The 123,843-nt window shown below is 33.9% G+C and overlaps 2 protein-coding genes across 2 annotated transcripts; one reads left to right on the plus strand and one right to left on the minus strand.

The window, feature by feature from the left end:
- The first annotated feature begins 11,088 nt into the window (after positions 1–11,088).
- On the plus strand, positions 11,089–69,385 carry LOC140447409 (trypsin-1-like). Its single transcript, XM_072540046.1, has 7 exons — positions 11,089–11,243; positions 48,373–48,757; positions 52,891–53,053; positions 58,517–58,752; positions 67,429–67,604; positions 67,956–68,010; positions 69,225–69,385. Exons 1-7 carry the CDS (start codon positions 11,172–11,174, stop codon positions 69,344–69,346), a joined length of 1,209 nt encoding a protein of 402 aa, XP_072396147.1. The 5' UTR covers positions 11,089–11,171; the 3' UTR covers positions 69,347–69,385.
- Positions 69,386–73,597: 4,212 nt separating this feature from the next.
- On the minus strand, positions 73,598–102,900 carry LOC140448763 (soluble guanylate cyclase 89Db-like). Its single transcript, XM_072541878.1, has 13 exons — positions 102,772–102,900; positions 97,662–97,861; positions 96,937–97,130; positions 93,880–94,016; positions 91,678–91,917; positions 90,277–90,476; positions 90,115–90,222; positions 86,498–86,666; positions 84,368–84,511; positions 84,148–84,301; positions 74,997–75,106; positions 74,833–74,922; positions 73,598–73,678 (listed from the first exon to the last, which is right to left on the minus strand). Exons 1-13 carry the CDS (start codon positions 102,811–102,813, stop codon positions 73,598–73,600), a joined length of 1,869 nt encoding a protein of 622 aa, XP_072397979.1. The 5' UTR covers positions 102,814–102,900.
- Positions 102,901–123,843: the final 20,943 nt, after the last annotated feature.

The following is a 123,843-nucleotide window of genomic DNA, read 5'->3' on the forward strand; positions in this document are numbered from 1 at the left end:
GGTATTCTTTGATCGAGAGCCACTTTAGGATATTATGCGCGTCAAATAAATAGGAATTTAACCATATAGGTTTTGTTTATACCGAATTGGGCGAATGATGTTTAAAAATTACCCACTCTCGGTAACAGCCGGCCGCTGTTAAAGGCGTTTAGTTTTATTGGAGTCCGAATTTTTCTTCAAATTCGTAATGTTTTTCGTCTTTTTTTATGGGAAAATGTGTAGTATTGTGCCAGTTAATTGTGCAGTATGTGTATGTTAAGGAGGTTGGGAAGAGATTTTGTTGAGAGCAGACGGCGGTGTGTTTAGTCGGAAAAGAAGTCGGCAAATTTGTAGAAAAAAGTAAATTATACTCAATGTAATGTGTCAGTTTTGAAAGAGTAATCACTGTTTTTTATTTTTATATCGTCTATCATCTGAGATATTTGTAAAACGGCGTTTAAAACAACTTTGAAAGATACCCACATGTGTTTCAATTTTTAAAGAAGCCAAGTTTTAAAGTTTGCTTCCAGTGCCCAACTTCCAGCCTCATTTTGTTTATCTTAAGCCATTTCAGACTATCTTTGCAGTTTGGAGATGCCTTTGTTTGTGTGTGCAGTGTAAGTCCAGTAAAATTCATAAATAAAAACAATAACATTTAGTGAAATCCAGGTAACTTTTTTTGTTGAACTTTTAAAGTAAAAATAGACATTTTCTGTTAATAATTGCTTTCATATTTCACCACTGTAATAAAGGAGGGTTGAGGCTAAGGGAGGCTTAGCACTGTCACGACTGAAATATCCCCTGTGTTTAAAGGAGATTTAGCTGTCCGAGCGAATTTGAGGCATGCTGGTCCACTAGTTCGAATAGGTCGTGATTTCGCCCTTGCGGATTTACGGAGGATAGGAAAAAAACAGGATAGGGACTGAAGGGTACTTGTCTCTATCTAACGGTAAAAAAAAAACAAGCCACTTCCAACTTACTATGTATTTAACAAAACGTAAATTTACAACTACTACACAAGATGTACAAGAAAGCTAGTATTGGATATCAAATTTTGCGAAGGGAGACGAGAAGAGATTTTACTAAGGGAGTTAAAAGGCGGACAACCTACTATTAATTATTTTACAAATGGTTAGTAAATATTGTTCGTTACCTTAGCGTACTTAGGCCCTAGCTAACGAATACGCCTTGTAGTCTAAACTGGAACGCAGGAACAGTCTGGATGAACGTTGTAATTCACTGTACGTTATGGCGGTACTGAGCGAGACGAAAAATTCGTATTTTTGAATCTCTACCTTCCGTCGGACACGAATATCACGATAATTGAGCTGAACGCTTGCCGAGAGACACTCTGCCCCGCGCTGACTGCCGACTCCGACTCTGATTGCCTGGCTCGGTCGCCAGAACCTTACCACCTCCTTGACCAACTTCTATTTGTTTTTATCTCCTGCCAACTCGTACCCTAGATTCTTTTGTCACGTCCGAAGTGGAGCTTTGTTTCTACGTTTTCGCTGATTATGCCATCTACTCCATGTGTTAAACTGGATCACCCATGTAAAAAACTTCTTGCTCAGCTTAATTCTTATCACTGTTTAACAATTCGTATCTTGTGTTATTTTTCAACAAGGTCTAAAGTGTCGTAATTTTTTTAAACATTCAGGCTTGTGTCAAAACTAGGTCAGTTGTTATTCTTTGTTTTTAATTTGAAATGTATACGTTAAACTGTGTCGAATTTATTCTTATTAATTTGGATATTTGAATATTATTTAATTAATTATAATTATTTTTTTTAGGCTAACTACCCCCTTATTTTGTTTCTTTTATTTACTTGCTATGATGACTTGTACATACCAGCTAACTGATTAACGATTGCGTTTGGGGGTGGGGTTGTTTCCCTTGGGTATGTGGCTGATACATGACACATAACAGGTTAAGAAATTGTAATAAATATGTAATTGTAAATGTTAGGGTGTGGCCTAGCTGTCATATTAATTTTTCTCGGTTTTAAAATTCAATATTGACATCTGACAGCTAGTTTTATTTTTGACATTTGGTATATACCCAATCATAATAGAGATTTTGTTTTTGTTAAAAAAAAAAGTTAACCTCTATGCATATTTTCATTTAAAGATATTTTTCATTTGTAATAATTTATTTCTGCTACAAAATATTGCCCAGTAACAATTGTAAGTTCTTGTAGTATCTCCAACTTCTAGAGTTTGTAAACGGATAGAATATAGTAAGTGTGTTTTTTTTTTGTTATTTTGTATTTATTTTTGTAACTATTTATATACTATTTTTTGTACTATTTATAGTTGTAACTGTTTCGTGGTGAGATAACAATAAATATTTAATTTTTAAATTTGTTTATTTTTAATTTAAAATATTTAAAAAAAGTTTCTGATCAATTTTTGTATTTTTAAGCGAAGGAAGAGCCTTTCTTTCATCCAGAAGGAAGATTCTTCTAAGCAGCGTCCATTTTAAATAGCTTGAGAACCTTCTTGTGTTTTGTTTGTCCAGGAGACTCATGTAAGTACCCTTTTTGCTTTACTTTTTGTAGTACCCTAATCCAGTCCTCTTGTTATTCACTTATCAATGACCCCAGCTCTCCAAATAAACCCTGAGTAGCCATTCGCTACAGTTTTGTTTTATTTTGCTTGTCCTATCTCCACCCCAATAATTTCTGTCCCAAATTTTCAACCCGCCTATAAAAATACCGTATGTGGTATTAAAAATTATCGTTACAAATGCTTACCTGAAACATTAAGGATTGACGAACGCACTCGAGCCTGATTGCGTCGCTTGATTAAATCAAACTGACTAAAACAAAAGTTAGAAAAAGTCATCCCTCCATTTATATATTGCATAAAAAAATAGCCTAATAAATTTCTCGCTAGGATACACACGCGCTTGTAGTATTAACCAACTTAGCGTATTTACAAAGAATTTCAATTTTTGCATAGGTCGGATTTACATCACGAATTTGTATAGGCCGTTAATAGGTAGTTTTTTACCTGACTCTCTTCTACACGTCATCATAAAAGGAAGAGTAAAGGGAGAAAAAGACTTGGGAAGAAACAAGAAATCTTGGCTGAGAAATATCAGAGATTGAACTAACCTCAGTGTTGAATAGATATTTCACGTTGAACAATTTAGGGAAGCGTTTAAATAAGTAATTTCCAACCTTCGTTAGAAGACGGCGTAATAAGAAGAATATGAACATGTGAAAGCATGAAGTTATAAATAAAATAATACAGAACAAAATGAAAAAACATATATACAACAAGGATTAATTTCTAAACGCAAAGAAAGAAGAACTCTAGAACGCGCCTTGAAAAGATTGAGCAAATTTTGATATCGAGACAGGCATTATTAATTTTCATGGAAAATAAACGCATTTTCATAACAAACAGTTTATTTGTTCTGAAATAAGTCAGTAAATAAATAATAAAACAGTAGAGTACAACACTCTCTCTAAATAAATAAATAAATAAAGTTTTTAAAAAAATTGAAGAAGAATCTCCAATTTCAAAACCCCTGTAGACCCAGTGGAAATAAATAAACAATAATCGCACTAAATTATTCGGTATGTGTCTTGTTTATTGTGCAAGGCGGTAGAAGATTTATGATAAATTACAGGATTAGAAAGTGTTTTTACCGCTACACGTGAGTAGTCTCGTCTTTTTACTGCTTTAAATTCATGGCACATGAATCAGTGAAATTAAATCTCTACCGCGTGCAAGTATTGCGACACGTCCTTTAGGATGTGCATGGTTTAATAATTCGATCATTAATAATACATTAATAGATGAAGGCTATCAGGTACAGGAAATTTTAAAGTTTGTAATATTGAATTAGCCTTTTTACATAAATGGACCATTATAATCAGAAAAAGAGAAAAAAAAGGATAATGTAGAAATGCTATCTACAACCACATAGGAATATCTGGAAATCATTTAGTATCAAATATGCAAAATCTAGACGACGATAATGTAATAATAAAATATACATAAAATAAATAACAATTATATTATCATTCTCTTCATCCCCCGCTAGGGATGACATAATATATACATGTATTGTATATGTATATATGTAACATAACCAGAAATTCATATCAAAGAACACTAAAATCCGCCACTAACCCCGTTATCAAACCCTCCTTCTTATATGCAGCGGGATTACTAACGCTCAAAAAAGAAAAATCATCGGTGCTAAAGCTTTTTACAAGAAAAAGATCCGGGGTCGGAATCATGCAGACTGGAGTGCCGCAGGAGGAGCGGTGCTGTCGCCTTTTCTGTGCACCATCTACACAGTCGACACTCCAACTGATCCCAGATTGTTATTGAGTTTATCAGACGACACTGCAATAGCAGCATGTAGTACAGATCCAGACCTATCTACAAGTCATCTACAAAGAGCTCTAAATCGCATAAAAACTGGTGGTGCAAAGAAAGTATCAATAAACCCGGAAAAAACAGATTCTCATGTGCCAGCACAGAAGAGGCAGACCAAATAGAGATCTAACGTTACTCAACATTTCAATAGAATGGACCAGCAAATATAAATACCTAGGCATAACGCTTGACAAAAAGCTGACGTTTACGGAACATGTAAACCAAACGGTCTAAAAAGCCAAGGCATTAAGGAGTCGACTCTTATCGCTAATAGGTCGGAAAAATAAGCAGAGGTTCAAAACAAAGATCAGAGTTGCAAACAGCATTATCCTACCAACATTAGAGTGTGCCTCTGCAGCATGGGGACAGACGTACAAAACAAACAGGAAGAAGATCCAAAGAGTCCAAAACTCCACAATCAGAGAAGCTCTGGGAGTACCAAAAACGTACCTTTAAGGTGCGTATATAGAGACTCAAACCAAAAGAAGATCCTACGAACAATGGACGTAGCATACGAGATTTTCAACTACCTCAGAAACCATCCCAATAGAATATTAAGAGAGTTAATAGACTATGAAAAATCTAAGTACGGCGCACAGACGGCCCAAATAACAACTAGCAGAATAAAGAGTGAACCAGCAGATGTAAGAATACTGAGATAGCCATGCAACAGTCAACACACGCGGTGAAAGAAGGCCCAAAAAAACCTATAAAACAATATATACGGGGTGTGTGATGACAATATACACTAAAACTAAATGAATAAGTATAAAAGGCCCATCAAACCTTTTACACAGCCGTAGGCCATTAGGCGTAGGCCCTTATGGCAGGTATGGAGACCCTATCGCGGAACCTGAGCATCGAGACCATGTGCGACAATGGGATCGGTGGCCATATCACTCGGATGCCAGCCGACGAGGAGAACAACATTTATTTTTCCAAATCGGCGTCTCTGAGTGACTGAGCACATACAAAGTTCGGACAGAGAGTCATCAACTTAGGGTGGGTGGCCCCCTTGTTCGAAACACACATCTCTTTCAGGGACTTAAGTCCTCGAATTCATGCCAGAGTAACTTCTATATAGAGTCAGTAAAGTAGATAGGGAGAAAAGGCGATATGTGTGCTACCGCTACAGATAGGTGGCCTTAAACACATGAGAAACACAGTTCGTTCCGTTATCCAGGGCACCCGAAGTAACTTCCAAGATTAAAAGCCTTCCCACGTGCCTCCTCGCGTTGGGGAGGAGTGGATAAAAAGCTTGGGGGTCAGATAGGTACCACTTCACAGTGAGGTAAGACCGGTTTGATCTTCGGACATGTGGATGCCACTGTACAATGGTATACACATGTTCCTAGGGTCAGAGTTGATCACTATATTATGTGTGTATGCAAGAAAAAGATACGGAATTGATTACATTTTTCTTTTTACATGCAAAATATTTTACGGATGCCTAAAATAGTTTACGGTTGAGAGAGAGGCTGATGATATGATTCCTTTTTTAGACATGCTAATCCATCGTGGCAATGATGGCATGCTAAGGACGGAGTGGTATCGTAAACCTTGTTTTAGTAACCGTTTTATAAACTTTCATTCTCAACATCCATCTAAGATGAAAACAAATTTGGTTTTGGCCCTGAAAACTAGGGTTATCAACTTGTCACACATCGAGTTCAGAGACAAGGGACTAAAAAAGCTGAGATCTATATTACAAGAGAACTCCTATCCTATAGGGTTGTTAAATAAACTCATTTTCGGTTCTCCTTTTCCTTCGCATTTTTTCCGACAACCAAAATTTTCATAACAATGAGGTCTGACAATTGACATTGACCCACAACACTAGTGATATCCATCTAAAATAACTTATGGTTGCCTACCCTACATTCCAGTTCTGACACCGAAGCTAATGAACATCTTCAAAAATGTGAGTGGTTTAAAAATTACAACCAAAAATGTGAAAACGGTATCGAAGTTATACACAAAAACAAAAGATCCTTTCACAATACAGGAGTCATCGAATGTTGTTTATTCTATATCGTGTACTAATTGTAACAAAATATACATAGGAGAATCATCTCTTAATTTTCACAGTAGGGTGATCTTACATCGTAGCGATATAAAATCCAAAAAAATAAATGCATGTGCATTGACAGAACATGCATTAACGTTGCAACATGAATTTAATTTCGAGGATTCCTATATTTTGGCAAAGGAAAAGAACCATTCAAAACGTGTTTTCTTGGAAATGTGTTCCATAAAATCTAGTACATCTTGCATCAATAAAAAGTCAGACATAGATAAACTGAGCAACATTTATTGTTACTTACTGGAAAAACATCCAAAATAAAATTAATATCTACCTGTACCTACATAAATTACACATGTTGCATACCATTAAGACAGGTTTAAAAATTAAAATCACCTAAGATGGGCCTCTAGTATTTCTTAAAAAGAAATATAATATTAAGTACGTCTAATTACTTTTTAATCATAGGGTTTTTTCTTTTTGTTCTCTATGTGTCAGAGTTAAAACACACCAAAGATGACAAACTAAGTTTTACTATCTGTAACTAAATTTTAAAAATTTTAGAATGTATTTTGTCCATTATTTTATATTTTATATGTGTGTTATTAATGTTGAGTGTTAATGCTTTTACAAATAATCTCAACGACTAGTAAGTTGCACTGAAGAATTGTGATATTTTATAAATATTTACATATTTTTCTTATTACAGTGTTTTGAAAAAAGAATAAAACCATTCCGAAAGCTAGACAAAATGTCAAAAGAGTATTTCATTAACATCCCGGGCAATTTTTTGACTGCAACCCTAATAAACTGTGTTGTTTGTTTATATCGGCAGTCCCTAATATCCAGTAATTCTTATATATATATATATATATATATATATATATATATATATATATATATATATATATATATAAATAACATGGAGATTAAGAGGGGAATGGGAATGAACTCCGACATAATAGACTACATCGAACAGAAGAGGTTAACCTGGTACGAACATGTCAGAAGAGCAGACCAAAATCGGTGGATAAATAGAATAACAGAGTGGAGCCCGATAGGAAGAAGAAAGAGAGGCAGGCCCCGAAGATCTTTCAGAGATGAAGTGGACGAAGCAATGAGTAGAAGAAACCTACAGGAAGGGGACTGGCTAAACAGGAAAAATTGGAGAAAACTGTTGAGTGAAGGAATACAGAGAAAACTGTAGAAATCCTTGTATATAAATATAATATATACATATACATATATATATATATATATATATACATATATATATATATATATATATATATATATATATATATATATATATATATATATATGAGGCGTGTAGATGTAAAACCGGACATGTCACATTTTGTTCGAAAGAAAACTAACACCAGGATTCTGTTCATTATAACCTATCATATCAGTCCACAATGAAAATTCGTTGCAACACAGGCCTTTTACCGTAAAATATTCATCATCATCATATAACGGGGGTCCTACGGCGATTGCCGCTTCCCGCATTTCAGCCTCCATCTTTTCCTATCTCTCCAATCTCCCTCTTCTAAGCCTCTAGATTGCATTGTTTTTGTAATTTCTCTTCTCCAGGAATTTGGTGGTCTTCCCCTTTTCCTTCTTTCTGGCGGAACATACATTAAGGCTTTCTTTGGCCACCGCTCCTCCTCCATTCTCATCACGTGACCATACCATTGTAATTGCCTTCCTTGTATTCTATCTGAAAGAGTATCTCTAATTCCTGTACGTTTTCGTATTTCCTCATTCCTGATTCTTTCCATTCTCGATACTCGACATGACCTTCTAAGATAATCCATTTCCACAACGTCTACTTTATCTCGTTCATTCTTTGTCATCGTCCAACATTCGGCACCATATGTGGTAATTGGTTCTACAATTGCTCTGTATACGCGAAGTTTGGTATGCATCTTTATTTTATTAGACCACAGTAATGAATTCAGTATTCGGATGCAAGCGTAAAATATTACAATCAAATATTGATTGTAGTTTCAAAAGCGGACAAAGCCCAAGCGTCTTGGTTGCAAAATCGGACATTGATCTGTTTTGTTATTCCCGGTAGCATGATCATTACTAGTTTCTAATCATAATACGTTACAGTGCTTTGTTACAATATTTTAGAGATGAATAAATCCTTCTTAAGTGAGGTTAGCATGAGTTCTGGAAGGAAGAAGAAAGTAAAGAAAGCAGAATGGAGAAGATCTAAAGCTAAAGTTAACAGGTAAATATTATAATGATGAAGTGCGTGGTGTGTGAATTAATTTTTCGTATGTATCAATGAGTCAAAACTTAAAAAACGTACACGAAACGTATTTCGGAAAGCTTTACCTAAATGCGATTGGCAAAATACAATGACATGTTTTAATTATCTTTTTTATCGGTACCTAAGCCATTTTTGTTTTGTTGTAGATATTTGCCTAAAGGTTTATCAACATTTCCAAAGTGTAAGCACTCAGCAGCAAAATGGAAATGTTCAACACTCTCGATGCAGGATGTCAAAAAGTTCCATGAAGATTTTTATAAAACTGCTTTTAAACTCACACAAGATCAGTTCATTTCTCGCTTTTAAATAATTTACAAACCAAAACGTCAGCGACCTAGAGGTGCAACAAAACCGAAGGAAAAAACAGTTTATTTTGTTCGAAAACGAAATTTAGAAAAAGTCCAAATGTGCCTAGATGCTTTTCTTGGATTGTTAGGTATAACCAAGCACCACGTCAATGGTGTTTTAACACGTTTCCAAGTCGATGGTAATTTAAAAGAGAAAAGAGGTGGAGACAGAAGAACAGACCTTTATAAGGATAAATTGGAAGCAGTACAAACGTTTATTAAGACATTAAAAGCTGATGAATCTCATTATTGCAGAGGTAAATCAGCTATAAGACAGTACCTTCCTGCAGAACTAAATATTACAAAGTTATACAAAATGTATAAACAACAAGCTGATAATGCTACCCAAGTCAAGTTCAGCTATTTTTACAACGTATTTAGCCAATTCTTTAACGTGATCTTTGGAAGTCCTAAAACAGATGTATGCTCAACATGTATTTAACTAAAGGAACGAATAAAAGTCGAAAATGATCTTGATAAAAAGAAAGTATTGCAGATTAAACAAGAACTTCATTCATGACGCGCCAAAGCTTTTTTTCACCATTTGAAAGAGAAGACTGACGGATTAATGATTTTTCATACGACTGTGAAAAGAATTTGGTGCTGCCCAAAGTACCTGACCAAAGGACTTACTATAGTCGTCAACTTTATCTATATAATTTCACCGTTGTTAAAGGTTCTTCAAAGGGAAACTTAAACAAAAATAATGTATATGCCTACTCTTGGATGGAACATGAACGATACAAAGGATTAAATGAAATTGTGTCAGCAGTATATAATTGTCTGAAAAGGAATGAGCCTACTATGACTGACATTCATACCGTACGTCTAGTATCCGATGGATGTCCTGGACAAAACAAAAACTGTATAATATTAACTATGTGTGCAAAATGGCTCCAGAAAGCTCCCAAGAACGTAACTGAACTTCAGGTCATATTTCCGGTAACAGGTCATTCCTATATACCCCCTGATCGAGTATTTGGTGTCATTGAGAAAAAGTTGGAACAGATAGACACCATAATAACTCCTGATACATATTATGCAGTTTTTGAGGAGCAGGCAACATTGTTTTTATTAAAAAAAGACTGAATTGTCCGAAAAAAGAAGTTGATGCATTCATTAAAGCACCCAGTTCATTACATTTCAAGATTTACCAAATAAATCGCATTATATTAAATCGTACATCCAAAAACAATATCCTTGCAATGGGAGAAATAAATTATTATTTTTCTGCGTCAAATGCATTGCCTATTACTAAAAAAGTTAAAAAAATATCCCAAATTAGTCCAGCAGAATTGCAAATCGGTGTTCCACCGAATTTTAAAAAGAAGAAGGATATCGAGACATTATTATTCTGTCATTTTGGTAATGATTGGTCATCTATGCCTCAATGCGATTCTTACAAAAACATTCTCGATAATGGTCACGACCAACACACCACTGAACATAACGATAATGATGATAACAATTCACTATGCGAATATTTAGAAGAAAAATAATATTCCATGTTTAATATAAAAATTGTTCTTTTTTAACAAAAAAAAAACATCTTGTTCATTTTGTCTTTTTAATATAATAAACTGTCAAAGTAAAAAAATCTCATCATTAATTTTCCCATCGCTTTGTCACATAAGTTTTAAAGCAGGACATATCTAAATTTTTGTTGCAAACTCGGACGCAAGTAACGTTAATAACCGTGTAGATTATTAATCAGTAAAGATAGGCTAATTCTTCTTTTTAGTTATAAAGATTTGTGTGCAATCTTCCTCATAGTAAAAAAAAAACGTTAAAAATACCCATCAAGTTTTATTCTACAGTTTTTTGCGTTTTTCTCTAAACTACTTAACTGTGACATCTACACGCCTCAATATATAATATTCATAAAGATCAAAAATATTCTAATTTGCGAAAAATTAAAATATGCGAAACGATACTTCACATCACCCTGTACAATAATAAAATCCACCTCGAAACCTAGATATAATGAGTGTTCTTCATATGACGCGACTTACCATCACCCATCACACATGACCATCATCCGTTGATGATTAGCATGAGGATCTTCTGTTAGTATTCTTTGTCTTCCGTCACCGCGTTGTGGTCTTTCAGCTGTGTCTCTGGTAATCGTCGAATTCGAAGTGAGAATGAACTTTTACATCGTCGCGGTTTTTTGCGGTTTCAGTTGGGTGGTCTGCGATGGCTCTTTACCCCGAGAAGTAAGTAATTATTGTCTTTTATTTAATATATTATACACATCCAATTTTTTATAGGTATCGAAATGTTAATTCCTTGATCATTATATCGTAATTTTGAACCAACAATTTTTGTTACAATGAACAAACGTTTCGGCAATTATCATCTTCAATACAATATAATACATATAATGTAAATTAAATACAAAAATGTGGAGTCACCAAATTAGGTATTGTGATTATTATAGTAATTTCATTATTAAATTTTGTTATTGAAACTTATTGTCAATACAGTTGTTTGATTATGCTCGGCGTAAAAATAAAGTTCGGACAAATTATTTATTTGCAATTATAAGTATAATAATAACTACAATATATTTTAAAATTAAGATTGAAAAGTCTTTTATTTTTCGTCTACTTGAGAAAAGTCACCTAATATGGTTTTTCTTTAAAAATACTATTAAAAAATAATTTTAAATTTTAGGTTTTCTTGGATACTTTTTAAGCGTTTATCAAAAAGCCACAACTTAAAAAATGAATAAAGGGAAATGGGCAGTATTTAAAAAAGGTTTTCTACCCCATATAAGAGGCATAGAATAGGATATCCTAATATCGGGTACCATTTACAATGTAAAATTTCAAAATAAATTTAATTATTTTGGGTTTTTTTGGATTAGAACTACATATTTATTTATGAAAATTCTTCTTCTTTTTCCTCTTTATAACCAATTCTGCCTGTTCATTGGCGAATTAATGGAAGGTTATCACTCCATCTTTTGCGCGGTCGTCCGATACTTCTTCTGCCCATTGGTGACTTATCTCTTGCTACTTTGACTACACGGGTCTCCTCCATTCTGCTTATGTGGTTATTTCATTCTTTTTTTCTATTTTGTGTCCATTCATTTAAAACACTCTGCGTTACATTTTCTTCTAATGCCTTCACTTCTCTTTCGATCTCTCAGCGTATGTTCTGTAATTCTTCTCAGAACTCTCACCTCTGCCGTTTCCAGTAGCCTTTGCGTTGTGGCTGTGTCGGGTCTTATTTCTGAGGAATATGTCACTCTTAGTCTTTTACTAGCTTTATAAATTCTTGACTCTATCTTAGTGTTAATGTGTCTGTTTCGCCATATAGTGTTATTAAGGCATCCTGGTCTATTTGTTTTTTTGTACTTGATCTCTCTCTTCTTTGTCCAGGTCTCCATAGCTGGACAGTGTAATGCTCAGGTATTTTATTGCCATCAATTTCTATTTTACATCTGGTTGGTTCTTTGCTGACTACTATTGTTTTAATTTTCTGAGAGGTGATTGTCATATTAAATTCTTTTGCTCTTATGTTTAATCTAGGGTCCAGACTTTGCAGACTATCTTCATCTTGGGCTATCAATATTGCGTCTTCTGTGTAACAGAGTATTTTTATTTCTTTGTTTCCCATTCTGTATCCTCTTCCTTTGTTAACGCCTTTGCTGATTTCATTCATGATTAAATTGAAAAGCATGGGGCTCAATGAATACTCTTATCTTATTCCGCTGCCTATTTCTATAGGTTCTGTAACTTGTCCATCTATTATGACTTCCATTTTGTTGTTTTTGTAGATATTTTCGATAGTTTTTATAATGTTTGAGGGAACTTCTCTATTATACAGAAGATGGATTATATCTTTGAGTCTTACTCTGTCAAACGCTTTCTATAGGCCAATAAGACACATAAACTCTGGTCTATTATACTCTAATGATTTCTCAGTAATTTGCTTTATAACGTATATTGTATCTGTACACGATCTTCGACTACGAAAACCCTGTTGTTCATCTGCTGAACCTATCCTCTGATTTGTTAGCACTTATTAGCACGTATTTAACAAGTTTATACTTCTGTAGTTTTTTGGCTGTAGTTTTTTATCTTCTTTTTTGAATAGTAGAATTAGTTCGCTTGTTCTCCATTCTTCCGGTATTTTATTGTGTTTTATAATTTTATTAATTAAAGTTGTTATTGTTCTGTCATTGCTGCTCCACAATATTGCAGTAATTCGTTTAGTTTCCCGTCTTTATCTGCTGCACTTATGTTCTTCAGCTTTTCAAGTACTTTCCGAACTTCCAGTACATTTACATTAATTTCTTCATTTGTGGTAATTTCTGGTGTTTTCGGTTCTATCGTCGTTTGCTCTTCCTCTGCATAGAGCTTTTTTAGGTAGTCAATCCACGTATCCTTTTCTATAAGTTTTGGTTTTATTAGTTTCTTTATCTCCATTATTTGACCTCTTATGAAGCGCCATATTTCCTTTTGCAGACCGTAAATATCATGTTCCATTTCTTTCGAAAAGCGTTCCCAGAGATCATTTTTTATTTTTATTACAAGTACACGTGTTTCGTTTCTAATTGCCTTCTAATTATGTTATGCCTCTTGTGTTTTGGTTTTACATGTATTTCAGGTAAGCCTTTTTCTTTTCTTTACATTTTTCCTTCACTTCTGTACAAAACCATTGAGTTCTTCGCCTTGGTAACAATTTATTTTTGTTTATATTTCTTTCACCAAGAACTTCCTTGACCGAGGCTAAGATATTGGACTTAATTTTTGCCCAGTTTTCTTCAACTCCATCACTTTCTGTGATATATGTGTTTCTGCTTTTTTTCGATTATTCTTTTTTGGAATAGGTATATTGTGAAGTCATCCTGTAAGCTTTCGACTTTTATCTTTGTGGTGTATTCTGGTGTTTTGTTATCACATATTATATGTTTTTTCATTCGGATTTTGCACAATACCAATTTATGATCGCTTCCTATTTCTGCTGATGTTAGTGCTCTTACGTCCAAGATTTGAGAGGAGTGTAACTCTCTATTCGACAAAATATAGTCTATCATAGATCTTTCATCTCCTCTATTGTTTTCAAAAGTGTATTTGTATTGTTCTTTGCGAGTAAAAAATGTATTATTAATACGTATTTCGTTTATGCTGCAGAGGTTCGTCAGAAGGTCTCCGTTTTTATTTTTGATATTTTCATTATTCGCTGTTTTATTCCTGAAACTATATGATTGCCAACATGGGCGTTAAAATCACCCATAATGATTATACATTCATCATTTGGGGACTCGTTTATTACAGTCTGAAGGTGTTCGTAGAAGTTTTCCCTTGTAATGGTATCTCTGTTGTTCTCTGCAGCATAGATTGTTATCACATTTAGAGGTTTGGCATCCAGTTTACCTTGTACACTTACTATTCTTTCAGAGGTATATTTACATTCTTGTACTTTGGTGTAAAAATTTTCTGTGTACTAACAGAGCGACTCCTCCTTTGGCTCTGGTTTCTTTCGCAACACCACTGTAAATCATCAGATAGTCATCTAGCATAATTTGACAGTTTCCTTTTTACTTCGTTTCTTGTAGTGCATATATATCTATATTTTTTTCTACAAGCTCTATTGTAATTTCCTGTTCTCTTGTGTTTAGAGACTTTATATTCCAAGTACCGATGTAGTACGATGTATTCGAAGTACATTTCTCGTTTTCCATAAATTCACTGTCCTCTTTTTCGCGTTAGTCGTCGTAATAAAATATGAAAATGTTTTTTTGCAATGAAATATGAAAATGTAGTTCTCGTTTTGCATAAATTCGTTGTCCTCTTTCTCGCGTTAGTCGTCGTAATGAAATATGAAAATGACATATAAAAATACATCTAACAATAAGGTATTTTTTTTATGAATTAAAAATCTAGTTATTTAAGAATAACACACAGTAAATATATTTATCAGAGCAAAAGTAACAAATATACCGGTCTCTTTCACACCAAGAACATTCAACGTGAACCCATTTAAAATAGGACAGATCACCCATTGATCATCCATTCTTTGAAATCTTCAGAATATGGAGTTTTGCAAAAAAAATACAAACGAGATCTTCTTTAAAGTTTTCTACCAGGTCATCTACATCTGAATCATACTCTACTACAAGGGCTGAATCTAAAGATGAAGAACTGCTGGATCCTCTTTTACGTTTATTTTGTTTTTCTTTGGCCACTGACAATTTACTTTTTTTCTGTTGGGCAGGTTTAGTTTTTTCACAAAATTTTTTTCAATGTCACAGGTTGACGGTAATTTTCTTTTTTAAATACTTCTCTTTAATTCATCTTTCTAAGGAGTGCTTGTTACAATGGCAGCTTTGCCACTTCTTGTACTCTTTTTTTAAGATGTTTTAGAAGCTGTTGGAACAGGCATTAAATATGCAAGTGTTTTTCAGGGGATTTAATTAGAATTTAATTAAGAAAAATCTTTCTTAGATAAATTAGATAAATTAAGTGATGAAACGGTAGCTGGTGTAAGCACATATTCATGAATGATAGGGATAGGGTCTTATATTTACAATACGTTTTAGGTTGTAGATTTTTATTAAACAAAAAATTGATCGACCGGTTTCGCTTTTTCCAACGCATTATCAGGCCCTTAAAAAACTAAAGGATATCAGTACAATTCCTTGTACTTTCTAGTTCTGTCACAGGGGTTTCTCTGAGTTACGACCTGAGAGGCACTGTGATCTAGAAGTGGATCAGCTCCCCTACCGAATCTTGACTTCTGTATTCCATGATTAGTAACTGTTTCCACTTAAATGGTATTAGCCATGATAGCTTTACTAAAGATGTCATTAAGGACCTTTAATGCATTGGTTTCTCGTTGTCTTCTGCATTCTGAAGTCATTGACCACTTTCTTTTTCAATTTCTTAATCTAAAGACAATAGAGTGTCCTTCCACTTACCAGCTCAGTAAATGGTGGATTGCTTATCGCGCCAAACACTCGGACCTCAGAGCCTCGTTGGTTATCCAGCACGATGCACCAGATGACCATGATCTAGATCATCACATCAGCAGGTGAGGTTGACATTTGAATAGGAGAGGCTATATGTTGCGCATCACTATCTCATTACACTCCAATCCATGCTGGTACTCCCCAATTTTTGTCTGTCAAGTGAGTGAGTTTTTGTCCGGTGATGGCTATTACAATTTGGTATGTTGTACTCAGTTGAGATATTCATCTGTAGTTGTCACAGACTATTACTCCTCCTTTTTTAAAATTCTGCATTTCTTCTGCTTCCATCTTCTGTTAGTTTGTAAATGTTTGATAATAATTTTTCGCCTTCGTATTTAATCAGCTCGTTCAAGATTTCATCTGGACTAGGTGTTTTTTTGCTGTTTCCATTTTTTAAATAATGTTCAAATATTCATTATATGTTTTTATTAATATTTCATTATCTCTTATGTCTTTCGTTGCGCATTTTTCCTCTTTAGGGCTTTTTATGCATCTATATAATTCTCTAAAGTGTGTTTCCCTTGATGCATTGTCAATTTTAAGCACTTTTCTGTATTTTATTTGTTGAGCTTTAATAGTTCAGGGCTGTTGTTACTATTCTTTTCTAGGTCTTTTAACAATTCTTTGATTCACAGCATTTTTTTTTGTGTTTTTTGCAACATTGGTCTGCTACTTTCTTTTTTTCTTAGTATTCATTTCGGTGATCATCTTCTTTAGTTGATATCTATTGATTGACTATGTTTTTCTGTTTGATTTTGGTGTCGCATCCTGTACCGAATCATTCTTTCCTTCTTTTTATTTCCCTCTGTCCTAGCACCCCTTCCGCTGAATTCAAAAAAGATTTTGTTATATTTTTCCATATTTCCTCTGTGTTATTTGCTTCTGTTAGATTGTCCGTGAGATTCTCATATTATTCTCTTAGTTCATGTACTTTTAACTTTTCCAGGTTCCATCTTCTTTTGTTTTGCCTTGTTCTCTCTGTTTTAACTACCTCTATTTTTATTTCTTTTCTTACTATAAAATGGTCCGTGTCCGCGTTTGTTCCTCGATATGATCTGATCTAATTTACTATTTCTGTGCTTGAAGTTTGTGCTCATGAACGTATAATGAACGTGAATGTCGTGCTTGCAAGATTTATTTCAAAGTTATTTAGAAATTTAACTTTTTCATGTCTTCATTATTTAAGTTTTTTTACCAATGTCTATACCGGCATCGTAAAATTCATTTCTTCAAGGTCACAGCTGTCTCTGATTTCCTTTAATGTCAACCACATCTTTCATTATCGTTAGTATTATGAAAATGACGACAAAAAGTAGTTTTATAATAGCATTTGCCGACGACTTCTGCGGCATGCCTGACTTCTACTAATGTAAGTCGAACAAATTGTTGAACGAATAAAAAAGCGTTAACACGCGACATTGCGATTGACATACAGGGCGATGACTTGGCGCTTAGCCGTGAAGATACTGTCAAGCAAAAAATGCGGAGTTCCTCGAAATTAATAATTAGAATTGTTGTAAGAGACTTGACTTTAAGCGTAATATCAACAAATTGCTACTGCCTTAGATGTTATTAAAAAATCCATCGTATCGTATTGGATGATTGCTAATTAAAACTGCGTGAAATCATATTTAGAATATTGTTAAAATAAGAGGATTGAACGAACAGTAGACTCATAAACAAATTAAATGCCTTTTGTCGATAAAACTATAGAAATAAATAAATTTATTTTTCATTTCAGTAATAACAAAAACTTAAATGTGCATTATATGCTAAAAATTCCTCTGAATGTGCGTCTTCCCAGTAGACAATCCTATTTTTGTTCTTCTGTAATTCCACTTATATTTGAAATATATTTAAAAAATACCGCACCCAGCACATTGACTAAATTAGGTTCTTTAGGAAAATAAGAATGTGGGGAAGATGTACAAAGAAACCTATATTATATTAAAAACTTTACGTCCAAAATCATCCAAATTATCAATTTAGCTCTAAAACTACTTTAATAAACATTTCCATGATTACTAATCTGTTTGCCTTTGAATCCATTTCGCTTCGTTCCAAGCTTTCCTGTATATTTTTCTCTCTAACTATATGTTTTTATCTCTCATATATATCATTCAATGTTATGGAGATGTTATTCACTACAGATACCGTCTATTTGAATGCAGCAGGAGGTTACTCTGATTAATTATTGATCTGTGGCTTGTGGCAAATGCTAGTTTGAAAAAGTAGGGTTTTGCTTATTAGTTTCATCCGTAGTTAGTTAAGAATTATTTAGTTTAAATCAACAAAATTAATACCGGTGAGTATTTTTTATGTTTATGTAATACTTATGAGTATGTTTTGCGATATTTGTGATTATGATAACTGTTTTTTTTTTGTTAAAAAATTTTAAAACAATATTCAGTGTTTAGTTGGGTAAAATGGAATATCCAGTCGTTGGATAAAACTGGATACTATCCAGTTTTGTCCAACCAAAACGTAGATAATTTTTAACAAGCATATTAAATTTAATTTTTAGGGTTGAATGAGGAAAGTATACGCCAAGCAGTGGAAGAGGTTCTTGGCGGAAGAACGGGTTATCTTAAGGCTTTGGGGTATCTCGAACAACTATTGTAGCGAGAGTAAAAAAAACTAAAAATGGAACTATCGAACGAAATTCAGCCAAGAAAGGACCAGGGCGTCACAGACTGGTTTTCACAGCGGAACAAGAGGAGGAGTTGGTGGAACACACTTTGTTAATGGAATCACGACTATTTGGTTTTACTTTGAATGACTTTCGAAGTTTGGCTTTTCAGTTAGCTCAACGCAATGGATTACATGGCCGGTAAAGCTTTGTTTATACAGCTTTCTAAAAAGACATCCAATCGTTAAAGTTCGTACCCCTGAGCCAACATCTCCAGCTAGAGCCATGGGTTTTAATAGGCCTGCCGTAAAAAATTATTTTTTCTTGCTTACTGGCGTGCTTAAAAATATAAAATTCCACCCGAACGGATTTACAATGTTAACGAAACGGGTATAATGACTGTGCCAAAGAAAAGATCGAAATGTTTATCATTGCGGATGAAAAGGCAAGTTGGGTGTATATCTTCTGCTAAACCTGAACTGAGATGATGGCAGTAAGGCTTTCTATCGTTCGTCAGGATAGATGCAAAAAGAAATTCTTTCTAATTGGTTTAGTTATTTTCTTGAGTTTTCAAAACACTTCAAAGAACATCCTGTTCTTTTAGTTGTGGACAGACATACGACCCACACAAAAAATATTGACGTCATAGAGAAAGCTAGAGATATTGGTGTTGTAATGTTGTGCTTCCCTCCGCATACCACGCATCGATTGCAGCTTCCAGGCGTCAGTTTCATGTCACCACTCAGCACTTATTATACGTCAGAAGTTCAAAAATGGATGCAGCGATATCCAGGTCGACCAATGACAGTCCCCCAAATAGGAAAACTTTTCGGAAGCGCATATATGAAAGCTGCTGGCGTCAAACCGCTGTGAACGGGTTTAGAAAGACTGGCATTCAACCTCTCAATCTGGAAATTTTTGAAGACTGGATGTTTGAACCAGCTGAAACCACAGAAACACCGATGAACGATCCGATGATTGGTCCCGTTTTAGAAAATAATCGGCGCTCTTCACATAGTACACCACCATTATCATAAAACCAAGTTGATGGTGATGCAGAAAATGAGAATTCTCCCAATTACATTGCCTTCAGATACTTTTTCACCAAAAAAATCTCCTAAGGTGCTTGAAAATAAGGATAATTGTCATATTACCCCTCCTCCTCTTTCTTGCAACAAGTTCTATCCTAATGCGATACCCTCTTGTTCGTACTTTGTCAATACATTTCAAGTCACTCCCAGAGAACTAGTTGCCCTTCCTCACGCAGAAAGAAAAATTAACCCTAATAATAAAAGGAGAGAAAAAACAGCTGTGTTAACCTCAACACCTTATAAAGAAGAACTGGAGAGGTCTATATAAAATTAAAGCCTGATTTCATAATGATAACCTAAACTAATGTTCGCTTTAGATTAAAGTATACTTTAGTGTCACACCTCACACCCGATTTCATAATAAGTACAGCTCTTTTCATTATTAAAAGTAAACTTAGGTGTTTAAGTTAGTAGGATGGTAATTGTGTTTGTTTCAATTTTGCTTTAAGTAGAAAAGACCTCACTTGAGCGCACTTTCCCTGCGAATGCCTGAGTTGCAGGCCAGTGTCCTAAACACCATTAGAAGCGCTCTGAACAACATCAGAGACGATCTGAACACCATCAGAAGCGCTCTGAACTACATCAGAGAGGAATTGACATGGCACGTGAGACGGATTATATCAGAGACGACTTGACGTGACAAGGACTGTCCGTGTCACGTGTCATGTCAATTCGTCTCTGATGTAGTTCAGAGCGCCTCTGATTGCGTTCAGATCGTGTCTGACGTTGTTCAGAGCCCTACTGATGGGGTTCAGATCGTCTCTGATGTTGTTCAGAGAGCTTCTTAGGTGTTTAGGACAGTGGCCTACAACTCAGGCATGCGCAGGAAAAGTAGTAATAAACATAATTCACAATAATGTTCCCTTAATTTCAACCTAAAATATAATTTCCCTCCCTAAAAAGAAAGAAGACAATTTCCCTCAATTTTAGGTTGAAATTGAGAGAAATTGTATTCTTTTTTCCTTTTTATGGCCTTAAATAAATAGTCTTCTTGTTAATCTGGATTATGATTTACAGGAAACAACACTCCAGTTTCTATTGTAATATTATGAACTACTTCTGTTGGTAATATTGCATTCAAAGCCTTATTCAAATTTAATCTCATTTGATTTTTAAAAATTGGAAATCATCATTTCCATACCCTGTATTGCCTTTCCACAACATTCCTCGTTCGTATGGGAGATTCATTATAAAGATTATCGGCTTCAATTCCAGCATCTTATCTAGCTGTGTCATTCAACGTGATTTGAAACTGTAACCACACTCACCAACTACAAAAAGTAGTGTATACCAAACAAAGTCTCCAGCTTCAAATCTTTGTATGCCACTATTATTGAATATTGTTTGATCATGTACAGACCTCAGCCATCTTGCAACAATATTTCTAATTTTTAAGCTAGACACTAATTATTTGAACATTAATTGCAAAACTTCTTTTTATAAACGATATATTCCAGCATTTGCACCTTCATATGAACCAATTCGTATTAAAGTACAAATAACTGCAGTTACATAGAATGGCATAAAACTCTTCTTCAACTTGGACCATTTTATCATTTATTTGAAACATTTTCAATTCTTGAAACTGTTGTCCTCGAGATACCCATATAATCAACTACTGATATTTTCATTTTTATAGAAGCAAAAAATATTAATGTTAAAAATAACTGTTGGACTGGTGTAACAGCTTCTCTCCTAACTATATTATGTTTATTAATATTTTTTCTATACACATTTGAACATTAATATCGGTTAATTTGACTTTTTAATGATTTTTATCCATTAATGTTAATGTGATGACAAATTTTATTATATCTTAATAATATTACTTACCTCTTTGGAACGAAGTTTTACTGCGATTCAATCTGTTTAAATACATAACGGTATCTTTTGTCAAAGGAAACCCTTCTAAGAAATATGTCATAATATTATTCTAAACAATTCATTCTTTCGCTGTAAACTTTTGAGTGGCGTGCATTATTAAAATTCTTTTTGGGAAGAATTCGAACTTAAAGAAGTAAATCAGAGTCATTTTAAATGATGAATGAAAAAATAACATTTTAAATAAACTTAAAGTAAGACAAAGATGATTGTCAAAATTTTGAGGTTATAATGTATAGTTATAAGTTAATGGACAGTGGAAGTGTGACGTCACAACTGTCAATTACTTTCCAAACAAAAGTTGAAATGCCCAATCTCAAGACTTTTTAAATTCTATAAACTTAACATTTTGCTTCCTCTGCTGCTTTTTTTAAGTATAGTGTTTTTTACGATAATACCATCATAATTCAGTGTTCTATTTCTATGAAATATAGTTTAAAAATTTAAATTAAAGACATTCTAACCTTACTTTATTAATACATGCATTTTATTCCTATTTTTATAAAACAACATGCTTTATTATTTACACAACCTTGTAAAATTGTTGTAGTAACTATTAGGATACTTAGATATTGCAAAAAGCGGAAAGATTCTGTAAAAAAAAAAATGAAAAAATAACGAAAAATACAAATTATCCACACTAAACAAGGTTTGTTTGGAAAGTGAAACTGACAGATGTCAATCAAATCTACGTCATCACTTCCACGGTCCATTGACTGTAAAATTTCTTATATTTAATTTTTTTGTATTTAAATTAATTATGAAATCGGGTGCTATTAAAGAGACGATTTTATATTGTTATTTATTGGATGACATTTATAATTACTTTTAAATTTTGACGTTCGAGAATTAATACGATTTTTCGTACCGAATTTTGGTATCGATCTTTTACTTTTTTGTTTGTTTTACTAGATTTAATTAATTGATACTTTTAATTTTTTACTTTTCATTTAATGTCTGAATTTTGTAAGTTATTTTTCATGCAATTTTTAATTTAAATCTGCTTAGAGTAAATATGTGATGACTAGAAATGAACTGATCGAGAGTAGTGAATTGATGTGAAGAACCGCTACTTTGTGATGCTACCTGTGACGACGCCATCTTGTGTCGCTAGTTCCGTGACGATCGCCTCAGCATTTTACTGTAGAGAAAAAAGTAATACAACGCCAGTATAGAAGCTTTTCTTCAAATATGTTTCCAAACACGCAAAAAGTGGACGGAAGAGGTTTGGCCAAAAATTAACAGTACAATCAAACAATCCGCTGTTATGTAAAGCGAATCAATCATACATGTGTAAATAAGTCAAAGCTTTGAAAACATTAAGTACTCATTATATCCAGTTATTTATATTATACGAATATATTTACCAACTCTCGAGAATCAATGCGCAAAAATCCATAAATAAATATGAATAACAACACGATTTGAGGTACGTGAGACGAATCTTATTACCACACGGTCCTCCTATTATCTTTCGTTTTTTTTTTTCACCTCAGTCGGATGCTTATTAAGAATAATTACTTTGTCTGTGGGTGCCATAAAAACTTTTACAGCAACTGTTATTTTGGTTGGGGTCTAATTTGGTGCTGCCAAATAATAATTATTTTCGTGAAAACTAGTTTTTGAATTTGGGTACTCAAGCAATTTTAAGTTCGTTACTCCTGTCAGTGGCGTCACGCTTTTGTAATGTTAATAATGCATAATCATATACAATCTTGTTGGATTTAACACGGTAACTGAAGTCAAATTCTTACTATACCTTCAGGAATCACTTTGCTTAATAAAGTACCATAGCCTTCGAAGATTTTAATGCCAAAGTCATCAGAGGACGCTGCTGTTTAAATATTGTGGGGGATATGGTCTGGGGCACACAACTGAACCTGAAGATCAACTAATTATTATTAATTACTACCCCGAAGACTCTACACCTAAAAGATAAATGCAGAATAAGAAAATAAAATAATTAGAAACCAAGTCGTCTTCATTCTAATAAAAAATCGATTAAAAAACTGCATCAAATCAGCTACAATTTCTGATTTACTGATCTGGGTCTGATCATAATAACATAGTAACTAAAACACACAGTTCAAGTCAATAAAGGGTTAAACAAAATATATATATTTATATATATATATATATATATATATATATATATATATATATAATATATATATATATATATATATATATATATATAATATATATATATATATATATATATATATATATATATATTATATATATATACCTATATATATATATATATATATATATATATATATATATATATATATATTGTTGATTGATAGTTTCCAAGTATGTGATGGAATTATACTATTTGCCTCACTACTTGCCTATTTTTCATGGGAAAACCAGATTTATGAACATATAGATGGAGTAGCAATGGGAAGCCAACTAAGCCCGGTCGTAGCCAACCTTTTCATGGAGCATCTAGAGAAGAGGGTAATGGACTCAGCATACAAGCCAAGGGTATGGTTTAAATACGTCGATGACACTTTTGTGATTTGGGGTCACGCAGTAGAAAAACAACGATTTCCTGTCTTATATAAACACACTACACCCAAATATTCAATTTACGATGGAAACAGAGAAACACCAACAACTAGCGTTCCTAGATGTATTAGTAAATCGAAGGGAAGGTTACTTAGGACAAAAAGTGTATCGAAAACCTACACACACGGACAGATACCTAAACAGGAACTCAAATCATCATCCAAGCCAAAAACAAGATATCATCAAAACTCTGGCGCAGAGGACGAAGAGAATTTGTGAACCACAGCGTCTGCAAAGTGAACTTCTTCATATTGAAACAGCGCTCACCTCTAATGGTTATACCAGAAATACATAAAGCGATGAACAACGTCTCTAGAAGAAAGGACGAAGAAACAGAATGTATAGGCAAAGCGTTCTTGCCCTATATATCGGGGGAAACGGACAGAATTGGGCGAATACTTAAAAATGCCAATGTAAAGACCCTTTTCAAGCCTACAAAGAAAATCAAGGACTGTTTAAGATCGGCGAAGGACAAACGCGACCCATTAGCAACGGCCGGAGTATACCGAATACCATGCACATGTGGAATGGTATATGTGGGAACCACGAAAAGACACACAAACACAAGGATAAACAAACATAAAAGCCATTGTCGTTTAGGACATATCGACAAATCTGCCGTTGCCGAACACGCTATGGGAAGCGGAGAACATCGGATACTGTTTGAAGAACCGCAGATGCTGGATAAAACATCACAGTACTACCCGCGGTTGTATCTGGAAGAGGTGGAGATATATAAACACCCAAATAATTTTAATCAAATAGAAGAAGGACTAAAAATCAACAAAACATGGATACCAATATTAAAATCCACAAAAACCCTTCCCGCAAAACACGATTATTATTGATTATTATTGATGGACCGACCTGAAATTTTGAGAGTTAGTTAAGCACTACAAGTCCCTCCTTTGGGAGCATTCACAAAGAGTTAATTTTTACAAAAGGTATAGACAAATAACGATTTTGCCTTGTTTTCTGTTTTTGTAGCAAAAAATTAATTTTAAAAATCTTATAATGCGCCATTTTAAAGGTTTTTCTATCTAAGGACACAGTACCAAAGAGAAGAGTGTGGGAAGCAAAAATATTGAAAAACAAAAAAGGGAAGACAAGACCAAAACAGATATGGGATGAAGTAGTCGGAGATATATTGAAGAGAAGAGGAGTGACATGATAGACGCAAGAGGGTTGACACGAAACGGCAAAGAATGGAAGAAATTTGTTAAAAAGTAAATTAAATCTTATATTCCGACTCTCTCAGTGCATTACATACGATAGAACATTTATATACAAGTTATCCCATACCCATAGGTCTTTTAATAAAAGAACAATTCCATTTGCTAAACAACGCGAGGCAGTAAGTACGCTTTTTGTGGGTTCCATCGCACATTGGACTTTAAATAAACGAACAAGCAGATTTTCATGCCAGGGAAGCAATACACAGTGCCTCTGCAGTGTTAGTGAACTTAGTATCTGTTTTCGACTACAAATCGTTCCTTAAAGACAAAGTGACAAATGAATGAAAAAACGAATGGAATCTTTCACAATCAACTGTACACATCGTAAAGCCTTCAACCAAATCTAGATGCGGGATAAATTTAAATCGCATGCTGTTTTTTAACCTAACCTGTTTACGTATAGGTCATAGCAGACTAACTCACAGCTACCTTATATCCAAATCAAATCGCTGTATATTTGACTTATTTAACTGCGACATTAATGTAATACATATCTTAATAGAGTGTCCTAAATATATTAGTGAAAGAGAAAAACACTCACTACCTAGCAATATAAACGCAGTCTTAGGAGCACATTGTAAATTTACAAATATGTTTAATTACTTGAAAGATATTAATGTTTTAAATAAACTGTAACTATTAAAGTTTTGTAAATCCTATTTACAAATTGTAAAATATGACATTCTTACCTAATTGTTAACCTAATAATTAATCAAAAATCTTGTTTAGATTTCAGTATCTATGTATTAACTATAGTACAGCTAATAACCCAAAGTAGTTGATGCTGTTATCAATAAAATAAAAAAATCTTACACCGTTATATGGTAGAAAGGTTTCTTATATATATATATATATATATATATATATATATATATATATATATATATATATATATATATATATATATATAGATATATATATATATATATATATATATATATATATATTTAACCGAAAACCGGTTCATTTTGATCAATTTTTGTTTCATTTATTAAAAAGGCAATGGCCACATAGTCCACACCTCCCAACATCGTATCAGTGTATCACAGATAGTAAAACGGACCAGTTAGTCAAACCAGTTCCAGCTTAAATGCCAATACGATGCCAACATGCCTGTCACTCTAGGCAGCGCGATTCCTGGTAGCTAATCAACGCTCCTGGGATTATGATACTTTAGAGTTGTTCACCCTGTACCACAGAGGGGTTCGAACGTCTGATTGGATCGTCCAAAATGTAAGGAACATAATATATAGACTACATTCCGATAACTACCAGTAGCTTTAGATGGAAAAGGAACGTAAGCTTAATATTGTTCAGAGTGGCAGGAAGTTGGGGTATTGAGAGGAAAGGTGGACTATGTGACCATTGGGTCCAATCACTAATGGACAGTCGATACAGCGTATCGCGTAGTATTTATACCAAGGATTTACTAGAGATTTTGACGTGCGTAGCAGCGCCATCTCTTTAGATATATATATGAACAATATTTGAAATGTAAATATCTATTTTAATAAAAAAGATAAAAAAACTTTAGGCCTGTCGCTGATCTTTATGTTTCTAATATAGACAAATTATGAACTGAAATAGCGACTAGATGGTAAAAATAATAATAATCAGACAGGAGCAAGTCGGAGAGAGTTTGAATATTTGGGACCAATGGAAAGATCTTGGGTAAAAAAAAATATTTCACCAACAGTTTTATTGTCAACATCCACAATATCAAATATTTTAAACCCTGTTGAAGAATCCCAATTAACGGAGCCTGCAATAGAAGAACCCAAGGTAGTAGTAAAGGAAAATGCTGGTCCTTCTAAGATCCAAAAAAAAAAAGCAGAAACAGGAACAGTGTTGGGACAAATAGCGTCAGAAAAGAAAAACAACAAAGCACCAAGAAAAATTAAATTTTGAAAAAGAGAAATAAAAAAATTTTATCAATTATAAATTAAGCAACAAAAGGCGAAAAAAAGAGAAATATTTTAATAAAGAACAAATAGGAGTGCAAAATGAGGCAAATCAGCTTTTGATTGAAATTTAAAAAATGGACCAGTGTCAAAGAATATTATTTATTGTTATTTATAATTAGTTATCTTTGTACTGTATATAAATGTTTAATAGGTATTAAGTTTTTCTTGGAAAGTAGGAATTTTATTTTTAATATAGAATGATTTTTCACTCTGGTGTACTTGCTTTACTTTAACATGTTTTTTCTATTTTCTTGTTAACAAAATAATAATTAATTATTTCAAATTTTTATTGAGGCAGAGGAAATCAAAATCAAACATTGATTAAAGATGTTTCAGGTGTAATTTGTTTTGAATGAAAACAAATTTGTATGTGGTATACATTTTTATTAAATTAATATAAAAAGCTAAAGTAACATGTATTAGTTAAATGGCAGAATCTTTACAGTTTTATTTCTCCTGTAAAAGCATTCTCTACGTTCAAAACCTTCTGCTAGTCTGACCATCAACAGCTACATCATTTGGAGCATCTTGATTTCTGTCTGGAAAATCATCTTCTAGCCCTAGATTATGTAATACTCAGCACGCTTTAATAAAATTAGCATTATCATTCTTCTTTATATGCCATCTCCTCTAAGAAGGAAGGCAACCATCATGGCAATTCGCACTTTCGATATCGCTGCTCTAAAGAGGTCAGCAGTTAAACCAAGTTCTCAAATTGTTTAACCAGGAGATGCGTCTTCTTCAGCGACTCCTTCTACCCTGTATTCTTCATTGTAATATTAATTGCAGCAAGTTATAACGCTCGCCCTCATGGCATGTCCTAGATATTGCAGTTTTCTGACTTAAATTGTATTTAAAACCTCTTTATCTTTTCCCATTCTTCTCAACACCTCGACATTCGTGACTCTATCCATCCAACTTATTCTTAATATCCTTCTGTAGGCCCATAACTCTAAGGCTTTTAACCTGTCCGAAACATCTTTCTTTAATGTCAAAGCCTCCAACCCATAAAATAATACGGAGAACACGTATCATCTCAGAAGTCTTATCTTCAAAGAAATTGAAATGTATCATCTCAGAAGTCTTATCTTCAAAGAAATTGAAATGTCCCTGCTGCAGAGTACTTTTTTCAGTTTGTTGAAAGAATTTCTTGAATGTCGTATTCTTGCCTTAATCTCTTCTGTGTACTCATTATTTTCGTTAATTATTGTACCCAGATATTTATATTTTTTACCTTTTTTAATTTGTTCTCCATGTATTGTTATGTTTTCTTGGCGCTGTTGGGCTTTTGTACTTTTGTAATTACCATAAATTGTGTCTTTTTTGTGTTTAGGGACAGTCCGTTTTCTTTGCTGACTTCTACCACTCTGTCAACCATTTGTTGTAAATCCTCAAGACATTCCGCTAATAAAATAGTGTCGTCGGCAAACCATATTATATTGATTGGTCGGTCATTTACTTTTATTCCCATAGTCAGTTCTGCTCCACAGTGCTTCCTGGATTATTTCGTCTGAATACAAATTGAACAAAGTAGGAGACAGGACACAGCCCTGCTTGACGCCCCTCTCAATCTGTATTTCATTTGAAAAGACGTTGTTCTCTTTTACCACAGCGATCTGATTATAACAGATAGCGCTAATGATCCTGATGTCTCTCATATCTAAGTCTTTCTTTTCAAGTAATTCGATAAGACGGTTATGTCTGACCTTATCGAAGGCTTTGATGTAATCCAAGAAATACATATACTGGCTGATTAACATCCATGCACCTTTGCACAAGTATATTCACAGCGAACAGGGCTTCCCTCGTTCCCAGTGCAATTCCAAATCCAAATTGTGTGTCACTTATGTCCTGCTCAAGTTTGTTGTGTATTCTCCGTTGTATAATTTTTAAAAATATTTTGAGCGTATGACTCATTATCCGGTGGTCTTGGCATTCTTTTGCATTTGGTTTTTTGGTAATGTTATGAATGTTGACATCAGCCAATCTCTGGGAATGATTCCTATACTGTATATTGTATTGAATTGAATTGAATTAATGTAGCATTATCATTATCATCCCATAATTTTAAATGATATAACTGGCGAAATTTTTGTTTCATTACTCCCAGGCAGTGCTCAACAACACTACGAGTTTTTGATAAACGATAGTTGTAGTTTTGTTGTCTTGCTGTTCTTCTTCTTATTTCAGTACCCTGTCCGATTATCGAACGTTGGAGATCATATTGCCAATAATACCTTTATTTACGGCGGCTCTAAATAAATTAGCGGTGGTCTCTTGATACCATTCTCGGAGATTTCGGAGCCAGGGCCTCTCCTTCTGGCGATCTTAACCTGTATTATGAGGTGTAGAAGGTTATACCACTTTGGATGTCTCATTACATGACCGAAATATTGTAACTTTCGAATTTTTATCATTTTTGTTATTTCTGTGCTCCTTTTCATTCGATATAAAACTATTTCATTTTTTATTTGATCAACCCAACTTATCCGCAATACTCGTCGATAAATTCGGATCTTAAAGACCTCCAATTTTTTCATTAACGTCTCTGTAAGCGTCCAGCCCTCCATACTATACAGCAATGTGGAGAATATGTGCGTAATAGTCTGATTTTAAGGTTTAACGTAATGTCTCTATTAATTAGAATTTTCTTTAATTTATAGAAGGCGGCTCTGGCTTTTTCAATGCGTATTCTTATTTCTTTATTTATATTCCAGTTATAGTTAACGTTTGCGCCCAAATAGGTAATATTGCACACTCTTTCTAAATCTATTCCATACGCTCTGATGTTCGTTGGTTGTAACTCCGTTTTTCTGACAACCATAAGTCTTAGAAGTATTAAGTTTTAGCCCACATTCATCACATACTTCGGTACCCTGTTTATAAGTCGTTGCAGGTCTTCTTCATCGGACGCAATAGTACAGTGTCGTCTGCATATCTGATATTGTTGACAATAATTCCGTTGATTTTATTGTATGTATCTTCAACTAAGACTTCTTTGAAAATAAATTCGGAGTAGATTCCAATCTACGTCGCATTTCCACTGCCTTCGTCGTGTATGTCTAATTTGTATGGTTGCACCATTGATGCCAATACAAATTTTTGATAATACAGAGTTCTCGATCACTAATTCCCACCTGTTGCAAGACACCTATAAGTTTGTCATGGTTTACTCGGTCAAAGGCCTTTTCGAAGTCGATAAAACACATATATACCGATTGTTCGATATCCCTACATCTTTGAACCATAAATTGCAAACTGAAGAGTGCTTCTCTGGTTCCAAGGTTGTTTCTGAAACCAAATTGTGTTTCACTTAGTTGTACTTCTATTTTGTTGTACATTCTCGAGTGCAGTATTTTTAGGAAAATTTTCAGTACATGACTCAGCAGATTGATAGTGAGATGATCGCTACACTATTTGCAATTTTTTTGGGTATCACTAAAAATGACAATCAAGCATATTTCTATTCTATTCTATTCTATACAGCTTTACATTATTCTTGCTATTTACTTCCAACTCTTGTATGAGTTCGTCAATCCATCTCTTTTTTTATTTGAACAGCATTTGTCTGAGTCTTCCCTTTTCTTCAAGAGACCAGTTGACGTTAGACCAGTCCACTTCCTAAGATTGGTTAGCCAGGATATACATCTCCGCCAAGGCCAGTCTCACTCTCAATCTTGTCTTACGTTATCAATCATCCTTTGGAGTTTCGGCGTACTATCTGCCAGCAACACTGTATCGTATGAATATCTAATATTGTTTATAAGTTGGCCACTTACGGCAATCCCATCTTCCGATTCGTCCAAGGCCTCGCTAAAGATGTTTTCAGAGTATATGTTAAATAATGCCGGTGACAATATGCACCCCTGTCTAACTCCTTTTTCGATTATGAAGATCTCGGACAGTTTATTTTCATAATTGTCTTCTTCTTCTTCTTCTTCTCGTGCCACTCCTAGCGGAGATTGGAAATCATCATGGCCACTGCGACTTTGTAATCTTCATAATAACTTCATAATTGTACTGTTGCTTAAAGATATAAGTTTGATATCAGTCTTATATTTTTACCATCGAGTCCTGATGTTTTTATGATATCGATTAGTTTCCCATGTTGAACTTTATTAAATGCCTTCTCGAAATCAATGAAACGCATACACATCGTAGTTGACATCCCTGGCTTTCTGTATTAAAACTTGCAAACTAAAAAGTGCTTCCCCTTGTTCCGAGTCCTGCTCTGAATCCAAATTGAACTTCACTCAGGTGTTCTTCTAATTTGATATATATGCGCGAGTGAATTATAGTAAGGAGTTCTTTAAGTACATGGCTCATCAAACGAATTAATGTATGTTGTTCACATTTTCTAGCGTTTGGTTTTTTAGAAAGTGAAATGAATATTGATAGTAGCCAGTCTTTTGGTAAGTAATCAGTCTCGTAAATGTTGTTGAATAGTTTCGTAAGAGCTGTGATTTGGTGTGCCTTTACTAGCTTTAAAATTTCACCATGCACCTCATCAAGTCCTGGTGATTTCCCATCTTTAATCCGCATAATGGCCATAATTACTTCTTCGTTTGCCATTTCTGGCCCGTAGGGATTGTTTATTTCAGTCAGACTTCGTGCTGCATCTTATGCAATAATTCTTGCATATGTTCTTTCCATCTTCGTAATTTATCTTCAATGGTAGTCAAAATATGGCCTTCAATGTCTACAACTATGCCTGCATTGCGTTGTTTTCTGGTATTCTGTATCTCTTTAATTTTTTTTTGTGCATATGGAAATTGTCATGTTTGCGTTGTAGTGTTTCATCTTCCGTACATTTCTCCGTTAGCCATGCTTCTTTTGCTTCTTTTACTTCTTTTATCTCCTTTAGTGTAGTCTTATGCAACTTTTTGTATTCGTTGTCATTTCTACCTTTTTTCTACCGTTTCTTTTTCTCACGTTTCTTCTATATTGTTGCAGCAAATCTAGTTTTTTTTGCTCAGTTACTATTTCATTTAATATCTTTTGTTTTATTAACATTAATATTATATTAATAACAAATTTAATATTATTTGATTTGTCTTCTTATGTTGTTTTTCTATCTTTTTGTTTCTAACGGCATATTATTTCTGGATGACACCATCAAGGGAATCCTTCTTTATCACAATGTTGACAAGGTTTCTTTTCTTCTGATGTTAAATTATTTTATTGGGTATTTGGTCAAGAATCGGTTTTTTCTGTGATTTATTCTTTATTTTTATACTTTCCAGTTTTTGTAATCCATCTATCAGTTCTTCCATTGTTGTAACTTCAGCTCTATTAATATTATCTTGTATACAAATTGAAAAGTCTGTTATAATTAAATCAATTAGTATATCAATAGGAAAGTCATTTTTCACATTTAATAATAAATTTTCTTTACGAAATGCACAGTCAACAAGACTACATTTTTATACTTAAAAGAATAAGCTTCTTTCTCTATGTTTATGCTAACCCTTTTTACAAAAACTATCTAAAAAATTAAAAACTGTCTAAAAACACTACACTTGGGGTATCCGTTTTGTTTAAATTTTCATTACAATGATCAACCAACTTATCAACTCTAAATCTCTCAGGAAGCACTAACCTAACACGTAAAGAAAAAAAATTTAAAACTTTATTACAGAATACAAGGTGCTGGGTATTCTATAACAAAATTCCAAACCCTTTCTAGGCCAGACTAATGATACTGAAAGAAATATAACACACTCTTCGTAATCTTGGAATGCCGCGCCTGACGTACGCGCACCCCGGGTTGTGAAATAATTCACATACTCTTTGTTGGAATAGTTCCAAGGTCTAGTAAGGCTAAGTTCACAGGGTTAGTCAGTTGCTTCAAAAGCACAAGTGGCTTATGAAGCGTAAATTTAGATTACAAGAGTGTATTACGCTTTAATCGAAAAGTCGTGTGATCAAAGGGTCCAATTACTAATGGACAAATACTGATGCGACTCTGGTATTATTTAAATTTAGCTTTGACTTATAATACGATCAATTTTAGCAGCGCCATCTTGTATTAGATAGGAACACTTTTAAATATTAAAGATTTGTGTTCAGTCTTCCACGCAAACAGTACTGCTCAACTTACTATTAACGAATATCTTCGTTTTGACTAATACCAATTAAAACCTCCGCTGTTGACACAAATATAAAAATTTGGGAACTTTAATATATAGGTACAACAACAAGCAACAACCACTGTTCAATTACACAGAAACAGTAATCATATAAATAGAAAGCGGGGAGTCTTACGACGGAATCTAATATCGTCTAAATGTTTTAATAAGGTTCATGAACATGCTGTTAAGAATTTATTAGTGAATTTAACAGACGAAATTGGAACGATCAGTATCTACGGCAGTTCCTAGGGTATCTACCGCCCGGGTGCGAGAGTAATATGGCCGCCTTTCCCTTCCCCAAACCCAACCTTCGTAGAAAGTTATAATAAGCATTTCAAAAATCAAAAAGTTAAAACGTTGAAAAAAAAAAAGAAATATTAGGAAGCATACAGACTTTATTTAATACAATTTTACAACTTATTTGTAATATATTAAGGGAATAAATACATAAGTATAAATATACTGGACAGGATGTTAATACACACACACACATGAGTTCATCCCAACCCCTAGGAACATGAGTGTACCACTGCTAGTCAGTGGGACCCCCATGTCCGAAGATCAGACCGGTCACGTTCCAAAAGAGCTAATCGTTTTGGCTCGGTACCTATCTGACCCCCAGGTTTTTCCTTCACCCCTCCTCTACGTCTGACATACTCAGAGGAGGCTATGAACTGTTACGGCGGGCGATTTTGGGAAAAGAAAACACCCTCCGTTTTTCTTGACTTGTGGTTAGGCCACCTGACTGTAGGGGTAGCTTAGTGTAGCTTTTCTCCCTATTTACTTTACTGAGTTTAACTTTTGCATGACTTTGGGCTCTGTGTCCCGGAAAAAAATGTGTGTCCGATCAGGGGGTCGGCAGGAGGCTGACGGCCCCCTGTTCGGAAGTTGTGTGCTCGATCAAACAGTCGCCAATTTGGCAAAAACTAGTTTTGGTCTCCTTGCCGGCTGAGTGATCGATGGGTCTGGCCATCAAGCCCGTGCTTGTCGTACACGGCCTCAATGCTCAGGTTTCGCGTTTGCCTAGGGCAGGGTGTTAATAAATCTACTAATTAGTTATATAGTAAAGTCTCCTTTTACTAAATTTGGAAATAGATGAGGTTATTGGTGACTACATTGGTGACTTCTCTTGAGATAGTGGCGCCATCGGGCGGTGAGGCTAAGGGCTCTTGTCAACGAACGTTTTTTTAACGGATAACGAGCCGATGCTAAACAGGTACCCATATCGACGGTTCATAGATTTCAAGGGATGTGCGTTCGTTGTCAGTATGGAATCTCCGAAATATCGTCAGTTCCAAAGTAATAAGTAAGTAACAAGTTCACACAATACATGGTGTATGATGTTGTGAAAGCAAAAAATTTTTCTAGCGTATTATTTGTATAAAAAAATGCAGAAGAAATGGAAAAAGCGTAAAAGAAAAATATGGATACATCCTATTCTGTTAGAATAGTATGGTGTTTTCCATACATTTTACGAAGAATTGAAAAAAGACAAAACAAAATTTTTCAATTACTTCTGAATGGGTCAAGATTCTTTCCGCAAACTGTTAGAAACAGTATATGATAAATTAAAACGTGCTGACACTAATATGAGGCTATCAATTCCACCTGCTGAGCGACTAGCTGTTATCATGGTATGTATGAATTATGTCATTAGTATAATAGAATAAAAAATTTCTTCTTCTTCTTCACGTGCCATCTCCGCGACGGAGGTTGGCAATCATCATGGCTATTCTGATCTTAGATGCTGCTGCTCTGAATAGTTCAATTGATGTGCATCCGTACCATTCCCTCAAGTTACGCAACCATGAGATTCTTCTTCTTCCTACACTTCTCTTGCCCTGGATTTTCCCTTGTATAATCAATTGAAGTAGGTTGTATCTCTCATTACGCATAACATGCCCCACTTCGAACTCTTCTGATGTGTGTTCATTAATGCGTACGTGTGCCTGCTGTTTATAATATAGATTTGTTATAATTCGAAGGTCATTGTGTTGTATTTGTTTTGCTTTGAGGATGTCCATTAGTTCTTTGTGGCGGACTTTGTCGAAAGCTTTGTTGTAGTCTATGAAACAGACGTACATATCTTGGTTCACATCCAAGCATCTCTGGATTAGTACGTTAGTTACAGTACAATGACCGCTACCATCCAGTAAGTTCCACCACGTGGATTCCAACACGAGGCTACCGCTTGAACATTCTGGACTAAATTGCGACGTATTGAACAGCAAGATCAGCAATTAATAAATTATAAAAACACCATGTAAAAATCAATATTTTTCAGTCTGATTTAAATTATTATTGTTGTTACTAAAATCTTTGTCAGTCGAAATAAAAGTTTTAATTGTGAAGTTCAGTTTTTAAAAAAGTATTTTTCCCAAGAACATTCATAATTGGCGCAGAGTCAGTACGGAAGTGGAAGAGTCTTTATAGATCCTCGTCACTTTTAAGTGTTTGTCCACTGTTCCAAGAACCAGCCCCAGGGAAACCGTCTGCAGAGTTCACCCGAGGGAATTAGAGAATTAGAATTTAGAAGAAGCCTTCAGGAGCAAAGGAATGCACATCGGCATCGTCTTTATCCTGTAAGCGATTTTATTATTACTTAGAATTAAGAAGATTAGATTTTGAAAGAATTTTTAATAAATCAGACTCCTCTGAGTCCTTAGATTGAATCAGAGCTAAATTAGAAGATAAATAAAACAAAGATTTGAATAGATTAACAAAGATTAAAGTAATTTAAAAATATCTCCTCTAAGTCCTTAGATTGACTTTAGAGTCAGATTTAGACAAAATTGAATAGCTTAATAAATACTATATATTAATAAACATAGAGATTAATAGATAGAAAATAAGTAGATTAAGATTTATATATTTATATATTGATTATTGAAAATTACTATACCGATTTGACTATTGACTATATATTATATTGAAAATTTTTAAAATATGGCAGTTCCACAATTTGACGTTAAAAATTTATGCATTCTTCCAAATTTTGACGGAAATCCAAATGAATTACATGAATTTATTAAAGTTTCTACAATACTTCTAAACCATTATTATGACAGACTTAATGCAGCTAATATACAAAACAAATTTTTGCTTCATGGTATTATCAGTAAATTAACAGGTAGAGCCAAGGAAGTTATATCTGTATATGGATGCGAAAGTTGGGACGAAATAAAAAACGCATTAATTCAAAATTTTGGAGACCAGAGAGACGAAAATTCGCTTACAAGGGATCTAGTAAATTTAAGACAAGGCTCTACAGAATCTATTATGCATTTTTACGAAAAAATCATGGGACTTTTAAGCTGTATTAATAATTACCTAGAATTACATACCATAAATGCCGATATTAAAAGGAGCAAACAAGAATTTTTCCGTCAACAAGCTCTTACAACATTCTTAGCAGGCCTACGAGAACCAATGGGCTCTGTTATCAGAGCAATGAGACCAGGAAGTTTAGCCACGGCAATACAGTACGTACAGGAAGAAAATAATGTTCGATATCTTCAAAAAAATCAAATAAGTCAACCTTCAACATCAGGAAGAAGTGAAAATTATCAAGAACCCCGACCTCAGAGACAGCAGATGCCTGTACAGATCCAAAAACCATTGTACCAACAGACAAATTTTGCACCTCCACGATGGCAGCAACCAATGAGACAATTCTATCCGCAGAATCAATTTCAGCAACCACATCGGCAACAAAACTTCGATCAATTTAGACAAAATTCAAACCCTCCAGCATTCAGGACCCAGAACCAGTCAAATGTATGGGCACCCAAACCTGGACAGTCAAAACAGTCTAGACCAACACCTATGAGTGGAATATCAGAAACCACAACCAGAGGCCGTCCAAATTTTACACCAAATTACAGAGCACAGCCAAAATTCACCGTAGAAGAACTTTACAATATACAATGCCACGGAGATGAGCAAGAAGAGAATGCCAACTACAATGATTACTACGAACCTGAATACGACAATTTTCTACAAGATACATACGAAAATCAACCAACCGAATACGAAGAAAACGTAAATTTTCGAGAGGACCCACCAGAAACAATCGGAACGTAATTGAACTTCATTCATTTCCCGACAAGAAGGAGCTACCCTACATCGAAATCTCTAAGCCTTCTTTACGACTTTTAATCGATACAGGATCCACAAAGTCATTTCTTAACCCAGAAATAGCTTCTTCATATTTTCCAAGTTACATAAAACATGAACCCTTTGTCGTCACATCAATTTTTCAAAACTATTCCCAAAAATATTGTGCCGAAATTCCATCATTTTCAGAATTTAATTCTGACAGCAAAATGAAATTTTACCTCTTTAAGTTTCACAAAACTTTCGATGGTCTTATTGGCCTCGACAATCTAAAACTCTTCGAAGCCCAATTAAACTTCCCTAAATCGCTTCTAGTTACAAAAGATTCTACAATCCCCATTAAATATTACGAAACAAATAAAACACAATTTTATTCCATTCATTTGGAAGCAAATTCTATTAGCCAAGTGAAAATTCCTGTCAAAGAAGAAAAAGGAACCATCATTATTCCTACCCAAAAAGTACAAGGCGTTGTAGTACGAGAAGCCCTTACTAACGCCGAGAACCACCTTGCCTGGACCGAAATTGCCAACTTCACGTCAGACCCCATTCATCTTTCTCTTATGGAACCACTCGAAAGCAATAAAATAGACATCCAAGATTTCCATATATATTCCATGGAAACAACCCCCGGACCAGACTACAGACAAGATATCGACGACTTAATTAAAACCGAACATCTTAACGAAGAAGAAGAGGAACAAGTTCGCCACCTATGCCGAAAATTCTCCGATATATTTCACCAACCAGACACTCCTCTCAGCTTTACTAACGAAGTTAAACACCACATCAGAACCAAGGATGAAGAGCCTGTATATACGAAATCATACCGGTATCCGTATGTGCACAAGGAAGAAGTAAAGAAACAAATCTCTTCAATGTTAGAGCAAGGGATCATTCGACCAAGTCAATCGCCATGGTCCTCGCCTATTTGGGTCGTGGCAAAGAAACCAGATTCATCCGGTAAAATAAAGTGGAGAATAGTAGTAGATTATAGAAAGGTCAACGAGAAGACAATTGACGACCGATACAGAATTCCTCACATTAGCGATATTTTGGACAAATTGGGAAGATGTCAATATTTTACGACCCTCGACTTAGCAAGCGGATTTCACCAAATCGAGATGGCTGAAGAAGACATTCCCAAAACAGCATTTAATGTGGAAAATGGACACTATGAATATTTAAGAATGCCTTTTGGACTTAAGAACGCTCCGTCCACGTTCCAACGTATGATGGACAACGTATTGAAGGGACTTCAAGGAGAAATATGCCTCGTCTATATGGACGACGTAATAGTATATTCAACATCACTACAGGAACACATAGTAAATCTCACAAAAGTATTTCAACGACTAAGAGAAGCCCGACTAAAAATCCAAGTCGACAAATGCGAATTCTTAAAAAAACAAGTTAATTTTCTAGGACACGTAGTCACACAAGAAGGCATAAAACCGAATCCAGCGAAAATTGAAGCAATAGAAAAATATCCAATACCGAAAACAGCGAAAGAAATAAGAGCATTTCTTGGACTACTGGGATATTACAGAAAGTTTATTCGAGACTTCGCAAAAATCACAAAACCACTAACAAGATGCTTGAAAAAAGATGCAAAGATCGAACATACACCCGAATTCGTAGAATGCTTTGAAAATTGCAGGAAATTATTAATGAATGAGCCATTATTGCAATATCCAGATTTTTCCAAACCGTTTAACCTCACAACAGATGCCAGTAACTTCGCTATCGGTGCAGTACTTTCCCAAGGACCAGTTGGCAGTGATAAACCAATTGCCTTTGCTTCCAGGACACTAAATGAAACCGAAACCAAGTACTCCACAATAGAAAAGGAAATGTTAGCAATGGTGTGGGCAACTAAGTATTTTCGACCTTACCTATTTGGAAGAAAATTTAAAATACTTTCAGACCACCGTCCTTTGCAATATCTATTCTCCCTAAAGGAACCCAACTCCAAACTAGTACGTTGGAGATTAAAATTAGAAGAATTTGACTACGAAGTAATTTACAAAAAAGGCAAAGCTAATACAAATGCGGACGCACTGTCTCGAATCGAAATACACACAAAGGAAACTAAGGACATCGATTCACAAATTAAGGAAGTCTTTGATGATTTAGTAGACATGGAAGACGATGGATGGTCAACGACTAATAATCCAGATGCAGATCGAATAATCGACGAGATTGTAGAAGAAAAAGCAACAGAATTATTTCCAGAAAACATCCCAGAAGATACTGTTGAAAACGAAGATCAAAACATCCCAGAAGGCACTGTCGAAAACGAAGATCAAAACATGGACGAAGACGGAAATGAAACAATACATACAGCAGTAGAAAACCCAATTCTTGGTATACCTATTTCGGAAAAACCACTTAACTTCTACAATAACCAAATTATAGTCAAAATCGTCAACTACAATCCACGACCTCCAGCAATTATACAAACCTTTCCGAATAAAAGACGTTATCATATCCAGCTGTCGAAAGATCAGTTAAAAGCTGATACCATAAAAATTTTTAAGGAACACCTCAACCCGAAAAAGAAATATGCAATTTTATTTGAAGCAGAAGAAGAAATTTTTGCAGAAATTTGCGAAATTATCAGGAAAACTTTTAAAAACAACGCATATGACTTAGTAAAGTGCAATCTTTTATTAGAAGATGTTAACCTAGAAGAACAACAAAAAGAGATTATAAAAAACTATCATGAAGGAAAAACGAACCATAGAGGAATAGCTGAAACAGAAAGTCAAATAAGGAAACGATATTACTGGCCTAATATGAAGAAGGACATAGAAGATATCATAAACTTTTGCGATATATGTCAAGAAAATAAATACGACAGACTTCCTCCCAAACCAAAATTTATGGTTGCACCAACTCCCACTAAACCACTGGAAATAGTTCACATTGATTTATTCCAGGCTGATGGACAGAAGTTTCTAACCATAATAGACGCATTTTCGAAGTATGAGCAAGCCTACCCAATAAATGGAGGAAATGCAATCAATGTACTCAACGCCCTATTGATTTTTATAACACATCATGGACTCCCAACAATGATAGTAGCCGATAATGGTACGGAATTTAAAAATGGAGTAATACAAGAATTTGTAGACTCTCATAAAATCTCAATCCACTATACAACACCAGAGAATCCGCAATCCAATGGGATGATTGAGAGATTTCATTCTACGTTAATCGAACATCTTCGAATCCTAAGGAACACCAAAGCAAAGCTCTCGATTAAAGAACAAATGCTATACGCTATAATTGGGTACAATAATTCCATACATTCAGCAACGAAGTTAAGACCCATCGACATATTAAACGGACATATCGACGCAAAAGATCCCTTTGACGTTGACATACAGAAAGTAATACTGAACAATTATATCCAAAATCATAGAGAGATAACAAAGGAATTATACAAGGAAGTAAACCAGCAAATACAAGAGAATAAAAATAAAGTCATTGAAAATAGAAATAAATCGAGACAAGACCCTATTACGTATAAACCAAGTACAAAAATCTACACACGGAAAACAGTTACCAGAAATAAATTACTTCCGCGATATTCCGCAAAACATATAAAAAGAAATAACGAAGTGACTGTAAAAACATCAAAAACTACAGTTCACAAGAAAAACATAAAACACCAACCTAAATCAAAAACTAATTCTGAACCTTCCCCACAGGATCACCCTGACGACGGGAGAGGAAGTGAAGATCAAGGACCTGAAAGACAACCCAGGAATAATTCCCCTCAACCTGGGACAAGCAAAGATTCATACTAGTACACACGATTTTATACACCTTTTCAAACTACTACCAATAAAGGAAGAATTAGACAGAATTGAAACCCAGTACGTTGCAGTGACCACAGCAATTCAAAATGGACTTAGCCATCCGTATTTTAGCAGTTTACAAAATTTCGACCAAGCTCTTAGATATCAATTAAAATCAGCTCAAGAAAAATTCTCAACAATTTACCCCTATGGCAGAACAGAAAGAGGGTTAATTAATGGAATAGGAAGCATTATCAAAGCAATTTCTGGAAATCTAGATCAAGATGACGCAGAAAAATACAACAATGCTATAGAAACCTTACAGACGAATCAGGAAAATCTTATAAATCATCTTAATCGTCACATTAGCTTGAACAAGAAGATTATAAAAGAGTTCAACGAAACTATCACATTACTAACACATAACCAAGAAATAATAGCAGAAGAAGTAAATAATATCAGCACGAATCTCAATACATTCATTTTTGACTTCAATCATTATTTGCAAGCAAGGAATGTTCTGGACCAATTAAATTTGACCCTTCAAATTATACTTCAGTTACTTAATGACTTAGAAGAAGCCATTACCTTTTCTCGTGTAAACACTCTCCATAACAGTGTGATCAAGAAAGACGAAATAAAATGGATCATCAATAAAATGCTGGAACACCACAAGGCAGACCAACTTGTGTACATCGAAGAAGAGGACATCCTAAAGTACTACGACATCATCAAAGTAGATGCCTATTATTCAAACCGTACTATTATAATTATCCTTCATTTTCCTGTCCTACACCCTGATTCCTTTACTTATTATCATTTATTTCCTATACCTACCGCAAATTCTACTACAATCATTCCTCCGGAACCATATCTCCTCATAAACGAAAAATCCTTTCAATATTTGGAAGAACCATGTGCCCGAATCGACACAAGATATCTTTGCCAAGAGGAAACAATACTAGAAGCAACGAAAACTGATGATTGTATCAAACAAATCCTGCAGTTGAGCACCCAAGAAGCTTCTTGCCAATACACCCCCGTCCAAACTCGAGATGTCATCATTCAAAGATTATCAGACGCCCACTATATAGGAATATTCCCCGAATCAACCAAAATTACAACTCGATGTTCTACAACAAAAATTTTGGGCCTAAAAGGAACTTATCTCATCAATCTTCCGCCAAGATGCGAATTCAAAACCCCAATCCAGAGTTACATAAATTCAAGGACAACCATCCCAGAGCAACCGCTAATGCTTCCCAAAATAAGGACCATAGATATTCAAACAGCGATTAAATTCAAACCATTAAGGATAGATCACATCCCCTTAGACAAACTGCATGAACTCTCTAAGGAAGAGGAACATCTAGAGACAATTAACCCGAAATTATGGAACCATAGCCATAACCATTTTTGGATGACTCCTTTATATATCTTTATTACAATAATCTGCCTCTATATATGTTACAGGTATAAAACAAACAACAAAAAACCCAACTCTAGCGACGAAACTCCAGAAGAGGCCAACTCAACAGTTCTGTTCGTCCCTCACAAAACTTCTTCAGGGGATGGAGTAGTTACAGTACAATGACCGCTACCATCCAGTAAGTTCCACCACGTGGATTCCAACACGAGGCTACCGCTTGAACATTCTGGACTAAATTGCGACGTATTGAACAGCAAGATCAGCAATTAATAAATTATAAAAACACCATGTAAAAATCAATATTTTTCAGTCTGATTTAAATTATTATTGTTGTTACTAAAATCTTTGTCAGTCGAAATAAAAGTTTTAATTGTGAAGTTCAGTTTTTAAAAAAGTATTTTTCCCAAGAACATTCATAATTCGTTGAATGCAAATAGAGCTTCACGGGTACCTACGCCATTACGGAATCCAAATTGAGTTTCTTCAATATCCATATCAAGTGTTTTGTAAATGCGTTTATGAATGATCTTTAAAAACAATTTAAGTGTGTGAGACATCAGGCTTATGGTACGGTGGTCGGTGCATTCTCTAGCATTTTTCTTTTGTGGGAAACAAATGAATGTTGAGGTCAACCATTCGTTGGGTATGTCACCCGATTGATAAATTTTATTAAAAAGCTTTAAGAGGACATCAATGTACTCATTTTCTATTATTTTAAGGATATCAATAGGCAGTTGATCTGGCCCCGGGCTTTTTCCGTTTCTGGTGTTCTTTAGTGCATACATTATTTCTTCCTTTGTAATTTCTGCACTTGTTTCTCTGTCCTCAAAAGACAAGTCTTGTGGGTTTCCTCTTTCGTCGTCGAAGAGCTCTTCCATATACTCTTCCCATCGTTTTAGTTTTTCGTCAGTCGTTATCATAGTATTTCCATTTTTATCTAAAAGAGTTGTATTGTGGTTTCTTTTTTGCAGTGCTGCCATTTCTTTAACCTTTTTATGTATGTTGAATAGGTCGTATTTGTTCTGAAGATCCTCTATCTCTTTACATTTTTCCTCATAGTAAGTTTGTTTTGTCTCTCTTATCTTTTTTCTGATTTCGTTGTTAATGATTTTGTAATTGTGACTGTCTTTGTTCTTGGCTTGTCTTCGTTGTTCCATCATGCCGAGTATCTCGTCGGTCATCCAATTGTCTTTCTTTCGTGTCGGTTCTTTTAATATCTCTTTGCATGGAGCGAGGTGGCAGTTTTTTTTAGTGTTTCCCATTGTTCGTTTATCTCGTAAGGGTTAGTTTTTAATTTATCAATGTTTTCGTATATTTTCTGTTGAAGTTTGATTTTTATATCAACTTCTTTCAGTTTTCTAACATCTAATTTTGGAGTTCTTTGTGGTTTTCTTATACGTTTAAGCTTAAGCGTGACATTAGCGATTAGTGGGTTATGGTCTGATGCGACATCTGCTCCTGGATATGTTTTAACTGATTTGATGGTGTTGCGATATCTCTCTTTAATCATTATATAGTCGATTTGGTTTCTTACAACTTTTTCCGGTTTATCTGCTGGTGAGCGCCATGTATATAACCGTCTCATTGGTAATTTAAAGAACGTGTTTGTGATTATTAGACTTTGTTCTTGGCAGAATTGTATTAGACGATCGCCTCTATCGTTACGTTCCCCTAGTCCTTGGTCTCCTATTACTGTTCCAGCTCTTCCTTTGCCGACTTTTGCATTGAAATCGCCCATAACTACCGTGATTTCCCTGTTCTTTGTCATTTTCAGTGCATCTTCAATTTGTTGGTAGAATATTTCTACTTCATCTTCTGTTGCATCCGTCGTTGGCGCATATACCTGGATCAGATTTAGTTTTGTAAGTGATGTCCTTATTTGTAGTAGCATCACTCTTTCTGAGATTGGGACAAAGCCCTCTATTGACTTGTTGACCTCTGTATCGATAATAATTGCTACTCCACATCTATGTTGGTAATCAGTGTTTCCCGAATAATATAAGGTACCGGTTTTTGTTGAAAGATATCCTGAGTTAGGCCACCATGTTTCGCTTACTACTAATATATTTATATTCAGTCTTCCCATTTCCTGAAGGATGTTATGCATTTTACCAGGTTGATACATGCTTTTGACGTTCCACGTACCTATTTTTGTTTTTGATAATTTTAGTTTGTCTTGTTTCGAAGTTTGACAAGGGTTTCGCCGGTTAACGACCTGGGAGTCCTTGTCTGTTCCTCCCCTGCCGGATCTTGGGCTCCGATTCCCATGATCAGTTTCTTTTTTTCCTTTAGTACTCATTGCCATGATAATTGTACTAGAGATATCCAATTGGATCTTTAATGCAGTGGTTTCTCCTTGCCTTCTGCATCCTTATGCCGTTGACCATTTACTTGATTCATTCGCCTTTGGTGCCAATTTCTTAGCATTAGGACAAAAGAGTGCCCTTCCACTTACCAACTCATCCGCCCGAAGCCGTTGGCCAGTAAGGGTGGGATTGCTTATACCGGCAATCGCTCGGTGGAATTTTCGCCATATCTGGCTACCCTCACTTAGTTTAGCCTGCAGACCAATGCAGTTGCCCGTGGTGTGGCACGTGGAGCCATAAGTGAGAGTTAGCTGTCTTATGAGGACCAGTTATCAAGAACCATCTCCCGTCTATGACGCTCGATGTGGTCGTTCCGATAAAAGGTGCTACCTCTATAACACAACTCTACACCCCATTAGTATAATAGAATAAAAAATTTCTTACAAACTCATTAAATTCTTTATCATTTACAAATATACAGTCTACATACAAAACAAAAATTATTGGTAAAATGAGGTTGATTTTGCATGTCGCTTTGACTAACGGACAGCTGGTCTGATATTAAAGATTGTTCTACAAATTTAGGAGATGATTCTGGTGCTGGTGTTTGTGGTTGACTGAAATTTGTAGTTGAAATTGAGGGTGTACTCCGATATGTCTCAAATGTTGCGAGGTATTCTGTTGAAAGATATATGCTTGTGTTTGATATGACGTACTCTTTTCAAAGTTCTAGAGCTGATAATTCTGGGGCTGCGGCTGGTAGCTTTGGGGCCGCGGAATATGTTGCTACATAAGCATTTTTCTCTGTTGTATGTTTCGTAGGGATGAAATTACTTCGAATTGAAAATTTAAGAACTCCGCCTCATTAAACTTTTCAATAGTAGGTGCAATTCCCCTGAAGAAACACATGACTGGACTGCTGCCTTCACAATTGGAACAATCCAGCATCTCATGTATCATTGTTGCCAAAACTTCATCTGTAGTTTCTGTCTTCTTCCTGTTTTTTGTACAGCAGAATAAACTCTGACAAGTGATTTTGGGAGGGTTCAGTAGGCGGCATATTCGTTCCAGTCGGTCTATGACTTACAATTTTATGGAGAAATTGCACTTGCTTAAAAAACTTATATTTTAAGGTAGTCCTTGCTTCGCTTCTAAACTCGACTTCATCGCTTTTAGTTTCTTCGCACATCTCATCCAGTTAGCCTTGCGTTGCTCCACTTGTTTGTAATTTCTTTGCCTGAAAAAGAAAACATCGATGACCAAAATTCTTATATATATATATATATATATATATATATATATATATATATATATATATATATATATATATATATATATATATATATATATATATATATGTGTGTGTGTGTGTGTTTACAGATACTTGAAGTTTATTCACAGATCACATTTTCAATTGTGTTGATGGCTGTAGCAGATTCAAATTTTAATTTTATTTTTATTAATATTGGTGCATATGTCAAAGAATGCGATTTGGCCGTATTTAAGGAAACGGAATTTTTGAAATATTTGATAAACAAAAGATTAAATACACCTCCATCTACCAACAAATTGGGAATTGAGTGTGATCTGCCCTATGTATTCGTGGCCGACGAGGCATTTGTATTACATGAACATTTACTTCGTCCTTTTGGAGGTATTAACTAGATGATGTAAACAGAACATTCAACTATCGCCTGACAAAAGCAAAAAGGTATGTTGAATGCGCATTTGGAATATTGGCGAATAAATGGCGAATTTTTCGTCGACCACTGAACGTATTGACGGATTTAGTGGTCGATATAGTAAAGACTTACTTGCAAAATTTCATCCACAAAAAAGAAGGTATTATTAATAATATAGCAAGTGATTTAAATACTACTGATGTAATATTTAAGATATTTTAAACATGTTATTTTATCAATAAATGTTTACTTACAAAAATCGTTTTTTCCTTGACCCCTAATGACTCGAAATCTTCGTGCATAATCACGCAGACTTCTCTCCAAGCTGCAAAATTGAGCTGTGGCGGTGACAAGTTAACCAATGGATTGGTTGGAGGAGCGTGAAAAAACATTCATACGAACCTGAAAGGCACTGAACAACGGCCAAGGGTACGGTTTCAAAATCGAACCGTTGACCGTTGTCGTTAACAATGGTGTTTAAATTCAAATATGGTTGTATAAATTAATCATTACATTTTTCCTTCCTTGTATTCATCCGATCCTAATAGTACCGCTCAGGCTCGGAAATACATCTCGCGAACACAAGAGTTTTAGTCGTAAAGAAGGACAGACGCACCAGCTAGTGCATCGATGCATTCATATTGAATTCGTTTTGTTCGTTGTTTCGTAAAGTAGTGCAAATCTTGGTAATTAGCGGTAAGTTCTTCACCTAGATTTACCTCAACCTTTAAATGGTTTTTGATTGTTTATTGCAACCATTTAAATTTTGATAAATATTTGCACCTATGAGTTAAAGTTCATTCATCTCGCCAGAGCTATCGAAGGAATAGTTCGTGTTAATTTAATTACTATTAATTCGTTATAGTATATTTGTTTGTTAATTCGCCACAAATGACTCTAAGTAGGTACTTATCGGATCGCCTATGTCTACGTATAATATTTTTTTAATTTTTGCTGGATCATATAAAATATTTTGCTGTATATGCTGTATTGCTGTTTTAAGGCAATTATATAGATCGTTAAGAAAATTGCTTTATTGGTTCAAACCTTGCTTTCAATGTTGTTGAGGCAGTGTTCAATATGACAAAGTAAAAATTAATTAAAAATTGATGAGATGGATTTTTTTGAGCCTCATCTTTACACTTTACACATAAACATTAATCGGTGGAAATGATCGCAATCGATATTTTCAGCAATTTTTTTTGCCTCTTCCAAAATATCGGTAAAACCTTCATTTAATCAAGTAATAGATAAAAATGTTTTGCTCTGCTCCAAGATTAAAATAATATTAGATAGTGTAGCATCGGATTCCTGCATCACTTTACTTTTAATATTAGTTTTTTTTTTTAATTCTATACCATGTAATAATGGAGCAACTAAATTTAAACGACTTAATCTTTCTAGTAACATTTTCGTTAATATTCTAAATATTTTTGAAAATAATAATTACTAGTATTAATTATACAAATATATTACAGTAAAAAGACTAGTTTTGACACCAAAATTTTTTTAATTTCAGAATTACCCAGAAGAAACACTTTTTAGCCAAAACCCATACAAAAAATTTCGGCCAGTAAGCACGACAGACTCCAGTGCATCACTAACCATCAAGAAACCCTACAAAGCATTCAACACAATCGAAAAACCCTTCCACATCTACAGGAATACCATAATCAGAGGTCCCCCAAAAGACGTCGACGACACCATCAGCAACTTAGTGACTGAAAATGTAATAGAATCCAAACCTTTGGTCATAAGGAAGAATGCTAGTAATCCCCAACATCATTTCATTAAACAACCCGAGAAGGCCAATGTTGTGGACTGGTTTTTGGGGTTGGTAGGAATAAGGCAACCTGATCCGAATGCAGCACCTGTGGAGCCTGCAAAGATATGTCCAAGTTGTAGTAAGTTTTGTATATTATTAAAACGAATATTTGAACGAGAACATACTTCAATAATTATTAATGTGAAACTTACAACTAATCTTAACTCTTAACTCTCAACTAGACTGAATCACTATCGTTATGTGTTCCTCTTTGATCGGTAAATGTCTCGTATCTTAGTTTTCTTTATAAATACAATTCTATTAGGAAATATTTCACGAATACTTTAAAAATTGTATAATATAGGGGAGAGTCGTCTAAGACAGGGTAATATGGGGACATTCAAAATTTCAGTAATAGAGTGAGGAATTGACCTCCGAACGACGCATGGGTGTTCTTAGTTGCCTACTAACCAGTTTGCAGTAAGTAGTCGAGGTGTGAGCTTATGTTTGTTTTGTGTACAGTCGATCCAAGATTTTTTGTGATTTGTTTACGATTTCAACCTGCACTGTTGGTTGGTATTAGCAAGGTACATTGAAATAATCAATTTCGGTAAGTAGGCCTTTGTGTCCGCTGCCTTTAAGCTACATTTTCACATAATACTCATTAAAAAATCTTAGCATTTTAGCTTCGATATGCCATATTTTTTAATTAAGTCATTAACGGGTCAAATGGGAACGGTAAGGGTAGCTCAAAACGGGTTCCCCATTTTAACCTATGGAATATTTTAATGCCGATTAAGTAATTTTACTAGGTACCTAGGTAGAACTGCTTTTGACAAATTATTTAAATATAAAGGTACATATTATTGAAAAAATTTTGAGTCTATACAAAAACTACTAGGGTAAGCATTTACGCATTGAATTATCTAAATAATTATGTTTTTTTTTAAGATTTCAACATGGGTCGTTATACAAGAAAAAGTGACAGACATAGTTGGTCCAAGGAAAGTATGATGGCCGCCGTTCAATAAGTGTTAGAAGGCAACATGGGTTACAGAAAAGCATCGAAGCTGTACGCATTTCCACAAACTACTTTGGAGCGCAAAGTAAAAGAAGCTCGAATGAAAAGAAGGAAAGTATGATGGCCGCCGTTCAATAAGTGTTAGAAGGCAACATGGGTTACAGAAAAGAATCGAAGCTGTACGCATTTCCACAAACTACTTTGGAGCGCAAAGTAAAAGAATTGAGTTAGAAAGAAGCTGCAGAAAAAAGATTGGTTAGATTTAAGACTGTGTTTTCCGAAGCGCGAGAAAATGAACTTGTGAACTTAGCTTAACAGATTTAAGAAATCCAGCTTTCGATTTAGCCGTTAAAAATCACATTCCACACGTGTTTAATGAAGATAAGAAAATGGTTGGTAAACATTGGCTTTATGGCTTTCTAAGGCGGCACTCCCAATTAGCATTACGTAATCCTGAAAAAACTTCAGTGGCAAGAGCAAAAGGTTTTAATCGAGCAGCAGTAAAGAAATTTTTTGATTTGCTTGAATCTTTATATACGCAACACAATTTATCACCCAATGATATCTACAACATAGATGAGACCGGCATTATGACTGTAACTAACAAGCCTTCCAGAATCCTTGCTCTGCGTTGTGTGGGTTGTTTGTCCTCAGCAGAACGAGGTGTACTGGTGACCTTAGAAACCTGTATGAATGCTGCAGGGAATTTTATGCCAGAGATGTTTATATTTCCACGTAAGAAAGCAAATCCGCTCTTAGTGGATGGTGCCCCACCAGAGTCATCTGCAGTGTATTATGAGACTGGTTGGATTACCAAAAAAACTTTATTATATGATTTAAAAAGTTCATTGAGTTTTATAATCTCGGATCTCAAAAACCAGTGCTGCTTATTCTTGATGGTCACAGTTCCCATACCAAAAGTTTAGAACTCCTTCATCTTGCTCGGGAAAATACCTTTATATTATTATGTTTTCCACCACACACCACACATCGATTACAACCGCTCGATATCATATTTATGGCACCACTTAATACATTTTATGCACAAGAGGTTAAAAAAGGGTAGCTTAATCACCCTGGCACGGGTGTTACAATTTATCAAATTGGACAATTAGTCAATGCTGCTTTTTCAAGAGCAGCTAATGTTCAAACCGCAGTGAAGGGATTTAAAAAAACAGGAATATATCCTTTCAATAGCGATATGTTCCCTGATTACCTGTTTGTCCCGTCAGACACCACAGAACAACCAAACCACAATTCTGAGCAGCAGATGTCAGGCGCCACTACTACCAACACCACAAACAATAGAACAGAACATTCTACTTTTATAAGTGGAACTGTGCCTTCTAACGACGCTTCTCCTGAGCCTTACAAAGAAACTTCTCTTGAGCCCTCTACTTCAACAGGTGGGTCTACGTCACTCAAATCAGCTTTTCTGCTTTTACCAAAAATTTTGATGCCCTCACCCCAAGAAAAGGAGCGTGTAAAAAGGAATAGTAACAAGAGCAAAGGTAAAACTATCATATTAACATCGTCATCATACAAGGCTTAACTAGAGGCCGAAGAGCGCCAAGAGAAACAAGAAGCTAAACACAAAAAAGACCTTTTCAACAAAAATAAAAAATCTGCGACTTTCAGTGATAATCTGTTAAAGAAAAGAAAGACTAGGGAACCAGTCCTGCTACTGCCCAAGAAAATGAAACAAAACAATGGTTTGTCTATCCAAAATAAGCGTAAAAATAAAAAGTGTCAGGCTGAAGATTCTGATACGTCTTCTAATGAAGACGAAGAAGCTTGCATTTTTTGCAACGAGATGTACAAAAACTCTTTCGATCAGAAAGGTTGGATTCGATACTGCAAATTTGGCGGCTGGGCACATTAAGCTTGTTCAAGCTGTGAAGAAATTGAGATTTGTCGAGGTGTGCGTCAGGGTTGTGTGCTTTCTCCACTATTATTCAATATATATAGCGAAACAATATGTTAGCAAGCGCTCCTAGAGCAAAACATTGGTATGAACATTAACGGAGAGATAATTAACAGTATACGATACGCGGATGACACGCTAATAGTAACAGATAACCTAGCAAATTTACAGTTTTTGATGGAAACATAAACACCCATACCAAAAAATATGGTCTAAAACTGAACATAAAAAAGATTAAATTCATGATTGTAACAAAGACGCTATACACCAATGTAAATTTAACCATAAATAATCAGCCAGTTGAAAGAGTTACGTCCTACAAATATTTAGCGGTTTGCTTCACTGATACTAATGACCAGACAAGAGAAATCAAGAGGCGAATAGAGATAACGAGACAATCGTTTGTTAAAATGAAAAAGTTCCTATGCAGCCGGGACATAAATATAAACTAAAGAACGAGAATGTTAAGGTGCTATGTTTTCTCCGTTCTGCTGTACGGCATGGAAGCCTGGACACTGAAAAAGATAAACATCAAAAATATTGAGGCATTCGAGATGTGGTGTTATAGGAGAATGTGGAAAATACCATGGACAAAAAGAGTAACAAATCAAGATGTTCTGCTGAAGATGCGGAAGGAATGCGAAGTCATAAAAACCATACAAACGAAAAAACTGGAATATCTAGGCCACATAATGAGAGGAGAAAAGTACTCTCTGCTTAGGCTCATAATCTAAGGAAAAATCTCGGGAAAGAGAAATGTGGGACGTAGGAGGATTTCCTGGTTGCGAAATTTAAGGAAGTGGTATGGGTGCAGTTCAATACAGTTGTTCAGAGCTGCAGCCAACAAAGTGAAGATTGCTGTGATGGTAGCCAACCTCCGATAGGAGACGGTACTGCAAGAAGAAGAAGAAGCTGTGAAGATGTTGATGACACTTTTATATGCGATTTTTGTTTATAGTTTGATTTTTATTCTTTAATACTGTTCATACTGCCATGCTGGACCTACTGTATAATAATGTTCAATACTTCATTACATATTTAATTAAATAATAACCTAATATTTCCATGTACCCCTTTTTACCCACTCTTTCTTGAAAAACGAGGTATTTGCAAATTTTCAAAAATGTCTATTTCTGTCCTTACGTAATTTTTGTTAAATACTCAATATCTGTTTTCTGGTACCTGAAGACACACTTTAACTACATAATTGTGTAAAATATTTTATTTATTACAAATTTTCATGTTATGTCACAAAATGTGATGGGGTTCCTCCCATTTTGGGCAACTCTCCCCTACATTCTATTAATATAATAATTTGTACTTTCAGCTTGTGGCAAAACGTTTAAGAACGTGCGGATAGTGGGTGGAATAGAAACAATGGTGAATGAATATCCGTGGATGACTGCACTTTTGTATAACAACAGATTTTACTGCGGGGCGTCCCTCATAAACAACAAATATTGCCTGACAGCTGCACATTGCGTTAACGGGTAATGACTTTTATCTACTATGATTTGTACTAAAAAGATTATAAGTATATATTTCTGTATTATGGTATTTTTTCGTAAATAGAGTATCGAGATTTTAGACAGTAAGTTTTAGAATTGAACTTATGAATTAACACATTATGAGTAGACCGGATTATATTCAACAGAAAACAGAGAAAATATTCGCATATATATGTACAAAATTGGCGCAAATAAGCAAAAATGTTTAAATATGCGTAATACATGTACTAATGATTTCTTTAATCCTAGTTCAGTTTTATCCCAGTTAAACTGGCAATATATTTTTCTTAATCACTCTGATCCGTCCTCTTTTCTTTATACTGCTATTACAACGATTTCTGATTATACAACCGAACAGCAGCTATACAGAAATCGACGAAAACTTAAGCTACCCGCTTAATTAGACATAAGAGAAAGTTTTGGCGAACATATAAAGTTTCTGGTTCCCTTGATGATTTTCTCGCTCATCGTAATTTTTCTAACCGAGTCAAACAATCGTTGCTAAAGAACAGAATTTGAAGAATCTATCATTGTAAGTGGTAATAGTAAAAAAGTATAAGGGTACATTTTCACATCATTATCTTCTAAAGTCTTCATACCATTACTTTAAAAATCTGATGGGTCTTTATATTTTTCGAATAACGAATCTTTCTTCATAACGAAATGTTTCTTCTAAATGTGACTATCTTCTAGAGATGTTGGCGACTCGAAATGTTTATCGTCATTTTTTTCTCAGGTTTTTACAGATGAACCTAACGATACCATTCCTCAAATATTATGCCCAAGTTTCGCTAAAACTCTTAATAATATCTCTTTCACACTGAATGCAATTAAATATACTACTACTACTAAGGATTTTCACAGTTTTCACTGTCTTCCTTCACTCAACCGTTTTCTCCAATTTTCCCTGTCATTCCAGTCTCCATCTCGCAGGGCTCTTTTCTCCATAGCCTCGTCGATTTCATCTCTGAATGACCTTCGGGGTCTTCCTCTCTTTCTTCTTCCAATCGGGCTCCATTCTGTGATTTTGTTTATCCAGCGTCCTCTGTCCGCTCTTCTGACGTGGCCGTACCAGGATAGTCTCTTCTCCTCTATATAGTCGATTATGTCTGATTGCACTCCCATTCTCCGCTTAATCTCTGCGTGTTCAATTCTGTCTCTTTTTGTAAGTCTACAGCTTCTCCTCAGGAACTCCATTTCTACTGCTCTTATTCTACCTCTATTTCTCTTGTTTATTGTCCAGTTTTCGGACCCATATGTCAGGATACTTCTTGTCAGGGTGTTATATATTCTCTTTTTTGTCTTTATCGTAATGTTTTTATCCCACAACACTGAGTTTAGTTGTCTTATACAGTTTCTTGTTTGTCTCAGTCTGTTGTTTATATCTTCTTCTGTTGTTCCCTGGTTCGATATTATGGTTCCTAAATACTTGAATTTATCTGTTCCATTTATTTGTCTTCCCTCGTCTATCTCTAGGTTTCTCATATCCTTGTTTTCTGTTGTTAGGTATTCGGTTTTCTCTAAGTTTATTTCCATTCCGTTGTTTTTATATTCTTCTTCTAGTTTTCTGAGCATAAAGCTGAGATCTTCTTCATCTTGTGCGATGACTACTTGATCGTCGGCAAAACTTAAGGTGTATAGGTATTCGTCTCTTACTGGTATGCCCATTCCTTCGCACTTTCTCCTCCATGGTTTAAGTGTCTTTTCCAAGAATATTTTAAACAGAGTAGGGGACGTAGCACAGCCTTGTAGAAGTTCTTTTGTCGTCTTAAATGGATTGTAGGCTTTATTTCCACATTTAATAGCTACTTTGTTTTCTTTGTATAGTGCTTTAACTGCTTTTATTAGTGTTTGTCGGATTCCGAGATCATTCATTGCTTCCCATAATTTGACGCTAGGTATTGAGTCATATGCTTTCTTTAGATCAACAAAGGCCAGATGGACCGGTCTACCTTTTGCCATTTTCTTCTCTATCAGTTGTTCTAATGTGTACGTATGATCTAGGCATGATTTTCCTACTGTGAACCCTGCTTGGTCTTCTCCAATTTTTCCTATTATTTCAGTTTCGCAATTAAATATCATTTATGGAAACTACGCAATAATTCTGGATTAGACGGACTAACCCTCTTTTTCCTCAAACAATGTGCAGAATCTGTAGTCATCCCTATATCTCTCATAATGAATACTTCTGTTAATCAAGGTTCTCTCTCCTTCTTCTGGAAATTGGGTTTGGTTACTCCTATATTCAAAAAAGGAAATAAGCTTGATTGCAATAATTATCGTCTAATCAGCCTGGTTCCTATTGTCAGCAAGGTCATGGAATCCATTATTTCGGAAGCTATGTCTGAGTTTGTCCTTCAAGAAAATGACATAACTCACCAACAGCATGGCTTTATCAAAGGTCGTGTAACGATCACAAGCTTACTTCATTGTGTAAATAATTGGTCATCATCTTTAAACAATCGGCATTCTGTTAATGTAAATCTACTAGGACTTCTCCTAAGCTTTCGACCGTGTTCCAAAACGTCGATTACTAGCTAAATTGGATCACTTTGGTATCTGCGGAAAGTTAAACATTTGGATTCAAGATTTTCTATCCGACGGATACTTCAGGTTCGTGTTGGAAAAGACTATTCATTAAAAAAGCCAGTCAAGAGTGGACTTTTTTGGAAAGAAACCGCTTTTTTGTATGTACAGTAGTGATCTTCCGCTCATTGTATCCAATAAGGTTTCCATTTATACGCTGATGATACAAAATTATATGTGAATCTAACTTTTAACCAACATGTTCTTCAACACGATATTGACGCAATATTTGAATGGTCCTCAGAATGGTTACTTTCGCTTAACATTGAAAAATGCGTTGTTCTACATATCGGCGAAAATAACTCATATCTACCTTACTTTATTAATGGACATCCCTTAAAGTCGGTAACCTCACACAGTGATCTCGGAGTGATACTTAATAGTGACTTAAATTGGTCTGATCACATAGTGTCGGTGTGTAAATGTGCAAACTTGAAAGTGTTTTTGATCTGTAAATGTTTTAGATGTATATCTCTAATCTCTGTTAGTAAACTTTACTCAATGTACGTCAGACCTATTCTAGAGTTTTCCCTGCCAGTGTGGAGTCCAGATCTCATTAGCGATAAAATCCTACTTGAAAATATTAAGCGTAAAGCCACAAGAACGGCATACGTTCATGTAAGACCTAATTGTGAGGATAGACTATCCATGGCTCTTCTTACGACATTCGAGCAGCGACGTCTGCGAGGTGACCTAATTATGTTCATCCTTATTTTAAAATATAATTTTGGGAACCTAAACACAATAGTCACTTTAAATCAAGACGAAAGAGTAAGAGGCCATCGTTATAAATTAAAGAGGGAACAGACTACTGTAGGGTCCAGGGATCCAAGAACTACTTGGATTAAGACACCATTTTGGCAACTAGTATTAACATCTTTAAAAATAAACTGAATAGCTCTTTATTACATTTATAGGACAGCGTTATTTTAGGACCGCATGATTTATTTAGTGTTTCACTATTTTTGTATAATGTACTTAATTGTAACTTTATAATTAGTATTCGTTTTCTTGATATGATATTTTTATTTGTTTTTTTTTTGAGTATAATAGAAGCTCGCTCCTCTGCCCTTATTTATTATACAATAATAATAATATTTGTATGTATATATTAATTATATTGTAAAAGCCCATACATTAGAATATTTGCATATGCTGATTTACTGTGCAGCTAATTGCTAAGGTTAAGATCAGAACACGACGGGCTACTAACATTGAAAGGACTGAAAACAGAATTGCTCCCTGGAAAAAACGACAGTTGAGAAAAATTGAATTATTGCAAAGGAATATTGGACAAATTACGGAATACATTCAATGATTAACAAGTTAAAAAGTAATTAAAAGAGCTAAAGTAATACTTCTGAACACTCCAAGACACTCACAACATGATCCAGAGAACAGCAGAGCTCAACACTGCCTGGACACATTAAAACAAAAACTCTCCGTTTATTCAGGTCGCCTAAGGAGATACAAAATTAGTAATAACTGGAAATGCAAAAATATACTTTTTGAGCATGCAGGGAAAGATTTCTATAGGAAACAGAATTCCACTGTAAAATATAAAGATAATAAAATAAAAATAAAATAAAAATCAATCCTACCCAAGCCAAGAAGAAATTCATGAGTTTTGCGGAAACCAACTTTCGACGCCAGCTACTCATAACAACAATGCTGGATGGATTGAAGATACAAGGAACAACTGTCAACATTTCAGCAATATGACTTCAACAAGAAGTTTCGAACGTTATCAACGAGCTTTCATTACTAGAAATCTCCTGGACCATACGTTCAAAACTTTTGGCTATAAAAGTTTTGGAGTGTTCATGAGCTTTTATTGGCATTAATTAATTATGTTATTTCTAATCCGCAGAAAATACCACCAATATTCACTCAGAGAACCGCCCAATTACTTGTCTTCCAACTTTGAACAAATTTTGAACAAAATTGAACAAACACCAACATTGTTCTCTAAACAATATCTAAAATATATCTAAACATAGCCGCATTAATGTCTTATAGATATATTAAAAATATGTAAAGTCGATGATCGTACTCGTATAATGACCTTTTAAAAATATATAATTGCAGAGTGGAAGAATAAAATTCACCTTCAAATACTCGGTGAAAACAACATCGAAACTGAAGATATTCCAATTAACCGGGACCTTTTTCAAGGGGACCCGTTGAGTATACTTTGGTTCCATTTAGCGATGAACCCACTATCTCAGCTAGTAAACTCCACTGACTCAGGTTTTAGCATCAAAAACAACAATACTGTTGTTGCAAAGTTTAATCATCTGCTGTATATGGACGATTTGAAATTAATAGCTTGCAGTTGAAACCACCTGGATCAGATGCTGAAAATTGTGGAAAGTTTTATTCATCATTTTTAAATGATATCAGCATGCACTTTGGCCTAGACAAGCGCCGTATTCTAAATATAGTCAGAACAAAAGTTTAGCCCGGAAGTTTCGTTATGCAAGATGGCCAAAACATCAAGGCAGTGGGTGAATGGGCAATGATATATACAAATATCTCGGAGTAAAGCAGACACCGAAAATTGACCATAAACAAATTAAAACCGAATTAATTTCGAAATTTGTACGAATAGTAAGACAGCTAACTCGGTCATATCTTAATAGTAAAAATAAGGCATTAAATACGTACCTCTGTTCCGCACTTAGCTACTCATTCAATGAGTTGTCATAAAATTTAATATAGTCCAAAGTCTCTTATTATGTATCGCAGACGAAACTTGCACATTTCCTTTACATCAATTACAGCACCTGAAGACTCTTATATTAAAAGTTAAGCCTATGTATTTATAGTTGTTAGTCATACTTCACTATTTTTTTATAGATTTACTAAAGAAAAAATTACCGCAGTATTCCTGGACCACGATCGATCCAGTTCTTTTGAAACCAACACAATATCTCGGAAAGTTAAGAACATTTTCCGACATCGAGGATACAGCACAGGTGGGACGTATAACAATGATATCGCCATAATAGAACTGGATCAAGAAGTACCTCTTACAGGGATGTTGAGACCGGTGTGTTTACCTCCAACGGGAAAAAGTTTTACTGGATTACAAGGTATTAATTTAGATAGATTTTAGATTTAAACTAAAATATTTTGCAGTATTATGCAGTTAATCTGCAAAATGAAAAGCATAGTATTTATTCATTGAATTATGAATTCCCATCCCTCTCCATTTATTGTTTCAAAATTCAAAAGGTATTTTAAAGGATAATAGTGCAGCTTTCGTATGCACTTTTTGTATTTTGCCGCAAATGAAGTCAGTTTTTATAAAGGTGTTTTATAAAATGAATTTTGAGTTTTTTCGATAGGACACTTTTATCTAAAGAAAAGACATTCTTAGCAAAATTCAGCTTGCTCCTATGGTTTTTAGAGGTACAATCTTTGAGCAAAACAAAGATAGTCAATATAAAACCATATATTAAAGAAAAGTAGATCACTGCTAGCTGCATATATTATTATCTAAGTCAAGTTATTCGTCTTCTTCAGATAAACTGGAATTCTGGTTCCTAACACTCTTCTTGTTAACCTTGATTGTTAATTTCTTCTTAGCAATAGCTTTTCCTTTTTTGTTATTTGTTTTTTTAGAGGTACATTGTTCATTTTCAATTTCGAAATTCCCTTTGAGACACTTTTCTTTCTTTTCTGTTCTGACTTGATTTTTATATGATCAAGGCAGCAGATTCTGCTCTGAACTTTTCTTTATTTATCACCAGACTTGTAAGACGAAGTACTCGGTAAAGTACTCAGTACTCACGTATAGATATCGCACTTTTGGATTTCTAAAATTCGAAATTTTGTTACAAAATAAATCTTGGAGGAGGAAGTCACTTGTCTTTATTTCTCAGCATCGGGTGGAATTGAAATTAGAAGTCGGTCACTTCCCGCTTGATGGTGAAGGGCAAAGTCGTGATCTTAAAAAATGTTCTCACCAAACATCGCTTTTTCGAAAGCCATAATGATTTCAGCTGTATGTTTTTTTGAGACGCAGACTTAATAGCTGGTGACCACTCTTCTGGAATGGTTTCAGAGTTAATTTTCAATCTCTTGTAATATGTTTTAAGAGGCCCCATGAATGCAAGATCCAGCGGCAGCATTTTGTAATGCCGAAAAATCCAACCTTTGTTTTGTCAGATGCTGTGAAACTTATTAACTTTACTAAGGCTAGGGCTCTGAGTTCAAGATTAATCTACTTTTTGTGTAAATGTATGGGTGACAAGTTCAAAACTCTTCTCTTGCGTATATAAGAATGATGATTATCTCGTGGGTAAATTTTCATTCGTTTCTGCGAACTGAGGCCAGAAGTTTTATTGCTTCCCAAAAATGGTAGTCAAGATTGACATATCTAGCATATTTTTAATAGACACGCTTAACTTGAGTCTTTAAGGAGAAAATACAACACCCTTCACAGCCTATGTCAAATAAACTCTTTCAAGAAAAAGTCGGTCCTTTTATGTTCACAGGTAAAGAAGAAGAATGTCTCAGCATTTTCTACACTGTCATTATTTTTGGAAGAAAATTGTATAACTCCAAAGCCAGATGTATTTGTTGATATGATTCTGCGCTTGGTAGGTCTTCATGACAGTTTTATCAAAAGATTTCATCACATAACTTAGTCGCAATTTGTTTACTGGTTATTAAAGTATACAAAAAAGCTGTAAATAACATAGCTTTTAAAATTCCTTTCACAGGATGTAGTTTTTTTTTTTTTTTTTTTTTTTTTATTTCTTTATGATTTTTTTTTTTTTTTTTTTTTTTTTTTTAATTTTTTTTTTTTTTTTTTTTTTTTATATTTAATTTTTTTTTTTTTTTTTTTTTTGCTATAATACAATATTTACTTAAATATAAGTTAGTTTTAAGCTACAATTTATATTTACAGTTTTTGATATGTTCGTAAATCATTTTTAATATATTGATATCTCTAGAGAAAATCAAATTGTTCAGGTAGACGGGAAGTGGAATTTTTAATATAATAAGATTATCATAAAATTTGTTTATGTTTACTGATTCGTGGGAACATTCAAGAAAAATATGTAATAAGTTACCTTCTTTTCCACACTTGCAATTAGGTGACTCCGCGAGACCCAACTTGTACATATGAAGGGGGGTAAGAGCATGATTAGATCTTAATCTGTTTATAACCCTTATGAAATGGCGATTTGATAGAGTATGAAACCATCTTTTTATGGGTATTTCAGGCTGCATTTGTTTGTAATTATTTCCAGTTCTCGTGTTTCGATAATATGTTTGCCATTTTTCTTTTTGATGCTGTTTACTAATTATATCAATGTCTGAAAAGGGGAGTAAGTTCAAGGGAGCTTCTTCGCCTATGTCTAGGGCAGATTTGGCTAGGCTATCTGCTATTTCATTGCCCTTAATGCCCGCGTGTCCCTTTATCCATGATATAATAATGCTTTTCCCTAAATTTGTAATTTTATTGTAAATAGTCATAATTTCTAGTTCTATATGATTTAGTTGTTTGGACCTATGTACGTTTGTTAGTCTGTCGACGACACTCTTACTGTCTGTAAATATTATGCAGCTGTAGGGTTCGTTACTATGTATATGCCTTAATGCAAGAAGAATCGCTGTCATTTCAGCAGTGTATATCGATGATTCAGCTGGCAATTTCAATAATTTTTTAAATCCGCTTTGAACATTAATTAATGCACATCCTACTTTGTTTTGTACTTTAGATCCGTCTGTAAAGTAAAACTGATAGTTTGGCCATTTATGCCGTGTAAATGATTGAAAAGCGACTGGATCTAAATTACTGTCCATAAAAAAGGTATTAATATGTTTTGAAAAAAGCTCTTCTAATATATGGGAATACATAGGTGAAACTTGATTTTCATACGTATAGAAAGTATGTCGGTATTGAGATATCCTCAGGTAACTATTTACCAGAAGAGAACATTTTTTCTTTGTCCAATATTTATGAGTTAGATCTAAAATTGATAAAATATGAATATCCTGTAGATAGTTAGTATTTTTCCCTATGGCTCTAGTAATGAATTTATCACTTAAAAACTCCCGTCGAAATTTCAGAGGTGGTTCTATCGCCTCAACTTCCATTATATTAACAGGTGTAGAATTCAAATATCCAAGACAAAGCCGAAGGCATTTATTTTTTTGTATTTCTAATTTATTTAAATGTGTGTTTGCGGCAGTTCCATATAAATGACAACTGTAATCGAAAATGGGACGAATCATAGTACGGTAAAATAAAAGTGCTACATTTGGATCAGCGCCCCAGTTAGTTTTACAAAAGGCTCTTAGAATGTTCATTGCATTTTCAGACTTTTTTATGACATGATGAATTTGATCCTTCCATAGGAGTTTTCTGTCTAAATAAGTACCGAGATATTTTATACAATTTTTAATAGGGAACTGAATTTGACCTACTTCCAGATGCCCTTGTGGAATTTGATGTTTTCTAGAGAAAATACAAATTTCAGTTTTAGATTCTGATATATCTAAACCAATATTTTCATAGTGATTAAGAACAGCTTTAATTGAGAGATCAAAATTATTTTTACATATATCCAATGATTTGTGGGCTGTGTAAACTACTACATCATCAGCATATTGAATAATTTTTGTTGGGCTATTAATACAATTTTCTATATCCATATTATATAAAATAAATAGTATTGGGCTTAATATGCTACCCTGTGGAAGTCCTATATTCGTAAGACGTGGTGGAGAGATGGTATGGTTGATTTTTAAAAAAGTTGATCTATTAGTGTACAATGTCCTCAGAAAACTAGCTATTGTGATGGGGAAGCCGATGTCTAATAGCTTTTTATGCATAATGTCCAAGTTAACGGTATCGAATGCAGAGGAGACATCAAGAAAAGCAGCCATAGTATACATATTATCAGTAAAGTTTATTAGTATGGATGAGACTAAGGCAGTTATGGCATCTTGGGTTGATTTTGATTTTCGAAATCCATACTGAGATTTTGGGAGAATATGTTCTTGCTCTAACCAATGTTCAATTCTATTTTTTATTAACCTTTCTAACGTCTTTAGGAAGCAAGAGGCTAAGGATATTGGTCTATATGATCTACTGCAATTTTCTGGCTTACCAGGTTTTTTAATAGGTATTAGAATATATTCCTTCCAGCTGTCTGGAATTTGTGACGTATCATTCCAAATGTCATTAAAAATATTTAATAATGATATTTTATAGTGGTGAGGAATATGGTATATCATGGAATATGAAATATTGTCTTTACCTGGAGCACTGCTATTTTGTTGACTAAGTACTCGCTCTAACTCCCACATTTTAAATGGTTCTTCTAAGCCAAACCTATCTCTTGACACTGTTTCGCTGTATTCTGGAAAATGTTGTGAAGGTACCCACTGTGGAGATATTTTCTTATGAAATTCATCTAGCCAGCTGGATTCTGGATCTATTGGAATTTTGTTGGACTGTTTGCGGTTTTTAAAAGTGTTTACTTTCTTCCACACTTCACTGATTTGTGTTTTTGAATTTAGGCTTTCGCAGTATTCTACCCAATTCTGTTTTTTCTTTTGTTTGAAAAGTTTTTTTGCGACAGCGTCAAGTCTCTTAAATTCAACTAAATTATTTCTTGTAGGATCTTGTTTATATTTTCCATATGCAATTTTTCGGTTATCAGCGGCGGTTTTGCAACTTTCACACCACCATTGGTTCGAAATTCGTCTCTTATGTGTTCCGTTAGATGAAAACTTTGGTATTGCTAAATTGGCTGCTTTATTAATGTTTGCTATTAGAGTTTGATAGTTTCCAGGAGGAATTACAGCTTCTAGTACAGATGTGTATAATTCCCAATCGGCCTTGTTAAGATTCCAGATCTTGTGATAGTTTTGAGCTGTAAATGAAGTTATATGATCTGTTTCCATGTTAATGATAATCGGAAGATGATTGGATCCATGAGGGTCCTGTAGGACTCTCCAAGTAAAAAATTTTGAAATATCTTGTGTACAAAAGGTTAAGTCAATAGCGGATGGACTCTTACTAGTTGCTAATGTGGGCGATCCATCATTCAAGCATATCAAATTACAATGATCAATACATTCTAAAAGTTTTTTACCATAGCTGTCTTCAATTTCGCAGCCCCATGCGATACTGTGGGAATTAAAATCCCCACCAATAATAAACGGTTTAGGTATGTCTTTAAAGAATTCCAACCATTGACTTTCAGATATCTTGGTCTTTGGTTCAATGTAAACTGACACAATATTGATGGGATTTTTACCTCGGAGAATTTTAACTGAAATACATTTGTGAGTGAAAGGATATCTATTTTTAAGATTTATTTCTTCGCATCTTAAGTTTGATTTTAATAAAATGGCAGTTCCACCATAACCGTCTGCCCGATCTGATCTAAAGCAATTGTAACCTTTAAAATTATAATAGTATTTTGATTTAAACCACGTTTCTGAAAGCAATGCTATGGAAATATTATTTTGATATAGCAGATATTCTAGATTTACTTTATTAGCTACTGCTGAACGACAGTTCCATTGCAGCAAATTTATGTTCGCGTTTGTGTCTGCGAATTTGAAGACAAGGTATGGTTTACATGTTTACTAATTAATTCCACAATTTCAGATTTTGATACATCGAAATTGTTTGTTTGTTTTATATTACTTATAATATTGAGAACTACTTCTAAAACTAAACTTATTGTTGCATTTAATTCCTCTGATTGTAATTTTACTCCGGCTGAGTTTTTTAAATAATGTTGACTATTAAAAATTCCCCCCGAGACAAAAGAGGTTTTTGGTTGTGTAAGTATTTCTTTTCTTGAAATTTCAATGGGATCAGGGCTGGTTGGTCTGTGCCTTTTGTTTGGGTTTGAAGTTGTAGGAGAAGAAAACATATAATTAGTAAAATTGTTATTATAGGATTTGGGTTGTAAATTGTGGGACTGTGAGTACTGAGGTTGAGAGGAATGATACTGTATTGTACTAGAAGGGGTAGGTCCAGATTGAGGCCGTTGGGAATAATTTGTCGAGGATATTTGACCACTTTCCATGGCAGAAGTATTATGAGCGACTATGTTTGCGTACGTATTTTTTGGGACCTGTTTATTTGCATCAAAGAAATTAATATTGCAAGAGCTCATGGTTTCCTTTACAATTTTTTGTCTTTTAAATTCTGGACAAGCAGACAAATTAGTAGTAAGATGATTTCCTTGACAGTTAAAGCACCGTGGTATGTAATCTGAATTTTTACAATCTTGTGTGGTATGGGACTCCTGACATTTGCTGCATCTTGGTTTACTTCGACACTGACCTCCCAGATGACCAAAACGGAGGCAGTTATAACATAATAATACTTTCTGGTTATACGGCTCTACCTCCTTGATAACTTTATTAATAGAAATATATTTTGGTAAGATTTGTGATTTGAAAATAACAATGCAAGACTTTGTGGGTACATATTCTACTATTTTACCTTCATCCGTAATTTTTTCTACTTTACGTTTTATTCTTTTGACATTAGATACTTCAAAAGTGCAATGTTGATCAAATTGTCTTATTTTATCTTTTATGTACGCCTCTGAAAAATCTTTTTCTATATCTCTAATAACACCTTGTCTATGAAGAATAAATTTTGGGATATACAATACAAAGTTATTTTTAACAAAAATATTTTCGTTTTTATTATTTATTAGAAAATTTGCTGATTTATAATCCTTTAACTTGATCCTAACCCTATTCCGACCTATAGAATCGATACTTATAATTTTATTGTCTATCTCCGGAAAGTTAGAAAGAATAATATCTCCGATTTTAAGAGCATTTAATTTACCTTTAAATTCGACCGAATTATTCTCAACATAAATATGATACGGGCCTAAATCAGTACTTACATACAAAAACTCCTGTCTTTCTTTCGATGTGTTATCGTTATCGATGGTCATTGCTGTTGTTGTTTGTATATCATTTGTATTTTTTGGACGTATATCTGGGGGCACTGGGTCGTCTGGGGGTTTCCCCCCGACTAACTGGTCCATTTAATTGTTCTTAAAACTCACAATCTAATTTTATTTTTACACCTAATCTGCAGATTTATAAAAACACAATTTTTAAACGAAAACAGTTTAATTTCGTTCCGCTTTGTCGATAGGCACGTCCGATTCGTAGGTGAACTAGAACACGACTGTCCAGGATGTAGTTAAATTGATATATATATATATATATATATATATATATATATATATATATATATATATATATATATTGAAAACTATTTATTGGAATTATAGAAAATGATAATAAGGTAATTATAATAATATAACAAATGATATACATTATTATGCTGAAAATGATGCCAATTAAATGCTTCATTAAATCAGAATAACGTTTGTTTGTTTTCAAGGAAACAAAAATAATAAAACATAAAAATATGTATACGGTACAAACACAAATTATATCGATAAAAAAAAATTGGAAATTGTGAAAGGTAGACTATTTCAGTTTGAGATAAAGTTAATTTAACAAAAGCTTTTTAAGGGATTAACAGTTCTTTAAATATTGTGCTCTAACATCAATCCGCTTTGTTTATCTATTCGTTATATATATATATATATATATATATATATATATATATATATATATATATATATATATATATATATATATATATATATATATATATATATATATATATATATATATATATATATATATATATATATATATATATTAAACTTAGAGCTAAGATTAATATTATTATAAAAATTAATATTAAACTCACCAGTCTTCCGGGTTGAACCGCGTCGATATCCATTTTGCCGAGCTTTCGACATCCTCTCTGATGTCTTCTTCAGGGCTTCCGAGGTCTCAGTCTCCCGAGCCCCCAGACACTACTACACTCACTAGTCACTTCTAGTTCACTCACTAGTTCACTACTACGACTGGGACCAGGGGACGGTTCATTTATACCGTCGATGGTGACGTGGCCTAGGTGGGGGTTAGGGTGGGGATTGGCGCGAGCCAACGACCTGAGTGTCGTGTACCTATAGACGCAGAAACGGTGGCCAGGCCGGACACATAACCCTGGACAGAGAACCAACGACCAAGGTCGCTGCCCTATTTTTAGGTTATTAAAGATAAAACTAGTGAAGCTGTGCCCAACGTTATATCGTGCGATTAGGGCGGAGTGGTTGGATATCTTGGGCTTCAGAGAGTACCCTGAAATTTACTAAATTGATGTGGGTGAGTGTATTGGGATTGGAAAGCCCCAGGTGGCATACAAACCATCTGACTCATTTAGCTACAGAGTGTACCGAGAAAGTTACAAATACTCTCAAGGAAATAAACACTTTTCAGTAAATAGATCAAAACGAAAGAACTCGATGAACACTTGGAATGCAGAGGAAGATGTACATTTTTATGTGAATAGATTTTTCTATATTTTATTCTCTTTGTTTTTGTGGTGTTAGTTTTTGAACTAGTGTGCAAGATCTATAAAATATGTACTGATATTATTAACTAGGTCAAATTTGGCCTATCCCTTCATATATAATTCAGTCTCTCAACATAAAGACAATTTTTATTTTTTGCCACAAAATCATTCCATTCAAACCATTCATTGAATCGGCGGTTAACTTTAACCCCTTTGCAAAATTTATTATCCACACCCTTTACATTACACTTGGAGTTTGGATGACCCGAACCAATAAACATTCTTCAATGACAATTTTCACAAGTTCGCAAAACTCGTATTTCAGGAATAGCGACGGGATGGGGAGCTACCAAACAGAACGGACAAACTTCCAACAAGCTGCGAGAAGTCAAGGTGCCGATAATGTCGAACATCGATTGCAGAAAAACGGGATACGGAAACAAGATAACGGATAACATGCTTTGCGCCGGTTATCAAGGAGGATTAAAAGATTCCTGTCAGGTATGTCATAAAAAATATTACAAAAGCGACAGTTATTTGGGTAAGTAGATAGTATATAAAAAAAGGGGATTTCCGTATTGTATAGATTTTACCGGGGTTTCAAGCAGGTTGATATATTAAAAGAATTTGAGAATAAAAAGGTCATGAAAACTTTTATTTTTTTTTTACTTATCCACATTAAAAATCAGAACATTTTATATAACTTTTATACAAGATATAAAAAGATTTCTTGATATCGGAGCGATAGTAAATAAAAAAAAATTATCAAGTTCATGGAGCATTGATGCCCCAATTTTTTATATTTTTTAAGAGAATTTAACATTTATCTAAACAAACATGTTTTGATCTTAGGGCGATAGTGGTGGTCCACTACATACCAAGAACGGATCTTTCCACCAAATTGTGGGTAAGTAATAATAAAAATTTTAAACATACTTAATGAAGGGCACAGGGTAAAAATCCCGTTAGTCCATTTTTTCAAGAAATGGGTTGATAACGCTATCCAGTGGCTTCAAAAAAATAGTTTTTAAACATTTAGTAGCTTTTGTACAAAACACCGTCGATCTACTAAAATCCACGTTAGAAAATATGCGGCACTGGGGAAAACCGTCAGTCAATGCGCGTGTATGGAAGAACCCCCTGAGTCAAATAATATTGTAGTAATCCGTTACCGGGATTTGTGTTGTACACTTGTCAGTCTGTTTGTTGTTGTTCAGCAACAAAGCTGTACTCCTAGTAAGTATTAACCACACTTTACATTAACCTTGGTCAAAATTTAAACTTCATGTTCTTTTTAATTAAGTGGTTACATATTTTCTAGGACACTGATGATGGAATATGGATTCCAAAAACGTTTTGTCTAACATAGCCTGTTTGGGTTTTTAAATATATACCTTTTACAAAGGATTTTAATAATTTTTTTAATATATGGTATACAGGCAACTACTTGCGCATCCGCTTATACGTATTTTGGCCCAATAGGCCTCATCAGAAAGGCTTTCGCAATTGCTCTGAACATAAAATAAATCTTTTCTGTCTTAGAAAGCAACTCTAACATGACTTCGTATAGACGCAATGTAGCGACATCTGATAATAAAATCGTAGACTAATTTTCGAAACCAAATTCAGAATTTCGCTTTAATCTGTGCCTTCTAAGAATTGCAAGGCAAAACAGACGTTGATAAAGATGTTAAGGGAGACATGGGGAATCTAAAATTGCATTCCACAACATATCTCCTCAACTAAGCAAAATTCTTAGCGAATTGGTTTCTAGTACTCGTACAGAGTAAAACCACAGTTAAGATTTGATTTCACGTACAGGGCGCTTGCGCATCCGCTTATACGTATTTCGGCCCAATAGGCCTCATCAGAACGGCTTTCGCAATCGCTCTGAACGTGAAATAAATCTTTTCTGTCTTAGTAAGCAACTCTAACATGGCTTCGTATAGACCCAATGTAGCGACATCTGATTTCGAAAATTAGTCTACGATTTTATATATTTATTTGCGTCTTTTAGATAATTCCTTCTAAGACGGGTTTTTAAATCGTTTTCCTCTATGGAGCATTAATCGTAAATCGTAATGTTTATTAAAGTTGTTAATTTATTTATTTTATTTTTAGGGGTCGTTTCTTGGGGCGAGGGCTGTGCAAAACCAAACTACCCAGGAGTGTATACCAGAGTCAACAGATACATTTCTTGGATCAAAACCAATACAAAAGACGCTTGTTATTGTAACAGCTAACTCTAATTTATTTTTTATAATTTAATATTATTTATTCTACAGTATTGGTTTTACTTTTCCCCTAACTTATTGTCCAAGTAGCCAGTAAGTCTGCATGTTTCCTTTTCCCTAAAATGAGAAACCAAGATTATTAATCGAAAAAGACATACAATTACGAGATTATAAATTATACGTGTACCGTAAAATGGGGTGTATAGCAACAGTTGGGGAAAATTGTAACTAAACTTCATTAAAAGTTAAAGGTAGTCATCTGTGACTTTGACAGAAAGTTTGATGTTGCCACGTGACCTTCTCATTGGTCATTTAAGTCATGTGGTCGATAAAACTGGCAAATTAGAAAGAGATGCAGGGACGGCTTTGCGTCAGTTTTCTCTGTCGCACTGAGGGAACGAGCTGAACAATAATTTTTACTATTTATTTTTATTTTATTTAGATTCCCGATGAGTGGAATTTATCATACATGTCCTCCATTTTTAAAAAAGGCGACAAAAGGTCACCAAATAACTACAGAGGGATCAGTGTAATGCCTTCAATGGCAAGAATCTTTTCATCAGTTATAAAAGAAAAACTAGAACAACACATGGACCATTATAGCGAAGAACAAGCCGGATTCCGAAAAGCCAGATTATGTTTATATAATATATTCATTATGAGACAGGTGATTAAAAAGAACAAAGAAAAAAACATTGAAACACATAATATGACCTTTATCGACTTAGAGAAAGCATACGATAGCGTGCCCAGGAAACAACTATGGGAAGCAATGAGAAGAATGTGCGTTAGAGTGAAATGGGTGAATTTAACACAAAGACTGTATAAAGAAACACAAGTGCAAATAAAGTTAGGTAATGAAATAACAAAAACAATGACCGCAACAAAAAGCCTCAAACAGGGATGTGGTCTCTCACCTACACTTTTTAACATATATATAGATCAGGCTTTGAAAAGATGGTATAGAAAATGCGGAACAATGGGCATACCATTACAAGAGAATATATTACATTCACTACTGTTCGCAGATGATCAAGTCATTTTTGCACAAGACAGGGATGATATGGAATATATGATAAAGAAATTAAAGGAAGAATATGAACTTTGGGGACTCAAGATAAATATGTGCAAGACCGAATACTTATGTATTGGACCCGAGGTTGCAGATTTGAACTTAAGTTTAGAAGAAGAGACTATTAAGAGTTGTAAGGCTTTTAAGTATTTAGGGTCAATGATTAGCCGAGATGGTACTTGTATGAAAGATATAGAAATGAAAATAGCACGGGGAAAACAAGCCACAAGAGCACTTCATGGAGTGATATGGAACAACACTCTAACCAAAGAAAATAAAAAAAAAATCTTTCAAAGCATAGTGATGAATATTACCCTATATGGAGCGGAAGTATGGCCAATGACAACAACAATACGAAATAAAATAAGAACAGTTGAACTGGACTTTATGAGAAGATGTCTACAAATCACAAGAGCGGATAGAATAAGAACGGAGGAAATATGGAACAGAATGGAAGTAAAATGCTCAATTACAAAAAAGTTGGAAAACAGAGCCCTGCAGTGGTACGGGCATGTACAAAGAATGCCAGAGCATAGGTGGCCGAAAAGAATATTTAACTGGGACCCGCCGGGAAGAAGACGGAGAGGAAGACCTGCTACAAAATGTAAAACATACGTCGGAAATGCTATGATAGATAGAGACCTCAAAGAAGGCGACTGGGAGAATAGAGTGCTGTGGAGGACGAAAACGGCGAACTCATAATGGAAAAAGTCGAAGAACAAGAAAAAGATTTTATTTAGTTTTATTTTTAACCTACCCACATCGAAAATATACGTAACTACCTATACTTTTTTTATAGATAATCAATAACTAAACGATAATTAGTTGTGATGTTTGCTATGTTTGTAAGATTAGAATTGTTTGTGAGTTTTTTTGGTTAGAAATAGTAAGAAATATCCGAAAGTCGTTCGCTGCGAATTGAAACCTGTAAATTAATAATTAACTGCTCCAGCGCACGACATTAATCCATAATCCATAACTTTCGAAAACTTATCAGGAACTATCTCCGCAAACAAAGCTATTTTTGACCTATGTTAATGACTGACTTTCAACTGAAAAAAATCTACACATTTTCCTCATCCAACAAAAACGTTTCTCTTAAGTATGAAAATGAGAGTCTAAATATTTTACGTTATTGCTTTGCAGATTGCTATGAATATCCTATAAAAAAAACTCAAATTGTCTTATGAACATAAAAATGAGTGGTGTAAAATCAAAGTCGACAATCTCCCATTTCCATATTTTTGGGAAACCGCGAAAAAGTGTAGAAAATTAAATTAAAACAATAAAACTGATGAAGAATGATATAAAACTTGATTTGTGATCAGATGTCTAAAAAGAGGAGATTAAGAAATGATTTCTTTTTCTTTTTTTTTGATTGCCTGATATGAAAATGATAAATGATAAATAAAGATATTGCCAGTTTTGAAACAAATAAAACATCATTGTGTCGGTTACTTAGTAAAAAAATATATTTTAATATTGAACAATAATATAATATGTAAACAATTTATATACATATCACTTAAACTAAAATATCCGGAAGTTCGGGTATATATTCACAGGTTTCGACAGACTCTAACTCTGGAACAGGATTCTCCAAGTAGTTCTCGTTTCCTTCTTTTTCATAACGTTGAAAAAGCTATTTATATCAGTTAAGCTGATCGAATTGTGTCCAGTCTAATCCAAAATGTTTGGTCAAAACATTCGCACATTAGGCAGTTTTAAATTATTTACTTTGTGAGCATCGCGGAGAAGTTTTTCTGAATTGATCATGCTAATCTGTTTGCCTTTTAGTGTGATATTTACAAAAGATCTAAAATCGTTTTGTAACGAAGTTCACCTCGTATTAAAATATTTCTTATGACGAATGTACGAATTTACATTCCTTAAACTAAAAACCCCATGCTCCTACTAGTTTAATAACCTCCTGAACAGCAGACTTCCAATCGTAAATACAGCTTTGTTTCATATTAACGACCGTAGAAAGTTCGCAAATAATTTCCTTGTATTCGCCTGGTGCCGTTACTACTTCTCGTTTTCGTAAATTCTTCTCAATTTAACCGAAAACTTTATCGGATAGTGAGAATGAGTAACCACCTACAGGAAAAACTAACACAAGTAATTTAACATTTGGTGGTGCGCTCTCAGCTAGCCATTTGCAGCACATACCAATCATTACCGAGTTATTGTTTTCCGCTGCATCCATTGGCGACCAGTCGTACCTTCTTTGATATGTTGCCAAAATCAGTGTTATTGAGTCGATGAAAGACTGCAGAGAACATTTTATTTGATCCGTTGCCAAACATGTACTTAGTCCCACAGTATGAAAATACATTTTCCTTTGAAAGTGGAAACTTTGAGGAACCTTCAACAACAGTAAATATATAAAAATTAAGCTGCCTTAAATAATAAGCATTTTGATCAGGAACTTTGGGAAGAATTAATTTTTTTTGGTAATCAAACGACAAAGTGACTAGGTCTTCTCTGTTTTCTTGAAGAAATTGGAAAAATGCTTTCACTCGAAATTTGTGGAGCCGTTTGTCAGTCATTAGTTTAATTTTAGATTGCTTATTTTTCTCTTATTTAATGCAATCACTTAGCTCTAAACATTTTGAACAAACGTCTGTTCTTGGAGTTTTAAATCTTAAATTATATTTTCTGTTAAATATATAGCAAAAATACGATCTCTTCACAGTCCCTGGTGGAATTGTCTAAGCAGTGTACATTAAATACAATTTTGAGACGCTGAGTTCAGATGAAAGATACATTATTTTCGTCACTGACGACGCAGTACATTACGGCAGTAATGAGATTCAATACATTTTAATTGGTTTATAAACTTTTGCACTCCTTCCAGCTCATCTCGATAATGTCGCAGTTTTTCGATTAGCACCTCTGCGTTCATTTGGTACTTGGCCTGTTTTATTAAATCGGTTTATCACATAGGAAAGCCTGTGTTTTGTTATCCCTAGCAGGTTAAAAAAAGCTTCTTGGTATACTGGAACTTTTTCCTTGGATAAAAAATTACGCGTGACACATTTTACCTGGTGCTTCTTTAGAGAATACTTTTCATTTTTTGGCCGACGACAGACAGTACGATTCACAGTGCAGTATTTCAAAATAAAGGCATCTTGAGTCGCTTTATCTTTGTCTCATAGAATAAGCTATGAACTTTCTGTATATCGTTAATTTTCAGCAAGCAGCACTTCTATGTTTTTGAATTGTGACCACATGTTTGGTATTCTGGCATAGTCATCGCAGAATATCTACAACAAAAAATAATTATGAACATAAATATCTATTTAAAAGGGTTCAAATTTTACCAAAATTTTAACAAAAACGAAAAACAAAATATCAAAATTCAACAACGGCTTTGCAATAAAAGTACTCACCTTAGACGTTTTGCAATGTTTTTCTTCCATTTTTCAGGTTGCCTTATTCGCTTCCTTGCCTTTGTTGGCGTGACAGGAGACGCATTAACTTCCATGATAAAAAATTAATACTTTTTTTGTATATAAAACTAATTTCTTAGACACAAATATAGTTTAGGAAAAGCACAAAAGCAATGTAAACTAAAATAAATTATAATAGCACAATGTAACGGCAAAATGTTTTGATCACGTGCGTGTGCTACGTGGTCTTATTGGACGCAGCGGAGATTACCGTATTTCGTACGCACTCAGCTAAGGAAATTGATGCTTTTGATCCCAACATGAACTTTTCACTGCAGTTTCTAAAAAGTTAAGACCGCTTTTGGTTCTTACAAATAGTTTTATCTAACAGATAATAAAAAAACGCAACAGATGGCGTCCCTAATTCAAAACAAGATAAAGTGGAGATTGCCGCCTTTAATTTTACACCCCCCATAATAATAACTGTGTTAGGAAAGTATTTTTTAGGTTATGTCAAGTTTTTATAAAACCCACAGACATAATACAAATAGACAGCGCTACAATACAGGCTTATTCCACCAGCGCGACAGGGAAAACTAACGCAAAGCAGTCCACGCAACTCTTTCTAATGAGCCGGGTTTATCGACCACGTGACCTAAATGACCAATGGGGAGGTCACGTGGTCGATAAACCCGGTCTATTTGAAAGAGATGCAAGGATGCAGTTTTCTCTGTCTGGGCTAGGGCTGAAGTAGTATCGGAATGTTTTACAGATATAGAATGTTGTGGATTCGTCGGTTAGTCTATCCCATGTATGCTCGTAGGCAACTGGAACAAGGTAACTTATACACAACATGATTTTTATTGGTAATTTAGTTTTTTACGGATCTGACGAAATTGGAGAAATTGGAGTTAGTAGTGAAGATGATTTTGATGTTTAGAGAATTAAGAGTTCTACTGATCTTGTCAGTGACACATTTGATAAAAGTTAGAAATATTTTGGATTGATTGTTTTTACTATATTCTTACCTTAACTTTGACAAGCCCACGACTCTCAGTTTTGTACTTATGCTTCGATATCAAATCTTGAGTATATCTTGATAAGTGTATTTTCCCAGGCTAGAATGAAATATTGAAAGAAATTTAATTAAATAATTAAATATGATAGATAAGGCAAGTAAATAAAACTTTACCTCACTTGTAGACTGCATTCTGGATGCTGTATTAATGGTATCTCCAAAGAAGCAGTACCTAGGTACTTTGATACCAACTACTCCGGCTACAGCAGGGCCTGAGTGGATCCCTAAATAAAAATTATATTTTTAAGTATTGTTTTTCAAATTAAATACAATTAATAAAAAAATTACATAAAAATACCAGACAATGATTTACATAAAAGTTCCTGTTTTTTTTTCCTTAAAAAGTAATTCCAACATGTAAAACAGTTAAAATTAACTTTCCCCACATTAATTTGATGTTTTTATTGTGCGTTGTTGTCTGTAGTTTGTTTATTATCTTTCTCTTCTGAGCGTTCTCTCGTATTTCGTTTTTTGTTGTTTGAGTTAGTCCAGAATACCTACTAAGAGATAATAAATAAAATCAATGAAGCATCTTATGAAGCGCTCGGCATGATCCAAAGAAACAAAAAGGATACTTCATTGTGGTAGACCAGGGTTTTTTAATCTTTTTGATAAATGGAACCCTTTTTAGTAGTCACTTTTATTGTGAAACCCCTGGTTCGTCTCTCTCTCTCTCTCTCTCTTCTATCCAATCCTGACCCCCCGAAGGGAGTGTAGTGGTTGACGTTATGTCATGTATTGTCCGTCTCCACAGATCTCTGTCTCTGGTCATTTCTTTTAACCTATGCATAGTGTCTTTTGCATTTTCCTGTAATTTGATCAAACCATCTTGTTGGGGATCTTCTTCGCTATTTGGACCTTCCACCTTTCCTTGTATAATGAGTCTTTCCATGTTTTCTGTGTTTGCTCTCAAACATGTCAAAAGTACTTTAATTGTTGTACTTTCCTGGAGAGTCGTTGGCTTATCTTATCGCTACCGCTTATATACGGACGCTTTGGATAGATAGGGATGGACGATAGGAAAGATCCTATCGCTACCTATGCATCAGAAACTTGGATCATTAAAAAGTCCGACTCACGAGGTATAATGGCCTTTGAAATAAGGGTATATCGTAGAATGATGCACATACCCTGGACAGCACATCGCACAAATGTCTCAATATTGACAGAACTTGACATCAATACTAACTAGGCTTACCACAATCATCAACCAAAATATATTGAGGTACCTTGGACACATTACCAGACGAATGGAAGGCATGGAGAGGCTGGTGGTTGAAGGCAAGGTAAGATGGTAAAAGAACTCGAGAAAGATCGCCACTCCGATGGTTAGACCAAATAAAGTGCGCTACCGGTTACTCTTTGTCTACGGCAGCACACCGCGCCCAGGAGAGGAAAGAATGGATAGCAACCGTTCATCAAATACCATAAAGTCACCACATCCTTACGAAGGATAAAGGATAGAGGAGGAGGAACTTTTAGCTCTCTTAAAATTGAATTATTTGTTCTACGGTCGGTCTAATCCAAGGAATTCGTAATATTCGTTTCCCACAGAACATTTCAGTGGCGTCTACCTTTCATCTTTACGATTGTCTCAGACTTTTTGAAGAAAATATTTATTTGCTTCAAAAAGTAATTAATTAACATAAAATTTCTTAACAGAAGTTAAATTTACATTTACAGGACTTTAAAATTTTAATTTAATGGGATGAGTGATATTTCTTTTTATTACCACAAATATAATTAATGTTAGGCTTAATTGACGAAAGTTGAATTCTTATGTCAGGTTCGGTATCAAGTCTGTTCCGGTATTTACTTTTTGTCGACAAATAAGCTGAGAACCCTGTTTCGCACATATATGTGGTTACAAAAATGGTAAAAGCACCAACATTGCCTTTTGCGACAATTGAGAATATTCATCTTTTATACTGCACCAGAATTCCGTTAATTGCATTAATTTAAATTTAGTTTGCAATGATGAATCAGATGTCATTTCAGTAAAAGTTTCGTATTTTCCCGTTGACATGGTGGAAGGTCGTGCATTAAAAATAAATGGGTTTTTTATCCACAATTCAGTTTGACATTTAATCTGTTGTTGTTCTTTAAGAAAATACTTATCAAATGCTTCACTCAATCCTTTCGGATGTTAAATAATTTCTTCAATAAATGCCTCTGACATTTCAACCCCTTCTTCTTCTAAAAAGCCTTTTATTGTTGGGAAACAATCAAACTCGTTGGAGCGCATACATATTGTCCAAAAGTCAATTTTTTTCTTGAAAGCAAGAATTTTTTCTTGGGAAATGAATAAATTTACTTGTTTGCCCTGGAGAGTAACAGGTAGACAAAAATGACATCGCTAATGCAGTAGGTACACAATATAAACTAGCATATTAAAAGTGGCTGCAAACAATCAAATGACCTACAAGACGATAGACGAACATATGTAAGATCAGAGAAGTAAAAAATCTAGTAACTAAAGCAAAAAATGACATGTCACTCGACACTGAAAAGTAGGCTGATTGAGACGTCTGTGCCATTTGACTCTTCTAGTTTTTCTGGAGCATAAGATACTGATACGTAGGCAGATTAATACCACGAACTCCAACAGAACCATATCCTTTTTGATAATGACTCCAAAACAGGTGCCGAAACGTCGAGTTTTAAATTCTCAACGCGGTTCTTTGTTCGTTCCAAGAACTTATGTAGTAATTTTTATTTACCTGACCGCGGAAATTATTCCAACCAAACACAAAGCTTTGCTATCGCTAAGATGAATTGAAAGGCCATATATAGGCGTAACAGTACAATTCGCCAAACACAGGCCCGGATGCTCCTGTGAACGAATTGCTGTCGGCCGCGCGCATGACGTCACGTTCAGAGTACGGACAGGCGAGAAATAGATGAAACCAATATAAATAACGACCAGTTTTTCATATTTTATTCAAATTACAAAAGAAAAAAATCTGAACTCTACACATAAGTACTTTATATGTACCTAAATACAACTTTTTGTCCAAGGAATTTCAAAATATTTGCCTACAAATTAAAATTAAAAAAAATCAGAAGCAATAGACCAAATAAATTTGTATAAATAACTCAAAATCTAAACAATTAATCACAAAATATGTTCGACCATTATTTTAAATAGTTAGCTTTGAATAGATAGAACTACCAGAACTAAATATGTGTGGTTTTCGATTAAAAGTTTCGATTAACTAAAAGTTCTACTCCTATACTTATTACTAAGACCAATATACTAATAAAAATATGCGCATAAATATGCATGTTTATTTAGAAAATATGCTTGTAGCTAATAATAAAACAAATATAAATAACTCAGAAAGTAGTGTCCGTTTTGTTTACAAAAATATTTACAATATCTTTATATTTTATAATAATTAACATTTATTTATTTTAAAAAATAAATTTAGGTAGGGAATCACAAATTTATTTAAGTATTTTAACAAATATATAATATTACTTTGAATTGTGCGAACAATAAACTATTAAATGCTGTCCAATTTTTTTTAACAAAAACGTATGGCTTCTGAGTACACATATTTGTAAATGGAAGAACTTCTTTATACATCAACACTGTTATTATAGCAAGGGCATTTTCCAAATGAACGATAATATTTTGTTTTAAGTTGTAGGAATCTTGAAAATATCAAGATATGACTGTGAAAGAAGGAAGATTCCCTAATGTTTACAATAGACTCTAGGTTTTTTCTGTTTATCTAAGAAAAAATATTATGAGCCTAAATTAAAAGCACTTAATTAAGTTCAATATATACGTTTTTGTTTTAGTCAAAGGCAGGCTAACGCTACTGTACGAAAGAAAAATGTTAAGCAACTTTTCATTAAACTATTAAATAATTTGAATTTTTAAGATCCTATTTTTTCATCAGAAGAATTAAAAAATCTGCCTGAAAAAAAATAAATCGAGATTTTTTACGAACTAACCTTGTGTCGTCACGTACCTATTCAAAAATATTCTCATATATAAAAATTGAGTTGTAAACTTTAGTTCTGTTTGAAATATTGGTTTTGATCCAAGTATCTAAGTTGAAGAACTGTTTATTTTCGGCAGTTTCAAATCACAATTCAAAATTCTAGAGACACCTACTGGTTTCAATTTTACAATAAAAGTGATTTCTCAAATTTTAACATCTCAATAAAAATTTTTACCTAGAGCTATAAACTGGCAGAGCTATAAACTGGCAGAGTTTGTAACTCTTATTCAAGAACAAAACTATAAATATCTACAGATATTCTTTTTATTCAAGTACTCTCTCCGCTACGGAGTTTGGCAATCATCATTTCTATTCGTATCTTTGAAGCTGTTGCTGTAAATAATTGGTTAGATGTGCACTGGAACCAGTCTCTTAAATTGCGCAGCCAAGATATACGTCGTCTCACCACGCTTCGTTTGCCCTGAATCTTTCCTTGACCAAAATATTCCAAATAATGCTTCGCGAGTTCCATATCCCTCCCGGAATTCAAACTGAGTCTCTCCGATATCTTCTTCCAATTTTCTGTAAATTCTATTGTGAATTATTTTGAGGTATTTTAAGGTATGGCTCATCAGACTGATCGTGCGATGATCACTGCACTGCTTAGCATCTGCCTTCTTGGTAAGAGGGACAAAGGTTGATCTTAGCCATTCTTCAGGAATTATATCTTGTTAAATAAGTCTACTAACAAATGGATTCGATCTTCGTCTATCAACTTTAGTATATCCGCTGGTAGCTCGTCTGGTCCTGGAGCTTTGCTATTCTTTGATGACTTCACCGCTTGCACTACTTCTTCTTTGCTTATTTCTGGACCTGTCTACTCTGAAAAATTATCACAAGGAGGCTGCCTTTGATCGTAAAACAGTTCTTCTATGTATGTCTGCCAATATTTTAGTTTCTCCTCTGTTTCCATTATTATGTTCCCTTGTTGGTCTAAAAGTACTGTCTGCTTCCTGTTTCTATTGTTGATCATTTCTTTAACTTTCTTGTGAAAATAGAACGAATCATATTTGGCTTCCAAGTTTTCAATCTCCTTACATTTGTCTTGTAACCATTGTTTTTCAGCGTCGCAGATTTTTCTTTTGATCTCTGTGTTAATTTGCTTATACTATTCTTCATTTTTGCCTTTTGATAGTCTTTGAGAATTCATCAATAACAAATTTTCGCCACTCATCCATTCTTTCTATTTCTTTGATTTCAAAATTCAATATTGGGATTTTTCAGCTATTTGTTGATTTATTTCACGAATATCTGCAGTTGCCACTATAATTTTGGGTTATATGCACTTTATATACACTTTTATAAAAAATTATAAAAAACGTTATTCATAATATGTAAAATATGCGTTTCTACGTAGCGGAAAACATTACTAAAAGATCTTTTATTATCCATCTAGTTAGGTCAAAATTTTTGTCCATTTTCTTTTGCTAGCTCTCTGGAGGGTAATTGATCTATTAAGTTCCTTTATACGAATAAACATTCTTGTTCTAAAAAACAAACGTTTTGCCTTTTCGGGGCATTCAATATGTACGCTTTTCAACAAAAGACTTTTTATAAAATTTTCGCCACATACTAAGCCATCCTTATGTTCAGCAAAAAATACTCTGTTAAGACTCTCAATATCATTCATGAAGGTACAAGATGGTTTTGACAAACCGCCTTCACTCAAATGATTTATCCACGTATATGATTCACTCGATGAACATTGCAATGATAAATCATTTTTAAATTTGTGACAAATGAATCCTGCCAGATTTTCTAGTCCATCATATGCTAATTCATTTAACTCTTCAATTAACACATTATCCTCCACAATAGGATCGACCGAGGAACTAAAAATGGTTGGTGTAGACTTCAATTTGCTAACAAACGACCCGCTAAGAGGAATATCAGGAGTGTCATCGATTTCTACGTTTGAAAAGTCAGAATATGTTCCTTCATTTTTTCCCAACAGATAGGATCTTAGTCTGTATTTGAATTCAGTGGCAGTAGGATGGTCGTGAAGGCCTCCTTTCGCTCTGATTACACCGAAAAAATTTTCCAGAACATCTTGATTCAATCGCCTGGTTAAAATATATTCGTTGTTAAAACGACGCTTCAGGTCCTCAAGCAACATTTTCAGTGCGCTATTAGAAATCAGGATGCCTGCAATAATTCATATAGTTAATATTAATAATTCTACCTACATACCTGCATTTTATTTACTAGGTACCTTTTTGAAATGGTAATTTTCCTCGACCGCCGACTACTTTCATTTCTGAAATCACGTCGGAAACTTTATCCATTATAGCATTTTGTTCGTTAAGGGCTAATCCGTAGGCTTTATTTCTTGCTCGTGAATCGCTCACTGGAGTGCTAACATTAAACACATCAAACCAATCATTTATCTGAAATGAAGATCATGTTTGTAAACTATATGTGCATATAAAAAATACCTACATTTACTAAATAGTTCTATCGAGTACTCACACTTACCAATTTAAAAAACTCCGCGCACTCTACCCAATTCTCCTCTGATAAAAAGCCAAGTGTTCCACATCTTGATATGGCACATGACATCGTATGTGAAAACAGCTTAGCCGCAAATTTTACTTTTTGCCTTTTTGGTCCAGAGCAATTCAAATTTTCAGCTGTCATTTTATGTGTGATTTTTAAATCAGAGACGTTAGTAGAATTTATAGTTTGTTCTACAATCTCTTTTTTAATCACTTTATTGTCGATTGAGAAGCCATGGTCCACAAAATTATTCCTTATTAGCTTTAGAAGATGTGGAACATCTGCGAATACAAAAATTTTTTCATTTGTCGCAGGATTTTCAAAATATGGCCTTGATTCTGATACTTGTAGTTCATTATGCAACCCTCTATTTGCACCACCCAAATCCGATACCATTGCAACAACATGAAAACCTAAAATATTTTAATTATTTATTATTATTATTTTATTTGGCTATTTAATAAGAATCAGATAAATACTTACCAGAATCCTCTACAACCTTAATTAGTTCCATTAATATAGACGATGACATTTTACAGTCGAAATCAAAAAAGATAGGCTGTTTCCATGATTTGAATAAACCGGAAATCATTGCTACCTGAACGTAACTGTATGGTGGTAAAACAGAATCTTTTACTTGGTCGTAAACATATTCCGCCTTTATTTTCATTTCGTCGAACATTATTGTGCATATTCGATCACGTTCAGACATATCGGCAAATTCAGTTATTTTCAAGACATTTTTTAAAATGCCCCGATCTAACTGTATTTTCCTCAGCCATTGCTTTAGGGTGGATACAGCTGGGTAAGGAAAACCCCTCTTCAAACTTAACCGGTATGCTCTAGGGCCAGCAGCATACATTGCAATAGCATTTGAAATTTCATTTACAGACCAATTTATTCTCTTTTGACAACTCAGTTTTTTTATTTGATTCCTACTGAATACTTTTTTGACTGCAGCTAGTTCAAATTTCAATTTTTCAATTTCCTTGTTTTGGATTTCCAGTTTGTTTCGTAATTCATCCAAATTTTCACCTGTTTCATCAGTTTGAATTCTAAATTTGAAGATCACCCAAAAAACAAAAAAAAAACAATACCAAATTAGAAAAATATTTATAAAAATATGAATAACATTTACCTTTTATCAGAATTACTATCTACTAACATATCAATGCTTGTGCTACTATTACCATCACCAACAGTTTCATTTTCTTCTTCCACCCTAATGAATTTATTTTATAGTTAAATAGGTACTTACACGGGGCCCCCATATTAAAATTGCCTATACTGAGATTTTCGTGCATTTTCTTTTATCGTTTATACTAACGACGCTAGACATGAAAAATTAAAATGAGAATTTTCTGATTTTTTCGAATATCTCCCTGAGATTTCTGAGATTTCTCGCATTTGGAATATCGAAGTATTAAAGTTTTAAACTAGCATTTTTTTCTCATTTAACCGACTCTTTGTATCTTACAGTTTACAAGATTTCTGTATAGGAAATTTAAATTGTGGGACACCCTGTAACATTTTTTTGTAACTTACGTTTCCCTTGAGGCTAGTATTTCACTAACAAGTTGAGATTTTTGCCTCTTTTCAACCAGACGTTTTCGATTCAGTTTAGATGTATCTGTTGACACAAAACAAACTTGGAATTGGGGTAGATTCTGAGTAGGAACTGCGTCATCTTTCAACCCACGATAATTTTTAGGACAGTAATTTAAAAGTTTATGTTTTAAATTGGTTTTGTAATCAGTCTCCAGAAAATGTTTTGAACAAATAACAGACGTTTTAACGTTCACTTTGTCCTTTCTTTTTGTAGCATTTAACCATTGCTTGCACAAACTAGAGTCTTTCGGAAACCGGTAAAATTTAACTGTTTTTTCACATGGATTTTTCTTCGACTGATTGTCAGAATTGCACGTACACACAGCACACCTCATTTTAATAAAAAAAAAGCCACAAAAGCTTAAATAAACACAAATTTTACAATTTTAAAAACGACAAAGTACGTCTAGAGCACACTAACGTTTCACTAACGTTTAAAACGACTCTGAACGTGACGTATTCGCGCCAAATAGGACCCGCCCACAGATGCGCAACATATTATCTTTAGTTGAGTGTATCGTGCGCCAAACATTCTATGAATGAGTCGGTATCATTAGGATCTTATAACGTTATTTCTGAGATCCGAGAAATATACAAATTCATACACATTGTCGAATGTCACTGCTTGTTTCGCACAAGTCGTGGAAGCTACAAGAGGTGCCACCTATTGTGGGGAAGATCAACGAAACATGATTTAACAAAATCGGTTTCTATCCTTTTGAGCTATTCGAAAAATGTAAAGTTTACACTGCAGCATGCAGAACGAATAAACGTATATAATATATACATTACCTTTATATTGTGGCATGTCGTGTTTTGTTTCTAATGCATATGCCATTGTTAGTATACTTACTTATAAATTATAAAGTGCTTAGGACTTAATAAATCCATCTATCACCACAGCACCAAGATATGTGGATAATATTCGAAAAATACTTCCGATACAATGGACAAAAGTCATAGAAAACAAACAAAAAAATATGAATACATCAAGAAGATGTTCAGCACTGAATCGATAAAGCTAGGAGAAGAAATCACATTAATTTCAAAATAAAATTTTTTAAAGCGTATACAGTAGATATTAATGAGCAATTCATACTTAAGTAAAATAATTTACTGATTTAATTAAATCGCCTCAAACATTTTACCTATTTTAACGTCAACTTCAGACGAATCAGTGTTTCGAATTTTTTTAATCTCCTGTATCATTGCCAATGCCAAATCGGCTATCTTTTGGCCATGTAAGGGAGTTTTTTCAGGAGCTCCACTCGCTACCATGTAAACCTGGCCAACAGTTTCCACCTATAACAAAAATATTCACCTGACAAGTTTAACTGATCCTAATATTAAAATATTATATGACTTTACCTTATAAACATTGAATTTGTCCATTAATGAATCGAAAGAAGAGAAGACTGTATTCATAGTTGAAACAACAACCATAGTTTCCCTTACAGTTTTTGAAGTTAGTCCTACCAATTCACAGAACAAAATGCTCACTGAATCAAAGGCCTATAACAAAATTTCATTATTATTGTATATGTATATGGAAAATTACAAAACAAATTTATTTCGCATTTGGCATACATGGCATTATCATCATTTGAAAATACATAATGTGTATTATTTCATTACCCATTAATATTATATGCGTATGGGTAGGTATTTCAGAGTTATTCATCATTTTATTCTACTCCATTATGAGTGCTTTCTGTCTGTGCCGAGAGGGTGGAGCCATATTGCTTAGGGTCAGAAGCCAGAACGTGGGGTTCTGATCTGATACGGCTAGCAATATCCTCATTGCTCTATGCTGTTAGACGTTGATAATTTTAGAGTGGGCGCTGTTCAACCAAACTGGTTCACATTATTCAACCAAGGAGTATACCAGACTCAAATATGAAATTGGTAATGTATTTGTTGCAGCTTCCCACGAGGATCCACAGAGATTTTGAATAATATTTTTGCGTGTTCTTAACTTAAAGGCGGTATTTGGGATCCTTTTGGTGTTTGTGCAGAGTATTATTAAAAGAGACGTTCTGTTGATGGTTTTCTTTCCAGTTATTTAGGTAGAAGCAGGTTACTTCAATCTTATTTAGCATGATATAAGCCTAAACTTCTTAAAGTATTTACTAAGAGTTGACAAATTGTCAGAGTAAACAATAAGAACATCCAAAAGGTCCCCAAGTTCAGATATCTCGGTAGTTGGATAACTGAAGATCTATATCCAGACATAAAGATACGTAGCAGGATTGAGCAAGCCAGAACAGCATTTACTAATATGAAAACCTTACTAAGTAACAGCAGCGTTAACGTAACGCTTCGACATCGCTTTGTAAAATGTTACATTTACTCCATACTGCTATATGGTGTAGAAACCTGGACCATAAAGGCCAATGTGATGAACCTATTGGAGGCTTTTGAAATGTGGGTATTTAGAAGACTACTTAAATTCCCTGGATAGATCACACAGCAAATATCGAAGTATTAAATCAAATGGGAAAAGAACGAGAATTGCTGACAATAATAAAAAGAAGAAAAACGGCTTATCTGGGTCATATATTTCGAAATTCCAAGTACCAGTTCTTAAAGCTTATTATGGAAGGGAAGATAGAAGGAAAACGGGGCATCGGAAGAAAGAAATACTCATGGCTTAAAAATATAAGGGATTGGACAAACCTCGATGCCCATACACTCTTTAGAGCCACACAAGACCGAGAGGAGTATGTCAGAATTGTCGCCAACATCCACTAATTGAATAGGGCACCATAAAAAGAAGAAGACAAATTGTCTGTTAGAGTTTTCCCGATGGCTGTAAACTTCTTATGTTTTACAGTTAGATTATCAGCGTATCCAAATTTTTTGCAGAATATATAAAGGTTGAATAAAGTGGAGGATACCACAGATGCTTGTGGTAGTTTGTTATATAACTTTCTCTGTTTGCTCATATTACTACATTGTACAACGAGAATATATCAATCCAAAACAAAAAGCTACGTTGTGTACCTGCTTTACGAAGAAGATTAAAGTAATATGTCTAGACATCTACGTACCATTCCTATCATCGCTTCTGTAAATACCTGTATCTTTCACAAAAATAGGTAATGAAGATTATTCTTTCTTCTTCAGTGCCTTATCCGGTCCGGATGTTGGCGATCATCAAGGCTATCATGGTTTTGTTGACTGCTCTGCGAAACAGCTCCGCTGAGGTCATCCCAAACCATTGTCGGAGATTTTTCAACCACGAGATACGACGGCGTCCCGGTCCTCTTCTGCCAAATACTTTACCCTGCATAACAAGTTGAAGAATTCGATATTTTTCTTCGTTCCGCATCACGTGGCCGAGGTACTCAAGCTTCCGTTGTTTAATTAAATTAAGCACTTCTTTTTCTTTTGTCATGCGCTGTAGGACCTCAACGTTGGTGACATGGTCCACATAAGATATTTTTAGTATCCTTCTGTATATCCACATCTCGAGGATTATACAGATAGTATACTTACTTCACAAGTAGATAAAGAAGATTCGGTGGATCTCAATCGATCGGCCACAGTTTTGGGCATCATCGAGTAAAGGAGTTCATCTCCTCTCTGCTTCCAGGATTCCAAAAGTTTATAATTTTTATCTAGCTCATCAGAACGTTGTTCGGCCTTGTCAAACATGACTTCCAATCTATAAAATTAATAATAAATGTTAAAACAAGGATAAAAACTAATTAAGGACGAGGAAATGTGTCATGAAGCTGAGGAATAGCTGGTCTAGGAAATATAAGTAACAAACTACTCAAAGCAGATCCAGATAAATTAATAAAGATTATTGCACTTGTCTAGAAATCGAATAAAGCTACTGGACAGACTGCAAATATTACAGAAGATTAGTGTAATATGTTTTGTAGCACGGCTTTATGGACGAGAACTATTATAAATCATCGAATTGAAAAATAAAATAAAGAATTAGAAGATCAAGATGGTTTCAGAGCTAGTCGCTCTTTTAGTTTTTATTAAACAGCTGATAGAAAAATGCATAAAAAGATAGTCAACTCCTTGTCGACTTCATACCATAGTATTAAAGTTGTGGTTGTGAATAAAAAACAATAGTATCACTAAATATTACAACAAAATTGTAAAAGCCTTATACTCAGAATCTGCCAGAGCAATCAAAGTATGCACTAAAAATATGTATACTTAACATTACACCGATTAAAGTAAGGATGGAATTTTTGGTTGATATCAGGATCAGGAGAGATGTTTCTCGAAACAAATGGTTTCTACGTCTGAAATATACCATCAAAGACCTTCAGTCCTAAAATATCTTTGACAATATGTTTGAGAATGACAACTACAAGCTTTACTGGGACCATACTGTACTCACGGATCCACCAGTATCACATATAAACCGGATCTTATCCTAGTTAATAAACTAACGAGACAGACAACACTAAATTGATGTGGCGATAACTTACAATAATAATTTGCGAGAAGATGGTCAAGTACAGTGATCTTAAGATACAAATAAGGAGACAATAGAAAATAAAAAGTACACAGATAATACCTATTATTTTTTTTACTACTGGTGTCATTCCAAAGAAACTGCTAAAGAAAATTAAACAGCTGTGTTTTAGTAAACTATGAGACCATGCAAAAAGTGATACTGCTCTCAACATCCAGATGTGTAAGAAAATTTTTGTGAGATACTTATACGAAATCTGAAATAGGTCATTTTTTCTCTTAGAAAAAGTAAAAAATTTAAAGAATCCTAATAATAAAAACTCAGCCAAAGTTAAAGTGCAAGGAATATATTCAGATTCGTTCAAAACAAAGAAAGGAACTAGACAGGGCTGCATACTATTACCATTATTATACAACATATAAGTAGATAGTCTATGTACGTCTGAGAGCATCCCCTAAATCACATCCCTTAAAATTGCAACCCTCAGTCGTAAATGCCAAACGGCTTAAGTAGGATGACGTGTGAGATACCATTGAAAAGGCGATGAAAAATGTGGTTGAACGCAGTATGTGCCGTGCGCATCAAAGCATGCCAAAAGGACATTATATTGTATCTTTTTTTCTTTTGGTCCGATCATGATGTACGAGAGCTCGTTGGAAAGGGGGGGGGACAACGAACAGGTTGAGGCAAAAAACAAAGACGGCGGCATTGTCAAATACGCGCTATAACGTATCTTTGTTGCTATTGGTCTGATTTTGACGTATGGGGTCTCAAATGAAAGCGGTGCCGACACAAAAGCCAACCGTCAATTCCTTTTCTTTTCCATATAGTGCCTACCAGAACGCGACCTTCGACGCAGTACGTGACATTTATGTGACAGTCGATGCAGGATGTGACATTTGACGTGAAATGACGTAAATTACGTGACATTCGACGCAAGACGTGTCATTTGACGTAAAATGTCACGTGAAATGACGTGAATGCACGTCATTTCACGTCAAATGTCACGTTCTGAGTAGAATGTCACGTCCTGCGTCGACTGTCACATAAATGTCACGTCGAATGCCACGTTAAGAAAAATTGACAGTTGGCTTTTGTGTCGCCCTCGCTTTCATTTGATATCCCATACGTCAAAATCAGACCAATACCAACAAAGATACGTTATAGCGCCCATTTGACAATGCTTCCATCTTTGTTTTTTGCCTCAATGCATTCGTTGTCCCCTCCCCTTTCCAACGTCCCTTGTACGTTATGATCGGACCAATAGAAAGAAGGATACAATATAATGTCCTTTTGGAATGATTCGATGCGCACGGCACATACTGCGTTTAACCTCATTTTATCCCCTTTCCAACGATACCTCACACGTCATCCTATGTTAAGCCGTTTGACATTTACGACCGGGGGTTGCGATTTTAAGGGATACGATTTAGGCGATGCGCTCAGACGTACATAGACTATCTACTAGTATATTCTGAAGATATCCTCTCACGTCGCAGAGGATTAGCCTGAGCAGCGTTTGCAGATGGCTATGTAGCTTAGGGTATCTCTCTGAGAGACCGAATCCCAGACGAAGAAATACGTCGTAGAACAAAAACAACAGACTCTGTCGAAAAAATCGCGTCGTTAAAACGGAATTGGACAGAACATGTTGCCAGATTATCAGACAACCGATGGACAAAACGTATTTTAGAGTAGAGACCAAGACAAGAAGCAATACGGAGCAGAGGACACCCACCAACTAAATGGCAGCAATAACTGGATGCAAGCCGCACAAGACAGAGGCAGATGGAAAGAGCTGAGGGAGACCTAAGTCCAGCAGTGGACGCATACAAGGAATCACTATAGGAGGCAGAAAAATCAACAACCTGCGATATGCAGATGACACACTTATACTAGCAGTGAATGAAGTCGAAATGGTTACCATCACTGAATGGCTAAACAACACAAGAAAAACAAAAATAATGATTGTAGACAGAGCAAATAATAATCTACAGCACATACACCAAGTTGCGAATTTCGAAGTGGTAGACAGATTTGTATACTTGGGCACCCTACTAACCAACAAAGGCGATTGCTACTTAGAAATCAATCGTAGACTAGCAATGGCCCGAATCGCAACACTTAAACTAATTAAAATATGGAAAGATCAAACAATAACAAGGAATACTAAGCTCAGGTTAGTCAATGCCCTAATTTATACCATTGCTATTCCTGCATGGACTCTTAAAAAATCAATAGAAGTAAGTTCAAACCCTTCGAAATGTGGGTCTATAGAAGAATTCTACGCGTGTCCTGGACAGAACATAGAATCAACCTGTCAATTCTGGAAGATATTCATAGAAAAGATAGGCTATTAAAAAAGTAAACCGAGCATACCTAATTTACTTCAGTCACATAGCGAAGAAGATCTTTAACATGATGGGCAGACCAAATAAAGTCTCTGGTGGGAAAATTTCTACATGAAGCCGTCCATCTGGCTTACCAACGCCACGCCCTGACAAGGGCTCAAAGAATCAGGAAGAGAAAGCATAATAAAGAGCCTTTCATTCAAGAAAAAAATATAATCTACAAAGGCTAATATAAATCGATATCATATTTTAAAGTTTAAAACTAAGTAAATTTGTGTCTTGTGCAGTGATGATGACCAAAATTAAATCAGGGTACTTACTTCGAGTTATGCTGCCATCCAGCCAGTACCAACTCTTTGCTTAAACCATGCGGATTCAAATCGTTCAGGTACAGTGCTTGATCAGTAAGATCATCCAAATCATTGATTCTAAAACAGTAACCACAGCATAATACCAACTTACAGGAATAATTAATTACTTACACAGGACTGCATAGGTAAATAATCGCATTTATATCTTTAATATACTTCATTTGACCTTTAAGAATAATATTTTTCATTTCTTTGGGAGTAGAAGGGTCTGGTTCTTCATTAGCAGCAACGCCCTCTTCAGGTACGTCGTTATAGTTTTGCACGCCTCTATTGCACTCCATTTCAAACATCACTGACTGTAGATTTAACGTCTAAAAATATATAAACTCAATCTAAACGTATAAGATGGTCCTTATTGGTGAATCAACAGTTTTCGCAACTTAACAGATGTTTAAGAAAGTAATTTACAAAATGAATGTTTCAATAATGGACTACCTAAGCTCTGACGTCACAGAAGAAGACGTAGAAAACCTTTACAACCATTCTAATTCGTGTGTATTTGTCCCATAAGAAGTTGCTAATATTGGTTTTTTTATTTGTTTGAAGAATAAATAAGGACTTTTGGTTATCAACATTCATTCTGTGCGATTGGTATTATTTGTCGTTCGTAAATTTGTGAGGTAAGAATATCAAAGTATTAAGATATTTGCTATCAATCTTCATGTTTTAAGGTTATGTTACGAGTGTTGTCTTTTAAGTTTTGTATATAACCATAAAGACAAAAAATATATAGACTTAAAGTACTTTATTGCTCTTCAAATTATGTCTCACCAAGATCGATACACTTTTTCAAACGTTCAAACCAGTTGGTAAAACAGTTATTCCAGTCTTCGGTTAACACCTGCAAAATAGCTATTTTAAAGGCATCGATGGCTTCTTCTGACGACTGGAATCGCTGCCCACGCATTGAATTCTTGATCTTTGGAAACGTAAAGAAGTCGTTGGGACTAAGGTCGGGGCTATACGGTGGATGGTTTAACAATTCGATGTTTTGAAGCTTCGAAAACTCTATTTATCTTTTAACAAATAATAAGAAATTGCACAGAATGAATGTTCATAACCAAAAGTTCTTATCTATTTACTATTTAAACAATTAAAACAAACAATATTTCCAACTTTTTATGGGACAAATATATACGAATTAGAAATGTTGGAAAAGGTTTTCTAAGCCGCGCCCATTGTGGAGTCAGACTTAGGTGGTCCATTGTGAAGGTAACTTAAAAAAACATTTTTATTGATAAAAAAAACTATATCACAGTGCATCAAAACTCATCTCAACTCAACAAAAAGTATAGCTAAGTCTGTTTTACGATAAAAAAAAATTAGATTTAACGAGGAGAAAGCAATCTTCCCACCAAAAAGTAGAAAAATAGATTAATAAGAACGGAGATGTACCAAAAAAATAGTTTTGATTGTTTAAAGAGAATAAATCACGATTAACTAGCAAAATTTGCATATATAATATAAATGAAGAACCACCAAAAGCAGTTTTAAAGGCTTGTGTTAACTTACGTTTTTCCATGTAAATGATATACCCTTAGGCCTCCGTAACTTGAAGTAGTTGGTTAAAGGTTTATCGTAAAAATATTCTGTTCCTTTCCATATTTCCAAAAATTTCTTACCTGTTGACACAATGTGCATTTGGTCGTCGATGATTAAGCAAAATGGAAAGAGTTCCAAGAGGATCTCGCTTGAAAAAGACTTCAACAAGCCACTTCTATGAAAGGATTCTTTTCGTGACTTATGAAGCATCTGGAAAAAATGATAAAAAAGAAGAAGACTTTGAAACAAATGGTACAATTTTTAGATCATTTTAGTTTTATTGTATTTTAACCTTCTATTAGTAAAAAACGGTATTTTGAAAAAAGAAACCAACTGTTTATTATAAAAACCGTACAAAATAATAAAAATTTTTTGGTAATGTTTAAATACATCAATACATGTATATTTTTTGCAATAATGTACAGGCATTGCTTTGCAACCAGGTTTTCGACACAACTCCCTTTGGTCTTTCTTTAAAGCTACTGTTCTTTTTTTGGGGAGTCAATTTTAGCAGGCTACAGGTCACTTCTGCACTCATGTATGTTCCAAATCTCCTTTGGCTGCTACGTACCACTTTTCCGTGATTTTTCTATTTTTTTACCTCCGTATCTTCTAAAAAGCACCTTTTATTACACAACGTCTCTCTGGCATTCGAGTAATGTGACCTAGCCACCTAATTCTCTGTACTTTGACTTTTTGTACAATTAGCGGTTTTCCACATGGGATAACGGGGGAGTTCTGCGCAGTGGGTAAATCCGCGCAACAAAGTAACTACTAGTAAACTGTTATATATTGTGATAAACTGTGAAAGTCCATCTCTACTAAGCATCACTTCCCGCTGTCTTTGTGTGGCTAGAGACGCTATGCACAAAATTTAGTATGTTATGAATTTTCAAAAGTGTACTTTTATAGATAAACTTGCGACTGCAATTATTCGACGTAAGTTACAAATTTTATAGTTAAGAGTATAACCATATTTTTTCTAAAATATACAGTTTTTACATCATTTACATATAATTCCCATTTGGGTATAGTTAATACATTTTAGGCAATTCCGTACAATTGGAGTGGGGTAATTTCAGGCAGCGTGGATTTCACCTTATGAAATGTTTGTAGTATTTTAAATTTCAGATGTCAGGAACTTACCATAGAAGAAACAATAAATCCAGCTTTGAAGAATGCCAATTAATAGCTGCAATAGAGGTATGAGGCGTATAGAAGCCTTTGAGATGTGGGTTTTTCGAAGGATGCTGAAGATCTCTTGGACAGAGCACGTGACCAACAACGAGGTGCTAAGAAGAGTGGGTACTGAGAGAAAACTCCTAAATATTGTAAAAAACAGAAAAACGAGTTATCTAGGATATATTTACAGAGGAGAAAAATACAACTTTCTACAAGAAGAGGTCCAGGAAGAAGAAAATGCTCCTGGTTGAAGAACGTAAGAGACTGGACAGGCATGGACACACATTCGATACTAAGAATAGCTCAAGATAGAGAGCAATTTGCTGTAATTATAGCCAACCTTCAATAATGGAGAAGGCACCTTAGAATAGAGGCTGTGGGATCTGGACCAAACATAAGGGAAGTTTTGTTATACCAAAGTTGATATTACGAGAATTAAAATAGCAGAGCCAAAAAAGGAAAGTTGGGCCAAAAGCCTGTATTTTTTAAAGAAACAGGATGCAGAATTAACGGAGTACGATTTAAAATTATCCCAAATAATTTTTGGTTTATCTTCAGATGAACTTTGGAAGCTTGTGTTCACATAAGACGATAAAAATAACATAAAACATATTTTTTATGTAGAAAAAAAGACAGGAAGAGATGGTTAGCGCTATTTAAGAAGCGAAATTCACAGCATTCAACTTGGAAAACGTAAATAAGTATAAAACTCAAGATCGCATTTATAACACTGATGAGACCGGTATTATCACTGTACAAAATCCAGTAAAGATTTTGGGATGAAAGGGCCAAAAACGAGTAGCTTCAATAACTTCTTAGGAAAGAGTCCTTCCCCAAGGGTCCTTCTCCCAAGGAAAACAATGACTAAAGAACTCCAATATACTAGTTCACCAACTATAAACTACAAAATCAAGGTTTTTAGTAATAAGTTTTGATTTTTAGTTAAGTATTTAATTTAGGATCTAATTAGCAATTTCCTTATGTACTTACGTAGGCTCTGTTATCAAAATTCAATCTAAAAGTTACAATAACATAGTTCCTACTCCCACTAGCTGAAGATGCTTTTTCAAGTACCTTTACATTAAGCGTTAGATTATAAAAATCTTTAGCTACCTGCACTAGTTGGCCTAAAATAGATATAATTAAAAATTGGTAAAGTAATAAAAATAAAGAATTGATAAAAATGTTTCAGATAGTTTTTTTATATTTAACAAACTTTGATTTACTTTTAAAACATGTTAAATAGATCAGCGGCCATTAAGTAGTTCATAGACACCCAGTAACGTTCAACCACCGAAATGCAAATTCAGAAAAGCGATATCAGAACAAAATCAAAAAGAGTTTTATGAAGCCCACATCAGGAGTATCATAATAATTAACTACTGGAAAAACATACCTAACATAAAAATAGAAGACAAAATCGACACAATCACTAAAGAGGTGGCAGAACTAACAGAAGAAAACAAAGTTTTAAAAGAAAAAATCAAGAACTTCACACAATACTGCAAATTTAAGAAAGAAAGGCAGATAACATAAGATATCTGAAATTTTAAGAAAATTGCAAGCAGAACTACATACAGATTAATATAGTATATAAATACGAAGACTTGTTATCAAAAATAATAATTAGAAAAGACCAATCCTTATCGAATTCAAAAATTGGAGTAAAAAAAACGAGGTAATCAAAGAAACAAAGAAATTAAGAGGTACGGACAAATTTATAAATGAAGACTAAAGAGGCAAGAGAGAGTTCAAAATTTGGGTATTCGCTATAACAATTACTTCTAAATGGCGAATTGTTCACGCTGACTCAACTGAAAACCTTATTACAAGAAAATGAAGCTATAGTAACAAAAGATTTGAAAAAGAATAAAGCTAGAAAATATGGTAATAGAACCCTCTTGGAGGAAGAGTTCTCAATGGACATTACTACAGAAAGAACAACAAAAATAACGAAGAAAACTCGTTCAAAAAACAAGTAACGAAAGCAATTTGGACGGAGAAACAAGAAAAGAAAATAAAATAAAAACAGTAATTGAAGAAGACATTACCGAAAAACGAAGACAGAAAGGAATACTTACTGTCGGTGCGGACGCCGGCAGCATACTTATCAGTATCAATAACGAATAATATAAAAGTAATGTTAAGGTGATTAAGAATTACGGCGACGGTCCACATTGAGGGTGAAAATAGTTATGTTAAGAGAAATAATGGTGATTTTTTTTATAAGAACTATTGATAGTTTTTATTGATTTTGATTTCAATATTCATGTTGACTTTCATCTTAATGATATTCAATCGTGTTCAACGTCTTTCGTGAATCTTTCCTAGTATTATATCTTATTGTTGCCGAGAGGGGGCGTTTGGGCCTGTAGGACCCATCGCCGGCTCTGCGGACTTCTTTCTGTCCTCGGAATTAGACCGGGTGTTGACCATCTTTGCTTTTCACTGATAAAATGGTTTAATACTTCTACTGGTATAAAATAACGGTTACCGTGACAAGTATCTGTTATAGGTAATAGTTCCAAGGAGCAGTTACAAAATAACAGATCAAAAATAGAAAACAGAACAGGTAAAATAGTCTAAGTATTCCTTGACTTACGGAAGGAATAACTTAGTAAACAAGAAAAATAAAATGGTATAAAAGTACAATGCAAAGAAAATGTTTCTAAGTGTTTCTTGACTTACGGAAGAAACAACTTAGAATGAAAAGTAGGACAGAAATACAGATAAATGAAATATGTAAATATGAAACAAGGTATGGAAATATTTCTAAGTGTTTCTTGACTTACGGAAGAAACAACTTAGAGTGAAAACAAACAAGAGAATCAAATATGGAAAAATAAGAATACAAATACTTATAAGTGTTTCTTGACTTACTGAAGAAACGACTTACAAATACGAAAAATCAAATACAGAGAAGATGTGGAAATATTGCTAAGTGTTTCTTGACTTACGGAAGAAACAACTTAGCATAAAATAGAAAATGAAAGAGACAAATGTATTAAGTATTTTCTGAACTTAAGGAAGAAAATATCTTAGATAAAATATCGGAAATAATAATGCAACAATGATTATGAAAATATTTCTAAGAGTTCTTTGACTTACCGGAAAGAACTACTTAGACAAAGTACAAATCAAAATATAAAATAGAAAAAGCAAGATAAATATTTCTAAGTGTTCTTAACTTACGGAAGAACAACTTAGATACAAAATACAAGAAAAATAAACAATCAAAATATTCAAATAAAATATCAAACAATCAGCACCTGAACAAATATAGATCAATGTATTATTCTAACCTGAAAAGGTCTGAATATACAATAATGCTAAAATAAAATGGTATATAAAAAAATCAGAAATAAAACAATAACTTAGTAGGAACAATAATAGCACCGACTAGGTCTACAGTAGAAGAGGCAAGCTCGACTGATCGATAAGAGAAAATCTACCTGCTTTTATGTAAAACAAATCCTTTGTTTTACGTAGCGAAAGTGGAATTTCCCTGCATCGAATCAATTAGAAATTTGGATTTGGCCAACCTTGGAATTCCCAAGTATTTTGACCGATATCCAAATTCCTTGATGCCTCCGGCACGGCTGTCACGCCTCCGGAGGACATTATAGGGATCTTATTATTGCATTTACTCTATTTCATAGTTTTTATATCTTCAGTAAACAAAGCTTTTATTATTTTTTATTTTTGCCCAATGTGATCCACTCTGCCATTGTATGTTTCTTCTAATCTATTTTTAAATAGAATTCTTGGGCAGTGTATTTCCATTTACTACATATAAACCTTCTGTAAATATGAGAATATCTCGAGAAGTACAAAAACTAAATTGTATAAAACTCTAATAATACCAGTTTTAACGAATGGGTCCGAGATTTGGACACTTACTCAAAAAGATAAAAGGTAAAAACTTTTGAGAGGAAAGGCCTAAAAATAATGCATGGAGATATCAAAATAGTTTAATTTTAAGCTAAACCCTAAAAAAGCGTCATTGAATATTAAAAGATAGATAAATTAACTTTAAGTACGAGTTACCCATAATGTACTGAGTGAATCCTTGTCTACCACTTCTGTAGACCAGCACGCATCCGTTAACATCAATATCTGTCAAGTACATCGAAGGGCTCTGCATTTTAGGATAAGTGAAACGGAACTGAGTGTGAATATTATCCACGCTTTCCAAGAAATCTGTGAAGTACCTGCCTGTAGCTTTGACAGTAATATCATACCTACAAAAACCAATTGTCAACTTTGCCAGCTTTGAAGTTTATATCTTCTAGCAAGATCTTGCTATCACTTTAATGTATTAAAGCTAGTATATAGCGTAAGAGCACAATTCTTCAATCTCTGGTATTTTACTTAGTAATCAACGACAATAAGATTGGTCAATGGTAATATGACCTCATTTCGGCTTCCCCTGAGACACTGTATTCAGTCTCAGTGTCTGATGAGGCCATGGGAAGCCGAAATGACGTCATAAAACTGTGTTGATTACCAATTCGAAATGACGTCATAAAACTGTGTTGATTACCAATTCAAACACGAGAAATTAACGACTTGTGCTCCTACGCCTTATACTGGCTTAAATATATATATATATATATATATATATATATATATATATATATATATATATATATATATATATATATATATATATATATATATATATATATATAAATATATATATATATATATATATATATATATATATATATCTGTAAAATATTTAACACTTTATAACTGAATTAACTATTTACCCCAAGTGTGTAAAGAACCTCACAAAACATCTTCCATAGAAGTTCATAAAGCTGTCATAAGAAGCACCCAAAACTGTGGCAGCTGCTACAGCCAGATTGCTAATAAGATTGTCAGGATAGACTTGGTGCGTATTGAATACTTGATAATCACATTTAGCTGCTTTTCTGATTTCGGTCCAAACATCTTCGCCATATTCCAGCTTAAATTACATTAAGAGAAAACTTTTAACTAAAATTATAATTTACAGTACTTATATTTAAAGTGTTAACTGATAACTCTTATATATAGTATTTTCAATTAAAACTGTAGTAGTAAATATAGTAACTAATATAGCAAAGTAATGATTGAAATTTAATAAACGGTTATAGAAGACATTGTTATGGAACCCTGAGGGTCTCAGCGTCTTTGAGTCTGCATAACAAGATGGGCAATTGGGCATAAGTATATGTAAGTAATAGTCATTTTGCAAAACAGAACTTCATAAAGCCATCGTAAATAATAAAAGCAGGAATATTTTCTTTTTAAATATGAACGAAATATGTAAAAATAAGCTATTTGACACCAGTTTTTCATGCTCTTTTGGCTTAATTTTAAATATTTAATTTTAAATATTTAATTTTAAAGTCATTTTATAGATGCGCCGTGGAAGGAACTGCTGAAGGATTCCAAAAGCAAAATCGTATATATATATATATATATATATATATATATATATATATATATATATATATATATATATATATATATATATATATATATATATATATATATATTATATAAACTCCTGGTCAAAATTAACGCACTACTCATATTTTTCTCAATATTATTTATATATTAATAATTTACTGTGCAAAAAGTTGCCATGGACCTTGTTTGACAGTGACAGTTGTTACGTAAGCTAATAATAGTCTTGATTTAACAATAATTTGTATTAAACTTCGTTTTAGACTAAAAGTTAGTTAAACTTTTCATAAAAAGTGCCGATTAAAGCAAAGTGCTTGTGAGAAACAAGCTTTTTATTGTGATATTTTTCATCACATGCATGTTTAGAAGTTCATTTGCATAAAAATCAAATAAAAAAATGAACCGACAAAGAAATTTGTCAATGGAGGAGGCAGTGCGAGCATCGACTCTCCTAGATGAAGGATATTCAATGAGATACGTTGCAGGTTTGTTAGGAAGACATCATTCCAGCATCAGTTGCAAGGTGAGGTGATATAATAAAACAGGGTCGTACCATCGAAGACCAGGTCAAGGGCAAAAACGTTGCACTAATCAAATTGATGATCGTTTTTTGAGACAACGTGCTCTCAGAGATAAGAGAGTCACCAGCAATTTGCTAAAAAATTAACTAGCAGATGTTCGAAATGTCGCGATATCATCTCAAACAGTTAGAAGACGTTTAAATAAAGCAGAATTGAGCAACAGGAAACCGGCTAAAAAAGCCTTGCTTACCAGAGAACACAGGGTTCAGAGATTGAATTTTGCAAGATTGCATCAAAATTGGACCATCGATGATTGGAAACGAGTACTTTTCCCCGATGAGACTAAAGTAAGCCTAAAAGTTCCAGATGGTCGTGAGCGTGTCTGGTGAAGGCGAGGAGAAAGGTTTACCAGCTGCAATATCTCTCCTAAAGTACCTTTTGGTGGTCGCTCTAAAATTTTTTGGGGGGAATTTGTTTCGAAGCTCGTACGGAGTTGGTCCCCATACGTACGAGGTCTATGAATGCCCATTATTACTTAGACAACATTATTGTCAAACATGTAATGCCTTTTGCTCCGTTTCTTGGACCTAATTTTTTATTCATGCAAGACAACGCTCCTCCTTATGTTTCTCGACAGGTTATTGGCTACTTAAATGATGTTGATATTCCATTATTAGAGTGGCCACCTAGCAGTCCGGACATGAATCCTATAGAGCATCTATGGGACTATCTCAAAAAAGAGATTTAAAGTCGGAGACCCGTAGAATGGGAGAATATTCCGCAAGTTTTTGTTGAACATTTTATATCAAACATGCCTCGACGCATAAGTGCAGTCCTAAGAAGTAGAGGAGGGCCCACACGGTATTAGTGTTGACCCAGTTGCATTTTATTGTGTTACTTTACTGATTTTTTTCCTTTTTGCAATTTGCAGTTATGCTATCTTATTAACGCATTTCCCGCAAAAACAAATTTTTAAAGAAACAATAAGGCAAATTAAGGTCATGATAAAGTCATGTTGGACTTATTTGTAGGTGTTTATTATTATTTCAATGTAACTTAGTTTTATTGTGTTCATATTGTAAATATTTAGATTATTTAAAGTGGTGCGTTAATTTTGTCCAGTTTATATATATATATATATATATATATATATATATATATATATATATATATATATATATATATATATATATATATATATATATATATATATATATATTTCTTAACGACAACCAACATGTCTATACGTGTCTGCAAAAAATTCTTTACGGACACATATCAACACAGCTGGTCCCTAGCCCTGATAAAAGAGGAGAGTTGATGGGCCAGGTTAGCATTCTACCCATTGGTAAAGGAAACGAGGTACAAGGAATCGATATAAAGCCTAGAAACCAGGCGGAATCTAACATGACGAACCACTTAAAACTAGAAGGAAAAATACGCCCACAATAATCAAAAGATCTGGCCGACATAAATAACAATACAGTTTCAAAATTTGGGAATGAACTAACAAATTTTTATCTTCCTGAGGCTGTGCCCACCAATAAAATAGTATTAATGCTTTTCTACGCTGCACCATATTCTTTAAATGTTTTATCCAAATCTAATTTACTGTACGGTTCTAGCACACGGCCTGAATGGCTGCAATTTCCATTTGTTAATGAGTTTATAAAATGCTTTACGGGTGTACTTTTTTTCTGAAAAGTTGCACCCTTAAAGGACCTGTAATTTTTATTACAGGTCCTTTAAGGGTGCAACTTTTTAGAAAAGACTGTCTAACACTCAATTATCGCCTGAACTAGTGGTAACTTGGTGGGATACGTGTTAGATGCAACTAAAATTTAAAATGGTTCGTATTGTAACTTCAGAATACTACTAGCAAATCGATAAAAGATTATCAAGATATTTTAGGTGAAACAGAATTATAAAATAATCTTGCTTCTATCAAAAGCAACTTTTGTTTTGTGAGTGAAACAATAAAATATTTGGGGAAACAGTAAATGAGATTAGGTGAGTCGATCCAAAATATCAACAGTTTTGAAATAAAGATGAAAGGTCCTGGAAAAATTGGTCAGATATTATTAACAAAACTTAAAGATATATTAACAAAAACAAACGATTTCAAAAGGCGAAGAAAATATTTTCAATTCTAAATGGAGAATACATTGAAGATATAAATATGGATCCGGCAGTAGTGACAAAGTATACGTATGCATTGATAACCAGTGTGAACGTTGAAAGAAGCTTTTTGATTAATAGCCCAGGCTGTGGGGGAAAAAAAGGGTGATTTTAAACTGTAATCCAGGAATTTATGTAATGTTGCCTAGGTTATAAAGAACAACCTCGGGAACAATCCCCCAGTTCATTTAACAAAAAATTTTTGTTGTTTATTTATGAGCGTTTGTAGGTGCAAAATACGTATTTTTGAGTTTTTTTAATTTTTTGACTAAAGTAAGTATTGTAATGGGTAATTTCTGTATAGATTATGAAAGTACTCTAAAAGACCGTCAATTTGAGCCGGTGTACGTTCAATTTAATTTATTTGTTATTGCAAAAATGACGAATGAAGGTCAAAATTAAAAAACGTAATATTTATTGGAAAATTGCTTTTTTTATTTCAAATATTATAACATTCAAGCCTATAAGATTACGAATCGAATGAGCCATAGTAGGCCTAGATCACTTAATTTGTTGCTGAGATACGTTAATCAGTTTATCCCATAATCTTCAACTTTGAATGTTCATAGGATTGCCAAAAAAAAATGATAGAGAGCTAATTCTTATTTCATTCTCTTCCTAAAGCAGTAGATTTCCATGAGCATTTCTATGAGCATACAAAGTTAAAGGTCGTGGGATAAACTAATTAACGTATCTCAGCAACAAATTAAGTGATCTAGGCCTACTATGGCTCATTCGATTCGTAATTTTAAAGGCTTGAATTTCATACATTTGAAATAAATAAAAAGGCAATTTTGCAATAAATATTACGTTTTTTAATTTTGACCTTCATTCGTCATTTTTGCAATAACAAATAAATTAAATTGAACGTATACCGGCTCAAATTGAAGGTCTTTTAGAGTACTTTCATAATCTATACAGAAATTACCCATTACCCAACACTTACTTTAGGCAAAAAATGAAAAAAACTCAAAAAATACGTATTTTGCACCTATAAACGCTCATAAATAAACAATAACCAAAAATTTTTTGTTGAATGAACTGGGGGACTGCTCTTGAGATTGCCCTTTATAACGTAGGCCACATTACATAAATTCCTGGATTAGAGAGTACTTTTTCCCCCACAGCCTGGGCTATAATAAAAATGTTTTTAGTGGCATGCACCTAAATTTGTCGATGGAACATTTAAATAAGTACTTATTTAGTTCTTTCATGATTTAAACAAAAATGATATATTTTGTTTTTTTTTTTTGATGTCGATAAAAAAATTAAGTTTAATCATTTTTGTTTCAGTTATCTATTTCTTTGTTTATTCTAATTTATTTTTAAATTAATAATAGGTACTTACTAGTTCTCAAGCTAAGCTTAGAAATTATTATATACTTAATATATTTGAGACTAATTTTCGTAAAAAAAATGGTTTGTCAAAATTTATATGCTTAGTTTCATGTTTTTTTTGTATAATAAAATATTTTTCTTTTCATAAAATTGTTATGCTTTTTTTGTGTTTCTTTATGCTTTATATCCGTAGGTACTCTAATATTAAATGTAGTATTAAAACAAATTATGAAAATTTCGAATATAGACGTAAGTATAGTCATAGCTTAGGTCTTGTAACTTAACTACCTACTGTACTATCACTAGATAAAAACACAAAAAAAACACACACAAAACACTAATTAACCTATTCCTATTTAATTTACTAATGAACTAACAAAAAAATTACCTGAATAAAATGAGCCACGCTCTCTAATAACATTCCGTACATGACTTCGAGAGGCGGATTATCGATTGATTTTGTGTAATCCAAACAAACCGAATGCTGGCCTAAATGTGATACACGATTTCACGAAAGGAACCACTTACATCACTAATTAATCGTAATTACTGGAGCTTTTACCTGCACTTAAAGGGTTAATCCGTACGGACGGAATCTTTCCACCAAATAAAATTTCAACTTACCAGTATTTTTGGTAAATGGACCAATAATTGGTACATATATTGTTAATATATATATATATATATATATTATATATTGATTTAGAGTATCAGCAATCGGTCAGGAATATTGCTGATACTCTAAATCAATATTTAAAACAGTACGGTCGAAAAAATCATTTGAAAAAAAAAAAAAAAAAAAAAAAAAAAAAAAATATATATATATATATATATATATATTATATATATATATATATATATATATATATATATATATATATATATATATATATATATATATTGATATGATTAGTGTTTAAAGAAAATAATTTATAAGTTATATACTAGATAATATTAGATATAACAAGTATTTGGTTATTTTAAGAAGTTATATACTAGAGAATTTAATAAAAATTATTTATGTGAGGGCATTTTTAAGAAATTAGCATATAAAAAGTATTTTTTTTTATATAATTATAATGTTGTAAATATATTTAAGTGAGCCATGTGACTAGGCAACCAGATATACATACTCTGAAGTGACATTTAAGGAATGGTTGTGAATATAAAGTGGGGTTATAATAATAAAATGTGTAGTTTATTAAATTAGAATGTTAAGTTAATGATTTAAGTGTATATTCTGATCTGAAAAGCCTAAATGTCAACAAAATTATCAATAGAAAATTAACGAATTCTCCAGAATGCAGAATTTGACCTTTGTTGACGGTGGAACATTCTGGATTAATGGTTATGTCTGTGGATCGAACAGATACTGTTTCCAGAAAATTCAGACATGTATTTGATAGAACAAATGGAACATGATTTCTTACCAGATGATTCTGGAACATCCAAAAAGATATAAATACCCGGTGATTTGGATTCAGAATGTCAGTCAGTCAGAAAGTTTAGTAAGAAAGTCCATTCAGTTAGTCAATCAGTTATGAGTTTTTTAGTATGAAAATTAGTTAGAGGCAGTCAATGAGTTACAATTTTTCAATATAGTGAGTTAAATCAATATTAAGAAACAGTATAAAGAAAATAATATTGAAGATTAAAAATTATGTTATGTATAAATGATAATTGGATAATGGAACAAGTATTAATTGAATATTAAAATTAAATAATATATTTGGTGATTGGATATTGGTATATAGAAAAGAAGAATAAATATAAATGCTGTTTGCTGGTTTGCTTGGTGGTTTATAAATGCTGTGAAGAAAAATATCTTAAATTGGTGGAAGCTGATAATTGGAAAAAGTAATTTTACTTGTAAAAACAAGGATAACCGAAGCTGAGAAGAAGACATTTGAGTGGTGATTATAATCTATATAGTGGAAAACAGTTCATTTAGGCATTCAGTGACAGAAAGGTACAAAAATTTTGTTAATATAATTTAGTTAGTGTCATAACAATTTCAATTTTGAAGATAGTTTGTTTAAATTTTACATTGTCTATAGAATTTAATTAGTTTCATAAGAATTTCAATTTAAAGATAGTTTATTTTAAATTTACATTGGCTAGTTTAGATATATATGTGTGTTTCATAGTAGATCTAATAAAGATAATTTAAAAAAGTACTTACAAACTAATTCTTTGAGAACCGCGAGAAAAACCCTATATATTATATTATTAAAAATACTCATTGTTCATCATTCAAACAAACAATACATCATAACAATATATATATATATATATATATATATATATATATATATATATATATATATATATATATATATATATATATATGTATATATATATATGTATATATATATATGTATATATATATATATATATATATATATATATATATATATATATATATATGATTCAAAATCTGAATGTTTTTTATTAAAATAACTTGTGGTGGTTTTATGATTAAAAGTAGCCATACTTAACAAAATAATCTACTCCTTTTTCTAGGTGATTTTTTCAAGTACTAGGAGTTGTTTAAAAAGAAGCTGTTGATATTGCAGCCTAGATAAATGTGCTAACTAACTTTCTCAAGGAGATGGTTATCTATGGAGATGTGAGTTTTAGTATCTTTACAGATCAGTATTTTTTTCCATAACTCATTTGAAGCACTATATTTTTAGATGTTTCGTTTGATTCTTTTATCACTTCAGACAGATCTATATTATTCTGCTTTCACAACCATCATCATCATCATCCCATAGTCGTCCACTGCTGAACATAGGCCTCCTCGAAAAACCTCCATTCAGATCTATCTTGCGCTGCTGCAATCCAGTTGTTACAAATCCTCTTTATGTCGTCAGTCCATCTTGTGGGTGGTCTCCCCGGGTTTCGTCTATCCGCTCTCGGTCTCCACTCCAAGATTTTTTTGGTCCCCCTATTATCCTTCATTCTAGCGACGTGTCCTGCCCACCTCCATTTAATTTTGGCTATGTGTTTTACAATGTCTTCTACACCCCTTTTTCTACGGATTTCTTCGTTTCTTACCCTATCTCGCAACGTTATGCCTAACAATGATTTTTCCATTCTACGTTACGTCATTTTTAGTTTTGGTGTAGATATCCTTGTTAGGGTAAGTGTCTCTGCGCCATATGTAAAGACAGGCAGGACACACTGATTAAACAACCATATGTCTGTAATGTAACCATACGTCCAGTGGACGGCCATGGTACGTCCCTCACGGACTTTTAACGTCCTATATTGTTCTGAATGTCGATCTGCCAAACGTCCTATGGACGTCCATTTAACGTCCCGAGCTGACGTTCGTTGGACGTACATGGATGGTAATTGGACCTTAATCGAACGTCCATAATACGTTCGGTGGACTTATTTGACGGACTTTTGTGATGACTCTCGAATGTCTATTTTAGCGCTGAGGATATAAATTAGACGTCAACGCCATTGTGTAAAGTACTAAAAGTGGCGTCATCCTGTGCATATTAAGAATGTATTTTGGGAAATAAAACGTAAATGTTTAAAGGAACTTACATTTATTATTACATATATTTATATTAATTTATTAATAACAAATGGAACAAATTCACTGTCAAAATTATACAAAAATGCAACATTATAGAAATATACACAAAGTTACAGATAAAAATAAAATATACATGAATAAAATAAATAAGTACACATTTATAAAAGTATCATTTTCCTTCAAATAGTTCATAAAGCTATTGATACAGAAGTTTTAGACCATACCTATATTTAAACCACAACCATAAATATCTGAAGCAATTCAGAGATTAGTTATTTTATGAACAAGCTTAAATTTAAAGATTGAAAGGTAACATCGAGAAGATCTTATGGTAAGAAAATCCAGATTCAAGAAATTGATCATACCCGAATATGAATATGGTCTACACAATTTACAAGAACAGTAGATGCTTGTAGACAAGTCAGTATAAATTTAATCGACATAAAAAATGATTTTTAATGCAATTATAACATAATCAGTGTAAATTAGTAGAAGTTGAACGATCAGACAGGAAACCATGCTAACCAGTATGAAGCTGATTCTTTAGATTTACTGTCAAAAAATCAGTCAGTAAAGCCTCGAAAATTTTAGGAATAGCAGAAGGAATTATAATGGAATGATAATTAGAAATCAATGATTTAAAGATGAAATAAATAAATTGTGATGGAAAGTGACCCTCTGTTAGAGATTTGTTAAAAATAAGCCATAGAGGCCAACATAAAAAGGATGCATATTTTCTTAAAAATAAGTTGAGATATTCCATTTAGACCAAGACCTTTATTGATATTATGACAATGTAAGCAGGCTAGAATGTGACAAATTTTAATAGTTAAAGAGTGAATATGGCTGTGACTGATATAGGGTCTTTGACTATACTTGACTAGACCGGAGAAAGAAGGATTGTGGATACTACTAAAGAAATTGGCAAAATCGATAAAAATGACCGTGGCTCACTAAAAACAGAATCATTCAACTTCCCTTATCCCTTCCCATTCTGATTTTGCTTACAACTGTGTGGTCGGCAATTAAAAGCCAAAGTCAATTTTTGAGTTTAAAAGTTGAAATCATAAGTATGAAAAAGATCAATACTTGGAAATTTGCCTGTTTTATTTTAGCAGTAGATACATTTTTAGGTACCTATTTTTAATAAATAAAAATGTCTCAAAAATTGACTGCCTCTTTCTGTCCACCAACCACACAATTTAACCATTACAAAATTAATCATATTTGCTAATGCAACATGCAAATTAAATTTTACTTATATTTTACTTTCAGCATGTGCCCCCTCTTTAGATCTCTTCAGATATTTCATTATCAAGTTTCAATTTCCTTCCCCATGGCAGTGCTGGTTTTGGAGTTTTTCCAAGCAGCACCTGAAAACAAAATTAATGTACATTCATAAATTGAACAAACTAATTTTAGATTTAATTGATTATACTTTGCTTATTGTGAATAAATTATCATTCAAAAACGTAAAACTAAACATATGAATTTCAAGTGCTGTAGTTTTAATAAATCTCGCTTGTACTAGAAGAATACTAACCCAACCATTGGTATTAATTTGTAATGACTAGACTTCGGCAAATATGCATATTGCATATTTTGCATATTGTGCATATTTTATGCAAATATTTCATATTTTGGCATATTTGTATAAAAGTTTGCATAAAGTGCATAAAAGTTCAGATTTTTATACTGTATTTGAAAATTTTTAAACATACCAATTTATTTCAATTCTTGTATAAAATTTTGTAGTCATTTTAATCAAGAAATGATCTAAGTACGTAATCTCTACAGGTACAAAACATTTACAATTTCAAAGAAGATCAATTTAAGTAGCCCTCAACATTCTTAGAAAGTCTCGGTCACTGAGGCATTCAGTTATTGGATAATCGCTAAAGGTTCGCTCATTTGCATTTTATGATCTAATCCCCAAATCTATCTACAATTTATTGTATCTTAACAGCAGGTAAACGGCTAATAATTTTGTTCCTAATTTAGGGATTTTCCAAAATCTCCCAGTTTATTGAATTAGGTACCTAAACTTTTCTAATTTGATGCTCAGATTTGTAAATCATTTTTGTTTTGATATTCAAAGCGTAAACACTCGTTGTGCGTAACAAAAAGGAAGATTGTGATTTTATAATGCCTAAAACAACCAGTGCTTCAACTTGGATTAAACCTTATAAAGAGCTGTCTATGGATATGGGAAAAATCTACTGTTCAGTCTGTGGCAAAATTGTAAGTATCTAATATTTTCTATTAAATATCTAATATTTCATACATACAGGGTGTTTCCAAATGACACTTACAACGTTTGACTGTAGATACTTCTCGAAAAATTGAACAAAACGATATAGTTAATGAGGGGTCAAACTTATTTACTTTTCGAGATACAGGGTGTTAAAATTTAAAAAAATTAAATTCTTTTAGTTAATAACAACAATAACTTTAAAACCAATAAACGTATTTACTTGAAATTTAGTACTCGTAGGTTGTTTTTAAATGAAAAATAGCTTCCTTTAGTGAGAAAAAATTGTCCATGGTACAATACAATGGTGTGTATTTAGAAAAATTTTTCACCTTTACTTTTTTGTATGAAGTCAGCTATTCTAAAACACAATTATTTTTATTGTAATTGAATTAACAAAAAAAAAACTTTTGTTGAATTTTAAAATAAGTTATATGATGTACTAATGGTTAGTAACAAAAACTAATTTGTGGATTAATACTGCATTTAAAACACTTAGCGAGTGTTTTTTTTCCAAACCAGTTATTTGATTAACCAAAAACACCTTGTATATTTTTATATTTTAAAGGTTGGGTTAAAATAAAGGTTTTTATTTTTATTTATAGATAGCATGTGAGAAGAAATTTCAGATAGACCAACATGTGAGAACTGCTTCACACATTGCAAAAAAAGGAAAAATAGGAGGAAAACATCAAACTTCAATGGCTAAATGTTTCCAATCTACTTCAAAAAAATTAGATGAGCAAGAAACTTTTAATGAAGACTTGTGTCGCGCATTAGTGTCTGCAAACATACCGCTTTCAAAATTAGCAAATGTAAATTTTAGTTCGTTTCTAAAAAAATATTGCAAACTTAATGTTTCAAGTGATCGGTCTCTAAGAAGAAATAATGTGAACGGGCTATACTCGTCGGTGTTAATTAATATTAAGGAAGAAATTGCAGATAGTTATTTTTACATATCTGTAGACGAAACCACTGATTCCTCAGGAAAGTATATTGCTCATTTATTGATTGGTGTTTTTAAAGAAGATACCTTACCAAAATCTCATCTTATTTCATGCCAGCAACTTGAGAAAACAAATGCTTTAACATTTCGCGTTTTATACAAGAAACATTAGCAACTTTTTTCTTCCGACAACTATTCCTCCTAATAAATTACTGCTTATTTTATCGGATGCTGCTCCTTATATGGTGAAAGCAGGACAAAATTTAAAAATATTTTTCCCAGATTTAATACATGTTACTTGTGTAGCGCATGGATTAAACAAAGTTGCAGAGGAAATACGAAAAAAGTTTCCTCTTGTAAATACCATGATATCCAGTGTCAAAAAAGTATTTCTTAAATCTCCTATAAGAATTCAACTTTATAAAGAAATGCTACCTAACATTCCTCTTCCACCACAACCTATTTTAACGCGATGGGGAACATGGTTAGAAGCAGCTAATTTTTATGCAGATCATTTTGTTAAAATAAAGAACATAATTGATACGTTAACAGATGAAAGTTCCCAATCTCTTTTGGATCCTAAAAAAAGTTTTCAGAGTAACTTGCTTCAACAAGAACTTTCATTTATAAAATCAAATTTTAGTTTTGTTCAAAAAACAATTACTCAGTTAGAATCACCAAAACTGTCATTGTTCGAAAGTACAGCATTAATAAAAGAATTTGCGTCATGTTGTCGGAACGTTAGAGGTAATATTGGAAAAGATATTTTAAAAAAATTTGAAGCTACTATGGAAAAAAATAAAGGTTACCATATTCTTTCTGAAGTAGTCAGTGTTCTAGCGGGAAATATTTCGGAAACAATTAATTTAGCACCAAATGTTTTGGTTAGTTTGAAAAATGCTCCCGTTACATCAGTTGATGTTGAACGAAGTTTTTCCATATATAAATATATGTACTCAGACAGAAGCCACAAGTTTTTGTTAGAAAATTTTGAACACCACTTGGTCATTTATTGTTACCATAATTCTAAATAAGTTTATTCATACTTAAAAATGATGTAGTTACTTAAAATAAATGTAAATCTTAATGAATAGTAGGAAATATTTAGTTATGTACACTTTTTTTTTAAATAAAATTGTTACTATTTTACGATTTTTTTATTTATTTGTATGCATATTTTGTAAAATATTTGCATATTTTCGGGTAAACACGTGCATATTTATGCGCATATTTTCTACATTTTTATTTGCATATTTGCCGAAGTCTAGTAATGACCAAATGAGCAGTAATTACACTTTGACACAAAAAACAAAAATAAGAGTGTATAAATAAAATATACAGTCAACAACAAATCTTCATCTCATATCTCTAGCTGTAGTTCTCAAAGCAATCTCCTAGCCAGACCTGAACATTTGTAGAGTTGATAAATTTTACCATTGGCCTTATGTGGCCACTAAAGCGATAGTGTAAATTCTTAAATGTACCTTAAATTTATTTATGTTTACAAGTTACAAACCTTTTAAAATCATAGCTATATGTGTGTCTTGAAAAGCTTTATATTGCTTTTTCCCTAGACAACTATATTTTCTAAAGCTTGTAAAGGCTTCTCCTAACAAATTCGTTTATGGTCTCCTTACCAATTTTGGAAAGCTCATTATCCTAAAGTATAATTCGACATATAACAGTAATCAAACTACCCCACAATCTTGATCATCCATGCTTAATTATTTTAGCTTAAACTATCCAATAAAAAAACAGCCTCTGTTATAAAATCAATCAAATATTCATTTGCAAATTTTGGTTTCTCATAACCGTGGTAAACGCCTATTAAAACAACAATTTTTATGTATATAAACAAATTACACAAACTAGGATAAAACTGACCACTAGAACTGTTTTTTAGTGGGATTCCGTCAAAATTTACACAAATTTCTATAACATTCTTTTATTGTGAAGGTAAAAACACCTTTGAAATTTGAATCATATGGATCAAAGTATTGTTTTTAAGACCAAAGTAGAAATATTGTCCAGTGAAAACGTCCTTAAATTTAAGTTCTCTGGCGAAGCAAGAAGGGTTCTAGCATCTGATGGCAAATGAGAAAGATCAGGAACTTCTTTATGCATATTTAAAAAATCACCTAATATTTTAAAGGACAAAGTCCAGTTGAATAATTTATTAGAAAAATTAAAAACATCTCGATAAGATTCTCTAGAATTCTCATTACAACCATGTTTAGACCCTTCTTCAGTTTCATTGAAAGAAGAGCTTTGTAAAGGATCTAAACCAGAATGGTTGTCCACGTGGTCCATTTGGATTATTTAAGGTACTTAACATGATGTTGATAAAAAGTTTAAATCGGAAGTATTGTAATCTGAACTATTTAAACTGAAACTCTCATCAAAATGATCAGTTAGGGATTCCGAAGAAAGTTTGAAGAAGAAGAAATTAATAATATTTTTAACAATATTCTCTACGTTTCTCGTAACCATCTAGAAACAAATCGTTTTCTTTTAAACATAACTAATTTTAGGAAGAATTACACTAACCTTTTTGTAATAAAATAAAAACCAAACTCAGAAGTAACCAAATCAAATCCAAATCTTTAACAATATACTATAACTAGAGCAAGCATAAAAAAAGTTGCTAATTCACACCATTTGCACTGTATATTACTTAAATAGAATTCTTTTATTTCTTTTAAGCATTATTTTTATTAAGCAATATTATTATAATTAAACTGTGCCATTTGTTTAAATAGGTATGACATAACAATGACAATTGATATCATAATTTTGCCACACTTGTTCATCTTCGAAAAGATGCCTTTAAGGTTCATCTTGTTGATAAAAATTATATTTTTACTTTTAGCAAACTTATATCGTCGTTGTAACTAGAATAATAAATTAATTGTAACGAATTAGCTAGAAATAAATTAGTATACTTATTACATAACGAGAGTTGTAAGAAGCTTATTACATGCGAGTAAAAAAGATGCGCGCGAGCCGCGTAGCCGCGAGCGCAATAATTTTACAAGCAGGTAATAAGCTTACAACTCAAGTTGTGTACTATACTTTTTCTACGATTATTTTCATTTATAAAAATAACAAGTAACTTTTATTTATTTAATAAAATTCGGAACATTTATTTGTAATAATTAATTGTAAAATTTTGGCAATTATTTATAACTATACCCTTATCCGAGTTTGGCGGTTGTTCAATAATACGTGGTGAATGGTGAGATGACGTAAACTGTACGGTGTGTTCTTTTTGAACATTGGTATTTTCAGTGTATGTAAAGGTCTGTAAATTACTTTCAATTGAATTTATAATTCTATTGGCTGTTGACTCTTATTATTTATTGACTCATCGACATATCCTTCTGCCGTTGTTAAAGATTTCCATCCGCCATGTCGTTTAAGAGCCATTAAATCACCACCGGCATTTACCAAAATAGTGGCAGAAGTTTGACTTACACAGTGACCTGTGTACATTTTGGGATCTGGTAACTTTAAATATTCGGCTATTTGTTTAGGAACACCACTTATTTTGTTTAATCCTACCACCTGTTTCGTACATTTACCTCTTTGATAATTAAGAAAAAATTGATTTATTTGCGGATCTCTAATCTGTAGTCGAATTTCCATATATTGTTTGCAGATTTTATAGAAATTTCCGGAAATAACGAAAGATCTACATATTTTGGTTTTCGTTTCAGGAATTTTAACCAATAACATTGCACTTAAATCATCAATGTCTCAAATTTTAAGATTTTTTAACTCTTTTTTTCCAAAAGCTCCACATATTCCAATAATTGCAATAACCTTAAAATAAAAGTATTATAAGCAGCCACATTTATGTTATACTTTTAAATAACATACCTTTATTGACAAGTACTGTACATCAGGAGCTCCATTTAAAAAAAGTTTTATTTCATCAGGATGTAAAATTTTAGATGTTTTTTTTAAAACCTTCTGATTTCCTTTTTAGATAAGCTCGCAATTTCGGGTAATTTTCAATATTAACATTATTTTTCAAAGTTAAAACACTCCTTAGCATAGAATATATTGCCCATAATGAGGATGGTTTAAATTTCTTAGCGATTTCTCCAAAATAAGCCAAGAGTACGTTTTCAGAAAATGAATTTACATTATTTGTTGTACGCCAATCCATAAATTGCTGATATACCTTTTCATATCTTCCTCTAGATTTTTCTGGTAATAGGTTCTCGGTAGGGTTCGCAGCTAACTGCATAATATTGGGTGGTGTGCTACTAAATTCATCTTCACTATTCGATGAACTCATTTTATTTATCTGTATTTATATTACCACTATATTTACACTGACTATATTTACTTACAATATTTATACTGACAGATTTTTAATCTGTCAAAATAACGTTTGTTTCCATGGTATAATAACTCGACCAACTGACTTACAAGGCTTATGTGATGTTACATATTTTTATAGAACTGAAGCGTAATTTTTTTATTACGTGTCAGTATCTGTTTTGATGTATTTACTTCCAAATTAGCATCCAAATAGTAGGTAATATACAATTTACTAGTAAGAGAGTAGAAAAAGATTTTTACACTTTACCTAAAAACAAAAACATGTATTGGATATATTAAATTATACAATTTTCAATTAAGCATGATTTAACCTTTTTGCTTTTAATTATTTTATTAACGTAAATAATTTTTTATTCTATTGAAATATTTGCTATTTGATCCCATGATTGGTAAATGTCGGACATCCAGAGAACGTCCATATTTAATCCACCCGAAGTACGTCCCACTTCGTACGTCCCAAGTACGCCCGTTTAACGTCCAGGCACGTCAGGACCAAAACTGGACGTATAGTTCATCCCAAACCCTTCTTTCAGTGCGTCACAGTTTATCGAATTCTCTCTAACACATTAAGCTAGAAGTGACAGAAAAAAACGTGAGTCTGTGATTATTATACATAGAACTTAGAAAATTATATATCGTTCACGGGTATTTGCATATTAAAGCGAATTCCACTTACGGATATATAATTGGTTGGAGTTTAGAATACTCTAAATAGATATCCAATCAATGATACGCATAAATATAATTTGACGCAGATGGTCTCGATAGTGACAGTACTTTGACAATGTCAACTGATAAAATGATAATTTTCATTCCAGGATAGTATTTTCAGACATTTTACAGTGAAAATTTAATTTTGTATTTATTGTCATAAAAATATTTTAAATATGCCGAGATATACCGAGAATGAACAAAGACTAATATTAAAATTATTAAATTATTTTCAATTAGAAAAAGAGGCTGGGACAACTTTATTACCAGTTTCTGCCGTTCGTGAAGTAAGTTTTAAATTATTCTAAAAAATATTCATATTAGTAGTTTAAATACTATACATTTTAGCCATAGTGTTTGTAATAAATAATAATAAATACATAAATAAATCTTAGCTAATTATGTACTTTCCTTGGAATGTATAGAATAGGAATTATGACAAACTGCCGTTCCAATATAATGCACAATAAAAATTTTTATACAGGACGGGACCTGTATAAAAATTTTTACTCCACATTTTCAAAAAATAACCTTTTCACATTTAGCCGATTACGATCCTTCAACTGTCAGATTTAACTAAAATTTCATGCAATAATTCTCGACATTCTTAAAATCCTATATGACGTCAAAATTAGTGACGCACTGAAAGAAGGGTTTGGGACAGACTGTATATTGGACGTCCAGAGGGCGTCGTGTGTTACTAGGGTGAGAACCTCTTGATGTTTTATTAGTTTTGTCGTTTTCATCTACTGCAACATGATTGTTCTTTTTCCCCTCATTCGTTTTTCGCTCTCTTTTAAATTTAATTGAATCCTGGTATTTGCAACAGCTACATTTCAGTTTAGGTGGAATTACAGGGGACAAGAGCAAACAAGAGTTTATTAATAACTGTCACGCACTCAAAAGAAAATCCTATTATACAAATGACAATAAGACTTAATTACTCTATTAATTTTATTTTGGATGTGTCACTAGCATGTTTGTGTTTATTTAGAGTAGTTCTAAGCAAGTATTATATGTTGACATGCGAAAATATACCTAATATGTTTACAAAGAAGTAAAAACTTCTGTCGTATGATGGTATATCATTTTATTAAAAACTAGCGGACCCGACAGACTTCATTCTGTCAAATAGACTTGGAATGTGGCAGTTCATTTCTTTAATTTTCGTGAATAGAACCGTCACCATGATGATAGGGCGGTGTGTGAGGGTCAGCTCGGGTGACCTAAGTATCTTCGCTTCCACAAACTTTAGCCACCCTTTGGACCCACTAAAAACCCCGACTGGGATGTCTGCCAGAGGGCTTCAAAAAGAGGGAAACAACCTGATTGAAAAATAATCTAAAGGGATAGTGGGAACCTTAAGGTGACAAATATTTTATAAAGTGTGTGCTTCAATGACAAAACATAGAGATAATTACTTATTTATTATTATTAACATAGGGTTAATAACCGATGTAATAACGAATAATGAAATAAAACGTATATAAGTATTTTCAGTAATCGCTTTATTGTAAATCAAGTGAATCATAATTATTATTAACAAAAATCTGTTTTATTTTAATTATAGTGCTTTATGATATACAATGTTTTTTGTTTGATTACCTGGTGAACATACAATCAAATCTGATGGTTTTCCAACACGGTAACAAGCAACATACAATTGACGATGTGAGAAACATGGATTTTCTTTCTAGATTAATACCACAAACACCTAATGATTGCCCCTGGGACTTATTTATGGTTATATCAAAAGCAAGCCGCACTGGAAACTGTAGTCGTTTAAATTCAAATACTACATCAGTCGGAATCATTGGGATGCGTGGTATCAAAACGTCTTCTCCTTTATACTTTCCTTTCAGTATAGTTGCTTCTATCACGTTGTTCAATAATTTTTTTATCGCTAACCGTGTGCCGTTGCAAAGACGCGGTTGGTTGATATATCTCAAGATTATAGCTACCGATCCAACCTTTAATTGAAGATTGTAAGGTGGCAATCCTGGTAAATCCAGCGAGTTTAAAAATTCAGGCGGATAGTTGACGACATCATCTTGGTTAGTAGCTGAATCAGCTGATTTATAATATTCTCAATTTGCCTGTAATTGGTTCTTGAATTTTGAAATTTAATTCATTTACTTCTGTGTTTTAGCCCATTTGCAGCCAATATAGCCCGTTCGCTAAACCAATCATGGTTTCTGTAATTTTGAGCAACATCTGGAAACACCTTTTGAACAAGTTTATCTTTTGATCGAGTTAACTGACAAAAACTTTGGGGAAAGTTAATGCAACCAGTCAAGGTGTCTATAGGAAATTTGTCATTACCAAGGTCAATGAGTTGTTTAGAGAATATGTCTCCAGATTGGTCATTTTGCAACTCGACACGCATATTCTTGCTTAAGTGTAATACCTTGACATGTTTCCACAAATTGGAGGACTTTAAACATGCATTGAGTTCATCAGCTGTCGTTGATCGTGGAATCACTGGCAATGTTTGACGAAAATCTCCTGCTAATAAAAAAATTGCACCACCAAATGGGTTATGATTGCTCTGTAGATCTTTTAAGGTTCTATCTAGAGCCTCCAAAGATTTTTTATGTGCCATCGTGCATTCATCCCAAACAATCAATTCACATTGCTGCAAAACCTTTGCCATTGCACAGTTCTTCGAAATGTTGTAGGTTGTAGTTTCGTTGCTTTGCATGTTTAATGACAGTTTTAATGCTGAATAGACTATTCCACCACCTTCAAGCATCGATTCCCGGCGAAGCGAGTGCAAATGCAATTTTTTTTGTGAGCGAATTGTTGCTAATATCAATGAAATCAAAACAGTTTTTCCTGTACCACCAGGTGCACCAAAGAAGTAAATCCCTCCTGTTTTATCATTTGTTACTTTCATAAGTATGTCAAATACATACTTCTGTTTTTCATTTCAATAGTGGAAGATTTGCTTGAATTAATTCTTTCAAAGTGTTCACCGGACCGAACAGACCGCTCCGGAAATATTTGTATGGGAAAAAGGAAAAGGAGAAATTATGGAAAAATCCGGGAAATTATTCGAATTTTTCTCGCCGTAAAAACCATTCTTAGACTTCAAGGAACATTTTAAAAAAAGAAATGTTAAGATTGGTCCATGCGTTGTTGAGTTATGCGCTTACCAACACATTTTGCGATTCATTTTTATATTATAGATAATTAAAATTTATCCAAAAGGATTACAATTATTCGAAAACGTTTTTAGTCCAAACCATCATCAGTGAAAATTTTTAAAAATTAGCTGAAACTAGCATCTGAAATGGGTTTAAAAACCTTTAAATTAGATGACAATCATGGTTATATTTATTTAGGTGATGCCACAAGATCGATGTTATGAGATTTCACCTAAAGGGAACATCCTTTTTCCCTGCTCAAAAAAGAGGGCTACTCAGCCCACCGGTTCAAAAAAGCGAACTCATTATTTTCATAGTGACCAGTTAATGGAAAAGTGATAAATTTTAATGATTTCATGAAAATCGTAAAACATTTATTTATTTATTTAACACTTTTATAGAAACTGACTTTAATTCTTTTCTACTGGTCAGCGTTGTCATGTTATATTAGACACTTTAACAAATCTCTCATTCTATGACTATTATAGAAGTTGATAAATTATCGATAATGACAACCTGAAAACAGTGTTGTTGTTAAAACTCAACTATCATTTTTTAGAATTTAGTGCCTACAATTTAGTAACTCTACTATAGGACAAAAATAGAGTAGATGAGGAGGCGGGGTGTGGGACAAGGGAGATGCCGGACATTTCAAATTGCCCACCTTTATACAGTGCTAGTCAAAAGTCCGTTCCCCCCTCGTATCTTTTGAACGGTTATTGTTATAATAGTGAAATTTGGAAGGAGGTAATAAACAGACGTAGGCTCCTCAACTAGTCATAACAGGTGACATAATAGTGACAGATGACTTTACAGCGCCACTGTGACAGATAATTTTAAATGGGAACTTATGGCAAATGATACATCGTTTGAAAGGTTTTGAAAGTACCTATTCAGTCATAATAATTTTGTTTGAGTTTAAGCTCATTTTGATAAATAAATTAAATAAATACTAAAATGTTAGCTTCTCATTTAATTAATAAATATTTAATAACCAGTTCTTATAGTAAGTGTTCAAAATGTGCTCCATCTACTTACTGACAGTAATGCATCCTATTTCTAAACTCTTGCCGTACTCGTTCAAATGTATCGGGGGAAATGGCCCTACATTTTTCAACAATTCGTTGTTTCAAAATGTTAATATTGTCGGGTGCTGTAGCGTAAACTTTGGATTTCAAGTATCCCACAGAAAAAAATCTAATAGTGTGGGGTCCGGTGACCGAACTGGTGATTCTATCATACCTCGTGTGCAGGAGCACCATCTTGTGTGTGATTCCACTTAATGAGATGGCTTAATCAATATCTTTTAGAGCCTCTTCTAGGTGAAATGATGCACCCCTGTCTCACTCCCCTTAAGATTTTAACCTGATCTGTATATTCTCTATCTATTCGAAGGACCGCTGATTGATTCCAATACAGGTTAGCTATTATATTTAGATCTCTTTCGTCAATCCCTGTCCTCTTCAGCACTTCCATCATTTGCTCATGCCTGACTCTATCGAAAGCCTATTTACAGTTAATCAGGCATGCAAAAACATCATAGCTGACATCTCTACATTTCTGAAAAATACCTGCACCCTAAATAAGGCTTCCCTCGTACCAACGGCGTTCACAAATCCAAACTGATTGGGTGCAATTGGTTCCTCGCATTTCCGGTAAATTCTTTGTGAATGACTTTTAAAAACAGCTTTAGCATATGGCTCTTTAGGCTTATGGTCCTATAGTTTTCACAAAATTTTGCTCCTGGTTTTTTGGGCAATGGTACAAACTCTGATTTAAGCCACTCCACTGGTATTTTTTCTGCCTTGTATATTTCATTAAATATTTCAGTTATTATTTTTATTTGTTCTGTATCTAATAGCTTCAGCAGTTCTGCAGTAATTTCATCAGGTCCCGGTGCCTTTCCATCCTTCATTTGTCTGACGGCTGCCTTTATTTCTTCTATTAGGATTTCGAGACCTTAATTTTCTTCAATGGTGGGTTCCTGTATTGTTCTAAGGTCGTCGAAAAGTTTCGTCTAGTATTTTCACGCTCTTTGGCTTCTCTTATCTTTCTTCTGACGATGCTATGTATTCTCTTATATTCTTGAACATTTTCTTTGTTTGTTTTCTCTTATCCATAAGTTCAAGTATTTCATTGGCCATCCATGATTTACGTTCCTCTGTATCTTTTTTAAGGTGTTGTTCTTTTATTTCTCTTACTGTTTCTTGTATGATGGTCAAAAATTCCTTCATAGTTCCTGCATTTCTGCATTTTAGCACCTTTATGTGACTCACCTTCAGTCGTACATTTTGATTTTTCAGTTTTCTAATATCATACTTCTTTATCGACTTACTTGTAACCTTTTTCATTCTGACTTTGAAATACCTACAAATACCTACAACTGGTACATGATCAGAATTTATGTCTGCCCCGGGTATGTTTTGACAGATATACAGCTAACTTATTAAACTGTTTATTCGGGCTGTTGGGCCGTTGTCTTCTGTTGAGATTTTCGCCGTTTCGCCAACACTAGGGGTTGGCATCTTCTGGAGATGTTGATGCTTCGCTTGTAAGCAGAAACTGACGGCGCGTTGTACTACGGAGGCAATATTTATAATTCCCACTCGCCTCCCCTCCACTGGTTTCGGCTTGAGGGGGCGTGTCGTTGTTTATAGTAGCTTTTCTATCTCCGTGTTTGGCGGGAAGGGCGTTTGTGGATTTTAATACTGGTATCCATGTTTTGTTGATTTTTAGTCCTTCTTCTATCCTATTGAAATTGTTTGGGTGCTTGTATATTTCCACCGCTTCCCGATATAACCGTGGGTAGTACTGTGAAGTTTTGTCCAGCATCTGTGTTTCTTAAAATAGTATTCGATGTGCTCCGCTTCCCAAAGCGTGTTCGGCAACGGCAGATTTGTCGATATGTCCTAAACGACAATGGCTTTTATGTTCATTTATCCTGGTGTTGGTGTGTCTTTTTGTGGTTCCCACATATACCATTCCACATGTGCATGGTATTCGGTATACTCCGGCCGTTGCTAATGGGTCGCGTTTGTCTTTTACCGATCTTAAACAATCCTTGATCTTCTTTGTAGGTCTGAAGATGGTCTTTATGTTGGTTTTCTTGAGTATTCGCCCAATTCTGTCCGTTACCCCCGATATATAGGGCAAGAACGCTTTCCCTTTACATTCTGTTTCTTCGTCCCTTCTTCTAGATACGTTGTTCATCGCCTTGTGTATTTCTCTTCTGGTGTACCCATTAGAGGTGAGCGCTTTTTCAATATAAAGAAGTTCACTTTGGAGATGTTGTGGTTCACAAATTCTCTTCGCCCTCTCTGCCAAAGTTTTGATGATACCTTGTTTTTGGCTAGGATGATGATTTGAGTTCCTGTTTAGGTATCTGTCTGTGTGTGTAGGTTTTCGATACACTTTATGTCCTAAGTGACCTTCCTTTCGATTTACTAATACATCCAGGAACGCTAGTTGTTGAGCTTTTTCTGTTTCCATCGTAAATTGAATATTTGGATGTAGTGTATTTATATAAGCCAGGAAATCGTTTAGTTTTTCTGCTCCGTGACCCCAAATCACAAAGGTGTCATCAACGTATCTGAACCATACCCTAGGCTTGTATGCTGAGTCCATTATCTTCTTCTCTAAATGCTCCATGAAAAGGTTGGCTACGACCGGGCTTAGTGGGCTTCCCATTGCTACTCCATCCATCTGTTCATAAATTTGGTCTTCCCATGAAAAGTATGTGGTAGTTAGGCAAATACGGTATAATTCCACCATATCCTTGGAAACTAGTCCCTCAATTAAATTCAGAACGTCTTCTAGGGGGACTCTTGTAAATAGGGAAACCACATCAAAACTAACAAGAATGTCAGATTCCTGCAAAGTTATTCCTTTGATCTTCTCAATAAAATGGGCGGAGTCTTTTACAAAGGCATCGTTTTTTCCTATATGTGGTTGTAAAATATCGGCCAGATGTTTTGCAAGGCTGTAAGACGGAGATCCTATGGAGCTCACAATAGGGCGGAGAGGTACATCGTCTTTGTGTATTTTCGGCAAGCCATACAAGCGTGGTGGGACTGCTTCGCTGTTGCATATTCTTGGCTTTATCTCCTCTGGTATGGACGAAGATTTAATAAGTCTGTTGATTTTCCGTAGGGTGACTGCTGTGGGATCTTTTTTAAGTTTCTTATAAACCGCAGGATCTAGAAGATTTTGTATTTTCGTTTTGTAGTCGGCTGTCTTCATTATGATCGTGGCGTTTCCCTTGTCTGCTGGTAAAATTACAACATCTTTGTCTGCGTTTAACGATTTTATGGCACGTATTTCTTGGTGGCTCAGATTATTTTTCGGTGTCTTAGCTTTATGCAAAATTCTTGCTGATTCTGTCCTTATTTCTTCAGCTGCTTCGATTGGTAAGTTGCGGATCGCAGACTCTATATTAGCGATGATGTCTTCTTTGGGTATAACTTTAGGCACAATCGCAAAATTTCCCCCTTTGGCTAACAATGATGTTTCAGCTGAAGTTAAAACTTTATCTGAAAGATTGACCACTGTTCTTTCTGTGTTTTGTTTTGATTCTACCTCCTTATGTTTGGTTAAGCGTTCGTATTTGTTTTTCTGGCGTTCAGTGTTCCTTTCTAGTTCATTTTCCATTTTTCTGTAACAAATGGATTCAATTTTATTCCAATCTTCATATTTCAACCTGCTGCTCAAAACGTAAAACAAATCTAGAAGCTCCTTGTCAACCTTCGCCAAATTTCGTCTGGTGTCATGTATTCGTTCTCGTAATAGTGCTTTTTCCATGCGTGTATATATTCTATTGGCTTGACTTGTTCTGATGGATCGATTCGTTCGTAAGAAGTTCGGCCGGAGTATACCGAATACCATGCACATGTGGAATGGTATATGTGGGAACCACAAAAAGACACACCAACACCAGGATAAATGAACATAAAAGCCATTGTCGTTTAGGACATATCGACAAATCTGCCGTTGCCGAACACGCTTTGGGAAGCGGAGAACATCGAATACTATTTGAAGAAACACAGATGCTGGACAAAACTTCACAGTACTACCCACGGTTATATCGGGAAGCGGTGGAAATATACAAGCACCCAAACAATTTCAATAGGATAGAAGAAGGACTAAAAATCAACAAAACATGGATACCAGTATTAAAATCCACAAACGCCCTTCCCGCCAAACACGGAGATAGAAAAGCTACTATAAACAACGACACGCCCCCTCAAGCCGAAACCAGTGGAGGGGAGGCGAGTGGGAATTATAAATATTGCCTCCGTAGTACAACGCGCCGTCAGTTTCTGCTTACAAGCGAAGCATCAACATCTCCAGAAGATGCCAACCCCTAGTGTTGGCGAAACGTCGAGAACAAATCTCAACAGAAGACAACGGCCCAACAGCCCGAATAAACAGTTTAATAAGTTAGACGATGGCCGTGAAAGCCTAACGCAATTTATCAGATATACAGCTGTTCGTATACCTCTTATTTACTAGCTTGTAATTAATCTGATTTCTTACAATCCTTCCCACAGAATCCTGTGGAGATTTCCATGTGTACAATTTCCTTGGGTGTAGCTTAAACCAGGTTTTCATTATTACTAATTGATTTGCTTCCACAAAAATTTCCAATGTATCTCCCCGATCGTTCCGGTTTCCTAGTCCAAATGGTCCAATGCAGATGATGTTTTGCTAGCTGTTGGCCATTGCTGGCCAACTTTGGTGTTGAAGTCACTCATGACATTTGTTAGATCTTGCTTTTTCAACCTTTTCAAGATTTGAATATTGCTATGGTATAGTTCTTCTTCTTCCTCTTCTTCTGTCCCTTCTGTTGTAGGTACATACCCTTAAATTATATTGATGTCGATTGGCCTTGCTTTCAGTTGTATGAGCATCACTCTTGATCTTGCTGTAGGTCTTTGCCCAATTTAAAACTCAGTATAACAGAGTTTGTAACGATTGGCTACTGAATCACCCAGGCAAAAACCATATCCATCTATTACATTGGTTATTATGTGGGACAAGCTTACCCCTTAACTGTTATATTATTTCTGGTTTTCGAAAGACTGACATCTACAATTTTAACAGTGAGCCATTCACGAAAACAAAATTCCTAATGCCTTTAGTAACTGACTGGACTACTCCATCTGCACAAGCTACTGATACATCTTCTACAAAGAAGGGAGGCAGAATTCGTATTTTAACTAGTACACCAGAAAAAGCAATGGCAATCTGGTAATCTGGTAAATCAAGTGCAGCCATTCGTAATCTATCTAATAAGAAGAAAGCAAGTAAAGATTTTGAGTTTTCGCCCGAGAAGGTACAAATTCCATTAATATGCAGATGATAACCTAGAAATTTTTCTGAGTTCTGAGGATGTAATGGAAGAAATAAATCGGAATAATAATGACTAATGATTTTATTGTTGTTAAATTTTTGTACTAAAAAGTCTCTTGTTTGTTGGAAGAGTCTTGAAGTGTGATACAATAATT

Source organism: Diabrotica undecimpunctata, chromosome 8, assembly GCF_040954645.1.
Source record: "Diabrotica undecimpunctata isolate CICGRU chromosome 8, icDiaUnde3, whole genome shotgun sequence".
NCBI classification, from domain to species: Eukaryota; Metazoa; Arthropoda; class Insecta; order Coleoptera; family Chrysomelidae; genus Diabrotica; species Diabrotica undecimpunctata.

Coding starts and splice junctions, on each gene's coding strand:
- LOC140447409 (XM_072540046.1), top strand. CDS start 11,172: ATGAACTTTTACATCGTCGCGGTTTTTTGCGGTTTCAGTTGGGTGGTC. Junction 11,244..48,372: donor ATGGCTCTTTACCCCGAGAA/GTAAGTAATTAT, acceptor TTTTAATTTCAG/AATTACCCAGAAGAAACACT. Junction 68,011..69,224: donor ATCTTTCCACCAAATTGTGG/GTAAGTAATAAT, acceptor TTTTATTTTTAG/GGGTCGTTTCTTGGGGCGAG.
- LOC140448763 (XM_072541878.1), bottom strand. CDS start 102,813: ATGTACGGAATGTTATTAGAGAGCGTGGCTCATTTTATTCAG. Junction 90,223..90,276: donor ATTTACCTATGCAGTCCTGT/GTAAGTAATTAA, acceptor TTACTGTTTTAG/AATCAATGATTTGGATGATC. Junction 86,667..90,114: donor GGATGGCAGCATAACTCGAA/GTAAGTACCCTG, acceptor TTAATTTTATAG/ATTGGAAGTCATGTTTGACA.